Source organism: Nyctibius grandis, chromosome 4 (genome assembly GCF_013368605.1).
Source record: "Nyctibius grandis isolate bNycGra1 chromosome 4, bNycGra1.pri, whole genome shotgun sequence".
Lineage (NCBI taxonomy): Eukaryota > Metazoa > Chordata > Aves > Nyctibiiformes > Nyctibiidae > Nyctibius > Nyctibius grandis.
In genome coordinates this window covers 56,465,145-56,609,323 of record NC_090661.1, presented here as the reverse complement: position 1 = coordinate 56,609,323, position 144,179 = coordinate 56,465,145, and the positions used below count along the sequence as shown (strand labels likewise).

The 144,179-nt window shown below is 39.3% G+C and overlaps 4 protein-coding genes across 6 annotated transcripts in view; 3 read left to right on the top strand and 1 right to left on the bottom strand.

Annotated features, from left to right (window-relative positions):
- The first annotated feature begins 16,144 nt into the window (after positions 1–16,144).
- LOC137662493 (alpha-1-antiproteinase 2-like) lies at positions 16,145–20,910 on the top strand. The gene is made up of 4 exons (XM_068398956.1): positions 16,145–16,793; positions 17,783–18,053; positions 19,933–20,080; positions 20,716–20,910. The coding sequence occupies exons 1-4, from the start codon at positions 16,145–16,147 to the stop codon at positions 20,908–20,910; spliced, it is 1,263 nt and encodes a 420-aa protein (XP_068255057.1).
- Positions 20,911–46,131: 25,221 nt separating this feature from the next.
- Positions 46,132–52,889, top strand: SERPINA10 (serpin family A member 10). The gene is made up of 4 exons (XM_068399849.1): positions 46,132–46,867; positions 48,320–48,593; positions 49,323–49,470; positions 52,698–52,889. The coding sequence occupies exons 1-4, from the start codon at positions 46,159–46,161 to the stop codon at positions 52,887–52,889; spliced, it is 1,323 nt and encodes a 440-aa protein (XP_068255950.1). The 5' UTR covers positions 46,132–46,158.
- A 3,209-nt stretch (positions 52,890–56,098) lies between these two features.
- Positions 56,099–128,966, bottom strand: PPP4R4 (protein phosphatase 4 regulatory subunit 4). 3 transcript variants are annotated; one of them, XM_068398792.1, is made up of 25 exons: positions 128,847–128,966; positions 128,280–128,353; positions 104,024–104,126; positions 95,747–95,894; positions 94,984–95,057; positions 92,823–92,929; positions 90,216–90,323; positions 85,830–85,951; positions 83,158–83,280; positions 80,398–80,567; positions 79,257–79,376; positions 77,319–77,396; positions 75,717–75,800; positions 74,353–74,535; positions 73,491–73,596; positions 72,540–72,687; positions 69,643–69,787; positions 68,707–68,748; positions 68,540–68,614; positions 66,229–66,304; positions 65,738–65,818; positions 65,322–65,415; positions 64,800–64,870; positions 64,090–64,228; positions 56,099–56,508 (listed from the first exon to the last, which is right to left on the bottom strand). In XM_068398792.1, the coding sequence occupies exons 1-25, from the start codon at positions 128,964–128,966 to the stop codon at positions 56,484–56,486; spliced, it is 2,616 nt and encodes an 871-aa protein (XP_068254893.1). In that variant the 3' UTR covers positions 56,099–56,483. The 3 variants fall into 3 exon arrangements, with proteins under 3 accessions (XP_068254893.1, XP_068254890.1, XP_068254892.1); XM_068398789.1 differs by lacking the exon at positions 65,322–65,415 and having other exon boundaries at positions 128,847–128,961; XM_068398791.1 differs by lacking the exons at positions 65,322–65,415; positions 68,540–68,614 and having other exon boundaries at positions 128,847–128,961.
- A 12,430-nt stretch (positions 128,967–141,396) lies between these two features.
- The window catches only part of DDX24 (DEAD-box helicase 24), a 16,464-nt gene continuing 13,681 nt past the window's right edge, over positions 141,397–144,179 (top strand). Inside the window, exons 1-2 of the mRNA XM_068398469.1 lie at positions 141,397–141,506; positions 142,478–143,210. Of these exons, the coding sequence (XP_068254570.1) occupies positions 142,478–143,210 (733 nt within the window). The 5' untranslated portion in view covers positions 141,397–141,506. The remainder of the gene's footprint in view (positions 141,507–142,477; positions 143,211–144,179) is intronic.

Genomic DNA, 144,179 nt, shown 5'->3' with positions numbered 1-144,179 from the left:
GATTTTCTTGCCAGCTATATTTCTTCAAAGATGTGGCAGTACAGGCAATGCTGAGGCAGCTTGTAACAAAGGGGCGCCATCAGGCTTTTAGTCCTTTAAAACTGTAACTATCACTAGTTCTGTTAATGTTTTCCATGAAACCTGTTAGTCCTCATTTGTAAATCTCTGATGTACTTTAGGCAAGTACATCACATTTACATCAAAATTTTGCATGCCTGTGTGCTGTGTGGAAGTCAATGGCAGCTCTAAATACATGTCAACTGTGTACTGCAGGTGGGATTGATTTTAGCATTTAAATATGGCACTGAAAAAGGAAACAGAAATCCACAACTTCTGTCTAATTTAGGAATACAGCCATTCTTTCCAAACCTCCACAGGGTCTGTGACATTCACTGCACACACAGTACCTTTGCATCAGAATTGAGAGCATATGGCACACTTGAGTGTATATACACTCATGATGCGTACAGGACACTGCCAAGACAAAAGTCTCAAGAGTTTCTGTGATTGTGCATGGGGCCACTACTGCAGAGCAGCCTCCCTTGGACCTTCCTGAGGCCAGGTTATCTCTGGGCATCAGGGTGCACTGCAGACTAGCCAAAACATGGATGGGGAGTAAGGGCTCCCCAGTGAGTCGTGAACAGCTCACACAGAAATGAAGACTTGCTTGGTCTGTGAAAAGCAAAACTCAGTTTCCTATTCTGAGAAAGATTAAATGGCTTTTTTCAGTACACACTGCTGACAGAAAATATACATCTCCTGACTCTTCTTTTTGTTTTCATTCTAGAGAGAAAGTGTGAAAAGCTGACATTTTGTTCTCTTTGGAGATTAAGATAAACATCTAAACACTGAAAACATAAGCTACTCTCTTCTATCTTCAGTTGCTAGAAGCCAACCGGAGAAAAGCTTTGGTGAACTCCCTGAAGAAGAGGATTTTCCTGCAGATCACCAAACAAGTGCGTTATCTCCTGGAGGACAATATATTATGAAAACCCTGGGTGAGGGTGATCAGCTGCTGGGCCTTCCTCTGCGGTTATCTTCCCTGGGAACTGCCAGCAGGTTTTTCACCCCACCTGACAAAGCACAAATGAAGAGAGGGGACAGAAGATAACCTTCCAAAGAAATTCTGAGCCATGAGGAAAAACAACTTCACAACTAACCCTTCAGCTGCTCCTTTCTCCGTGGATAATTTAGATGGGGATAACAGGCTCTGTGGGCACCAGGGCCCTCGGGCTGGAGCCAGCTCCCCTCTGGGTGAAGCTGGATGGGGCGATGCCTTCCAGGACTTCCCAGCATGTCTGCTCAGTGCTGGGAGACACCTGGTTCAAAGGGAAACTCCTCTGAAACAAGTCTAGTGGAGACTGTGTGTCCCCAGCACCAACTGGTTTGCTGCCCAGCTATAAAATAGCTCCATATTAATGCTATGCTTACTAAAGAAAAATGATGAAATAAGAATAAATTATCTGGCAAAAACAGTTTTGAAAATCTGTGTTTCCTCTTCTTGAATGCTATCGATCACCCAGTTCACCTCCTTCCCAGAGGGAGTTCTCTTTCTTATTTACCACTTATGTATTGGGAAAAGTCTTATGCATCATGGGGAAATGGAATAGATACTAATATTCAGTCATCAATCATTGTTGATAGATCAGTCATGTTGGGTGGTGGTAAATAGCTCCATTTCAAACTGGCAAGCTGTCACAAGTGGGGTCCCCCGGGGATCGATATTGGGCCCAACGATGTTTAATATCTTCAGAAGTGATCTGGATGATGGGATCAAATGTACCCTGACGAAGTTTGCTGATGATACCAAACTGAGTGGGGAAGTGGACACTTTGGAAGGGAGAGCCACCCTGGAGGAAGACCTGGATAGGCTGGAAGAGTGGGATAACAAGAACCATATGAAGTTCAACAAGGCCAAGTGTAAGTTCTTGCACCTGAGAAAATACAATCCAGGAGTGCAGCACAGGCTGGGATCTTCGTGGCTGGAGAGCAGCTCTGTGGAAAGGAACCTGGGGTCCTGGTAGACAACAAGCTCAATATGAGTGAACACTGTGCTGCTGCGGCCAAGCAAGCCAACAGGATGCTGGGTTGCATCAACAAGGGCATCACCAGCAGAGATAAAGAAGTCATTATCCCACTCTACTCAGTGCTTGTCAGGCCACATCTGGAATACTGTGTTCAGTTCTGGTCGCACTGTACAAAAAAGATGTGAACAGTCTAGAGAGAGTCCAGAGAAGGGCCACAAAGATGATCAAAGGACTGGGAAGCCTGCCATATCAGGAAAGGCTGAGAGAACTGTGTTCGTTAGACCTTGAGAAAAGAAGGATTAGTGGAAACCTTACCACGATGTTCCAGTATTTAAAGGGCAGCTACACAGAAGATGGAGACTCCCTTTTTACCAGGAGTCACATGGAAAAGGCAAGGGGTAATGGGTACAAGTTACTCCTGGGGAGATTCCAATTGGACACAAGGGGAAAATTTTTCACAATGAGAACAATCAGCCATTGGAATAATCTCCCCAGGGAAGCGGTGGATTCCCCAACATTGGCCACTTTTAAGATTCAGATGGACAGGGTGCTGGGCCATTTTGTCTAGACCGTGCTTTTGCCAAGAAAGGTCGGACCAGATGATCCTTGAGGTCCGTTTCAACCTCATATTCTATGATTCTATGATTTTATGAATGTTATTTATGTTTTCAGTAAATGTTCATACTGAATCTTTTCCATATCAAATTTCCCTGAAACTATTCACAGTTCTTTCAGACTGAACCTTGCTATTTTCCTCCTCATTCTATCTCATGTGTACTTCCATACTTTTCTGTACGTTTAACAGATCACCGCAGCATATTTTAAGCTTGAATTTGACGTGAGGGAACTAATAACTTTCACTGCCACAGCGTTTCAGAGCAAATGGGCAATTATGTAGTGTGTGTAAGATGATATTGGTTTAAGCATGTCAGAAACACAAGGAAGTTAAACTAACTTGTGCCAAAATCTTCACTCAGTTACCCTGAATATGCGTAGAAGTGCCAGATATTGCCACCAGTCTCCTTATCAATACAAACAGAAACTTTTAGTGGTTGTTAATAAAGACTTCATCTACATGCATGCAAAGTATTCTATAATATTTTAAACAATATAGTCACTTAAATGCTTTAATCTTTATTGTAGGTTTCTTTTTCTAAGCAGTGGCAAATGTTTGTGTAGCCCAAGATTGTCCAATTGGCATGAGCAAATGGACGTGCTCAGGAAAATAAATGGTACCAAAGTATTCATCAAAGCAGTCCATGCTTGTTGGGAATTACTGGGAAGTGAAACTGTGCTATTCCAAGCAGGTGAGCAATGCCTGGACGTACCTCTGTGTACATCCCAAACATACTTTAGGAAGGGTCTTCCTACCTACAAGACACTTCACCAGCTCAAACCCAGGCAATTCCTTCTTGTTTTGATGAAAAATAAGTTAATAATGCATCATTCCTAGCTAAGAACCTTCACAGGCTCCAGGGATGACTGCGACCTCTCTCTCTGTGGCTGCTTGGTGCAAACGTCGCCACCGACTCCCGCCCCAGCCCTAAGCTCAGTATCAAGAAGGCAATTCCTGCTCTGCTGTGCCCACGCAATCCACAGCGCCGTCTCATGAGTTGCTTGGATTAGACCAAGGACACACAGTTGTCTGCCAGAACAAGTTTTGTTTTATTTTATTTTGCTTGTTTTTAATTGAAGATGAGCGTGAACTGCTATGCCTAAGTTATCCATCTGTTGGGACAGTGATGTGCGGGACAGGCCTGGCCCTCCCTATGGTGCGTGGTCTTTCCACCATCTTTCCACAACAGTACTGGGAGATATTTTCCTGTGCCAAGAGTGCAAGAACAGTCCTGTTTGCTCAGTGAAAGGCATCCATGATTTGTCTGTTCAGGGGACAATGCTCTTAAAAACAGTCCATATCTACAAGTACTTCTTCATAAACCCATGTCTCACATTCAAAAGGTGAGGATTACTTCTTGTTATTTCATTGCAAGCTGTGCCTCAGGCTGTCATCTCTCCACATCGGAGAGATGACAATTGCTGCAGAAGATCCTCACGTACATGCATGAGCAGGATCGGTTCCCCCTTCGGTACAGCTCATCATCCTCTGCCTCCCTCTGATTGTTGATAGGCTGACCAGCAGCACTCTCGATCTGGGGGAAACAGTAAATCCTTTGGAAAACTCTATACTTGGCAAAACATACTGTTTGCCTTTGATTCATCGATTACAGTGGGTCAGCAAAGTGTGTTCACATCAACAACAGAAGGTGGCTATTCAGGTGTATTTCCACAGTGGTTAATCTGTTACTAATTAAAAGCTTTCATTTGGAGAGGTTAACACTGCCAGCATTGATTATAATGAGTTCTGCATAAACAGACACGACTTTCTCTTTATGCTTGTGTGCAATTCCTACTCAAGGGGGGAAGTAACTCCTACTCAGTAGTTTGGGGAAGTGAAGAGGAAAAGTGTGTGTGGGGGGGTCACCCTCACACACAGCACCCTCCATTTACAGCTTTCCCCAGCTCCTCATCCCAGTTATGGACACCCTGTAGACCCTTTAAGCTCCCCAGATGCCTCCCAGCCCCTGCAAAGGGGCAGAGAAGACTGTGTGCTTCTACATGAAAACAAGCCAACCTTAAAAAAAAAAAAAAGACCAATTTCCAAGAGTATTGGAAAAGGATTAAAAGTATTTTTCTTTAAAAAAAAAAAAAGAGAATAAGAGCTAGGGAATTATAGGCCACTCAGCCCTACTCCAGTTCTTGGAAAAATGTTGGAAATATTAGCAAAGCATCTAGAAAATAACAAGATGATAAATAGCAAGAAAAAAATCAGGATGACAAAATGAAAATGGTTTTGTCAGAAACAAGCCACATCAGACCAACCTAATCCCCTTCAATGGCAGAGCAACAAGCCTTGTCGTTAGGAAATAGTTGCACTAAAGCACAGCTTAGCTAAGCAATAGCTAGGTTATATGTAGGTTTAGTAAGGCATTATTGTCTCACCTGACATATTCTTACATAAGGTACAGAAATATGCACTACAAGATTGGTGCAAGATTGGAAACCATTTTTGAAGGTTTTAGCGATCCAGCATTAAGGAGAAATTGGGCTTTCTCAGGGGTGTGCTCTAGGTGTGGGCTGACCCAATATTTTCATTGTCACTGGTATAAAGACACCAGGTATGACAGGAGGGGGAGGCAGAGCACAGCCCAGGGGCAGGATGTGGCAGCCGGGTACAGGAACAGGGGGGTCCAGTTTTACCTCTGGAGAAGTGTAGTGTCAAATCAGTGTCAGCGGAGCAGGACTACGGCAGTCCCGTCTCGGGCCAAAAAGCACAGCACAGCCACCTTCGTCCTGGCATTTCCTAACTGCAGAAGTCTGCAGTTAATGTGTCCCTCCGAGGCACGGGGCATGTGACAGCCCATCCAAGAGTCCCAGATTTTGTCACCTGCGGTATCCCATACTCCCTGTTTCTGAGGTGTTTAAGTACATAAGCCAGGTTGGATGGGGCTTTGAGCAAACCTGGTCTAGGGGAAAGGTGTCCCTGCCCATGGCAGGGGGGTTGGAACCAGATGACCTTTAAGGTCCCTTCCAACTCAAACCATTCTATGATCCTATGATTCTATGATCCTATGATTCTATGATTCTATGACAATAATCACCACAGATGGTGGATGGGACAAAAAATTAGATTCTGGGGGAAGAGAAGACAATGCAAATGCTGGAGCAACCAGCCTAACACAGAGGTGATGGTAGATTTATGGGGTTTAAAATGAAGCTAAATAATAAGCTAGTTATCAGGCTGCTGGGTGTTTCTGTAAGAGGCCAGTCTCCAATTTCCTAGCCATTTCAGAGAGATCTAAAGGCATCTTGGCAGAGGTGATATGCTTTTTAAGGAGGAATTTGAAAGAAGAAAGTGTTTCCACAGGGCATGTGCAGAAGTTGGCACTCCCTGACCAGCTTCCTGGGTTTAAATCTCTTATGGATCATCTGTCTCACGGTGCAGGGTAAGAGGTGTGCAGACATTTTAACCCTGCAGAAACCTAGGGCTTTTCTTTGGTGAAAGAACCAATCACTATCGAAATAAAGAGCTAACACTGAGTATGTTCAGATCACAAAATTTTAGAGCATAGAAGCAACAGGTTCACTGAATCTTCCTCTTCCCTACGGTTCTCCAGAGGGAACAATTGCAAACAGACAGAAAGAGGAATGAAATTTGCCCAGATAAAAGGTAGAGAACTGTCAACATTTTTCTCAGACCCACTTAGATATATTGTTTATTCATGGCACAAGAAAGCAGAACATAAATCTACTCAGATAATAAAAAAAAATGTAAATGCACAAAACAAATTAGCATGCATTTGAACATTTTCCAAACTCTGTTCCTCTGTGCTAAAGGATTTTGCCAATAATCAGAGACAGCTCTCCCCACCGCAATCACCCAAGTTCATCTTTGGAGATGCTTTATCTTGTCCCAAGGCTAGACAGCAAAGAATCAGACCAGTTGAGACACCCACAGTCATGCTTCTTGCATCTCTAAGGAAGCAAATGGAGTTAAATCTTAACTGCCTGAACGCCCCACTAAGGACACATCTGAAAACTTACCATCTTAATGGAGATACGTGAAGGAAAATGATGGTATCAAGTGTTTCTTTGGCAGCAACTTACTTCTAATTTTGAAGTAGCCCATTCAAGTCTGCCTTCTAATGTTCACCGTTTTCCTTCTCTCCTCCCACATAGACCTAAAAAGCATATCATTAGCAGGTCTTAATTACAGGCAGGTCTAGAGAAATCACAGTGGCTACAAGGATCCCTACTGAGATCACAATCAGTGCTGGAAACTTTCAAAGACTGAGAAGAAAAGCACAGTCCTGTGCAGTGCTGCAAGCCTGAGCCCAAGCGGCGTCACGGAGGGGTGCGTGCCGCCTGCCACAGCTGTGGCGTGCCAGGAGCATGGCAGATGGTCCACCAGATTTGTTTATTCCCAGCGTGCATATTGTGTGCTGTGCTCTGGCAGAGCCTGCGTCTGGGCAGCCGGGAGGGAAGCTGTCTGCTTGCCTTGTGCTGGCTCTGCTGGGGCATACCAGCAGACAAGGGAGATGACACCTTCCTGGGGAGCTGAGTGTTTTAGGGAAGAGCCTCTGGGGTCATGTGGTGAGAAGCAGAGGGAGGTTTATCTGCCAGGGTGAGGTGCAAACCTGCCATGTGAGTGGAGACAGGGACTCCTGAGAGCATGGTTTCACAGTCACTTTTATTAGAAAAGTAGAATAATTTAGGTTGGAAGGAACCTCTGGAGGTCATCCAATCCCACCACCTGCTCATAGCAGTGCCAGCCTGGAATCTAGCTCAGGTTGCTCAGGCCCATGTCCAGCCAAGTTTTGGATGCCTCCAAGGATGGCAATTTCACAGCTTCACATGGTGACCTGCCCTTGTGTGTCACCTCCCTGTGAACATTACTTGCCTTATATCTCATTTGCATTTACCTTGCTGCAGCTTGCATCCTCTGCCTTGCACACTACCACTGTGTACCTCTGGCTCTGTCTTCTCTCTAATGTAGCTCATTATGTAGGGGAGGATAGCAGTTACAGCCTCCCCCTTCGCCTTCTCTTCTTCAGTCTGAACAAGCCTAGGTCTCCCAGTCTCTCGCCACTTGTCCTGGGCTCCAGCCCCCTAACCATCCTGGAGAGATGGCAGGGATGCAGGATGATGAGACAGACACCTCTGGCAGTGGCATCCTGCACTTTGGTCAGGTTAAAGCAATTGTGAAACCACAGCCTGAGCAGAGGAGGACGTGGACTCAAAGCCAAATTTTGGAAGTGATGGAAAGTAAGTCTCCTTGGGACCCAGAGGATCTTTACTGCATTGCAGAAAGATATTAATGCTAGAGTGAAAGCAACGGTAAGGACTCATTGCAGTGGCTCAGGGGACGGTGCTACGCGTGAGTTCCCTTATCAGGGCTGGAATTAACATCTGACCGAGATACTCACCCTTGGAGTGAGCCCGGACCTACTGTGTGGGGCTGGCAGGGGGCAAGACAGCATGAAATCAAGGAAGAAGCAACTTAAAAGTGAAGGTCTGCTGTATCTTCATTTGGAAGGACTGGAGCAGACACTTGACCCAGTTGTACCTGATCTGTATTGGCGCTGTGGGTAACTTGTTCCAGCAGGTCACTGCTGAACTGTTTATGTAACCACCAGTGCATTTCCCCTTGAAACACAGCAAGAAACAGAGCTCCACAAATTACACATAGCCTGGCAGCGGAGGGAAAGGTAACAGCCTTCACCAGCTCCACATTGACATTTAATCTCAGCACTATCGTAGGAGGGACTCATGTGCTCTCTGTACTCCAGAGGGCACCATCAGAACAACAACCCATCGTGTTTTAAGATGGCTTTCAGGGTAAATAGTTAAATATTTAAAAAAGATTAAAGTGTTTCTCTGCCAGAGAAGCAAGCATACAATTCTTCTAATGTAAATAATTAATTATTTTTTGACTACAGCCAGCCTGTTTCCAAGGGAATTCATGATGGATGACTCTTGTTAATGTTGCCAATTTACTGAAAATGAAATAGCATTATTAAGATCTTGCAATAATAATAATTTTAAAACCCCCAAAGTAAGTTGGGGTTCAAAGTAATAAGACACCTAATGTTCCAGACCAAGAGAAGGAAATGGAAGGATTCCTCACAGCATTGTTGCTAACGAGCTATCTTTCAAAGTATCAGAGAAGTGCCTGCGTAAGCCTGCTGCCTGCACAAAAAGAGAGCTGGAAGTTCATATGCAACATATTCTGCTATCAAATATTGAAGCAGAGTCTCTGCAAATTTCAGGATAATTTATGTGATTGGATGAAACTGTTGTACACATGAGGGAAAAGAAATTGGGTATCACTTTCCATATAAGATTGGAGATTGATATGGATTAGATTTCATTTCATTCATTTTCCCTTTTGCACTCCTATAGAAATGTCAACAGGTAAAGGGCACTTTCAAGTGCAAGACTAAACTGCTCTTAAACGAAGTCATGTTAAGTCAATTAGTTTTTTCTTCACTTTTCTCAGTAACTTTACTCATAGCTGCACTTTTTTTCTTTAATTGTGTCCTCATTTGTCTCTTGGCACATGTATTATTCATCTTCTAGGCACATGTTCTAGGTAAGGTTCTGTAACTTCAGAGGCTGTTTTCGTTTGTTACTTTAAAGAGAAACAATCTTCATGTGCCCAGCTACTGTTTTACCAGCTGGTAAACAATTCAAACACATGTTCTAGCAGCCTGGATCAAAACTCATACTGAACTGCTCTGCTTACCTTTGCACAGGTGAAAGGCACCCACAGAGGAGAAAGAGAGAAGAAGCTGGAAAGAAAGGATTTGCAGCAGCTCTGACAGCCCTGCGTGCATGGAACCCTCCATGCTGCATCTGCTGGTAGTTTCACATCTGCAAGGATGCATGCTGGAAAACGGAGGAAAATAAATGCTTCCATTTGTTCCTAACCCCTGAGGAATGGCCCAGAAGAAAAGCCCACCAAAAGTGTTATCCCATTATTGTAAAGCTTTTCTTTCTGAAAGATTCTTCCCCTAAAGTACACTACAAGAAAAGACATTTTCACTGCAAGAAAGACATTGAGATGCTGGAGAGAGTCCAAAGAAGGGCAACAAAGCTGGTGAAGGGTCTGGAGCACAAGTCCTGTGAGGAGCGGCTGAGGGAACTGGGGTTGTTTAGCCTGGAGAAAAGGAGGCTCAGGGGAGACCTTATCACTCTCTACAACTACCTGAAAGGAGGTTGTAGCAAGGAGGGTGTTGGTCTCTTCTCCCAGGTAACAAGCGATAGGACAAGAGGAAACAGCCTCAAGTTGTGCCAGGGGAGGTTTAGATTGGATATCAGGAAAAATTTCTTCACCGAAAGGGTTACCAAGCAGTGGAACAGGCTGCCCAGGGAAGTGGTGGAGTCACCATCCCTGGAGGTATTTAAAAGCTGGGTAGATGTGGTGCTTAGGGACATGGTTTGGTGGTGGACTTGGCAGTGTTCGGTTTACAGTTGAACTCGATGATCTTAAAGGTCTTTTCCAACCTAAATGATTCTATGATTCTATGAAGTGTAGCACCTTTTCTCCTGCAATCCCCTGCCTCCCAAGGGGATGCTCCTCCCAGGTGGAAGGTGTTCAGCTGGGCACAGACCTGTGAGCTTTTTTCCAGTCCCTCAGTTATACCCACATTAGCACAGCCCCTGTGATTGCCCCTCCATGGGTGCTGCAGGAGCACAGCCTCCTGCATGGAGTTTGGCTTTAAGGGGGGATCATGTAAAAAACAGGTGGCCTGACCACATGGGTCCACCTCTGTGTGAAAGCATGTTCTAATGTACCAGCCTGACACTTCTTTGCCTGCATTTCAGCAGTGCCTGCACCTTGTGCCAGCCCACACTCACAGAGCACAGGGCAACAATTTGTCCCTCAGTCCATTGCTGCATGAGGCACCAGGTGACACCAATGTGGCTGGGCCATGCTGGGTACCATGTGCTCCTGAGTGCCCATCTCTGCCATCATGTAACCATTCCTATAGCGACCGTCAGCCATTACAAACATCAGTACTACTGCTTTAATTTTAAGTCTACTAGTCATGTCCCCAGAAATTGGCCCTTATTAATGTCAATGTAGATAATTAAGAAATAGTAGATCACTTAAAAAAAATATGCCAAATAAAAGCTATTAAAAGTCTGGTGTAGAGGAAGCAAAATATCTCTGTGCAAAATGCTGAGATCTGGCTGCAGTATGCATCCAGCTGTCTTTTCCTTAGGCTCTGCCTAGTATTATGTACATGTTTAATTTTATTCATTTCAGTACTTCTACTGTATGAATTCATGCAGTTTAAAGAAATTAATGATGCATGTGAAGTATTTGCTAGAGTGAGGGGCAGGATTCCCAGCAGGAGGATCTGCAGAGACGCAGGAGGACACTTATGACTGTTGGAAGAAAAGGCAGGGTTTGGCCATGCATATACAGCAAAAATCACGTGCCTCTCCCAAAAAATTGTCTTCGCTGTTTGCTCTGCACCATTCCTAAAGTAATAATACTTATCTGCCCTGGTTAATGTTTTCTAGAGGACGCTTTGCTTTCATAATGCTATTTAACAGCATAAATAAGAGAGGGAGCTGAAGGGTAGTCCTAGTGAGGACAGCAGGATCCTTGGAAGCTGCTGTAAGTTGTGATTTTTTTGTTTCCTATAGACACTTCAAAAGTGTACCCTCTTGTTGCATGCAATTGATTTTACGTCTTTCCTAGGGTTATATCTTATATTGAAATCTGTCTTAGCAATTGTTCCAGTGATAAAGAGGCTTTTATTGGGTCAGCTGGATTTAAAGGATATAGGCATCACAATCTAGGCATGGAGTTGTCTGCACATTTCAGGTGGCTGGCAGAAGAAGTAAGAATCTTGGAAGTGGGGTGTCTAGTTGCCTTGCAGGGAAGCAAGGTGATCTCAGTGATATCTGGAGCCAGTAAATCCTAGGCACCTAAGAGTAGGTCTTTCCCAGATGTACCTCCTGCTAGAGGAAATGGGCTCTGCTCCATTAAAAGCCTGAGGATGGGTGCTTAGAGCTTTTTTTTTTCATGTATTGGTGATTCTTTTTAAGTAATTCTGCTGATTTTTGTATTCAGGGTCCACAAGAAATACCTTTGCTTAGGGAATGGGATATCTAAGGTCTGCTTCCCTTTTAGATGAGATATCTCCTTATTGCTCTAATCATCAGATTACAGGATCATTGAGAGGGAAGGAGATAAAATGGTGTTCTCCACATGCTCAGGGGAGCTAAGATCACAGTGAGGCCAACGTGTTCATGAAGCCAAAGACCAGTCAGTGATCAGGTGCACACTGGAAAGTAGAAACTGGGAACCTGGCCTGATCTGTTCTTGGGACTGCTGCTGCTTTGCAGAGAGAAGAAAATCTCCTCTGTCCCACCTGACTGCCCTAACCACTGCACTCATTCTTTTTCATCTTCTTTTTTACACTCTGGCCTCAGTGATGCTTCATCCCTGAGTATGTGCAATAACTCAGGTTCAACAGCAAATACAGATGGTGGCCTGGCAGAAGAGTGAGAGCTCATGTTCACCTGTTTGGAGGTAAAAGGAAGCCTAGAAGTGGGTGATGTCACTCTTGGAGAGTGCGCTTCCTGGGTGAGCTCTCCAATGCTAAGCTGTCTTACGGAAAACAGATGACACTAAGAACAGCTCTGTGAACAGTCACATACATTTCTAAAGGATAGTGTAAACTTGGCTTCCCATTTCTGCTGCAAAATGAATTACTTTTAATGAAATAGTCACAGTAGTTGGATTCTCTGCAGCATCCAATGCCCTTGGCTTGTGCTTGCAATCTTCTCAGGGGCCTCAGGCACAGAGGCATCAAAACTCTGAATCACAAGAGAAGTAAATGTCTAGCTGATCAGTCTGGAAAAGCCCCTGAGCATGTCCAGGTGCATACAATGAGGTACACAGAGAGCTTTCTGGCCAGCCAGGAAAGCACATGTGAGTTTGTGGTGCCCCTGTGAGTAGGTGGTCTTGGACAGTAGGCTTCTGAGGTCATTTTCTCACACACAGATGTGACTAGTCAAGTCTTTCATTTGTGACTTTTTTGTGTGCTTGGGTGATTTTTTTTCGGATATGGTCCTGAGTAGCTGAGATTAGTTCCACAGGCACCACTGGTGGCGGTGGGGCCGTGTCTTGATGTACCTGGTGCCCTCACAGTGCAGCTTCCAGGAAATAGATTTCTCAGATTTCCTCATTTAGAAGCAATCAGGAGTGAAGCAGCACCATCTGGTGAGCAAACAGCTTTTCTGTTTTGTGCGTGCATATGTTTTTGAGCAGTGCAAATTTTCATGTTGTCTGAAATGAGATTATCTGTGAGGACCCCCTTATGGGAGTAGCATAGGATGAGTATTCATCTCCTGGACTATTACATGGGACTCTAAAGGCAGAAAATTGTCTTCAGAATTGTCTCTCCAAATCATAGAGATAAAAATCAGCCCTAAAGTGGACAAATTAGCTATATCCTCAAAGAAGCAAGTTCTGTCAGTCATAAAACTTAGTCCATCTTATTTCCAGGTCTTCTGGTGGAATTATTCTAGGATAACTTCAGCTAATCCCAGTTTTTGTCCATTTTCTTTCTAGGATATACTGTCCAAAATAAGTACTGCCATTCTGGGTTGAATGGTAGGGAAGATTGTGTAATAGGGAAGAGGTAATATATACAACAAGTGTTATCACCAAGTCTATTACAGATAAACTGCTTAGAGGAACACTGTCCTCGAGGTGTTGGCATGCTTTTGTGCCATTGTCTGGTTTGATTGAAAGCTCTTCATGAAAGCAACCTTTACCTGAATATCACAAATATATTGTCATTGCGTAACACAGACAAAGAGAAGAAAAGAAGCAGAGAGGTAAACAGTTTCCTTCCAGGCTATGCAACAGGTCAGTGTAGATTTGGAATTAGAATTGAAGAGCTTTTGACTTCTATTCCCATGTTTATGGACAAACTGTTTTTCTGGAGACTATATGAGTAAAGGTCTTAAGATAGGAAGCTTCACGTAAAATTAGCCCCTTCAGATAGGGAATTCCCTAAGGGCTTTTTAGGACAGGTTCTCACCTCTTTACTTCTTAATAAATTGTTAGCAAGTATGCTTGGTAGGAAAATCCCTCAATCATTAAGACCATATGAGAATCTGCATTTTCTGCTTCATAATGAAAGGGTCTCTCTTGTCCATTTGTCACTGGCTGATCACTTGCTAACCTAGAAGTCACAAAAATATCAAATGGAATAGTACATACCAAGTATGAAGTAACAATCCCCAATCATATTCTAAAGGCTTACAGGATGCAAATTCTATTATAAAAGTACCTTTACATTTCAAAGAACGGCCTAATAGAGCGGGCCACTTCTATCTTCATGGCTTAAACAACAAAAAAGACCTCTACAAATGCAGCTGCTGAGTCTTTTATGATCTTATGATTTTAAAATAACCATTATCAAGATTTTTGTGAGGGCTGACTCATGAGTCTTGACTGTTTGTGATTGGCCAGAGTAACACATGGATGATTCAGATTCAGATTGTATTTAATTATCTGTGAATTCAGAGCTGTAATAAAATGAAATTAATTCTGTGAAAGTACATAAATTAACCACCAAATGCAAGCATGTTGTAACTACATAGAGCAAAAATATCAAGACAGGAAAAAACCCTTCAGAAAACTGTAACCAATATTTTACAGAACCCTTACAGCAAAACCACTCTATATCCATTAGTCATAATTTTGAGGCCAGGTCAGTTAAATTCCATGTCTACTTCGCATTCCAAATAAATAGAAATTGACAGTTCAATGTGTATATACAAAAGTCTGTCTGTCTGCTGTGTTTTGTAATAAATATTATATGTGATGAGATAGGGAACAGGTGGTAACTTATGTTTAAAATGAAATGTTTCATTCTTTGGTATTCTTAATAAATTATGACTGCAGCTGAGTAAATAGTTCACGGTGAATGATTTATCCAGAGGCAGCTTCTGAACCGGCCTGCTGGATATGTGGAAATAGATTAGGCTTAGCGCCGATGCTTTTGTTTGGGAGTTGATTTCTTTTCAAAGTCTGACTAATACCTTGGCTCACTGATAGTGGTTTTAAATATTCAGAACTGGAGCTCTTATGTTGAGTTACAAGTAGCTAGATATATTGAGAAGTATCATTTCAATGTCAAAAATCAGAGGCGGCCTAACTATAATTTAAAACTACTGTACACAGTAATTGAAAATGTAGTTACCATGAACCCTTATGGTTCTTCCATTTGTCAGTAACACAGCAGGTGTTATTGCAAATAGGCCTGCTTTTTGGAAATACTTATATCAAACACATAAATGTTTGAATATTTGATTATAGCTTGGAAATGTTTTGTTGTTCTTATACAGGGCTAACTGTAACTGGACATCCAACTACTAATACAAATTGCTTCCTCTGATGTTATGGAGAAAGCAGGACCGTGAGCATAGCACTTTCTGTCAACAGCCTCTCAAGTTGAATCACTCCAAAGCAGAAAGGTGCAATTGGTTTAATACGTCTTTCTTTGCACAAGTTTTAGCAAATCTGGCTCATTATCTCTAAATCCTTTGCAACTCTCTCACCATTTCTTTGCCCTAGATTTCTCCTCTAAAATGAGGCCCACTGGAACATTCATATCCACATTTCCAAGGGCCCTTTGTAAGAGCTTATAGAGTGCAGAGTGTCAGCTCTGCAAAGGCACGTAGCTACCATAGCCAAGCGTAACAAGTTGATAAATGTCTTGCCCTTTGACCAGGAGAGCACCTGATAAAAATAAGGCCTTGTTTTTGTTAATGACATTGACTCCTCCTGCTGTGCTGAAAATAAACCCACTCCAATGGTTTGGTTTGTCTATTAAGAGACAAGACATTACTTCAGGTCCTTTTATTTAAAGTGTTACATCATTTTTATTCAGAAAGAAAGAACACCTATTCCTTAGAGATACATGGCTTTATATTCGGTTTGCTGATGAAAAACAGCCATTGCCATTTGTCCTCCCTTGAAATAGGGTGCCTTATCAATCTGACCAAAAGTTTATTTAAAGATCTTCTTCATGTCTGTTAGCTCAAATTCTGTTTGCATGTAGCCACTGATTGCTGCCCACTTGCATGAATTTCCTCTTTCTCCTCCTACTCACAAAACATCCAGACTTCTTCTATGATGCTCTTACCAGGAATTATCTTAGACCATTACTGTCAAAAGCACAGTGGTATTGCAGCCCTCCAGTGATTAGCCACGGTGTGTTTTCTGATGGGATATGCTCCATTCTTTGGCCTGCTGAGGGTGCTGTGTATTCAGCTAATCCATTCTGAGTTTTGCCTTTGCAGGTATTTAGGGTGAGGGTAGCAGAATGAGTTGGCAGAGACTTGCCAGGAGGTCTGGGAAAATAAAAAAAAATCTGGCAAGAGTTGGAGAACATGGGAACTGAGGACAAAAGAAAGAGATAAGATTTCTTATTCAGTGGGAATGACAGAATAATTATTTCTACTTAATTTATTTACCTTAGTAATAGCTTCTGCTTTTTTCCATAGGATTTAAATACAAGAAGATGAAGACCACATTCTACATAAGTTTGATACTGGCTGGGCTTCATGCTGTTGCTCATGGTCAGCTCCCACCCAGTCACCAAAATGGACATGATCTAAATGAACCTAAACACCACATGCATCATGGAGGTGAAGCAATCGCTTGCCTCAAACTAGTACCAAACAATGCTGACTTTGCATTTCAATTTTTTAAAGAGGTTACACTAGAGGTACCTAATAAGAACATTTTCTTCTCTCCTGTAAGCATCTCCACTGCATTTGCGATGCTGGCCCTAGGGGCTAGATCAACCACTCAGACTCAGATCCTGGAAGGACTTACTTTCAACCTTACAGAGATTCAGGAGAAAGAGATACATGAAGGCTTCCACAACCTCATCCACATGCTGAGCCATCCTGAGAGTGGGGTCCAGCTCAACATGGGGAACGCCATCTTTCTAACAGAGAAGCTGAAACCTCTAAAAAAGTTTTTAGATGATGCCAAAGCTCTGTATCAGCTGGAGGCTTTTGCCACTGACTTTAACAATCCCACGGAGGCTGAAAAGCAGATCAACGATTATATAGAGAGAAAAACACATGGGAAAATTACTAATTTGGTCAAGGACATGGATCCACAGACTCTAATGCTTCTGGCTAGCTTTGTTTTCTTTAAAAGTAAGTCCTCTAGAATTCACATTCACATTATTCATTCTTATCAACAGATCTAATGTCAGCTACCTCATTTGGAAATTGCTCTGGCAGAAATCTCAAATGCTCTTTGCTGCACCAGAAGAGCCCCTAATGGCATATCGGAGGTGGTGGCAGGACCCTACTTGGCATGGGAAGACAGCTGAGGGCCACGCAGGCTTGATTCTCTTTGTGGCAGCAGCGGGAGCTCTGCTCCAAGCTGCATCCTCCCGTGCAGCCTAAGCTCGCTTTCACGGGCTTAGCCGTAACTCCTCTTGCCCCATGTTCTTCTAATGTTCAGCGAAGGCGCTGAGAGGCACGCATGACCTAATCCTTTTAATGCTTCTCTTTAAAAGTATGCATGATTCAATGGCCTAATTTACTACATACTCCTTTTTTTTTCCTATCAATCAGACTCCTTTATGTATACACACTAACATATTTATAAGAAGAAGCTAGTGATGAACAGGGGAGAACATTTTAAGGAACAAAGTGGAAACACAGTGCATTTCTGGTGTGGGTTAGATGCTGTGCTCTTAAGCCTGACATAACAGCACCCAGATATGAGACCCTACATTATTTTATCTACAAATTGAGGCTTATGATTAAAGTCAATAGAAATGAGATGCATGCAGTATGTGAGTACATAGATGATGTCAGGTAAGCCCTTAAATGACAACTTACAGAAGGGCCACTTAGATCACCTGAACAGAAAAGTAGTGGTAGTTACAAAGAAAATGCCTAATTAGTTAATGACTGGCATCTGAAAAATAAAGTGAAATTGGATTCTAATGCACTCTTTTGGCCAGCTAGAAGATTCTTGCCTTACTGTGGTATACATTTTAAAATGTTATGTTTGAAAATTCTGAATTTAACAAATGGAGGAATAGGTGAATATTATTACTAGTTATACAAAAGTCAATTTATGATGTCATGGGACATGGGATATTCAGTTGCATTCTCCTTCTCTGTATCAGGCAACTGGGAAAAGCCTTTTAAACCAGAGTATACTGAAGAAAGGGAGTTCTTTGTGGATGCTGAAACTACTGTGAAAGTCCCTATGATGCACCAGATGGGCATATTCGACTTCTATTTTGATGAGGAGATGTCATGCACCGTGGTACGGCTTCATTATAATGGGAGTGCTACTGCATTTATGGTTCTGCCAGCAAAAGGGAAAATGAAGCAGTTGGAGCAAACTCTGGTCAAGGAAATCATACAGAAATGGTCGGACCATCTCTTCCAGAGGTAATCTTCTGCCGGTCAGCTGCAGCGGCACCTAGCTTTATAGTCTTTTTTCTTTTTTGGGAATGCAAACACTATGAACTTGCTGATTCTGGGAACTGAGTGGGTTATTTTTGCCTTGTGCACTCTGGCTGTAAAAATCTTGCAGCTGGTTGGTATTTAACTATTCTCTTGTTGATACCTGAGTGACTTGCTGCTCCCCCCCACCAGAGCAGAGACCATCATGATGGGCTCCCAGGAGTCCCGAATAGCGAGCCTAGATCAGCGTTTCTAAAACAGCCCATTGGCTGAGTGGGAAAGTGGCAATTCTAAGGCAAATCTCCTGTACCGAGTCTTCAGCTAATGTGTTTTACCTCTCATATGTTACTGACACACTGTGACTCAGTCATATGCCTAAACGTTAAATAAACCATAATTTGTCTATCAATACAGCAATAAATACAGTTTGTAGTAATGCATACATATGTAATATGTCCTACACAAGTAACTTCCTTACTAGAGCCATTGCAGCACACAATCATTGTTAGAACAGGCTAGTGATTAATTGTGGGTGTCCTGATTTTCTGGCATTTTGTTTTTGAAACTATAAAAATCTAATGAGGTACTGTTGGCTCCTACCATTGACACTAAAATCAGCTAACACATTTTACAACCTTGTTTGTCTGGGAGGGAAGAGATCTTAGCACCAGTAGATGAGTAATATCAAGCTAATACGTGCCTAATTTACCAAGCTCTGCCCTGATTCACAACTAATAAGACTGTGCAGTTCACACCCATGATCCTTGGTGCATCATTATAAAAATGCCAGCATAGTTAAAAACATAATGGTAGCAAATTGGATATGAGCTACTAACATGATACCTCAAACATGAAAAACAAAAATGTATAATTCTCAGCTGCAAAATCAGGAAAATCCTTATCTAAATGAATTCTTGGTGCAAGTTTCTTCAAGATCAACATAGGAATAAGTCCTTCATGGGAGAGGCAGTGAGAACCAAATGGCAATTTCAGTTCTACTATTATGTTGATGCCAGTGCTAATACTCTTGGTCCCATCATCTTCTAGTGCACTGGGCAGTATCACATACAGGCTACAGCAGTGGGGTTTGGATCCTGTCTGTTTTGCTATTCAACCACACTGTCTCTGGGCAAGACAGCAAAAGCTACCTAAAGGGTAATCACTGCAGTAGGTAACTTGGAGGTTTCGAGGATCCCTAGACAGTGCATGAAGAGAAATCCAACAGAAAGCATACTAAGCAGGAGCTACCTACAGACAGCTCACAGTCAAAGGCAAACTTGATCATGGCCAGCCCACGGGAAGAAGATGATTAGAGGATAGGGTGTCCAAAGGTGCAGGCAGCAGGGCAGAAACCTTCCCTGGAGCCACGCCAAATGACACAGTTATGCCAAAATTACTGCTTTGTTTTGAAGTGCTGGGGTTTGCCCCACTCCTCCCCAAGTAGACTCTGTTTTAGGTGCCCCACTTCTGGTCTCCACCTGCTTGAGCGACATAGGCTGTCATCTCCACACCTCATCTTCTCTGGCTGTAAAGAGGAGCTCTTGTTACTCTTCTCCTTTGCAGAGTGTTCTCAGATTTGCTGAAGCAAAACACCAGATAGATGTTACTATTATAATTACTGTTACTGTTACTGTTACTGTTACTGTTCCTAGTACTAGTACTAGTACTACTATGAAGAAGAAGAAGAATGATAGTGCCTGCATCACCTTGAGAAGCACCAGCAATTGAATTAGTGCTCATTGTACACTCAGGGTCCAGCCCCCTGGGGTTTGACGCTCATGGGAATTACATAGCTTTCTCACCAAAATTTACCTCGGTGAAAAATCCATCTCACCACTTTCTGTGTTTGTGTTCTACCTAACAGCCCGATGAGTCTCTACTTCCCCAAATTTTCTATTTCTGGGAGCTATGAAATAACGAACACCCTTAGCAAGATGGGAATTGTGGATGTGTTCACCGACCAGGCAGATCTCTCTGGTATGACCGGCGCCCCAGAGCTGAAGGTTTCTAAAGTAAGTCTGTGGCTGTTGGCCTTCTCCTTTCTTTCATGAACATGCAGGAAAACCCCTCTGTGGTAGCACCCAGAAACACCAGCTAAACACAGCTCCCAGCTTCCCAGCTTGCCTGTGGCTGGGCTCAACCTGGCCTAAGCCTGCAAGCTTACAAGAGGAGCTAGGACCTTCATGACAGTGGAGATCAGATTAGTTTGCTGTACATCTGTGTTTTCCAAGACTGGTATCAGCCGAGATTTCTTGGGCAGTGTCTGGAACATGAGAGGAACATTAACCCCTAGCTCCTTGAGGGGAGTCGCTAACACTCTCGGGCACACCATAGCCTGTCCTCCCACCCTGGAGACTCAATTTTGGAGATATAGACAAACTCTTACAAGTGGAGCCTCCATCCTTCCAGTCTTTGGGACAGACAAAAAATACTCTGCGGCTTTTTTTTTTTTTTTTGAGATTTCTGTAGCTCCGTCTTGGTCCTCATTTAAAGCAGCCATGACTACAACACCACAGCTCGTATCTCTGCTGCCTCTACTTGCTTCCCAGTGGATCCTCCAAAGCAGGGCTGCTTTAAAAGGGGCCTGATTCATCTCTCAGGTGGCTGTTGTCTGCCCAGAATGACTGTGTGTTTTCTTTCTTCCTAGGTTGTTCATAAGGCTGCTCTGGATGTTGATGAAAGAGGTACTGAGGCAGCAGCAGCAACTGCTGCTGAAATAATTGCAGCGTCTCTTCCTCCAACCATTGAATTCAACCGTCCCTTCCTCATGCTGATTTTCGATAGAGATACAAACAGTACACTCTTCATAGCCAAAATAGTAAACCCAACTATCACTAGCTGAAGCAACATATTAATTCTGCTTGCTATTATTGATTAAAGAAGATGTGAAATTGCATGATGTGATTTATTTCCATTTGTACCAGCTTAGTATATAGTTCTTTTTTAGGAAGAGTTTTCAGCCTATGCCATTATCAAAAACTATTGGTATTGACCATGACACTTGCTCAAGAGGAAGCAAGGAAAATGTTTTAAATTCAGCTAGCAAAGAATGCCTTTTTTATTTGACTGAAAGCCAAGGAAAGACCCAAGATTTGCCAGCACTCAGAGAGAGAGACATTTGTATTACAATGGAAGACTTTTGCTTAATATGTGGTTGTCAGCCAGAAGAGCAGATAAAATGATTAACACTGTTGCAAACAAAGCAAAAATGGTTGTAATTTACCATAAGTAAGTAAACAAGAGACAGGAAGAGTTGGATCAACAATGCAGGGTCTTGGGAAACTGGAGCTTCTAACGGACACAGCAGTGGGAATGTGAAAAGCTGTCTTCAACAGAGAAAGAAATCTGCTTTCTCCACCAGAACCCTTTTATCATTTTTAGTATTAATCTAGCAGAAAATCTTTCTGACTTTCATGCAGCTGAGAGCGGGAGGATCAAAAATCTGCTCTTGAACCTGAAGACTTTCAACCATGCATTGCCAATTTGACAGACTCAGATAGCCCATGCGAGTAGCTGACTTCTCACGCATGTATCCATCAGTGGTCAGAAGGAGGATGTAGCTGGATGGGCAGGTGAGGTATTTGGATGGCAATTACACAAGCATACTGTCAGCTGAATTTGTGCAAAATGTATAATGAGGGTCTAGAAAATTGTGGATAATTCAAGTGCTGTCCTTGTACAGCCAAAAAAGTAGGTAGGGAGCACCCAATAAGCAGATCGCCTGACCCAGGGGGTGGTGGCAGGCACCCAGATAGGACATAGGGCAGCTTGAGGGCTGGCTGGTAACTGGTTTCAGCAGACCTGCCTTGGCAACAGGTACCAGAAAGAGCACAGTTGCCCCTTTCTTCCCTACAGTTGTGGTTTTTGGAAGACGAAATGGTGTCAGAAATCACGCTGGGAGCAGTCAAATGGCTTGGGAAGCTCACACAGCCTCAGCAAGGTCTTGTGTGCCCTCTGTGAAATTAAGAGCAAGTGTGATTTCATCAGTCTGATGCAAAGCATTGTCTCCCCTTTCACAGTCAAAAGGAAAGCCCCCTTTCTGCTCTGTGTTCCTAGTAAAAAGCTCCTGTTAACTCTCATAAGTGGTACTTGACGGTGTTTTTTGACTAAATAGACACAGTCTCTGTATAGACAAATTATCGACAACTCACAAGCATCAACGGCAGGACTCCCAGTGAAAGAGATGCATGTATGCTACATCATCTTCCTGGCTCCTTCCTGCACTCACTTCCATCTGTTTGGGTGGCTTTGTGGCCCGACGTCCACACAGCGATAATTCAGAAGGCCTTCTATCTGACTGTACAGGTTTCTTGTCTTCCTGAAATATGACTGCATGGTGCAGCATCGATAGGGCCAGTCTTAGCTGTTATCACTCCTACTGTTAGCTGCTGGTAAAGAATGGGCATCCAGCAAAGCAACAGTAAAACCTTTAGGGATGAGAGAGCTCAAAGAGGTGAGATCCTTAGCTACCTACTGAATTCCCTAGAGTCACACCAATTTGCACCAGTTGAAAAGGGACATAATTTATTTTAGTAGAGTGATCCTCAGTTTACATCAAGATATGTGGAAGAAACAAAGGTCCCAGATACACAGTTACCTGTGGCAGCTGCAAGACTAAATATCTCTCACTCCCTTCTAAACCATTTTGGAGTGGATGGAGACATATACATAGAAATACAGCATAGTAGGAGGAAGGTTGTGCCCTTGTGGTTCTGGAAGAGATTTGAAGATCAAGAGAATCCTTCACATCAGCTACAGCAGCTTTTGCAGGCTGTCAATCCATAGTTTGGGAAGGAGACTCCTTTCTTTCCTACCCTCAGTATTTTGGTGCTTTCATAGACACTTTCTCCATTCAGAAGCAGGATGTGGGAATTCTGTTTTCCTCCCATATTCCAGGAAAACGAGCCCACAGGGCTGTAGGAGGGAGGCGCAGGGGCAAATGTGCTGCCACACAGAACTGGTTCTCTGAAGCTTGTGCTTTCCCTCTCGCTGCATCTCCTATACGACCTCTCTGTGTTTGTAAAACATGTGGGAGAGGTTGCAGGGACAGCAGGTGAGGTGGTACCTGTGTGCCAGCCATGGGAAGACAGAGCAGTGGTGACGAGGGGTGTCTGCCACTCCCACAGGGGATTTTCCTGCCAATGCCAATATCAGCGTCCGGGAGCCGTCTGCGAGACTTGTTTCATCAGGCAATAGTTCCTGGTGTATTGACACTGTGCTGTGATTTCCACTGCAGGATTTGCCAGAGACAGTGTTGAAGAAGAGGCAGGCACCACACTTAGTACAAAAGAGCAGCAGGCAGCTTGCTCCCTGCCTATGTCCGTGCTGCGCTGTGCCATTTGTTACATGGCCCGTTCTCATCTCTTCCCCCCCATCCACCAAGTCCTATTCTCCGAATCCTGCTCTCGTCACCACAAGCAACACCAAACAGATATTCCCTATTACACTGGCTCTCCACGTTTCCCCTCTGCACCAGATCTTTCTCACAGCCTCCCACTCTCCCTCCTGCAGACTAACATTTTATCCCTCCCACCCGCTGGCGCCGCTTGTTCATGCGGGAGGTGGCCACTGCTGGCTCAGCTGTAGCGCCTGCTCCACCAGCAGGTCCTGCTCTCCTCCTCCACAGGAAATGGAGGGTGGGAGATGATGGGGCTCCTTGCCTCCCACAGACCACCTCAAGGGCACTCATGGCACAGTGGGGAAGGCTGGGCAGAAAGGCAGGGTTTCAGGCCACTGAGCTATTCCCATTTGGTATGATGGGCAATGTGTGAATATAAACAAGCCAGAGGCATATCTCAGGAGCAATTAACATCCAGGTTCATTAGCCATTGACACAGCTGACACTAGGCTAAGGAGCATGGGGACAGGACTCACAGCTGAGCTTGTGGTGATCACAGGTCTGGGTGACCTGGTTATCCCCTGGCCAGGAAGAAAGCCCCATTTCATTGACTGCACCAGGGCCATGCCACCAGCTGTAGCCCAACAGCCTCCAAGTACCACGTCCCAAGACGGAAACAGCCTCCCCAGCTCACACACTGTTTCTGGAAGGAGTCGTTTGGGGTATGTTTTGCTCTTTTCTCACCACGTCCCAAGACTGAAACAGCCTCCCTGGCTCACACACTGTTTCTGGAAGGAGGCATTTGAGGTATGTTTTGCTCTTTTCTCACCATCTTCCAAGGCTGTACCTGGAGGAAGGGAACCGAAACTCCCCTCACTTCCCACCCCACGTCCTTCAGCCCCCCTGCAAAGAGAAGTCCAGGGAGAAACTCCCCATTTACACTTCAGGCATGTGTAATCTGATAGCTTTTGTTCAGCATTAAGACAGACATGGGTCAGCATAGCCTTTAGCCTTGCAAATACAGCAGTGGTGTTCCTTGTAGCACAGCTATCTGCTTTGTGTTAAACTAACAGCGCAGGCCTCAGGTCTCTGCACGTGTCAGGCTTTGCTTAGACTTGTCCTGGCCTGCCTGGGGTTTTGTTTTAGCTTCTTTGTTTGTAACAGTAAATTATCACAGAATCACAGAATCACAGAATCATCGAGGTTGGAAGAGACCTCAGGGATCATCGAGTCCAACCGTTGCCCTGACAACACCATGTCAACTAGACCATGGCACTAAGTGCCATGTCCAGTCTTTTCTTAAACACATCCAGAGATGGTGACTCCACCACCTCCCTGGGCAGCCCATTCCAATGTCTAATAACCCTTTCTGAAAAGAAATTCTTCCTAATGTCCAACCTGAACCTCCCCTGGTGAAGCTTGAGGCTGTGTCCTCTTGTCCTATCGCTAGTTGCCCAGGAGAAGAGGCCGACTCCCACTTCACTACAACCTCCCTTCAGGTAGTTGTAGACTGCAATAAGGTCACCTCTGAGCCTCCTCTTCTCCAGGCTAAACAACCCCAGCTCCCTCAGCCATTCCTCATAGGCCAGACCCTCCAGAGCCTTCACCAGCTTGGTCACCCTCCTCTGGACTCGCTCCAACACCTCAACATCTTTCTTGAAGTGCGGGGCCCAGAACTGGACACAGTACTCAAGGTGCGGCCTCACCAGTGCCGAGTACAGAGGGACGATCACTTCCCTAGACTGGCTGGCTACACTATTCCTAATAGAGGCCAGGATGCCATTGGCCTTCTTGGCCACCTGGGCACACTGCTGGCTCATGTTTAGCCGGCTGTCGATCAGCACCCCCAGGTCTCTTTCCGCCGGGCCGCTTTCTAACCACTCTTCCCCCAGCCTGTAGCACCGCATGGGGTTGTTGTGGCCGAAGCGTAAGACCCGGCACTTGTTCTTGTTGAACCTCGTGCCGTTGGTCTCGGCCCATCTATCTAACCTGTCCAGATCCCTCTGTAGGGCCTTCCTACCCTCCAGCAGATTGACACTCCCACGCAGCTTGGTGTCATCTGCAAATTTGCTGAGGGTGCACTCAATCCCTATGTCTAGATCATCTATAAAGATATTGAACAGCACCGGCGCCAGAACTGAGCCCTGGGGAACACCGCTAGTGACCGGCCGCCAGTTGGACTTTGACCCATTCACCACCACTCTCTGGGCTCGGCCATCCAGCCAGTTTTTAACCCATCAAAGAGTCCACCCATCCAAGCCCCGGGCAGCCAGTTTGTCTAGGAGTATGCTGTGGGAGACAGTGTCGAATGCCTTACTGAAGTCTAGATAGATTACATCCACAGCCCTGCCCTCATCTACTAAGCAGGTCACTTTGTCATAGAAGGAGATCAGGTTGGTCAAGCAGGACCTGCCTTTCATGAATCCATGTTGGCTGGCCCCGATGCCCCGATTGTCCTGCATGTGCCGTGTAATGGCACTCAGGATGATCTGTTCCATCACCTTGCCTGCAACCGAGGTCAGGCTGACAGGCCTATAGTTCCTTGGATCATCCTTCCGGCCCTTCCTGTAGATGGGCGTTACATTTGCTAATTTCCAGTCAGCTGGAACTTCTCCAGTTAACCAGGACTGCCAGTAGATAATAGAGAGTGGTTTGGCAAGTTCATTTGCCAGTTCCTTCATTACTCTGGGGTGAATCCCATCCGGGCCCATAGCCTTGTGGGTGTCCAACTGGCACAGCAGGTCACTAACCATCTCCTCCTGGATTACGGGAGGTTCACACACCCCCCCGTCCCTAACTTCAGGCTCTGAAGCACAGAGCCTGCACCCACCACCCTCATATTCCTCCCAGCAAGGATGCAGGATCCAGCAATCAGGTGCTATTATCTAATTTGTTTAAATTTTTTCTTAGCTTTATATGATTGTATGATATAACATTTACATATTATTACAAATATAGATATTTCTATAACTAGGAGATATTAAGAACACATAATTATTCTGAATGGAGTGAAGCATCTATGGCCCTAGAATGAAAAATGACGGAGTACAGGCATGGCAGGATGATAGCAGGGGACTTGAGAGTACAGGCACAGGATGGTACTGGAGGCCTCAGGGCTATAAACAGCTCACCAGTGCTCAGTTACTGGTCATCAAAGGATTGTAACCTTGGGAGCTGGGTAAAACCAGTTTGGGGGATAACTAGGAGAACAGAGATTGAGTACCCAGTGTACGTAAAACACAGCACAGGTAGTAAACTCAGGTCTAATGTGGACCTGTGAACCAATGAGGGAAGAGCAAGGGGTAGAGTATGCGAGCAAATGTATCAAAATGACCTGAAGCAGACCCCAGAGCACAGAGGCTGCACCCACCACCCTCATAGTCCTCCCAGCAAGGATGCAGGATGCAGCCATCCTGCCATCCCCTTCCCATAGGGCTGAAGCCATTGACCTGAGGAACCAGTGAGACAGAGAAAGGGTGAGCATAACACCAAAGAATGGGGAAGGTACGAAAAAGTTTGTGTATATTAATTTTAACTATACATAATCTGAACTGTAAGTTTTAGTATTTGTCCTGGTTTTGTGGGGATAAAATTTATAGAATCAATTTTCTGTTACATTTTGTTTCAGTTTGTGGCCAGCCATGGTGATCAAGGCCATTAGCAGTGAAGCCAGGGCAGCTGACCCAGGCTGGCCCACAGGTGTATTCTGTAACATTAACGTCACATTCACTATAAATAGGAAAGCTGGCTGGGGAGGGAGGTCCTTTCTCTCTGCTTGTGATCCTTGGAGGAACTTGCTATCACTATCTGAGCTGAGTATAACTTTGTGTCTTTTTGTATTAGTTCTTTTATTTTATTAAATCTGTTTAAATTTCAGCCCGTGAGTCTTCCTTCTTTTCCCAATTCCCTTTCTCAGCTGGGGAGGGGTCTTGGGTGATAGAACAATGGCTTATTGTTTAGTCCTGAGTGGGGGCTAAATAATTCTTGGGTAAGACTGTTATAATTTTCAATATACTACTGATAAATTCTAATATTTGCATACAAGGCATGTTTTTTTTCACCATAACAGGATTTTGCATGTAAGAAATTGGTGGGAATTCAAGTCACCTACTCTGTTACTTGGATGCAAAAAAATTAGTAATATCAGCAAGTGAGTCCCCTGCCCACCTGAATAGCACCAAAGGACAGAACAGCCCTATTGCTTTCTTGCTTCCTATATGCAATATGAAAATATCCCATCTAGCACAGGATAATCTCTGAAAGGAGCAGATCTGGAGGAGGAGCATGACCAGAGCCCTGGCCTTTCGAGAAGACACAGTGCTGCCAGAAAACATAGCACTCCCCTGACTGAGACTAAAGGTGGGAGCTGTTGCAGGCCACAGATGTGAGCAAGCATGACCTATGCCTCACTTGCTCTCTGTCCTTGTAATTACTGCAGGATGCCCAAGATATCAAGCAAGATCCCAGGGCTGGGGAAAATGGAAGCCTTCCATGCGGAGGCACCAGCACCTGCTACCCCACAACTGCCTACAGTTTCTCTTCCCTCTGCCAAGCGATACCTGAAGGGCTGACATATCACGTGCAATGATGTACCAGTGACAACAGACCTGTCCAACTTGTCCCTTTGGCAAAAGGGGAAGGCAGCAGGTGAGCGGCCCCAGGGCACCCTGAGGCTGCGGCACCAGAATCCTCATTTCAACAGTAAGTCAGAGGATACCAGTACCCACGGGGAAGCAGAGAACATGGTGCATGCAGTGCCCCAGTCAAGTGAGGATGATCTTGGAGGTTACCAAGAAGGGAAGGGGGGCAGAAGCCCATGAAATATGCAAGAGACTCACATGTGACTGCATGCTGGGTCCAGAAAGGGAATGGTAAAGCTGCCCTGGATGCTAGCATTTGTGGTATTTGGAGCAGGAGTACCTCATTGGTTTACCCAAAAGGCAGTGTTTTAGCACAAGATCAGCTTCACAAAGTGACACCAGTGTCCCAGAGGTCCCTTCTCCCAGTGCCTAGGTGATGGCACATAAAGAACTGATGTTTTGGAAAGAAAACATCCCCCCAAAAAACCACCCCTTTGCAGTCAGTCAGTGAGCTCTGCCACCTGCTGAGTGCTTAAAACCTTGTGGACCAATATGGGACAAAAGGCAAGAGTTGGTGCAAGAGGAGGAAGAGTGATTTGTGGTAAGGAGACAAGCCCTAGGTGGCAGTCAGGTCCCCATCCTTCTCCAAGGACTTTTTCCTGGTCTGCCCTCCTATCAAGCCCCTTGCTGCGTGTTAGACCAGAGGACTTCCAGCTCTTCCTCGCAGCTGGGCGGCAAGACAATAGGGGAAGGCTGGCATGGGGCCAGTCATGTCACGGAGGGGCGAGATCTGAGCAGCCGCAGGGAGAAGACCTTGACCACCCCCACTCCCTCTGGGTGCAAGGGGACAACCCCAGGCAGGAGGCTGTGACCCGTAGCCCAGGGACCTTCTGGGTGACCATTCTGGGGCTAATAGGCTGCCCTCCACTCTGTTGAGGTGGTCAGAGGAGACTTGTGCCTTGGACAGTATTTCAAACCCCTTTGTTAGTTCAGAAAACAAGGAAGGCAGTGCAACAGGCATCAGTACAACTCCTTTTTCTTTGCCTCCTTATCTTATCTGATGTACTTATACTCTGTTACTCAGTCACTAGATATTTAGCAACTTGACCAAAAGCACCTTTTTTTTTTTTTTTTTCTGGATAGCCATAAGAAGTAAGATTTCATCATTATTTATTCTGGCTTATCTTCATTAACTGAGCCTGTCAGCTACTGATTAGTGGAAGGCTTCAGCATGCCTATACTCTCTGACATGGGACAGCAACTCACCGAGAAGAGGTGAAGTCACAGCTAAAAACTCTAGTAGGTGGCTTTCCTCACCGTTACATGGAAAAACTATTTAAAAACAAATATTCACAGCTGTAAATTACTGCGACTGTCCTGTAACAGCTACACAGAAGTTGCTGTGGCAAAACCCCCGTGTGTCAAAATGACTGTTCCCAGAGTGTCCAGCCTCTAGCCAGACCTGATGTTGAAACATGCCATCTTGCTTCTGTTGGGGCACTGATGACAGCCAGCACTGTTGCAGGCCAGGTGCAAACATGGTTGTGCGGGTTATTGGTTGGATGAGACCAGCGTGAGATTTGAAGTACTTGTGTTACAGCTTGATCTAGTTCTATCCCCATGATTTTATATCCCTGAGTTTGCTATGGGTTTTTACACAGAGAAGCTATTTGCCTGCTAAATGATGCAGCTGAGAGATTATCAGACTATGTAGTGTGTTGAAATAGCTGGCTTTAAAGCAAGGGAGATGATAACTGTTTAACTAATGTAACATGTTTGGCCACAGGTAAAAGTCTAGCATGACTTAATATTTGTATAACATACAAAACTATACCAAAAGCTTTAGCAGCATATACTACAGGGATTTATTTTTCATATATTCTCAAAATATATCCCGAGTTCCCCATGCAGTAGAGGGAAAAGATACACTTCAGGAGTGGCTTTGCAGTGGAAATGAGCTCAGCCCGTCACACTGGGCAGCAAGGGTGATGCTGTCCCATGTAGCCCACCAGCATCAGTCAAGGAAGCCTGGCTGACTCAGCAGTCTTCCCAAACAGGCAGATCTCGTATGTATTTTTCTTCGTGAAGTCAGCTTCCTCTGGTCACAGAAGAAAAAATTTCTAATGATTCCAGATTTTAGTGAAATAAAAATGTAAGGCTGGAGAAACAAAGGGTGTGTTTAATCAGGCAGCTGCAGAAAAGCTCAGACTCCCTGGTTAGTGTGGGAGGTTGGCTTGGTCTGCTTCTGCCCATGGCTGCCGGGACTGGTGGTGCTGGGGCTGAGCCTGGCTACCTGCAAGGCTGCTTGGGTCAAGAAACTGGGGGTATTCCTATGGTGAGGGCTGAGGATAAGCAGGAGCTCAGGTGGAAGGAGCCATGGGGTTGTGGCTCCCAGCCTCACTGCCAAGCAGAGGGCCGCTGACCATGATGTGAGGGCCCCAGTGTCTGCCAGCCAGCAGCTCTGCCTTGCCGTGCCCCTGCCCACACTGTCTTTCCCTGAGTAGTGCAGGCAGGGAAAGCAAGGGAAAGGAGAGACTCCCATGAAGCTGGAAGTGTGAAGTCAGGAGTTTAAGCGTATTTGCTGACACATTCAGAGATACCATCTCCCCTGCAGAAGAAATACCAACTTCCAAATGTCCCCTTTAACCTGATAACATTTTTAGGATATGACAACTGGCGTCACCATATTACTGCAGAATCAAAAAGAGTTACTCTAGACAGCCACCACATCTTGTTTCAGCTTAGTTCTGCCCACCATGTATATCATAGGGTGACCAATGCAGGTTACATTTACCAATACAGGGTATATCTCCATGGCCCATTAAGTGCTCCAAGAACAGGTGAGTCCCACACCCCATGTAGATGGGGAAGTGACCAAGACCATGCAACAAGGGAGCACAAAATCTGGACATTTTTGAGATTACGGGGAGACTGTGATGACAGCACTTTGTAACAGGTTTCTCCCTAGCTCAAATGCATCATGGATGAGATTACAGAAAGAACAGTGGGTTTTAGGACTCTGCTCCCCCCCACTGCTGAGCAGTGCTGGTGCTGCTTGACACACCAGCAGGGCCTCCCCAGGTGGAGTGCGCTCCACCAAGGCATGCTTGCTTCTCAGCTCCCTTTCCCACATCTGCTCTCAGGTGACAGCAATTTGCTACCATTCCTGAGCAAACCCTGGCTAACGGGCAAAGCCATGTTCAGTGTCGTTGTATTTCTTTCCTACAGATGCATTCACATACAAATGTACATGCACACACACACGCACACACATACCTTTGTTGTATGCTTTGGGGTCACAAAAGTGTTAACTGCTGTTATTATAACTAAACTAGATGACTCTATGAGATTGTGGCTAAGGCACTCTCAATGCACAGTGGAGATTCTATGAGAAAATGCTTTGCTAGCTTATATCTTTGTTTTCTAGTCTCTCAGGATAAATTTAAGATAACCCTCATGTTTTCTTTGCAGCGAGCATGCTGACTTTGCATACTTCTTCCACCCCCATGCCCTATTGCTTGATTTTAAATAAGGAGATAAAACTCTGGGCAAAGGCTCCATTGCACAGCTTATTTTTCTTTTCAGCAGAACTGAAAAAGAGAAGAGACATATAGATTTCATGAGTGCTTAGGGCCAAATTTCCAGCCTGGCTTCAACTTTTGCTTTTGCAGTCTCATCTGTTTGAGCTTGTTTGCTTGCAGGCTTTCAGTGTCATACTGCAGACTGGCCTCAACACCTGCATCTATCATGTCTACTTGAACTAGATGTGCTGTTACCAGCATAAGCTGTAGCATGTGCATAATTAATTACTAAACTGGTCCTTGCCTGAGCAAGGACAGTTAAACCCACAGCCTGCTCAGTAAAGTAATACAGTTATGTCATTATACAACTGCTTCATACGGAGGCTGTTTATGCCACTTCCCCTGAGCAGCACGAGCTGTACTGGTATAAGCACAGCTGTACCAGTAGAATCGCTTCTACAGGGAGTCTCTCACTGGCTCAGCTCTCAGTGAGAACTCACAACCCATCACACCATGGCTGGTCTGGGCACACCTAGGGTAAGAGCTGCTCTGTAAGTCAGGTAACTATGGGAGACGCACAGAGGAGTAATGTGTCTACTACTGTGGTGCTAGCAAGCAGTAGAAACTGAGTTTTGCAAGGCTTCACTTGTTGAATTTTGGTCAAAAATGCAGAAAGAGTTGCATTAATTTCCAAAAAAATAATATTTGATTAATAATTCCACCTTCACATTAACTCTGTATGCACACAAGAACAAGGTTCTGCTATGATCTAAAAGATTAGTTTAAAGCAATATAGTTATAGAGGGAAAATTTCCTGTGCAGAAATTTTTGTTTTGGCATAAGAAATCCTTTTTCATTTGTCACCTGGCAAAGAGTTTAAGCTCAACCAAGAAGTCACTCTTACACTGGAATGAAATGCCACACAAGGATTTAGGGTAGTAACATTTTCCCTTCACAGTTCCACTGCATTATTTCCTCATGTAGACAGCCCTATGTCAGATAAATTTTACTGATACAATGATAAAGCACATCCACACCAAAGAGACTGTTAATTTTCCTCTCTTTATTATTGTAATGGTCTGTATCTTATAGGTTTTTTTCTTCAGATGGAAAACATCAGTTCTCTGTTTTTTATGTTGTCTTTGGTGCTTCTGATGTGTCTGCTAGCATACATCCATCTTCTGTAGCCCATCACGTTACACATTACCTAGCAAGAAGAATTTGATCTGGTACACAATAGCAGGAGTCCAAGCATCTGAGCACATTGTCACATATAGTCCACACTACTCATATAGAAGTCTAAGAAGGAGCTGAGACCTGATGGCTGGAGCATGTTAGAAGCAAAGACATTTACCTATACAGTCCAACCTGTATGGAGTTCAGACAAGGTGGATTATCACTGGGTCTGTCCTACCACAAGTATCAAAGTAGGTCCAATGACTATATTCTTAATGCAGAAAAGGACTGCAGAACATCTTGGTGCCCAGGCTTAGATCTTCCAATGCATATTATGGATTTGCTGTGCCTAAGCTATAACTATGGTCAAGCTGAAGATACAAGTTTGGGTGACAAGTGTATGAACCATGATGCTAAAGTCTGTTCTCAAGCGCTCTCTTGGAATTCATGGAATTGTTAAGGTTAAAAAAGACCTAAAAGATCATCAAGTCCAACCATTGACCCAATGCCACCATGCCCGCTAAACCATGTCCTGAAGCACCACATCTAGATGTTTTTTGAACACCTCCAGGGATGGTGACTCTGTCAAGTCCTTCCCTACAAGAACCCTTAACTTCATGCTATTAATGCACTGGCATTCACAAGAGCACTTGTTTTCCTGTTGGTCAGAGAGAGCAAAGTCCTGCTAAATATAGCTACTTGCTCAATAAAATGTAGTTGAAATATCATATGCACCCTACATTTATCTTCTACTAGATAGATAGAAATCTTGGCTGACAAGAAGTCTAACCACAGGACTGGCTGCCCTTTAGAAGGACAATGACTGGAACTTGAGAACACCACTGCTCACTGAAGAAGAATGAGTGATGAATTGTAATTTAAACCTCCTGTCAATGCAAATGCTTCCATGCTCATTACAATGCCAAAAAGAAAAATGAATACCCCCACCAAAGGCGAATTATATGATGCAGAAATCTCACATTCATTCTATAATCAACCACTGACCAAAGTTACTATTATTCACTATGGAGTGACTTCGGCGGGATCCAAAAATTGTTTTATCATACAGGGAGGAAAATAGGTGCTTTCAATCAAAAGGACTAAGAAGGAAGAACTGAAGATGCTAGATGAAGCCTTCTGGGAGGTAAGAAGGATGTCTTCGATGTGTTCAGTGACATTCTAATCTGGCCACAGACCCAGTAAGTGTCTGAAGTAAGACTGCTCCCATGCTGGAGACATCACTTTCTCTAAAAGAATATATAATACAGTGTATTACAGGCTTTTAAATGCTTCAGTTTGGCACAAAATCCTGACTGTAGGAGACCGGGAATCTTTCCAAGAAAAGGCATATAGAGCAGTGCTGATACTGTGCTTATGGCTGTAGCACAGAAAAGCAAGACTAACCTACTGCTGAATCTTCACAAAGGTCCTGATAGTGAAGGCGCTTTAAGCTGGCCCATGGTCCATGTCCTGTGGGAACACAACTTTCTACTCCAAGCGAGTCAGCATCCAAAGAGACTGCATTGCCAGCGCCAACCACGTGGCAAAATGCTGCCACCAGCCAAGTAACAGACCTTGAATGGACAGTTAGGCTTCATGGATTGATGAAATCTTGGGCCAGGTTTTGAGTGTCTCCGTGGATGGTTACTATTTCTGAGCACTGTTGAATAAAGTCCCAGTTTCCTGCTACCTTGATTGTCGTCCTTTTCTTCTCCCCTCCTTCCAGCTGTCCTATCACCCTCTAGGTGTGGATACTTATATAAAAACTGCTCAGCACGAACACCTCTCACTACTGTTTGTTATCCAGCAAGAGGGCTGCCCAGGGAGGTGGTGGAGTCACCATCTCTGGATGTGTTTAAGAAAAGACTGGACATGGCACTTAGTGCCACGGTCTAGTTGACAGGGTGGTGTAAGGGCAACGGTTGGACTCGATGATCCCTGAGGTCTCTTCCAACCTGGTTGATTCTGTGATTCTGTAATATTAAGGTTTTACTTACCTCCAACATTGATGGGCCTAACTTACCAGCATGAAAATAAATATCCAAAAGCAAACCTAAGCACTTTTTTACATATATATATATAAAAAAAATGGTTATCTGGCCTACAGATTCAGTGAAACCTGGTTTCCACAGCTGCTCATAAGCTCCTCCCACAGTGCAGGCTGTAAAAGTGTCTCTGTCCTAGATCAGGTCATTCAACTTCATGAATTTTGTACGAGTTTGGTATATTTCAGACCTTTATCATTTTGTCATTTGTCACATTGGATGCAAAAAGAGAATACTTTCAAAATATATATAAATTGGAATGGAGAGAAGGCAAGCGAGAGAGAATGAGACAGAGAACGTATAACAGAATCACAGAACGGTTAAGGGTTGGAAGGGACCTCTGGAGATCATCTAGTCCAACCCCCGGCCAAAGCAGGTTCACCTAGAGCATGTTGCACAGGATAGCGTCCAGGTGGGTTTTGAATATCTCCAGAGAAGACGACTCCACAACCTCCCTGGGCAGCCTGTTCCAGGGCTCTGCCACCCTCAAAGCAAAGAAGTTCCTCCTCATATTCAGATGGAACTCTGAATTTCCTTTAAAAAAACAAACTGAAAATTCACTGAGTCACCATTGCAAAGTTGGATGGTGCTTTAGCCAGAAAATATCAAGAACTGGGAAGAGCAACCAAATGCTGGAGTGCTCTAAAGGAAACCTCTCAAAAGAGCTACAAATTTTTCACCTGGTTCCCATCAGGAGTGAAAGAGATTCATGCATTTGCTCCATTTCCCAAATCATTTTTCTAATGCAAATGTTATTCTCATTAGCAATGTATGCGCATCCTTAAAAAGTTCCATTTCAAAGACGACTAAGGTTGCCAAGTGACATCAGGAAATGAATAATTAACACCTCACATCTGGCACTGACCACACATTAAATGCAATATTCTTATGAAACATAAAGAAAGCCATTTTTGAGTCCCCACACAACTCATAGACAGGGGTTGCTGTCCATTTAACTGTTTCACTGTCTAAATATTTTTCCTTATGGGAAAGAAACAATGGAAACATTAGTTACAAATTTTCAACTGATAGTGGATTTTTAGTATAATATGTCTGTTTCTTGAAAAGTAACATTATATATATAATTGAGTGATAGACACAAGCATCCCATGTCTCCAGCCTTACATTTGAGACTGATCATTATGGATGTCTCTTGTGTATAGCAGCATGTCATTTATTATCCTTTTAACTCAAACTCACAAGAACTCTGCTGTTGCCATATGACAGCTTCATATGGTATTTGAAGAAAATGTTCATGTCTGCTTAAAGATTTGTTTATTGCCCTTGCTTCTCCACTTTAGTTTTATTTTTTTCAGGTGAACTCAGATATTGTCTTTAAAAATCTCAAGAAGGGCCTGGTCCCAAGACCAGCATGCAGAAATGAATAGAAGCACATGGATATCGACTTGTCTCACTGAAGACCAGGTTGATTAAAATGCTGATGCAGTATAATCAAAGACACCAAGTCCTGTATGAAAACTAACCCCTGCTTACATACTTTGTGAAAGCACAGCCAGGTAGATACATACTTTCTCTAGGAAGAAGAGTTGCTTTTGAATACCCACGACATGCAGCCTATAGGAAGCCCTTGCTCAAGCCGTGAGAACTAGTACGAGACCTGTAGCAGGTTACTGCATTGATATCCATGTTTAAAAGGAAAAAACAAACAAACAAAAAACACCCAACCCCACAATGCAGAGCTCTTTTCCAGCCACTCTGGGCAATGTGGATGACACTAACTTGTACTCAGTTGGTACTTAGTAAACTTCAGCACGTTTCACAAGTGCAGGAGGGCATCTTGGCCTTGTCTTTTACAGAGACCAAAGTGCAGAGATTTCTTCATTACATCAGGTAATTGCTTCAGGCCAGACAGTCAAAGAGTGCAAGTCACAGGAACTCAACTTCATTACCACAGCAGTAAGGAGATGCACGTGCAGTGCATGTAAACACGGAATTTGGATAAGCAATAGTAGGAAAATACATCACATTCCAAGTTCAGGTGATCAGAAGTCATTGATGTCAATATTTTCTGCCACTTTGAAGATGCAATAATAAGGTTTTTTCCCCTTAGACATACCAATCTCTTAAGACACTTTGTACTTCCTGCCTTTAAAGTTGATTTTTTTTTTCAGGAACTTAAAAAAAAAATGCACTCGCATTTCACATCTACTGGAGAAACGTTGAAATGCCCTCCCAGGAGAACAGAAATATCTTCCAGTGCCAGTTTTTTAAGTTTGTGTCTCCTGCCTGCTTAAGTCCTACCTCAGAATACAAACTTAGTAAGGCACAGAAAAGGGAAGATGTCCAACACACAAAATTGTCCTTCTTCCCATGAGAGAAATAAAGGTTGTGATGACACCTGCTGGCCCCCCGGGGACTAGGCAGACACCAGCCACCCCGCCTGCAGCTCTGGAATTCCTGCATGTAAAAACGCAGGCCAAATAAATTACTGAGAATGAAAATGCTCCTTTGCTGTGAGTCAGAGAATCACAGGAAACAATGCTGGGAGTGACTTTAAAAGGTCATTTACTCTATCGCCTGGAATGGAGCAGGATTCATGCTACTTCCATCATACCTCATGGATGATTGCTTTATCTGTTACTGAAAATTGATGGTATTTCTCTGGACACTCTATTAGTGTTTCATCATTTTTGCATTCCCTATAAAAGCTTCCATAGTAAGATGTCCTATTAACAGACAATTATAATTTTATTTGTGTGTTCAAGGACAGTTAGACAGCGTTTGACTGTGAATTTGATACTTCAGTCCTATGTTATGAAATACTACAGCTTTACTGCTTTGTCCATCTTGTACAGTAATGTACCCATCCTACCCTAGGTGAGACGCAGGAATACATACCTTTCAAAGATGTTTTCACTACAGGAATCTTCCTGTATGAGCAATTGCATAGGCCCAGTTCTCTACAAAAAGTGTTGAGCTTACAAACAGTGCAGATATGGAGCCATCGGGGTGTTTGCATCCAGCTGATTTCAATTACTATGTGCACTCTGAGTGGAAGAAGCAGCAGACACCTTGATGAATCATCTCGTTGACAAACTAAGTATGTTCAAGAGACTGTATAAAGAGCTGTTTTATAACTGTTAGAGCGTGTTAGTTTATGTGTTATGAGTAATCTCACAGTGAGACTTCAGAAGAAATACACAGAGGTGATTTTCAAGGATCTGTATCATCTCCTGCACTACTCCTGGTACACTGGTATTCTGTTTAGTCTAAGAAACATGGAAGAGGTTAGATCACATTCAGCCCAAATAATTTCCTAAATTAACACTTTTTACCTTAATTCTTATCAGCAAGCTCCAGCCTGGACAGTATTTCTGACTGATCTCAACTAGTTCCATCAGGACAGGTGTAAGTATCCTTTGTCTACCCTTGAGAAACCAAATGGGTAGCCACTAGCTGGGGACAGAATTTGCAGGGCCTTGAGTGAAACGTATCTATTTGGTTATTACCTTCGTTGAGCAAGGTAAGAAACTCAGTTCCAAAAAAAAAAAAAAAATCTCTTACTGAGAACCTGGTACAGATATACTTAATTAAATCACCAGTTTCCTTCCCGGAACCTGACCTCTTGGTACTGCAATCATGCCCATCATACCTCATAGCCCATTCTGAACCTCAGCTGTGGCTGAGTTACAAACATTGCTAAAATGGGGCACGGCCTGTGAAACAGAGGCATTACTTAAGCAAGGACTATTGCTGTACCAAGGAGCTTGTAATCAGAAGGAACCATAGTTAGCACAGCGAATCTAAGTCCAAAACAAACCAAATATTAAGATGACTGGTTGATCCATGGTCACTGAAGGTTTCTTAAACCAGACTGGGGAAAGTAAATAAGAGGAAAAGCAGCCACTGAAGCAGAGGTGTTGCCAGCTCCACAAGAAGAACTGAAAAAGGATGAAAGGGGCTTATAACAGAAATCCTCTGAATATTTGGAACAAGCAGCTGAGCCTGCCTCTGCAGTATCTTCCCCCAGGTACCCAAGAGTCACAGGGCCTTTGACAAACAGATTGGTGAGAACCTGTACTACATAATTACTGCCAAGTTTTGCAGAGTTCTATACGCATCCAAAAAAACTTGTCTATTAGAGAACAGACGGTCTTTAGCTCAACTGCTGACATATCAGTTGCCTACTGCCCAGCCTCAGCACTGTGCTGGCACAAGCTCCCAGCAGAGGTGCAACCAGGCAGCAATACACATGTATTGGCCTTGATTGTTCTGGTCTCAGGGGCAGCTTTGTCTTAAACTGTGGAAAAGTACAATTTTGCCAGTGTGACACACCGGCAACCATCTCCCAGTAAATGACTCTGCGAATGTGTACAGTTTGGCAGAGTGTTACCCATATGCAGTGTCGTGTTCTACTGCTCAGAAAGCTCTGTTGAATTGAAGGGGCAACTGACAATATAAATAGTAGTTGGTAGGAAGAATATGTTACTCCAGATAGCGTGTGGAGGATACTCTCAGCAAGGTGCTACCCAGCATGAAAAACTAGCAAGGGCTTCGTGGGTAACTAGAGAGGAAGACAATTCCCTCAGATCTCTGTACACAGCCAATACATCTCATCGCAGCCTCCTTTTTCTTCCAGATAAAATAGGATTGAAGTGGTTTTTTTGTGGTCCAGAAAAGATTTACCTGCGAGATTCATTTCTTCAAACCATTCTTTTCACTACCATCTGTACACAAGACTTCAGCTTTTGAATATTTAATATCAATATTGTTGTATCTTACAACTCTGGCAGGAGTTCCAGTGGTGACCATGCATGCCAGGATCCTGGAGCAAGGGCTAGGAAGATGCTTGGTTGCTATTATCATTGCTAATAACACTGCTAATTTTGCTAAGCACAAAATCTGGGTATGGTTTTGTATCAGATTTTCCTTGTGTTGTCTTTGTGGGCCACAACCACAGTGCCACAGTCTCCAGAAGACCCACAGATTCAGAAGCACATTGCAGCAATGCAGCTTTGTTCAACCATATCAGATGCACTTTTCTTCCATGTAATGAGAAGAAATTTGAATTTCAAATTCAACTGAAATAACCAGGAATAAATATAGACTAATAAATAGGAAAGTATCCAGTCATCTGGACAGAGAACTGAAGTTCTGGAGACACAGGCATTCACAGCTGAGATTTTTGTGCTCAGGGAATAGGCCGCATCATGTTAGGACAGGGCCTTAATTTGGTAACTGTCTCAGGTTCCTGTGTTCTTTAATGCAATGCCTACACTTGGGGCCTATTATGACAGGGATTAGGAAGAATATTTTAAAAGAATTAAAACCAAGGAAGAATTTAGGTACCTAGAGCCTGCAACACTTCATGTCTCTGTTGAACTTCTGAAGTGCATAATTCCCACAAGTGCCCTCCAGTAACGTCCTTGCAACGTGGATGCAAACCTGGTCAGATCATGGAGTGGCTACGTTCAGGTCTTCAGCACTTCCTAAGCAAATCTTACACTTTGTAAGCAAACACTTTTGTCACTTCTATAGAAATAATAACACCCACCAGCAACAAACAAAAGTCTTTTCGCACTGAGTCCTGGATGCCTAAGTCCTTTATGGGCTTTCTAAAATTTCATCCTTTTCTCTGACAATGCTTCCACTTAGACTGCAAATAATAGTTTTTTTCCAGTTCAGTTGAAAAATAGAGACTAGTGCCCTTATCTCAAGTTTTAAGGCCAAATTCTTTTTCTTTTACAATCCAAATCAGAATGAAATGTTCTGTTTCATTTGGGAGCATTTTTAGGAGCCTGAGGGGAAGATAAGGAGTTCCATATTTATATTTAATTTGCAATTAGGCCAATGATCAAAATAGTGAAGAGTTTAGATCATGCCCACACTACAGAAATTGCTGAGTAAACTATATCTGCCTTAAAGAATGTGCCTTGCCCAACTGACAATGCTCAAGACACAAAACCGGCCTGTCAAATCTGTCCAAGCAAGACCAATTGAAAGTTTAAAAAGTTTATTCTTATTTCTTGTAGCTCTGTACTACATTTGCAGAAATATCAGCTTTCCCCTTTTTGTCTTTTATAGGAGAAACATCAGTCAGTGCTTATCAGTTGGTTAATTTTGGCATACTGATATGTTACTGAATAGCTGGCATGCTCTTGAAACAGGGAGTGGAGACCCGGTCTCTCCTCAGAAAGGAACGGCCGAATTGCAGGGCGAGGGAGCTGACAACACCCCTACAAACACTCTGTACCTGCTCCCTCCCTCCCTCCCCGTGTTCCCCCCTGTCTTGGTGAAATCGAAAGGGGGTATTTTAAGCAGGATTGGATATCGCTTCCACCACTGAGTAGCTCAGAGCCTGCCTGTAAAATAATTCTCATGGGCGATTGGATGTGTAGGGCCAAATCTTGTCAGGGTGCTGAAGGGCTGGATGCAAAGAGTTTACTGTTCTCCTGTTTCTCATGAAAGATATAACGTATTTACTGGAATAAACCCCTCCCTCATTATGCCTTTTATGGGAAACCCAACACGCAGTGTTTATAAAGCAGTTAATTTATAACAGCCCAAACCAGATTATCACTCTTTGGAAGAGCAAATATTTGTTGAAAAACCTTCTATAGGGGACAGACATCTTCATCTTATTGTTAAACGTAGTTGATTGAGAAAAGTAACAGAGGAGCTATCTAATAGGTAAGACAAGATTTATATGAAGCATTTAGACTGTAAAGGGAAGGATTATTGTATTTCATATATATATACATAATTATATGCATTTATCAGCTATTTTCTAGGTGTGAAGTTTTACATGATTCTAGATCTTAATCAGCATTCTAATATATTTTATTTTTCTCTTGCTCTAATGCCTTCAGAAGAAAAATGAATTTGAGCAAGAAACTTTTTTCTTTGATATCTGAGACTTCTAGAAACAAATAATTCTTATTATGGAAGAATGTTAACTTTGCTCTAACACTTATATGTTTATTAATAAACCGTCTACTCTATGCATAAAGTAAGTTCGCTAAAATTAGCAATAAGCTTCACTCAGGTCTAAAAATATAAGCCTATAATGTGCAAAAATATCACTTTATTGTTTCCAGAACTGTTTTTCCTAGTCCTAGAGGACACGCTTTACTTCTAACTGTTACTAAAGGTGAACGATACAGCTGCTGTAATGTTAACTTCAGTTTTTGCAATCTCAAATTTGTAGTGAATGCTTTGTGCAATTGTGAGGTTCTTATTTCTGTGATGTTCATAACACCCAAGTCGGTAGCATTTGTCTGTGCCTGAGGATACAGGACTCTTTCCAAGAGTGTTGAATAGTCTGGGATGTGCCTGTAAACAAGGGCTTCTGCATTTGCCCCGTCCTTTCAGTCTGAAACCTATTTGTGCTAGGAAGGCAGAGCCCTCTGGAAGGCAGCTCACCGCTTTCCCCATTCAGTCCCTTCACACCTCCCAGGGGGATCTGGTGGCCCGCCTGAGCCAAGTACTGTCCCAGACCCCTCAGAGAGACTCAACAGTGACATCTGCCCAATGCAACACTGTCAGATGTTGCACAGGAATTGCACTATCCCCAGGAAAGACAGGGAAGAGCTGGTACTCTGCAACGTCCAGTGAGCAGTTAGGCCTGATGCCTGACGCTCTTTTAGAGGGACTGCTGCTGTTGCAGAAGGCCCTTTCTCTGTGACTGAACATGATCAAAAGCAAAATTTTCCAATCCCTGTCTCTATGCTAGAGCTGACTCCGCAGTGTCCAAGGACACCTCCTCTTTGAAGCAGGGATAACTCCCAGCGGAAAGGACCTCCTTCTCTGCTGCCAAGGCAGGCATAGGACTGTGGCAGGAACAGCATCTCAGTGCCTATGTTACTTCCCACATAAGTCACTACATAAGGAGCAGAAATAAGGAGCAGAATTGTAATAGCTCTTAACAGCACAGCTTGCATTCCAGCAGGGGAGAGTAATTACTCCAACCCTGCACAAGTAGCTGGTGCAACAGCTGGCCCGCAAGGCAGCAGCTGAAGTCAAGTCAACCCCTTCCCTATCCAGTCCTGCAGAATCCAGACACCGTGAATCTCACCGAAAATAAAGCAAGAGTTAATAGGAAAGAAAAATAAAGAAAAAATATTCACAACCACAGTAAGATGCATATTTTACTCGGTTCCTTGGTTGCCATGCGCTCAAGAGGAGGTATAACATTCAGGGATTTCACTGCCTCCCGATTAAGTCATTACAGCCCATCTGTGTTGCACCAAGTACAGAATGTGACCTATTATCTCAAAAGAAAATAGCACACCACCTGACTGCCAAAAGCACCCTGTGACTTGGCACCCAAATGTCTCAGTACTCACATCAACATACCTTTTCAGGACTAACTCCCACAGCCTGAATCAGGCAACTGTGAAATTCAGCTGAACTCTGAATAAATGGCAATCAAACAAAACCAGCTTTCCCATATGCCAAATCACAAATTATACAATGACTGTAATTTGCTGTTACAGATCCTTAACTTGAAGGAGTAGTTAATAGTTGCCATGTGTTTTCTAGATTGTTGAATCACTTACTACTTTAATGATGGGCCATATAATCCATCTTTTTATCACATTTATCCATTTGCATGCTGCTATACAAAAGGATTCTGTGCAGCCTTGGTGATCTTGAACATCCTGTTTAATTTACAACGGGAAAATGCACCTCCAAAGATTATGGCCATTCAAGATTTTTCCATAAGGTGTAATTCAGGACTGCTATATGAGAGAGAAATTCATCTATTGCTTTGATGGAAAGATGAATGATAAGCAAATTTGCATTTTATGCTTGAAAAGTGCATCTGCATGTGAAAATTTACACAAGCAATGACTGATGATAAAGTTTGCCTGAGGCCTTCTGTAAGATGTGTCCAGTTCTCTCCAAACATTTTGTTGGACAGATGAGAGACACTGTATTAACTTTGTTCAGAAATCACAACTTGTGTAAGATACTGTATTTTTAAGCACAGAACAACTGTTTCATCCTTGTGCTATTTGACACTGAAACTTGGTATTGAGATGGCACTGACAAACATGCTGCAGCATTTGCTGGACAGTGAAGTATAAAAGAACGGAAAATCCTATGGCATGTGATCAGAAGACTGATCTGAATGGAGTAATAAACAACCTATAGCAGAAGGATGAAAAGTAAAATGAAATTATGAAAGGCAAGCATTCCTCACAATGACATTGTATTTTCAGTCCTGGGCCCTGTAATCTTTTCAGGGATTGGTAAGTATGGGCCGCAACATAGAAATTTCACATCAACTTACTAGAAACAACAGTACACACCAGGCTCTCGACAGGAGTACATCAGCAGCTGCAACACCTTCTCTGTACAGATGATACTGAGGTTAGAACTTCAACCTTGTTCTCTTGCTGAGCTAGAAGCTGGGCCTCTTGATGCAGTTATATATCAGGACGTTAACCCTAGGGATTCAAATACAGTATGTCTCCCTAATGTCTCCCTGACAACTGCTGTGTACGTTGCATACAAAACTTGGTATGTCTTAACAAAATTTATCTAGGCTTTCACAGAACTTTGACCTTCTTTTTGAGGTTGCTTTTGGTAGTGGAGTGTCGATCAGGTTCACTGGCAAAAATTTCCTATGTCTAAATCATTCCTGTTTCTCCAGGGTCCCATCAGTACACTCCTTCACATTTGTAGAAATACTTCACCTATTGCTTCTATACTAAGCTCCAGATGTTTTATCGATACTAAAAATGAACTAGATAGAAGGTTTTTTATACTTGTCATGAGAATATCTGAAGCCCAGCTCTCCAACAATCTATGAACGCAACATATTAGGGGAAGAGTTGGCAGGGCAAGAGGTACGATTACAGATACCATTAAAATCTGCAATGTGTCATTTTTCCCCAAATGACCTTTCCTGTAAGTAAGTGAATGAAAGAACAAGATAAAGTATCAAAGCACTTAACTCTGGGTTTCTTTGAGCACATCAATCTTTCAATAACAATCAGTATCCCTGAAAGAATATTTTCCTAACAAAGAGCTACTTGGTGCCACATTAACATTAGGATTTTTGTTTTCTTTCATACACGTGAAAATAGCTCATCTTGACTAAGCGTCATTACTGGTGTGATTCCCTTTTATGCTGTGGCTACCTATTTCAAGACTGTGGTTTTTACTTGGTTAGATGATTGAATGGGTAAAAGTCCCATAAGCACAGATTCTGCCTTGCCTTAGACCAGCTTTGTGCAATCTATACGTCAGCGGAGTTAACCCTGATTTATTCTGATGAGTTTGGCCTAAGGCAGTCTCTGAAAGAGACTGGGTTTGTCTGATTTTAATTTTCTACATAATGAGATAAATACATCCTTCAAAACAAATTTCCACAAGGCACAAGTTACGTGGCAAAACTCTGTTTTTTTAAGTTTGTAAAAGTAATTTGCAGCGTAGAACTCCAGCATTCTCTGAGTCACATCTGAAATAATGCAAAAATATTCACATAAATAAATATTTTTCTGCATCGTTCTTGGAAGTTAGCATTTCTGGAACAAAACCTAATGGCTGTAGTTTGATTTTTGTGTATTTTAAAAACACAAGTTTTAATATAATGTTCTTTAACTCTCAAAACCAGGTTGTTTTCTGGGTTGGCATTTATCATACTAGAAAATCAGACACATTTTGTGCTTCTCGTGTTTTTTTTTCGCTAGGGAGTTGAATCTTGTTGATACAGCATGCCACTAACATAAAACACATAAGGTAACAAATATTAAGGGTCAACATTTCTACAGAAGGGATGGTAACTGCCAGGCCACTACCGTTATCTGTGAAAAGATGGATCCCATAAGAATGGCAACTATGATTAAGATGCATACCATGGAGAACACAATCCACCTCCCAGTGCCAATGAAGCACAGAAAGGGAGCTACAGGTCTCTCAGCTCTCTATAGGTTACCATCCGAATCCTCTAGGATTAATCTGTGTCAGAGCTCTCCAGGGAAAATGTCATTTCCACCACATGCTTGTCAGAGTTCTTGTGCTTATAGATGACATCAGTTTCACAGGAGCAAAAGCTGCCACACAGGTCAAACAAGCCAATTTTTCAACTTTGAGCTGCGTATTGTACTTGAAATCTGGGTTTGATTTTGTAAAGGAATTACAAGTTAGCACAGGAAAATCAGTGAAATACTTCTGACATGAACTACTAATACCAGAAGACCATGACATTTCTTCTGGATTCACTCAGTGATGTTGGAAACTTCTCTTACTAATCTAAATTAGACCTTTCAGATAGGAATCAGATCTTAGATTTAGAGTGTATACACTGAAGATGCAGAAAGACAACCTCGCTACATCTGTGACCTTTTGCATTGTGAATAGAAGAACAAACTAAAAAGTCACTGTGTTGCCTTTTTTTTTTTTTTCTTTCTCCATTTTCTTTACTAGGAAAAAAAAAAGAGCTCATTACTGGATGTCAACATGAAAACAGGAATTTACCTACTTCTCTTAAGTGAAATATGTGTTGAAATCAGCAAGGCTGGCATCAAACCTAAAATTCCAAAGAAGGAAAAAGAGAATAATTTCTTGGAAAGAAATAAAAATGTCAATATTTCTGAAGAGTGGCATCATCATAAAAATACCTCTCAGCCTTTTGAAGAGCAAGGTCTTGAAGAGTTCACTCTTTACAACTTCACTGAAAAGACTGCAAATTTTGGATTTAACCTCTACAGAAAAATTGCAATGACACACGATAACAATGTAATCATCTCCCCCCTTTCTGTATCGGCTCTCATGACTGCATATATGCTGGCAGCCAAAGGGGAAACACACAGACAAATAGTAAAAGGTCTAAACCTCCATGCTTTGAAGGACAGAGTAGATCGCGATCATTTACCAGCTTTGTTTAAACAACTGAAAGATAACATCACAATGAATGAAGAACTTCTCCTTGTGCAAGGTACTCTTTCTTTTATCCAAAAGGACTTCAGACTTAACGAGTCTTTCCTCAATTTATCTAAGCAGTACTTTGATACAGAATTCCTGAGAGTGGACTTTCAAAACTGCACACAGGCAAAATTTGTCATTAATCAAAATATTAACAAAAGGACCAATGGAAAAATCCCTGAGCTTTTTGAAGAGCTTGACCGCCATAATAAACTGTTACTTGTGGACTACATTGTCTTTAAAGGTAACTGTTGTTTTTGTTTTTCAAAACAATTATTTATTAGAGGAAACAGAATTCTGACTTCATCTACCTTAGGGGAAGTTTAAATGAATTCAGATGTCCTGTTTTCTCTACATTTCTGTTTAGATTTACTTACTTCTATCAGGTTTATTTAATAGGAAATTATTTTTCATTATAGGGAACCACAATTCTTCTACGCTTTCTACCATATAAGAGAGTCTCAAAGGGAACAAAAAGCCCTGCATCAAACTATCTCAATCAATCTCTGAGTGATCCCTCTTTATGACTAAAAAAGACATTTCATTTCCCCTCATCAATTAAAATGAAAAAGCCTTAATCGTGACAGTTTTTTGAATGCTGAATACTGGGCATAAAAGTATTGAATGATTTTACATAGTACACAAAATCATGAAAACAAAAATAATTTCTCTGTTTCAGTCAAGAAATTTTTTCCCCGGAGGAACCAAACTGACAAAGTACCCCACTATAATACCCTACAGGGTGAGGGAAAGAAATAGCTGTAATGGACAGAGACTGTTCTGTGGAGAGGTCCTCTACTGCCAAATACCTTATGCTCCTTTTCCTGCTCTTTCTGACCGCTAGCTTAGAAGATAGATAAGGGACTCCAAAAGGAGGTCCTGGCAATGACAGGGAGCCATAGCCCACACTTTACTCTGAAACAGCCGTACAGAAGCCAGAGACACCTGGTTAGGTAAAAAGCAAAGACAAAGACCTATGGTGACAAAGGGGACGAGAGGAATTCTGTGCAGAGAACCCACAGCCACTACTCCAGCCCAAGGCACTCAGCAAATGCCATCCACGGAAACCCCACTAAAATAAATGCAAACATTAGAACAAAGAAAATTACCCCTCAGCCATACAGCCTCCCTATGGACTAAGTTCATTCTTTCGTATTTACAAAAGTGCAGTTTGTCCAATGTCAAGGTTACGTTCCCTGGTAGAAAATGAGAGAAAATATAAATGGCTGTAGCTACATTTGAAAGCAACGGTAGAGATCAGAATCATTAGTATAGAAGAGGTCACATTCCAGGGCACCTTACAAGTCAGGGCACTGCTGAATCCCCATCCAAAAGATTGTAGAACTAATTTAAAAACAGGATGTTGAACAGCCGGTAGAGAATTTCAGGGAAGGTGACATATTAATAAAAGATGGATGCTCATATGGCATTCAATAAACAAAAAGGATATCAGTTCTGAACTTGACTGGCAACTAATCAACTTTAGAAAAAAATTCCCTTCTCTCCCTACAAATGAAGGGGTTTATTTTGTGGATTACTTCCTTCTCCTGCTGTAAAAAATTTAAAGCACATACACTAAATATACTGCAATTGTCATCCACTTCAAGTAGATACAGAAAATATCCTATTTTTTTAAAGGGTTTCTGAACAAGTCTGAATGCACATAATTATTTAATTTCTTTCTTTCTTTCCTCAGGCAAATGGGTGTATCCATTTAATTCCAAATTCACAGAAACAGAGAGTTTCCACATAAACAAATACAGAAGCGTACAGGTACCCATGATGTTCAAGTCAGATAAAGTTAATTCAACTTTTGATGAGAACTTAAGATGCACTGTGATAAAGCTGCCCTACAAAGGGAAAGCCCACATGCTGATTGTCATCCCAGAAAAGGAGGGAGATTACATTTCACTTGAAGACCATTTGACTACAGAGCTTGTGGAATTCTGGCTCGGAAACATGAGGACCAGGTATTACTTTGACATCCATTGGCCCTCATGTCTTTTATGTCTTGCAGCAAAGCAAGAAAGCACAAGGATTACCTGGTCTTCCTAACCCCTTTAACACGCTGGTGTCTCTGTGGCATTATGTAGCTAGAGTAGAGGTCCTCTAATGGCCTACCCACAGACCAAGCAGCATGTAAAAGCTCGTACTCTGAGGTGACAAGTCTGTGACTCATCTCAGTTAGAAATGTCTGTCTCTCTGAAGGCATATTCAATCTAGTCTTACCAAATTCTTTCTTAGGCCTTCTCTCTCCTTAAATTTATCATTCTCAGGCAAAGTGCTCAAAAAAATCCAGATATGCAGTATATTTATGAAACCTTTCCTACCAGTGGAAACACAGAGTAATGGATAAATTTGAATATGAAAATGTAAACCCAAATTTTTCCTGTGAAATGTGATTCCTGAAGTGACAATTCTTTTCATTGGTCAATAAATTAGTGTGTCACCCTAGTATCAGGGCACTGTAAGTGCTGGTGAAAGTATTCTATAGAAAGAAGAAAATTATTTCTAGCATCTTTGGCCATCAACAGGTCAGAGATGATATTCTGCCAACCTAAATTCCAGTAGAGACTCTTCAGTTTTTGCCCCTTCTTTTTCTGTGTAAAGCTTAATTCCTGAGTAGCGTGCATTTCAGCAGTCAAGTGATCTATTATATAGTCCAAGTTTGCATTGAACTTTTTTTTTTTTCCAAACAGAAAAGTGGATATTTCATTTCCAAAGTTCAAACTAGAGCAAAAATACAAAATGAAGAAATTGCTTCATGCTCTTGGAATTAAAAATCTCTTTACACATATGGCAGATCTTAGTCATCTCACAGATCAAGGATACCTAGCAGTTTCACAGGTAAGCCTTCTAAAATTATTTGCTATTTGGATTATAATAGTATATAAATGGCCCAGCCAAGAGACTACGTCATATAAACTTACAGGGACACGAATAGGAAAAGACTTCATCTGCCAAGTGTATGGAATCTGCACACCTTAAGCAGTATGGATCTCACTCCAAGTATGAGGTGTGTAGAAGTAAGGGGTGGTTACATTTTGTATGTGTTCATCACCTTCCAAACCTAGCCCATCACAAGATGAAAGCTCTGCCTCAAAAATATGATCGGTGGGGGAGGAGTACAATTAAACAAAAACTGTGAACAAGGAAGACATTATAAATGACAGTCAAGTGGCAAAAGCCAGAGCAAGGAAGGAAACCCAAAGAGGAAATCCTTCACACACAGTCCAGAAACAGGTATTATTCTTAACAAATAAAGAACTTTAGAAAGCTCAAACAATAAAATCTCAAACAAGTAACAGTGAGGAAGAAAAGCTGAAGCAGTTTTGCCTTTCCTTCTGCATACCTTGGCAGAGAAAAAACAGAATCTCACAGCAAAGCATCAGCACAACACAGCTGTATTCCAACCCATACAGATGTTCCACTTCAAACACCAAAACTTCTGAAGATCAACACTTAAACAGGCAAAAGCAAGGGTGGTGAATGGAGTAAAAGAGAGGAACACAGCCTCATGGAAAAAGAGGAGGAGAAGACAACTCAGTACCACTATTTAAGGGAGAGCAAAGATGAATTTCAGAAGACTGATAGAAAACAGAGACAGAATAAGAAGCAGAAAAGAATGGAAGAGAAAGGACTTCACAATCACACCAATATCAAGAAGAAACACGTCTATGTGACCAGAGATGTCCCATTAAGAAGAAACAGCTAGTCTACACAAAATACAATCTGCTGATGACAGAAAATTAAGAGGCATGGTCAAAGAAAGAAGATAAAAGAGAGAACTCACAGAGAAACTGGTTACCTCAAGAGCTGGAGTGTGTGGAACAAGATGAAATGTAATTAATGCTAAATGCAAATTCACACATTAGAGTAAAAGTAACAAAACTTCTGCAACAAGCTGGATTTATAAACAGTTGAGGAAAACAAGACTCATATAAGATTAATTGGACACAGGATTTAAAAACATAGCTTTATAAATCTATGTAATGAATTTATATAATGCAACTGCTTGCGGTTGTACAAGGTTGTATAGCATTGATAGCCTAGGACCATAACTCTGGGAGAGACTTCAAAGAATCACTGAATGGTTGAGATTGGAAGGACCTCTGGAGGTCATCTGGTTCAACCCCCCTGCTCAAGCAGGGCCACCTAGAGCTGGGTGCCCAGGATCATGTCCAGATGCCTTCTGAATAACTCCAAGGAGGGAGATTCCACAGCCTCTCTGAGCAACCTGTGCCAGTGCTCGGTCACCGTCAAAGTATTTTTTCCTCATATTCAGAGGGAACCTCCTGTGTTTTAGTTTGTGCCAACTGCCTCTTGCCCTGTCACTGGGTACCACTGAAAAGAGCCTGGCTCCCTCTCCTTTGCACCTGCCCTTCAGGTATTTATACCCTATCAGAAAGAATCCTTCTAAGCTACCGATGCTGCTGTTACAAGTCTCCCTATACTGAATCCTTACAGAAACCTTTGTGATTTGCCAAAACTGTTAATAGGTGGTATGTTAAACACTTATAGGTGTTTATAGGTGGTATATAACCTTATAGGTTAATAGGTGGTATGATACAAGTTTCAAAAACCTCTAAGCCCTGAACTACAGTTTTCCAAAATTGTGCTGGCTTAACAAAATAACCTTTCTGGGAAAATGTAACAACCTAAGAATAAATATTTAACAGAAAAAATTGCAGTGATTTTCAGTTTGGCATAAACTATTTCACTTTTGGGAAGTACAGTGGCAACCTGCAGCACTTTTCTCCCTTCCTCTTGATCATATAACTATTCCATGCTGATTCTCAGCAGTTAACTTTATTGTGTTACCATGAAAAAAAATCACAGTAGCTGCTAACTGATATTAGAAGCAATATGTGCATCAGCTACAAAGTGCCAGAGGAGCATCCTGTCCCTGTGAATCATGATAGCCAGCTTCACTATTTAAGAATATTTAGCAGAGAGCTCAACACTGCTGAAGTCCTTCAACTGTCTTCACATAAGTTATTCCTAGAATTAGGAGTCTGGGAGTTGGGAATGCACTAGCTGACTAAGCGGTTCATCAATACAGCCCCAAATACGGGAGAAGTACCGAAAGGAAAAGATTAGATCCTGCCAGGCTGGGATTTCAGTGGGAAGGGAAGGTCCTCAGCCCAGTCCAGGATTGTACCTCATTGCTGTACATATTTACTCCGTGCTACCAAGTGTACAAATTAGAAATACACAGGAAAAAAGCCAGGATTGGTGCATTTGCCTAAGCCCTCACAAAATCAGCTGTGAATGACATATCCAGCCAGTGTTTGTGACTGATGAAAACACATCTCCCACTTTGAGAAACTCTCCCTTCCACAGTTAGGTGTCAAAGGAGAGCCCTACACAAATACAATGGTTGCTTCATCTACCAGCTGCAAGAACAAAATCTCTGAGCCCTATGCTCAGAAATGTGGAAAAGCACAATGACACCTGAACTGGCATCCACACTGTAAGTATTGTGGTCATGGTGGCTGTATTGACTCCTCTGCTGCTGAAGTAGACAGCATATGGGTCTACCGTTCTAACGCAGAGCTAGATTCAGAATCAATCAGGTTGGAAGAGACCTCTGGGATCATCGAGTCCAACCATTTCCCTGACACCACCATGTCAACTAGACCATGGCACTAAGTGCCATGTCCAGTCTTTTCTTAAACACATCCAGAGATGGTGACTCCACCACCTCCCTGGGCAGCCTGTTCCAATGTCTAATAACCCTTTCTGAAAAAAATTCTTCCTAATGTCCAACCTGAACCTCCCCTGGCGAAGCTTGAGGCTGTGTCCTCTTGTCTTATCGCTAGCTGTCCGGGAGAAGAGGCCGACTCCCACTTCACTACAACCTCCCTTCAGGTAGTTGTAGACTGCAATAAGGTCACCCCTGAGCCACCTCTTCTCCAGGCTAAATTCCTCCTCTTCTCCAGGCTCCATTGCACTGACCTACTCATTTTAGCCCTGAATAGAAGCCTACTTCAACTGAATGCCTTGCACTTTGAAAAACATTCTTCATGTTAATATTTATTTCTGTCACATTTTGTTTCTACATTGCATTTCAGGTTGTTCAAAAGGCAGTAATTGAAGTGGATGAAGAAGGAACTGAGGCCACAGCAGCTAGCGGGTCAGAAATAACTGCATTCACAGTGCCTCCTGTCATCAAAGTTGACCGGCCATTCCTTTTTATGATTTTTGAAGAAACTTTTAAAACATTACTGTTCATTGGCAGGGTGGTTGATCCAACAGAAATGTGAATAAAGATAACAGTTTCTATTCTGGGGTATGTAAGAGGCTTTATTTCTATTTTTTTAATTTACATTAGAATAAAAAGATAGTGAAATATGAAAATGTGAAAACCTGTTTTGTCTCTCCAGCTAGCAGTAGGCTATCCTATTAACACTTCATTAATGCCCACGTAACAAGCTAAATTCACTAAGGCACAAAGTGACAAAACTGTGTCTTGTAAAACCTACCATGCAAATTAAAAAAACCCACAAAACTGAACCTTCAAAATTCAACATTTTAGTGATAAGTCTGAATGAAAAACAGAGATTTACATGCCAAAATATTCAGGAAGCTCATTCCGAAACACTGCAGCTTGATATTCCTCAATGTGACCTTCTGTCACGATGAGACTTAAGAGCCTACTGACCTCTATGTTAGCAGAATTTTGCCATTTATAAAACCAGAAGCTGGATCGAGCCCAAAAAAAAGAATTTACAGCCTCTGTTTAGAGATCTTTATTTTATTACTGTAGAAATTGCGCTGAGTCTATCATGAAGTCTGCATTGTCTGGCAGCGTGACTTCCTTCAAAGTGTTTATTCAGAGGATCAAATCACCTCATTTTCTCAGGGTACATGATGCTCCTGCTTTTAAAATATTCTTTCTGTTAAAGACAAAATAATTCTGACAAATAACTTAAGTATTCTGAACCTGGAAAATCTGAATCTGTACTGCTTCATAACATCAAGCTGAGCCTCTCTTTCTGCATGTATTATCATCTAGATATCAGGGTGAACTATGTAACAGGACTCTATGCCTGAACTAAGACAGCCTTTGGTAGGAAAAAATATACCTCCATAAAAGTGGAATAAATCTTTTCGCAGAGTTGATCCTAAAATACAAAAGGTGTTGCCAAAATCTTTCAGAAAAATATTTCCATGATACAATTCACTTTGTTCAAGTAGTGCATTGATTCCAACAGAACAGCAAGATCTTTAACATTTACTAAATTTGAATTAGCAGCAGAGTCCTATATATTAAGTACGAAACAACGCAAAAAGCTACTTCTAGCTATGTATAACTAACAGATCTAAGCACTACTCCACTTGCTCATACAGCGTTCACAAAATAGCTGCCCAAAAGGGGGCAGAAGATTTTTCAAAATCATTTGGCATAGAAGCTTCAAAGGTGTCTATCAGTAAACGCACATAGATAGATGCATTCTCAAGAGAAGATACAAAAGATACATCACAGGGTAAAGCTGGTATAAACTTCTCTAAAAATCACCTCAGTTACCATTAGATGTCTGCCCACAGCAACCCAGATGCTGGTGTAAGCCACTCACAAAAGGATTTAGCAGGCAAACTCTGGTATCTGACTAGACTACAAAGGTGCATCTAACCTAACTCCACATTGCAGTATGAATGCACTCAGAAAGAAAATCGCTCCTTCCTGCCCCCAAATGATTAACAGAGGAAGGCTTCTATAGAGAACCACCCAATTATCACTGTACAGTTGACCTCCAGTTGTTATTCTGAGTTGCAGGTAAAAACAATGCTATGAACGGTTCAAAAGTATTGGTGCTGTCCAGCAGAAGTAACCCAGAAGTAAGCAGCCCCACAAAAGACTGCTGGGATGGAGGTCTGTAGTGTGAAGGACTGATGAAAGTATACAGAAGACACCGGAAGTATTGTACAAGGAAGATGTGCAGACCAAAAATGTCTAAATAGAGCATATAAAGATTACATAGCAGGAATTTAATACATAGTAGGGTTATTGAGTGGAGCACATATTATCAGCATAAATAAATTAATCCGTTAAAAATGATAGACAAATGACAGCTAATAAGAAACAAAAGACAGACTGTGTATACAGAACTCATTACATGCTTATTAAGGGGAGAAATAGCTTGGATTCAGGTTTCTGAACTTACTGGTTGTTCTGCATTGCTCTAGTAAAGGCATCCGAGGGTCAAACACAGTTTTGAGTCCTGTTCTGCAGCTGGGTACTGCTGATCAGAGTTTGGTCCCTGGCAGAAGTCAGACTGAGAACAGATTGAGCAGTCTCCTGCAGCCCATGGGAGAGCAGCTGCAGCTGGTATGTTGAGTTAGTTGTCCCTGGGGAACCAGGAGTATCTGTTTTCATTAATGAGACAACAGCAGAACCTAGGAGGAGCCAGTATAGGTCGTCTGTATATCTGTATCAATATTGCATGTTAAACATCACAATACCTGAAGAAGCTTTTAAAAGAAATCTGTGCTTTACAAGATCCTATGCCAGGCTGCAGAACAAACTGAAAACTTGTTTCCACAGAATCCAAACAATGTCTGTGACTAAAGACAGAGAATACACCTAAACTCAACTGCAGTGTAAGAAGCTTAAGAATTCAGACAGTAAAACACTGCTAAATCCAAAGACATACTTTGTACTTCACACAAGACAGCATACATCTAGCATTATTACTATTTAAAATAAATACCTTCTATCAGTAAATACTTTTATTTAATTATAAAAGATGCCCTGAGAAATTTTTTTCAAGAACATGCATGTACAGCATTGTCCTAGGTTTTATTTTGAGTAAATCATCATTCATATTTTTACATTATAAAAAGTAACCATACACGCATATGCATTCACAAATCAGATCATCTTTATCATACACCAATAGATTTTAAAAAACACATATTTCTGATATCAATATATTTATGCTGCTTCCATTTTGAAATAGAGAAGCTGACAATAGCTTCATAGGTTCTCTCTCAAGTATTGGCATAAATAGAATTTTTTAAAATAGAATTGCATTTTTTTCCACAGACAAATTTTGATAGAAACATTAGCATTAATACAAACAAATGCAGATGACATCACTGAAGCATGATAGCTTGTAATAGAAGCTGATTAAAAACTAGATTCATCATTATAAATTATTCAAGTGAAAATACAATCTGAAACACTAAAAACAAGTATTTATACAACAAAACTTATGAAGTAAAACTTTTTTTTAATATCATCTGGAGACATATGCTTTTAGATTGCTTTGAAACTTACACAGGATTTTATGAACTTTACTTAGCACTTGTAAAACCATTACCTCCAAATTCACAGCACAATGCTACTGAAGTTTATGTTTTTTATAGACTGATCAATGGTTCTGGAATTTGCTCTTAAATTAGGTTTGAAGGTTCTTTAAAATGTTGGATTACTTTTTCATATTCATAACAATTCCTTCTACTTCTTACACAAAACATGGGTGCTAATAATTGCTAAAATTGTAAATAAGCCAATTAAGTAACGGATATGTGCATTCTAAATCCAAGAATGTGAACTACAAAGGCATAATTGAAGAAAACAAAATACTCCCTTTAGCTGCAGCAGTTACGAGCACGTAACTGAAGTTATATCTCATAACATTTCATTACAACGTTAGAATTCTGCAACCATGACATTACTTATCGGAACATATTTTACAGCTTGGGATTTTATTTAAAAGATAAAAGGTTTTAACATTACAAGATGCATTTTATTCATTCCAGGCATTAGAGAGTCCCATCTGCAGCTCCCACCTTATCGCACCAGAAAGTTGCTTCCACCAGTCTCTGGTTCCCTTCTTTTTCTGTCAGAAGATCTAAGAGTTTGATTTTCTGTTTTTTCTTCATACAAAAGAAAAAACACACACAAGACGTTGTTGCTATATTATTAAATAACATAACATAATAAACTGCTATCGTGTGCAACATTTTAACATAACCCTTAGCTGCTGTACTTTAAAAAATTACTACCTGCTCTACTGCACCCACCGAAAAAGCCAAATGGACACATTCTGAGGGCATTCTTCACAAGAACGATGTATTTCTCCTTTAAGCTTTCTACAGGAGGTCATGTAGAGTTCCGTCTAAGTGAGATAGTTAATGTAGTAAAAGCAGTCTACTCATGGCTACAAATAATGCCATGATAAAATCTGGGGAAAGTGGGGACAGGGAACAGAGAGAAACTTAGAGCTCTTTATAGTGTTATTTCTAGGTCTTCTGTTGACCACAATGTCATTTGGGCAATTTCTGCATTTTTCATAGCCTTATTTTTTTAATCTTTAAATATAGTGTTCTTCAACCTCAGAGAGTTGTAGCTACGTCAACTAACAACTGTTTGTAATGGTCAGAAATATTTCAAAGAACAAGACTTAACTTTTAGAACTCTGTGGAAATACTAATTTGCATCAACATTTTCACAGAATCACAGAATCAATCAGGTTGGAAGAGACCTCTGGGATCATTGAGTCCAACCATTTCCCTGACACCACCATGTCAACTAGACCATGGCACTAAGTGCCATGTCCAGTCTTTTCTTAAACACATCCAGAGATGGTGACTCCACCACCTCCCTGGGCAGCCCATTCCCATGCCTAATGACCCTTTCTGAAAAGAAATTCTTCCTAATGTCCAACCTGAACCTCCCCTGGCAAAGCTTGAGGCTATGTCCTCTTGTCTTATCGCTAGTTGCCTGGGAGAAGAGGCCGACTCTCACTTCACTACAACCTCCCTTCAGGTAGTTGTAGACTGCAATAAGGTCACCTCTGAGCCTCCTCTTCTCCAGGCTAAACAACCCCAGCTCCCTCAGCTGTTCCTCATAGGTCAGACCCTCCAGACCCTTCACCAGCTTGGTCGCCCTCCTCTGGACTCGCTCCAACACCTCAACATCTTTCTTGAAGTGTGGGGCCCAGAACTGGACACAGTATTCAAGGTGCGGCCACACCAGTGCCGAGTACAGAGGGACGATCACTTCCCTAGACCGGCTGGCTAAAAATGATATTTTACAATATCATTTACAAACACTGCAAGATATTGTTCTGTTTCACCCTTTTAAAATTGCTGATGGAACCTATCATGATAACATATCAGTGTCAGGATACCTGCTAGCTTCATCTTAGAAATGGGACCCAAATCATATGCCAGTCTCACTAGACCTCAGAACTCTTACCGTCTTAAACGGCAGGATGAAAACATGACTAGAAGCCATATGTAATCAGCTCAAAGCATAGTAGGTCAGTAGCAGCAGTACTTCGTATTGTGCTCAACTTTCTAAGCAATTATATAACTGGATGAAAGACACTACTTTAAGATATTTATGCATTTAACTGTTACAACATGGTCATGAGCCAATGTGTATGTCTTAAAGGTCAGCTGTAAACATCTTATACAATACAGATGTCAATTTATCACTATGAAATTCATTTCTATGCAACAATAAATCTACTCCCACTTTTTACAAGATGGAAAACCTGTACCTCTCATTCTTGAAGTAAGTTTTAATTGAAAGTAAAATAAAATCAGGCACTAACTCTATGTCTCTAGGCAAGATGCCAAATTCTTAAATGCTCTCTATAATAAAGTTGGATATTTTTATTGATGAATCTATAAAGTTCTGGAAAATAGTTTTAACCAATTGAAAGCAGTCATATTACAGCAATGTAAATTCAAGCAAAACAGCAATTTCTGTCCTAAAAGAAAATATCTTAATCTCATAAAAATTAAAACACTTAAAAGAAGATAATAAAGCTACATAGCATAACAATACAAGACTGGACTACTTGATGGAAGGCAGTGTTTATGAATCATGTCAATTTCTGCACTAGGATGATTCATGATCTAACTGGCAACTCTTCAACAGAAAGTCAGAAAAAGACGTTTGCTCTGTGAATTGACTTAACTAAGGTCTCTTGTGGGGTGAGATATTCAGCCAGTGCTCTTTGTTATTCTTTCCTATTCCACAAGGTGCTTAAAATCAGGTACTCATCTCTTGTGATTCCACCATTAAGTTATATGGATGCATCTTCAGCATAATTCTTCCAATTTCTATTGACTGAGTATTACCTAAGGTCTGGCAAATGACACCGAAGCTAATGGTCATTTTCTTGTCACCTGCTTGTGAGCACTGGATCAGGATTTACTGAGATTTTCTTTTTCTTGCATCTACATTACTATTAAAAAGAGGGAATATTTTAATTGGCACACACAACTCTGAAATGGGACAAAATGTTTGAACTCATGGGTATGGTAAGTACAGACCTCAGTTCTGCATCAAAGTAACTTTGGGTTTTGAAAAGTTCCTGGAACAATATGAATATATGAAATCAGAAATTCTTCATCCCTGCAAACTGCACTATATCGTCAAAAGTGAACATTTGCCAAAATTCAGTAGAGCAGTTTTATGGAAAAGGTTACACTTAAGCAATTAAATAATATTTTGTCCAAACATACATCACTTTGAACTAAGAATCATCACTTATATCTGTTGATATTTTAATTATTAAACAACATACTACCACCCAATCTTCCATTCCTCACAAACACACATAATTACTTAGAAAAAAAAAACATATTAGAAGTTACCTTACTCATGTTGCAGAGCCAATAAACCAAAAGCTAGGACTTCTGGCAAGGGATGTCAAGGGCAACAAGAAAATCTTCTATAGGTATGTCAGTGATAAAAGGAAGACTAGGGAAAACGTGGGCCCTCTCCGGAAGGAAATGGGAGACCTGGTTACCGAGGATATGGAGAAGGCTGAGGTACTACAATGACTTTTTTGCCTCGGTCTTCATCGGCAAGAGCTCAAGGCACACTGCCCAAGTCGCAGAAGGCAAAGGCAGGGACTGGGAGAATGAAGAACCGCCCACTGTAGGAGAAGATCAGGTTCAATACCATCTAAGGAACCTGAAGGTGCACAAGTCCATGGGACCTGAGATACATCCATGGGTCCTGAGGGAACTGGTAGATGAAGTTGCTAAGCCGCTATCCATCATTTTTGAGAAGTCATGGCAGTCCAGTGAAGTTCCCACTAACTGGAAAAGGGGAAACATAACATCCATTTTTAAAAAGGGAAAAAAGAAAACCTGGGGGAACTACAGGCCAGTCAGTCTCACCTCTGTGCCTGGCAAGATCATGGAGCAGATCCTCTTGGAAACTATGCTAAGGCACATGGAAAATAAGGAGGTGATTGGTGAGAGTCAACATGGCTTCATTAAAGGCAAATCATGCCTGACAAATTTGGTGGCCTTCTATGACGGGGTTACAGTGTTGGTGGATAAGGGAAGAGCGACTGACTTCATCTACCTGGACTTCTGCAAAGCATTTGACACTGTCCCGCATGACATCCTTGTCTCTAAATTGGAGAGACATGGACTTGACGGATAGACCACTTGGTGGAAAAAGAATTGGCTGAATGGTCGCACTCAAATTGTTGCGATCAATGGCTCCATGTCCAAGTGGAGACCAGTGACAAGTGGCGTTCCTCAATGGCAGTCAGTATTGGGACCAGTGCTGTTTAACAACTTTGTCAGAGAGATGGACAGTGGGATTGAGTGCGCCCTCAGCAAGTTTGCCAACAACACCAAGTTGTGTGGTGCAGTCGACACGCTGGAGGGAAGGGATGCCATCCAGAGGGACCTTGACAGGCTTGAGAGCTGGGCCCATGTGAACCTCATGAAGTTCAACAAGGCCAAGTGCAAGGTCCTGCACGTGGGTTGGGGCAATCCCAAGCACAAATACAGGCTAGGTGGACAATGGATTGAGAGCAGCCCTGAGGAGAAGGACTTGGGGGTGATGGTTGATGAGAAGCTCAACATGAGCCAGTAATGTGCACTTGCAGCCCAGAAAGCCAACTGTATCCTGGGCTGCATCAAAAGCAGCGTGGCCAGCAGGTCAAGGGAGGTGATTCTCCCCCTCTGCTCTGCTCTCATGAGACCCCACCTGAGTACTGTTTTCAGCTCTGGGGCCTCCAACATAAGAAGGACATGGACCTGTTACAGTGAGTCCAGAGGAGGGTCACGAAGATGATCAGAGGTCTAGAGCACCTCTCCTACGAACACAGCCGGCTGAGAGATTTGGGGTTGTTCAGCCTGGAAAAGAGAAGGCTCTAGGGAGACCTCCTAGTAGCTTTCCAGCATCTAAAGGGGGCCTAAAAGAAAGATAGAGAGGAACTTTTTACAAGGGCTTGTAATGATAGGGCAAGGGGTAACGGTTTTAAACTGAAAGAGGGTAGATTTAGATTAGAGATTAGGAAGAAATTCTTTACTGTGAGGGTGGTGAGACACTGGAACAGGTTGGCCAGAGAAGTTGTGGATGCCCCCTCCCCAGCAGTGTTCAAGGCCACGTTGGATGAGGCTTTGAACAACCTGGTCTAGTGGAAGGTATCCCTGCCCACAGCAGGGGGGTTGGAACTGGATGATCTTTAAGGTCCCTTCCAACCCAAACCATTCTATGATTCTATGACTTGCCAAAATTAAGATGGTCAGTGCAATGTTAACCAGCACATATGTAAATTTACATGATGATATAGTCTAAATATACATTCAGTTATTATTTTCTCACAGGTTTCCTGCCTTAGTGAGTGAATAGATGGTGACACTCATTCATGAGAATCTATTCAATTGCAACTCTCACTGTACAATTTTCAAATTCTTCTCTGAATAAGAGTAATCTCTGTCAACTGCTTATATATTTGGATATCAAATTTCTTCATAATTCAAGTCAGAAAATAACGTTTCCTTGAAAATGACTTTTTTTTTTTTTTGTATTCCAGTATGTGTATACTGAGCACCAGGACTGACTTTCTGAACAAAAGAAAGATAAAAGAGGAACACCTAAACATATCTGTGATCAACAAGGTTATTCGGATGAATGCATTTACCACCAACCATTCCTGTATCTTTATCTCTTAATATCTCCTTATAGAGCTGCTCCATTTTTTTTATGAAAACAATTAAGTATTGGGCTAGATTACAATAGAGAAATTGAACTGACAGTGCAGCAGATATACCAACTCGAGAGATGTGTTTTCCCATAAGAACACAGAACATTACAACTCTTATTCAGAGCTAAATGTAGGTCATCTAAGCCTGCTCTTCTTTCTCCAAAAATGTTTTTCTTCCCATAGTATATCCACTTGGCTTCTGACCTTATGCAGTTTAGGGACTTTCTGAACCAGAGAGAGTATCCAGACCATTGTGTTTGATCAGATACCTACTTTGAAATAGCCTGCTGCTAATGTATTCACTTGAGAATGGTAAATTGAGACTTGAAGCTGAGTCTCTTACATTCCACTTTCCTGCCTGAAGACAAAGGTACAAACTGCTCTGTATGAGTCTCTTTCTGTCCCTATGTATTAAAACAAAAGATATCAGTTTTATTTTAAGTGACAGACAGAAAAACCTTTGAAATTTGGAAAAGTTTTATGTGATGTAAAAAATATGTCTAACTAATCTTTGCATCTAACTGCTTTATGAATATTAATCCATTTATTTTCCCCAAATCCTTGTGAGATGGATGAGTAACTGGAATTTCTACAATGGTTGCAAAAAAAAAAAAAAATTTACAAGACTTGAACTGATTTTCTGGGTTTAAAGAGAGGGAACAGAGGTATACAGTGATTAGAGTGAAAGTACATGGGTTTTTGAGCACACCTAATTTTTGAAAGTATGTAGCACTGTATGTCATTTTATATACTCAAGATACGTGTCCCATTTACTTTATAGATGGCTGAAAATGTCAGCATGTCTGCTAATCTAACTGTTGACTTTGAAATCATGCACTTTGAAATAAGTGACCTAATGAACACCTATAAAAAGTCTGAAGTAAGTACTGTGGGTAATATTTAAGAGAAAGCATTAGACTAGCAAAGACAGGGATAGAGTGCAATTTGACTTGGCACCTTAAGGTACTTCTGCTGTGAAACCACTGACTCAACACAAACAGTCCACCTTCATTCACTACTTATCTTCCCATCTTTTCTACAGAGAAAATGCATTTTTAAAAACAATAGGTCACTAAGCAAGCTTGATTTCATTCCATAACAAATTTATCTTGTACAGTGAAGGTGGTAAAATTCCAGTAGAAAAAATTCTATGCGATCACACAGCAAGAGACTGTATCATAATATAATGCATACAAGTAGCTGAATGCAAGCTGTTCAGAGAACTTCTTTTTACATTCATTAAACTTTTGAGTGTTTTATTTTACAATTTAGGAATTTTATTAACATATCCGTGAGTGAAGTTGGGGCGGGGTTGTTTTGATTTGTTTTTTAAAGGAACCTGAAATTACTGAGGTGGGAAAATATGAGTTCATACAGGTACTTAATTCACCAGAAAGGACCACTCAAGAGATGTCACTATCACCATTGTTTCCTCTCTCTACCTGACAAACAAGTGTAAGGTGTTTCCTCTTTCCTATCTGGTGCAGGCTCTGTATTTCAGCTCCATTATCTTTGACCAGCAAGTCATAGCCTCACATTCTGGGCTCTCCTTTCATTTTTGGTCTCTCAAACCTATTTGGACTTCTAAGGCCCACCTTGCATTCCCCCATACTTTCTAGCTTCTAGTTCTAATTTCTATTACACTTAAGTTTACTTTCCCAAACAACCTCCCTTTCTTGCTAAAGCTAGCTCCTTTCCTTTCTCCATTCTGCCTTGGCTAAGAAAGCAAATCTCTGATAGCAAAGAAAAGTCTTAGTTTGAGCACCCAAAGTTACAGCTAGTCCAATGATAGCAACTTAGAACTACAAGTCATAGTGTAAAAGGAATCCGCAGGGAATTAGTTGCTAGATACTACAGAGATTTGACTAAGTACATATCACAGCAATTTTCTAAGACTGTTACACTTTTATCACAGGAGCAAAAAAATTCATCTTTGATTTTGATCTTGCAAAATGTTGAACAGTTTAGATTGATGTTTAAAGAAAACCAGTCTGAGGGAGAAGACTAGCATTTAATCTTTTTTATCTAAATGGTTAAGGTAAGGCAAAGAAGGCAGCCTTAATAACAAGTAGCAGTACCAGTTCATCATAGTTCTCAAAGTTCATAATGAAATTGTTACATAATAATACATAAACACATATAAGCACGTAAAAAGAAGGAAAAGGAAAAAATAAATCATCTTACAATACATACGTTCTATTCCTCCAACTACAGGCAGCTAAATCACTGTGACTGGTGTTATTATATATCAAATACACTAACCTTCACTTTGAATGCAAACACGTGCAGGAGAAACAATATGAAAGACTAATTAAAAGGGAACACAATCTTAAAAACACTTGTAATTGCACACATCCCATTTCTACCCTGCTATCTCAGCATTTCAAAATCTGTATCATAAATACAGGCTTAATTTTACATGGCTCTGAGTTCCCTTTGAAAATGTTAGCCATAAGCTTGAATTAACTTCTTGTCAACCACTTACATGCTCATCTTTCGGGACTGACTCTCCTTATTTCCATTGTTCTTTTGGTCAGCTGAGTTAAACAAGTTGCGAGAAGAAGAACTGGAAGGGAAGGCAGCATTCCCACTATTACCAGCAGAATGAGTCCGGAATGAATCATCTGAAATGAAGAGTTGCAGATTAGACAAAGAATTTTGTCTAAAAAAAATACACAGAATGTAAACAGAATGAGTTTTTTTCCTGTGGCAATAGTGGCATACGTCCTATGGAAATAATCCAAAGTTTAACTTTCTGTATGGGAATGGTTTCAATTTAACATTTCTTAAAGTATTTTTATGAAAAAATGCTAAATAAAAACAATTAGACGACACATTTTGGAAGAGAAGATCAATACATTTAATATATGAAATAGTGGAATTTAATTGGTCAGTCTTTAGCTGCTTAAAATTTATCTATTTCATCTAAGCTAATTGTCTAGTGTCTATTGATAGTGAATGAAAAAAGACAGGTTCATCTAGGAAGTAATTCATCTTATTCTAATCTTTAATCATCTAAACTCTTCAACAGCAAATGGAGAGAGGGGCATCTGAAAAACGGACTAATTAGACCAGCATTGAAGTGCTCAAACGATTGGATATGTATTATTCTGCATTCTTAGAGTATGCCTGTTTAATGGGGCCCACATATTCAGCACACACAAAAAATAATGTAAAATATAATAACGTACTTACCACTAAAGGATAACATGCAACTCTTTCCCATTCCTGATACTGAAGACAAATATCCTGTAGCAGAGCTTTTACTTAAAAAGCAAACAAAACAAAACCAAATTGCTTATTAAAGTGTTCTTCTCAATTGTACCATCCTGCTGCTTAATAATATTGGAGGTTATTTCTGAGTTTATATGAAAAAAATAAATGAGAAAACTATGCTGAAATTTCTTTAAGAAATGTACGAATTTAGATTTAGCAGTTCATATTGAAAAATATTTTTAATATATAATAAAAGGTGACATATAGTAACTTAAAAGGAATTCATAACAATTTGTAGGCCTTAGCATGCCTAAAAACGGTATTTCTCCCCTCAGTTCAAAACTGCATATCTTAATAAATTAAACACAAAGATGAAAATTTAGGTTACAATGCAGTGAGCACATCACTACTTTCACAGATTCATGTGCATACAATTTCATAACAGATGTGTATTAGGTATGCAGTTGCCTATGAGGTAAGCAATGAATATAAAAAAGATACTTAGGACACTTGTCTATGTTGTTGTATTTTGAATGCAGTGCTTGAGTACTAAAAGACTGGCTTCGAACCAACTTGGATTTCTTGTCTTCTTTTCCTAAAATTGTAAGTAGCAAAAATTTTTAACATGGATATCATTGCATTTCCTGAGTAATTAAGAATACTTTTTAATATCATTTTCTGTCAGCCTATGCCAGCTGAAGGAATTTCAATAACAATAAACCTTATGTCACCTATTTATATACTAAAGAATAAAATAAAACTAAAAACTACAGAAACCACATCCAGTTCTAGGAGTCGAATGTTTTCCAACGTGCAGTAGGCGAAACTGGCCCACAAATGCCAACAGCAGCTTTGCTGGGTTTTAACCTGCTGATGTGAGATCAAAACATTCTAGAAGAGTTTTTAAGAGTTGTCACCTGCTGATGTACCAGAAGAGCTTCCAGGAACAGAGTGAGCGATACTTTTTGCCAACACTGATGATGTTTTACTGTCCCTACCTAAAAAAAAGTCTAGTATAAATACTTCTCTCTTAAAGCATAGCTTTAAATAAAGAAAAAGGTTGTAACATATCACAGTCCTGGGGTAAACAGTAATAATATCTAATCCAGTCCCACTAACGCTTCAGAGCTTCAGAAATACCACAGAGAAGTACTTACATTACACCCCAAAATGAAAAATACCAGAGAACTAAAACTGTCATGTATTTTATTAATAAAGCCAAAAGTCTTCCTTCTAATAAAATGAAGAGTTTTCAGCAGTATCTTTAGAAATACACAGGAAAAAAGTTTTATTGTCACTTTCTAAAACTGCTATTTACTGTATAAAGTGTCTCTTTTCTGCTTCCTTCTCTTCTACCTTTGTAGAAGAGTAATGTATGCACAAACAATATGTACACAAATAAACTTACGCTTCTTTTCAAACATTTTATCGTTAATATTTGTAGATCTTCCTTCATTTTGTTGCTTCTCTTTTTCTAATTGTTCCTAAAAAAATGAATAGTTTTCTTAGGTATTACTCAGAAAAAAATAAATAAATTGTGTTTCAACTAGGTATTGCTTCCAAATCATCAAAATAATAGTTAATTTTTACTCTCTCCTACTACTAGTACAACCCCTAGTGAATATCCAGAGAACCAATTAAATAGAACAGAATGAAATCAGGGTACACATCCTATACAAAAATCACACCAAAAATGTTGACTTTAATTATGAAGGAACCTCAGAGTTGAAATTCACATTTATAACTTATTATCAAAATTATGCCTGGCCTTTTTTTTTTTTAATTAAAAACATACAGAAATTGGCAGCTGACAATGTAAAATTTTTGTGCTACACAGATACTCTGGTAATAGAACTGGCAATATTTGCAACTCAAACATACAATTCAATGAAAATGTTTTTTCTCAAATGGTAAGGTGTGTCACATATGCTCAAACTTTCCAACGGTCTAAAATTAACATCTACAGTTGATAAGCCTTCCTGCAAAACAAAACCAAGTATTACAATTCTTCAAGTTTAAGGAATTTATTTGTCTTTCTGTAATACTAGCTAGCCTTAGAATAACTTTTGAGAGCACATCCATAGACAGAAGACAGCGTTAACACAGCCACATCAATAATTTCAAAAGCCAATAGTTGCTTCATGGTTCTTGGTGAATAGGTATCACTCCAACTTCAAAAAGCTACATAGCATTAGCTTAGTTTCTGTACTATGTTCATAATAAAAAGTGCCAAGTGAAACATAATTGTTCTACTCTATTTTTTCATTTCACTCTAATTACTACCCAAGTTATTAAAAAAAAAAAAAAAGGTAATTAATTCAGGTCAAGGTTGCTGGAATATAGTTTCTACTAAGTCAGTTACTAAAATTAAGGAAACTTATTAACATATTCAGTATTAAAAACTGTATCAGTCAGATACATTTAACTGAGCTCAATGGCTCCTCATCTATTTGGGACTGCAACGTGTCACAATTTACTGTGTACATCTCTAGTTCTGACAATGCTTAATGAGACCTTTGTGATACAGAAGGTATGCCCATATCAATGGGCTGTATCAAAAAAATACAGGTGCTCTTCTAAAGTCTAGCTGTAGAAACAGGGTCAAAATTAATGTTATCATGCAATACAAAATAACACAGAGCGCACTGGAGGCTAGCTTACCACAGCCCCAAATGCTTTCACTATAAAAACATTAATTGTATCCACCTAAAAACTGCTAAAGCTAAGTTCAAGTCTTTGGATATGTGTATGAGAAAATCAGCTGCCCAAGAGAAGGCCTGCAGTACCTATTGACATCAAAGTGGGCCACAAATGTAGGCTCTGTAGCAATCCCAAAAGAGGAAAAAGTGACTTTTTTTGGACAGTCTTGAATTTCTTCTGGTTCACTACAGAGGAGCTCAATTACTACAAGTCAGAGAAATCATGCTAATGAAATTTGGCCTCTTCTAAATCCTATCAGCTTCTTAGCTTCTCCCACTTCAGGCTGGAAAGGAGGCAGCAGAAAGGAGGACTGCAGTAATCTAATCTAGGTTTTGTGAAGATGTAGTAGGCTATGTGGCAAAGTACCTGCTGCAGCTTTTGCGTATTACAGCCATGACTGAAGAGAAACAGTTTTATAAGTCAGAAAAGCATTCTGCAGACTTCTCTTCCAAATCCTAAGTAACTTGTAGGTCCTTTTGCTCTATACCACTTGCACTAAGTCTCCTTCCTGCCAGGCTACAGATGTCAATGGCTTGCCTGCCTTTCTTTTTTTTTCTGGCTAACAGGTAAGCTTGTAACACACAGAGCCTCCTTCAAGGAGTTATGACATTCATTTCTTTGCCTATGGAAGCTGTATGTGAATTCTCAGGTGTTTCATTACTCAATTTGTTATATTATACATTCCTGACAAATTGATAAGCTCCCTCAAAAAGATTTCATAAAGGTGTCCTGAAGGGCTTGGGATTTAAGAACTATAGAGGCATCAAGCACGAGTATTTTTCAAGAAATTCCAGTTTGCCTTTCTAATTGATACAGCAAAATTTAGGCAGTAAAGAAAATGAGGTTAATATGTTACTTTGAAGGACTTAACCCTATTGTAAAGTGTAAAATGAAACTACACACAGATTATGAGCCTACCAGGTCTCTTCATATGTACTTCCCCTACCTTAAAACTATTGCTTCATTAATATTTAGCTACAAACTATGAAAAAAGGACAGATTGTACTAATAAAATATACCATTTCCAAAAGGAGATGTTCTTGTCTCTCTTTTTCTTGATCCAATAAATCATTTTCGTAAAATCTTTTCTGAAACTTCAAAATAAAATCAATAAAAATAAAAAAATCACTACATGAAAATGGGAATGAAAAGTACTTGGTAAGTATTAAAGTTAGTAAGTACTTACAGCATCTACAGAGATCTCCATTCTGTCCAATTCTAACACTGTCTATAAAGAAAATCAAAACATTATTTATCGTTACTCAACGGCATGCCACACGTTTAACTAAAAAACTGTCCAGATAAGAAGCTCACAATAGTGGTACTCAAAATTAAATGTGACTTTTCTTCCTAAACATTTTAAGCCCATGCTTGTATTTTTTAAATTAAAAACTGTCAGAGAGTATTCTCAGAGCCCTGCTGAGACTCACAATGAAGGACTAATAGATATCTATATGGAGCTCAAAATACACTCAAGGAAAGCAGAGAAACCTGAATGGCTGGAGCATGGACCTAGGAACTAAGACTGAAAAACCAACTCAGGAATCCGTGAATAAGTCAGGATGCTCCAGGCAGATGTTCACCCAATCTCTCCTGCAGACTGGCCCTATAAGGAAGCCACCTACTCTAGCTACTTCACTTGATGGCTTCTTTGAGAATAAGCATGAGCATTCCTTAAAGATATACTTTTTCATGAATACTCACATTACAAAGACATTTGTAACATCTCAAAATCCTGCAAATCCTTTATCTGTATATGGTAAAATAAATAGATTAACAAGATTTTTCTACCTCAAAGACTTGATCATTTTTATTAGGATCAACCTTTATCTTTAGTCTGCTATTTTTTTGCACAAATGGTCATCAAGCCAAAATCCTGAATCCCAGTCACTAGAAAATAATTGCAATATAAGTAACCAAGGAAACACCAACTCTCTTAAATTTGACAGAATGCACTATACTACATCTTCTCTTAATTGTTCAAATTTACATAATAGACAACAGAATTCTTTAGTCTCCTGGTTCTTACATTAAGAGAATAAACAAAAAGCATAACTTTGATTATCTTAACTTTTAATGATAACCCAAAGACCAAATGCTGCTGGAAAAGAAAAATGCTTACTCTTTTTACAATAGTCAGGACATCTTTGTCTTTCTCTTGACACAAAAGTTTCCTTATACATAATTCCAACTGCTGAAGTAAATGTTTATCAGTGGGAATCTTCAGAGTAGATTTAACTTTTGGCAACAAATAGCATAGCTTCATTCTACAAAAAAAAAAAAGTAAATATTCATCTTTTGATGCAGCTGTTTAATAAATGTTATTAATTTTTGTATTGCATGCTTGGTAAGCTCCAGGTACGCTCATAGGTAAACTGGCTGGATGGCTGAGCCCCAAGAGTGGTGGTGAATGGAGTTAAATCCAGTTGGCAGCTGGTCACAAGTGGTATTCTCCAGGGCTCAGTATTGGGGCCAGTTCTCTTTAATATCTGGACAAGGGGATCGAGTGCACCCTCAGTAAGTTTGCAGATGATACCAAGTTGGTGAGAGAGGCTCTGCAGAGGGATCTGGATAGGCTGGATCGATGGGCCAAGGCCAACTGTATGAGGTTCAACAAGGCTAAGTGCCAGGTCCTGCACTTGGGGCACAACAACCCCATGTACCACTACAGGCTTGGGGAAGAGTGGTTGGAAAGCTGCCTGGCGGAAAAGGACCTGGGGGTGTTGGTTGATAACTGGCTGAATATGAGCCAGCAGTGTGCCCAGGTGGCCAAGAAGGCCAACAGCATCCTGGCTTATATCAGAAACAGTGTGGCCAGCAGGATTAGGGAAGTGATCATTCCCCTGTACTTGGCACTGGTGAGGCCACACCTCAAATACTGTGTTCAGTTTTGGGCCCCTCACTACAAGAAAGACATTGAGGTGCTGGAGAGAGTCCAAAGAAGGGCAACGAAGCCGGTGAAGGGTCTAGAGCACAAGTCTTACGAGGAGCGGCTGAGGGAACTGGGGTTATTTGGTCTGGAGAAAAGGCGGCTCAGGGGAGACCATATGGCTCTCTACAACTACCTGAAAGGAGGTTGTAGCGAGGTGGGTGTTGTTCTCTTCTCCCAAGTAACATGTGATAGGACGAGAGGAAACAACTTCAAGTTGCACCAGGGGAGGTTTAGATTGGATATCAGGAAAAATTTCTTCACCAAAAAGGTTGTCAAGCAGTGGAACAGGCTGCCCGGGGAAGAGGTTGAGTCACCATCCCTGGGGGTATTTAAAACATGTGTAGATGTGGTGCTTAGGGACGCAGTTTAGTGGTAGACTTGGTAGTGTTAGGTTAACGGTTGGACTCGATGATCTTAAGAGTCTTTTCCAACCTATAGGATTCTATAATAACTGATTTGCCTTGATTCCTAGATATTGTTTCTAAACGGGTTATATAAAAAAGTTTTCATTGCTTTTTATATCATTAACAACAAAATACTCTGCAGATTAAATAAAAAATATTTCATACACTTAAGAAAATAAAGATTACTGCATTTGATCAGACTGTAATAGCATATAATAGTGAATAGCTTTAATCTATAGGAATAGATTAAAAAAAATGATGAACAATACATGGTGATATCCTCTGCTGTTCTCAGATTCCACTGGCTTGTGATCAAAGACAATCCTGTGCCAGAGATGGTAACTTTGTGATTAACAACATTCAGAAAGAATTATTACATGAATTCATCTTACTGTTCTTATACCTTCAAAACATTTTAACCTTCACAACTTCCCATTACAGAGAGTTCCACTACTCTGTAGAAAGCAAGAATAATATCTCCATTAGTTTGTTTTAAAATCATGAGCTAACAACTATGTCTGACTTCTAAACTTCAGGCCACTACAGACAGTGCATTCCTTTTGAAAAAGTGTTAGGGAACAATTCAGAAAAGAATTATGGCAAAATTAATTTCAATGTCAGTTAAGGGATTACAAGTTATTTCAAGTTTTCATTAAACTTTAATATTGTATCAATAGAGCTTTTAATTAAAATGTTTGTTAAAAGCAATACACTACTTCATATTATATACAAATTTAGTTTATTGTTTTAATATAATCCTCTTAATTTAAGGACATGAGACATGAATGTTAACCTATATGTGCAAAATGGCTCAGTTTTTAGGTTTGGGACACTGCTGAACTGAGGTGTTGGAGTTATACTTAACACAAGGTCTATTTAAACAGTTTCACTTGGTAATAAATCGTACTTAGTGAAGCTTACTGAATGCACACATGTACGTGCAATTTATGCTTATGTAAATCTCTATGCAGTATTAGTATTAGATGTTCAGACATGTTAATGATGACAACATGAATTACACACATCAGAAATAAGATTAAAAGCATAAAATCACACAAAATACATGACAAAAAAAAGGAACTATTTTCTTATTGATAATAACTGCCTGGTCCCTATCCGCTTAGTGAGAAAAAAACTGACTACAAAAATAACGGAAAAAACACTATAAAAATGAATAACATACCAAATTCCCTTACATCTTTCTATTCTTTTTCATTTTACTTTAACAATGAAGTAGAAAACTTTTACATAAGGTAAAACCTATGCTAACCTGTTAAGCTCAGACCACTGAAAGAATTGCTTGTGTATTTTACTTTACATATAGTGACATTGAAATGGATGGAAATTAATGGCGACTGTGAAGTTATCTTCCTCTCTCTATATCCATGAAACTGCATATTACCTTCTTATCTATTTCTGGCTTCTCTGCCTCAGTGTTCCTTTCACTCCCAAAACCCGACACTTTTGATCAGTCCGCCAAACACTCAGACTGACCTGCTTCTGTTGTTTTCTAACATTATTTCCATAGTCCCCTGCACCTTTAATAGTGGTCACTCTGAAGGCTCTGTACTTTTTTACTCAAGTCCCGTTAATTAAAAAAGACATAAAACCTGTAACAATATTTCTTAATATATTAATTGAAGCTTTTTTTCTGTACATTGCTACATATTCTTCATACAGTACCTCACGTTTGCCACTGGATCATGTGTAAGTTCAAGCACAGGTAGAAAGAAGTATTTACAGAAGAATGATTTTGAAAACTGTTCCATAATGAATTCACAAGTGTCTAAAAAACGAAGTCTGTTCCAATAACTTTTTCCTTGGCCCAGTTCTGAAAAATAACAATCCACAGATATCATCTATTAAGTTTTCAATGTCAGCTAGAAAACATTTCAAAGGTTAACCTTTGACTCAAAAGATGATAATCACACTTATCACGAGGCACACCGCAGACTATCATCTCAATTCTTGCTTTCAGTGAAACCCTAACCTTCTGAATTCAATGACCATTTCTGTCAATGAGCATTTTTTTCAGAAATTCAACCTGTCCCTTTAACCATTTGAAGAAGCAAAAGTAGCAAGTGAACTAGCTACTGTGTTGAACAAAGCCCTGTATGCCTTTCAAACCAATATTATCAAAATTATTGTGTAAACATTAAGGGTTGCTAATGGGAACTATTCAACCTTCTAATCTATCTTTAAAACACATAGCATAGGCCAAAAAATCCACTTAGGAGACTAACTCATTCATAAACTAACTTCTGAGAAGATTTGTTCAGCACTTCTTATGCTGAAGCCTCTAGAGAATTTTACTGCTACAGAGGAAACCCACTTTGTGTATTGCAGCACCTACAGCTAGAGCAATCTTGGAGTCAAGTAGTAGGGTTGGAGGGGTCTTGGCATATTATCAATTTCCCACATTGCCTCTTTCCCACCTCTTTTGCATAAGCTTCAGATATATTCCTTGCATATGCACAATATGTTTTGCCTAGTGATACCATGAGCAACTTGATGTCTTCTAAGTGCAATCCCTCCAATGATGGCAGGTAGTTACACAGAATAAATATAACCATAAACAGATCTTCAGTCAAAACTAACTTGCATCTCTAAATAATCAAGGAAAAATTATCTTACGTTCAATGAGTTTCTGAATAATCTCATGCCTCTGTTCTTGTTTGCGATTATGACGTAAATAAATGCAGAGAGTTCGAGCAGCTGCTTTTTGGACTGGCAGGACATTCTTGAAGGAAATAAAGGGAATACAATTAAACATACCTGAAGGAATATGACTAAAAATGTATAAAAATTCTAGAAGTACGAAAAATAGCTAAAAATTAGCCTAACGGTATAAATTTTGAAATAATTGACATAATGTAAGGGAGAATAAGGAAGTTTGGCCAACTCATGAGACACCTACTTCTTTATCCCTTCTGCCTAACTTGTTTATTCAACTATTTCACAAACGCCTTCAAGTATTCCATGTTTGGAAGGCACCTTCTATATTGTAGGTGTTAGAAAATAAAACTTACAACATTTTCTCTTACAACAGACAGCTTTAGTCTTGAATTAATTCAATGAAATTTCAGACTAGTGGCTCTAAATGATCATTCATTTTCAGAATAAAGTGTTCTTTCATAAAGAATGGAACACAATGCCAAGTAATGTATGGAATCAGGAAAAAAAAGGCATATCTCAAAGGAACAAGTTTTGATTTACCTAGAAACAAACTGATAATGAGCACAAGGAAAGGAAAGAAGTCTTGGGTGGGAGGAAAAACATGACAATCTGTCAATCCAAATTTTGCTCCTCAAATGGGGGAGGAGTTCTCAGAACAATTTCTCAGTCTGATATATCATACCAAAGCCTGATATACCATATGCAATGAGAAACAGTACTTGAAGATTAATATATAAAGTACTACACATAGCAAATAGCTGGTGGTCACTGTTCTAAATAGCGTAAACAAATAAAAAAAACAGGAAAGAGGTGGGCTTACATTTGTCAAAATGATTGTCAACATTCTGTGAAGAAAACGATAATAAATCTGATCACTTGGTATGATATGAGGGAGACATGCATATTTTTGTAGTAACTTCTCGTGAGTTCTCCATTTTAAAGAAGTTGCTGCTCTCTGTTCTGCTGTTGTTAATGCAGGAATCAAGTCAGGAACAGACAATAACTAGAAATAAAAATATAAACATTAAAATAATTTTACATCTTCTAGTTGTATGTCATGCTACTATGATTTAAAAGCATGCCACAACAGTGTAAGAAGGGAAGAGATTTTAAAGGATCAACTAATTTGTCTCCTCAGAGACGATCAGCTACACTGTGACCATTTCCAGTAGATATTAGTGTAACTGGTTCTTAAAAGAATTTAATGACTGGGATTAAACAATCTCCCCTAAACAGTAAATTCCACCTAACTAGTCAAAATCTATTCCAGTGCCTAACTAAATACACTTTCGTTTCCAACCCCTCCTCCTCCTGACAAAGAAAAACTAATAACTTCTCTTTGTAACATTCATTTACAGATATGAAGACCATTATGACAACCCTCCCCAGTCTTCTCTTTCTCAAACCAAATAAATCCCATTTTCCTTCTAGTCTCTTAATCTTTGCATTTATTCTTCTCAGCTCCCTAATTAATTTTAGTAGGAATTATACATCTTTTCTCAGTAGGAGGCAAAGACTTCATGGTAGCCAAGCTAAATTCTCTTTAGCATTAAGCAAAATGAAAGACTGCCACACTTGACATATCTCAATTTCTCTATACATTTAGGAAGCATGCTCAAAACAGCATCTTGAAGCAAGAAATGATCTTTTATGTTCCATTTTACAGGTGAAGAGTCACCAAATAAACCATCATCCAGAGCCACATACAATTAAATTAGCAAAGTTGGGAGATGAATATAGATGTCCTAAATCCTAATTCAGTGTCTTTACTTTAGGAAACAGGCTTTCTTCTAGCAGAAGCTGTGTCTGAAAATGGCAACCATGTGCAGTTGCCACATCAATATTAAAAAAAAAAAAAGGTATTAGCCATCACTCCTTTAGCATGAAACCGCGTTTTGTTTTAACATAATGCTTGTATTTCAAAATTTGATCTATTTCAGCAGATTTGTGGTTAATTAGAAAAAAAACATGGATAAACGGTTCATTTTTATATTACGTCTAATCTTTCAAAACCTTTTATTTTAAAGTTTATAAAGTCAGCAAACAATCAAAAAACCACAGAAACTTTATATCTCTCCAAAGCAGAAACCAATCATGAAAGCCTCTTCATACAACATATGTCTGGACAACTTTGCTACTACCTTCGTTTAGAAAGCAAATTAAAAAAAATATGAGAATACCCACCTTGCTTTCTGAGCCACTGTTTTCTCCTCCATTAGTCATTAGTTCAAGGATTTCAGGAAGGTGACCTACCAGGGCATCTAACACCTATTTAAAGAAAGGCTGCATGAATAAGGTCCATAAATTAGCTTCACTCAATTTTATCTCTCACCAACATATACCTGCTGACATCTCTTATGTTACTGTTCTCTCACATCCTTTTTTTTTTTTTTTTTTAAAAAAAAAGGAAAGAAAAAAAAAGAACGATATGCAACGTATTTGCATTGATGAGGACTGGGATTTAAAATTGATGCTTTAATGTAGTAAGTAATATAAGTATTATAGGTTTCAGTTTAGGAAAACAAACTGTGGCTTTGATTTATGTGAATACCACAGTCAATGCTTTCTAAACTATTCACAGCATACAATATTTTAAAATGAACATTCATTCTTAAGAAAGATCTATTTCATAGACAGTTAAGTAAGAGCCTCGACAAACACAAACTTTTTTTATATATTTGTCAGCTGAATCTTAAAAGCAATTTTTCCTGCTTTAAGAGAAACTTCAGTTGATAAATTAAAATAGAATATATAGCCTATATTAATAGAATGACCCTACTTTCAAATGTTGTAATACTTGAAACTAGACTAGAAAAGTACATAATTAGATATTTTTGGCACCAGTTCTTACTGAGGTGGTATATAAGATAAAGCACCGAGTTTTTTTTATTATTTAGATAACTGTATAGGGATCAAACCAGGGAATTTTTCAAAATCACCAGCTGCTTCTGAGTCTCAACTTTCAGTTGATCAACTTGAGAAATCTTTTAAAATGTGTGAGAATTTCATAAACTATAAGTAGATGTTCTATGAACATTTTTAATTTCCTTGAAAATGTCTAACAAAGGGTATCAAAACAAAAATAAGCACTTGAAAGTAAAACTCATTTTTCCATGCCCTATCCAAAGATTCTACATCGAAAAGAAAAAGAAGATCAACTATGGGAATAACTGGTATCAAAGGAAATGGTGGTTTTGTCTCAAACATAAATATTGCTCTTTTTGCCAACCCAAAAAAGTCTCATTATATTGTCTGTAATGTAACTAAGTGATTCATGATTTAAGCAGGCTGAAACCGAGGTATACTAAACTAAACTGTCTCACAAACACCCACAGATTCTGTACCAGATGTTGGACTGAAACTCTTTCTGTAAATCTTGATCTTTGTACCATACACAACTTCTTCATCTCCTCTTCAATTGGAGAAATGAAAATAAAACAAAGCAAAAACCTTGAACGCTATCAATGATTATTTTAATATAGTATCAAAATCAAATCTTTCCACAAAATTCATAAGGTAATAAATAATATAGCAATTAAAACAATTTATAATTAATATTTTTAAAAGCTAATAAGTTCAGAGTGGATTTACTACATTCAAACACCTCCCTATTTTCCTCCTTTTTATTGAGAAGGCTGGCATCTTTATGAAGCATCTGTGAAACAGAAGTAAAAGTTGTTGATCATTTCAAACAGCTACTCTACTGCCTTATTGCAGAGTTATTAAACGTCAAGATCATCTGCCTCAATGTAACAGCAAAAGAAAGTTCCAATAAAAGTATATTACCTCCAGTGACTCATCTTGTAACAGTGTAACCAGTTCTTTATGTATTGTATACACACCAGAATTTAAAAGCTTAGCAACCTAAAAAATGACAGTAAGATAGGAAGGTGAAACATTCTTTAGTTCCATGGCACTACAACAGCTATACTATATGTGCTTACTTTACAGCAAGTGTGAATAAGGGACGCAGAACAATTGTTTAACATCAGCCTTCTTAAGTTGTGTACTTTCCCACTGATCACATTAAAAACATGCTTATATAAAGAGTATGAGTCAAGAAACAGGCTTCATGCTTTTAGAATTAACTCTTTTTCACATTTACCAAAAATTTTTAAGACTGCACTGCAAGGCTAGAAAAATTCATTCTGGAATATTCCAGTGTTGTACTTCATGCTCCTGGGAAGAGCTAATGGTCAGTCTGCTATATAATTTACAAAAGATAAAATATAAAAATTGGCTTAGTCTGTGCTGGATTTTAAGTTTCCCCAACCTTTCCATCTGAAGTTTTATCTCCTTACCTTTTGGGGTTTTTTTACTGTGATTCATAAGTCACATACAAATTTCTAAAAAACACCTGCAATCCATCTCTACACTGTTAAAAAGGTTTTATAGCAAATATGAGAACAACTTGAGGAATGAGATTTTTGCTCTACGGAATATTTAGATTATGTTTTTTAATGGTTTTCTTTGTTTATATATGCCAAGTGAAAATAAGAGCTTACTTCCAATCAACATGAAGCTTTATGGAAATGGCTACATGGAGTTTATTTTAAAAAAAATAATCCACCTAGCAGTGAATGCCATAAATTACTCATTTTTGGCTGTCATGTGGTTGCCTAGTTATGGTGTTAAAATTAAATTAATCACCACTACATGAACATTCAGACCAAGGTACAACTTTACAGGTTTTTTTAAATGAGCTAAAATACTTTGCTTATATTCAGGCAGTACCTTAAAAGTGTTATACATCTAAGACAAAATATTATGTAGAATTAGATACTAATTTGACAATTTCAACAACTACCTTGGATTACCATTCATTAAGACAAGGCAACAATAAGTAATGAGAACTGGAAATCCATCCATCTTTCTTATGATGGTGGAAATAAAGCCACCTTAGCTTCATTTATGCCTCTACTAGTTATTTAAATGCTTTCAGCAAGCTGCTTAACTTACCAATTTTGCCAGCAACAAAATGAGATAAAAGGCTAACTTGAGGACCAAAACACAAGGATTCTCAGTAAAACACTATGAAAAGCTTGAAGATCTCCCTATATGGGTTACTACAATCAGGAGAGAGTGTATTTTCATTTCTGAAATTCACTCCATATAGCTAACATAATGCAATTGTACATTTTTTAACTTTTCTGAAAATAATACAATGGAACTTCTGTAAACTGTCTGGAATAATAAGAATATGTATGCTTTTACATCTGCCTAAATTTCCAAGCAGTTTCATATTAATTTGAGCATTTAACTTAGATTTGATCCACATAAATATTTTCCATAGAACACCAGCATAGCAGCAAACTGAACAGTTGTAAAGAAGGTTTTCAGGACCAGAAGTGGCAATTTTCTTTCTCCTGTTTGTCTCGTTATTTTCTAATAGCATTGAAAACCTTCAAATATTGTAATTACTACAATTGCTTACGTTTGTGGTACTAGACCATTATAAGCTGCTTCTAGCTTTTGCTCCTTAAAAGCTCACCTAGCAGTAGGCTCTTGTAGCCAAATATCACAGAATTTAAATAGACTGATGTGTGTATATGGGCTATATATACAGGTTAGAAGGGACTGAACACCTTTGACAAACTAAATCATTTCAACAAGTTTTCTCAAGTCTTTTTATTTTGGTTGAACAGTCACAAATGTAAGCTTAAACAAGAAAACAACATAAAATAAAAACATGTAAGTACTAACAAAGAATCGTTGTAGACTTACTTCATAGAAGCTTATGGCCATAGTACATCTGACGGGAACTTCAGGGTCATGACAAAGGCAGAAGAATATAGAGTATAGTTCTAAATGGAAGTTCTTTGGATCCACAAAAACAATCATGGCCTGTGGAAAGATAAGTCTTTTATTAACTGTATAACTAAAGGACCACACTATTCAGAGATTATCAGATGAAAACATTGAGTTACAACCAGCAAGACACTTTGGAGATAACAGGTTGTGATTTTAAAGAAGTGTGGCATTTTTGATGGCCGTGTCAAAACACAGGCACCAGACAAGTTCTGGAATTGAGAACTAAACTGGATTTACATATCTTCCAGACATGCTGCAGGCTTTTTTTCTGAAGACATAGATTAAAAACACAAGATATAAAACCTTAGTTTTATAAATACTGTTAATGTTTCTGTACACTAGTGGAAGCTGCAACCAGAGATTTCAAAAACAAAGAACATTTTAGCAAGCAGCAACGCAAGCACCTGAATTTCAACATAATTGTGTGTGTACATGCCTTGGTTTTGCTCAAGTAAATTAACAGATGTCTACCTACATACAAGGTGCTTGTCTTTAAAAGGCAGAATAAAAATAAATGTCTACTGGCTCTTGGTACAAACATATTTTCTTTAAATATAAGCATAGAACGTCAAAATACAAAGTAGATTTACAGAAACACGAGTGGTAAGTTTAACAACCTCACATAAACTTGAAAACACTTTCTGTATTCAGGCAGAATCTTCAACTCCCTGGAATGCCATGACACACAGCAAATGTGAAAACCTAGCTTTGAGTGGTTTGAAACCGGGGACTCTGTTTCACAGCCATTTTCTCAAAGCCTTTGTGCTAAGGGTTTGGAGAAAATGTGTAGGTAAGAATGAGACCAGTGACCTCTTAGAGCACCACTCTCTCAGTCAAAACTTACCAATAATTTTCTGAGGGTCTGCAAAGAAGAATCTTTCCTGGTAACTCTTCTAGAAAACCTCTAAGACATTAACTTGAACTCTCCAGGACAGAGCTAGAATCTAGCTAACAATGTACAATTTGTGAATTACTTCTCTATCACTCGTGAAGTCCTATTTAGTGAACTATACGCACAATGCAAATTATTTAACCTTAAATTAATGTTACTTACTGGAAAATTGTAAGCACAGTTCTTCCTCACTGAAATATACTTCTTTTCCTGTTCCAGAGTTTGAATTTGTAGTTGATTATCGTTGTGTCCATTTTCCTGCTGTAAACCCAGCGTGGAAAGCTTCTTATAAAATTCCAAAAACCGTAAGTGCTGTTCAGGAGTAAAAATGCCTTGGGGGGAAAAAAAAAAAAAAGTTTACTTTCCTCGTTACAAATGCTATTAATAATGTCTCAAAACAAATCTTATTTACAAATCCATCAAATATGTCGATTTTTATCCCTCCTTCCCTCTGCCTTGAGTCTAGCAGAGTATCATTAGTACACATTATACAGAAAAAGCAATTACAGAAAAATGACAGCAAACCATAAGAGAGCGAATCTTAATTTCTGTTTACAGAATTCTTGAAATACTCAAGACTTTAACTGCAGGATTATGAATATATTTGGTTGTTCCACTAACACCAGTTTCTTATTGATTAAATTTTTAGTTCTTTATGGAAATCAGTCACATGAAGAATGCATGCCTGCAGAAAGTTGAAAAATTAGGCCATGTTGCTACAGTTAATAAAGAGGTATAAGAATAAAATTAGAAAACTCGGAACAAACTGGAATGCAATTAGCAAGATGACTTCAAAAATTACAAGTCATTTTATAAGTACATCAGAAATAAGAGAATAATCAAGGAAAGGCTCAGTTTTCTACTCAAGAGAGAGAGGAAAGCTACCAGTGATTGATACAAAGGTGGCTGAAATGCTTAATGCTTTTATTTTCTTACTCAAATTCCACTCGTATCATCAGGCTCAGTACAATTAACAGTGACAAAGATTCAAGCTTTAAGTAGAGAAGAAACAGGTCAGTGACTACTTAAACATAAGAGGTTTTCAAAACGGCCAGGGTCAGATGTGCTTCATTTCAGTATTCAAAAGCACTTAAAGTACTAACTGCTGAAATCTTAAATAAGTGAGATATCAGAATAGAAAAGGGCTGAAGTGGTACTGACATTTAGCAGTTGGAGAGGGAAAGGACAAGCCATATAATTACAGATCAGTCAGGTTACTTTCACGTTTTTGAAAAAAATGGAACAAAAATCTAAAAAATGTACTTGTAAGTATCGAAAAGAAAACAAGAAAACAAGTAGCAGCCAACATGTCAAAAGCAAAACTTGTCAAACTGATTCCATTTCCTTCTAGTATTGGATAACAGGACCTGTGAATACAAAAGATGCAGTAAGGTCATGTTTTTCAAAAGCAAAATAAGGGATCAGGAAAGATAGATGAAAAACTATAAAGTTGTTGCAAAACTGCTTGGAAAAACAGTTAAGAGAAAGCTACCCAAGGCTCACTGACATGACTCATATCCTAGTTCTGGTACTATTCTGTAATTTCATTGGCTTTTCGGATGTTGGATTAGAGACTTTGCTTATTAAATATTCTGATAACATCAACCTAGGAGGGAGACTGCTTATTATTCAGAGATAGAGTTTAAAATGATCTTCAGAAACTGGATATACGGTCTTAAAACTTTAGACTATTATTCCATTAGGACAGAGGTAAGGTACCATGGTTAGCCAGATCCGCATTGCCTGCACAAGATCAGGAAGGAGAAAGGCTAACTAGCTGTTAGATTTATTGGGAAAAAAAATAAAAAGGCTTCACAGGCTGCACTTGAACAAATAATGTCAAACTATTGCAAACTGTTGCATAAAAAAAAGGGGGGACAGTTTTTCCTACTGAAAAACATAAAAGCAGTATAGCTTGCAAGACACATGAAGTAACTCCTTCACTTTGTTCAGCTCTCCTAAGGCATAACACTTCAAGAAAAACATGAACTTGCCAGACAGAGTTCAGAGGTGAAGAGAGATCAGCAATTAAAGTCATTCAACCTAGAGAAAAGAAGACTGGGAAGACATGATAAAACAAGGATGGACTGCCCTAGCTCTATGTTTCTCTAAATAACGGTTTGACACTGTGGAAGAGCCCTTTTGAGTTATTTGTAGTGAAGCAACAGTCACTTTGATGGTGTCTAACATGATCATCTGTGATGATCATGAAGGATCATTTTAAAGATCTGTAAGAAAGGTTAAAGGGTTTAAGAGTCTAGGGGAAATTTCTACATAATGTAAACCCATGATTCTGTGCTGTCCTTCCCCAGGTAAGCTCTGTGTAGAGGGTAGATGGTGGGCAGAATGATCAAGGAAAAATCTGCTGTGAAAACGACAAAAATGATGGGTACAGATCTGGCCTCAGCTGCAGCTGGGAATCCACATGCCATCAGGTCTCCTTTCTCCCCTGAAGTTCCTTATGGGCCACACTCTGTACTGTTCCTCAAAAAGGTTATCAAGAGTAGAAGTAAACATACACAGTTAACATCATACTGTGTTTTCAAAGCCTTATAGTTTCAAAAATTCAGTCATCCAACTCACAAGCTCCAGAATATCCAAGAAGGAATCAAAATAAATCAGTCAAACCAATAAACAAACCACCATGTTTCCATCTCTGACCCTGACCAAACAAAAAACTCTTCCCTGTCTAAACATAAAAAAAACAATAAACAGATGGACACCCAAAGAGGAAGTTCACAAAATCCAATATTTATGCAATAGATGATTTCAGACTTATACTTCCATGTTCCTTTCCTTTATATAATTATAATTATATAATTTCATTTGATACATTCAAATCTGGATACTTTCCAAGGGCCTCAGACTCTCCAGTCTTCCCTCATTTTTAAGATTTGTCTTTAAAAGAACATTAAATCATACCATATAATCCATTACACAGTTTCCCTAAATGGAATGATAAAGAAAGTAGGATAGATTCATCTGCTTTGAAGGATTTTTCACAGAATGATTTCACTAAGGGGAGCACAGTTTGACTTCTATCATCTGAAAAACAAAATAAATTTTTCAAGTTAGTCATTTGTCAACATCTAAAAAAGTGCAGAGAGTGGACTTCATAAGTTACGAAAAATATAATTTAACATGCTCAGGAGTATTTTTGGCGTGCATTCACTGGAGGTAGAAAACAAGAGGTACAGAGAATAACAAACATACTACTATAATACAAGTCCTAACACCTGACCTGTTTTGTTTGTTTTTAGGGAAAAGGCATCCCCCAGTGAAGGATGAGATAGAGAATAAATGAACAGTCACTAACTTCTCCATTCACCAGAAACAGAGGGAGAGAAAGAATACTGCAGTACTCCTACAATAAGATTTCCTACAATAGTAGGAATACATGGAGATCAAGACCAAACATGACCATAACAGTAAAAAGAAAAATCTGTATACGCTGGAAGTGAATTTTTTTCAACCGACTGGGAAGAATAGTTTGAAAATCTCAAATTTTTTGTTGGTTTGGTAAACAATAAATTCACAAAGAAAATAATTAAGGGCAGAGGAAAGAGTGAAATAATTTAGAAATTAAAGTCAAATCCAAGCACTCTGACTCCTTATAAAATAAAGAAGTAAATGTTCAAAGAAATTTATATGTTCTGACTTGTTTTAAGTAAAAGCATTGTATTTTAAAATGCTCAAGTTTTAAAGGGATTAGGATTTTTTAATGGTAGATCAACATCAAAATTCAGCAAATAATTACGATTGAACAAAATATTTAGGCGGACATGAAGAAATATTTTGATATTGTGGGAAAGAAACTCTAGGATATAATTTTGGGTCATCTACCTTCAAAATGTTCATTTTCTAGCTCATCCTCTAAACTAAAAACTACACAAGCCAAATTTCTAGAAACACATTCCTTACAAACCGGTAAATAATCCCTGATTGCTTTCTATAAGCTTTTTTTCAATAGCTAAAAGCAGTAATTACAGAAATTGGTGGATGGGGGTGGGAGCAGTGAACACTGGGAGGTGGAAAGAGAAGCACAAACTTGATAGTATCAATGCAAAGGCTCAATAATTTGAAAAATAACCTACTATCATACTTACTGATATAAGCACTAACTGCTAAAAAGTCCATTTATGGTATTCTCCCCAAAACTATCTTATTTCTTTATGTATTCCTCCATATAACTTATATGCAATCATGTATTTTAGTAATTCATCACCCAGTTCCTGTACAGTAAATATTTGCTCCTCACTTATGTATCAGGAAGGAGTAGTAGTCAGTAAGATGGGAGTGGGAGTAGGAAATGTGGTGCAAAATACAGAGTTGCTAATGAAGATAAACAACTGAAGAGTTTAGGAAAAGACAGTATAAAGAGCAAAGTGGCAAATAATAAGCAGTGATCAACAAAATATTTTTTTTCCATATACCCTATAGCAATGATCCATCATGTACTTTGCTGCTTTGCACGTTTCCAGTTGTAAAAAAAGAAAACAGCAGAGAGCACAATTGATACAGAGCTAGAAAAGCTGGCTGTTACTGTCTTCCACATCCCCCTGAAAAAAATCTAGACAGAGTAGTTGACTGGAGGACAGGGCACAGCGGTTACCCAGCTGGAGCAGCAACAGTAGCTCTCCTTAAAGTTTGCCCCACTCAATGTTGAGCTGAACTTGTGATGAGAACCCAAGAGCCATGCGTGTAGGTAACCCACCACCACTATGCCGAAAGAACCAGATACAGCAGAGAATTTCTCCTTCCCCACGTGAAGACACAGACACTACACCTTGAGAAGCATGAAATATGCATGTGGATCAGAGGAAAGATACAGAGCGCTGAGAAAAATGCTAGCATTTACTTTTCCTATTTTAAATACAGAAAAGCTTTATAAACTACACACACTTTCTCATTGCAAAGAAGAAAGCTTTCGGTGCCATATAGCCACAAATTTAAAGGGATTTAAATAGCAATTGCTGATGCTTAGTATCTAAAACCAATCAATTGTGTACACTGCAGTTCATGAGACATGAAGAAATACTTTCTGTTCCAAAATTTACAAATGTATGTGACATATAACACTGGATGTTAAAACCTGCAAGGTTTACTAATACACACAGAAATATCATATCATTGCCCCAGTCTGGGTTCTTCAGCTCAGAAGGCAGGCTGCAACCTGTAGTTAGGACTAGCTTTATTTCAGTTAAGAGGCAAAAACTAGTTAACAGTAAAAAAAGCTCAAGCAACGGCATCTGTTGAGCTAACATTTTGTATTCTGTGTATTAATAGCATTAAGTAAATACTAACAACCCATTATTCCTATCATTTATACAGTAATTTTACTCATTCCATTTAGCCACATTACATCAGAAACTTGAAATAAGATAACTGATTTCAGGGACAACTGTTTCACTTTCCTTAAAACTTACTATGTATAAAGCACTGCAAGACATGAAATGCATAAAAGATAAAACAATAAACAAAACAAAATCAGAAATGTCTGAAGAATGCAGACAGAACAAAAAGCATTTAAATACATTTATAAGATGCATTAAAGCATTAAGAACTGGGCTAGTAAGCATAAATTAAATTCTTACCTGCATCAAACATATCAAGCAGATTCACTAACGTCTCAAAAGCTGCAAGGCGCACACTGCTGCCCTCATCTCTTGACAGTTCTACTAACTCAGGAAGCACCACAGTTTTTGCTAGTTCTGTCCTGCAAAGTGAGGCAAGCCGTCAAGAGAAAACATACAGTGAAACCATATTGCCATAGCAAACCAGAATTCTTCCTTGAAATACTCGCTTAGATTTTTTGGGGTCAAGAAGGAAAAATTGACAAATTTGTAAAGAAATTAAAATTAAATAAAAACTTCCAGTCAATCTCAGGACTTTTTTCTTTGTCATTCAAAGAAATATGCAAGTTTAAAATGTGAAACTTCATCACTAAAAAAGCGTTCAAATTAGCTTGAAATAAATCATAGAAAACGCAGTCTGAAAAAACTCAAGGGAGTCCAACTACTTCATTGTGTCACTAAGAAAACTTCTGAATATGCAGAAACTGCTCAATGTGATGGTCCAAAGACAAAAATTATTTAATATGAGTCATATTGGATTGAAGTGTGTGGAAATCTTATGCTTCAAAGATGAGCCTCCTTTACAGAGGGTAAGCAACTACTGCTAAGAGAAAACATGGTTTCCCAACTAGTCCAAACATCAGCTTTTAGGCTTGTTTTTAAGTAGTAAAGAAAGGGTTCTGCTTGTCTCTCTTTGCCTTGGTAATTACTAGCACCATCTGCTTGTGTGATGGTCCTGACAATTTAAATCTATACATTGGCAGCAGATTGCTGTATTAGGGACTGAGTTTGAAATCTGAGTTTAATCAGAGAGGTGACTAAGGAGGAGTTAAATACTATTGACACTAACATTTGCGCAGTAATGTGACTGGCATAAGCAAGGTATAAGAGATTCACTTCTTGGCGCCAAAGTACATCTTCTGTAGAAGCTACCAACCAGCATCATTTCCCCTGTCCCAATGTGTACTGATTGCTTTAAGGGATTAGAAAGATCTTTTCTGCAGCCCTACTATCAACAAGAACTGGTAAGACATACCCACTATTTCCACCTTTTTTTCCATCATGCTCATTTTTTTATTTATAATAGTCAAGATTTCTAGTGTTTGAATTTGTCTGCATTTTTCAGTTAAGAAGCCAATTTTGTCCTGTTCTCATGTATGAGCTCTTGGTCTGCTCATCAGTTACTGAAAGCTCTTGTAAGCACCACATCTCAAGAATGGGACCTCAGCAGTTTATAATAACCAGAGATCTGGCCCTCAACATTTATACTGCCCAAAGCATAAAACTGCAGGGAAACACTTTGATAAAATTACACTACACGAGCATTAATCAAGATGACAAAATCAGAACTATGTTTGACACTTCGAGTGACTGTGTAGACCTTAGACTCTGTCATTTCAATCACTGTTTTTAATACAGAACTGATCAGAACCTCCACGATGACAGATTTTTACTTAAATAAAAATGCCCAAAAATTCCCCTTCCAATCAGACTAAACAACTAACAGCTGTCCCTTTTGTAAGTCAATACGAACAATAACACTTCCAAATGTTTATAATCAGCATCAAAGCAATTTACACCTTAGAGTTTATTATTGTTACCAGCAAATCAAGAGGTAGCTTAACAGTATTCTTCCAAACAAATGATTAATCATTCATATAAAATGATGAGAAAATGACATGACACCATTAAATGGTAACATCACTAAACAGTAAAAATAAGCATTGGGACTGTTGTCACATTACGCCTTCAACATTTACCTAAAAATGTGCTTATTTCTGTTTATTTAATTGTCTTTATTTCCCTACTACCTATTCATCCTCAACATTAAGCACTGCAATAGCTTACATACCAAAAATACCGACAGCTCACCATTTGTTATGAGATTAAAGATTAAAGCATCTAAATCATTGGGAAGGCACTAGACAAAAACTTGAGAGAGTGAGCAGCATATATGGATACATAAATGCTAAAAATAAACGCTGGGGATGAAAGAAAGAAAAATATACAGAACAGACCACTAATTGATAAGTACGTATTTAGCCCTATTAAACCAGTATTCTAAGGCTGGGTAAATTGCCAGTAATACTTTCATTTGCCACCTAACAACACCTATCTTGTTTTAAGTCTTTCAGCTCCCAGGTATAACACATTAAATCTAGTTAATAAACAAAACTGCTGAAAGCAGATTCACACAAACTGTGAGTGCTCCTAAAAGCTACCACTGAAACCACTTTTTGGTTCTTAATAGACTGAGCCACAGAGCAGCTGTACATTTTTAAAACATAAAAAATGTTTTCAGTTATATCTGAAAGGAATAGTCTTTAACTATACGTATATCCTAGATAAGAGTTATTTTACTCAGAATAACATACTTACATTATTTTAAAAAATTATTTTCCTGTATTATGTGTCACAAGTCATTTTCAAAGCCAAATTCATATGATTGTTTCTCAGCTCTTGACTATAGCAGAGGTTAACTGAGAAGGTTAGAGCAATCCATGGAAATGCAGACTGTATCTCACAAAAGACATACGAAAAAAAAAATCTCATGGGATTGAGCAATAACAAATGAGAAAGGATGAAGGAAGGTGATTGAGACAGACAAGAACATACAGCCTAGGAAGTGTCAGGGGAGTGAAGGTTAGGACTACATCCTAAATTCAAGACCCAGAAATCATGAAGCAGAAAAAAAAAAAAACACAACACTCTGGAAACATGTTTCTGTGGATTTCCATTTTGGCGGCATCAAAAAACTTCAAACTAATATGACAGTTAGAACTGTCCCTCCCTTCGAAATTCAGTAGATTTGGAAAAAAACAAATCTGGTCACTCTCTGAAGATAAACAGAACCCTCTTTTTCACTCATCTTTAATCTCCATTAAACAGAATTCAATTTAAGATACATAAAGATACAAGAGATACATGCATACAGTAAAAATAAATGCAAGCTCAAATTATTCAGTAATTCATTTTAGTAAAATGTGTGTTAAATTTTCAGTTTTACAAATACCAACAATATCGACAAACACCCCTTTCTTTTCTGTAACCACAAGTTCTTTTAAATCCAAAGCCATTCAACACGGCAAATGTTAAAATGATTTACCATGCTAACCTATGTTTTGTTATGAAAGAAATTAAGTACAAAGACAAATTAGTAACTTTACTGAGATGAGTAATATTGTGCTTTCACATTATTCACACATCTTCTGAACTTTTGCAGGACAAGGACCTTGCAGAAGAGCTGCCTAAAGCACATATATAAAATTACTTTGTATGCAATAAAGACAAGTTTATGCAGGAATCTAGAAATTACCATCCTGCGTGACCTTAACAAAACAAAGTTAAGTACATGGTAGTAACACTTAGTTCTTGATGTGAATATACATTCCCAATATCTGAGTAAGCTAAAACAGTACCTGAACATACACTTTTGCACTTTCCATGGCTAAGAGGTAAATCTCATTGTTTCAGGACTTTCTGGTGTTTTGGCTTTGTTTGTTTTTTTAAACAACTCAGAATCTAAACCACAACATAATTCTCCATTAAAAAAAAAAAAGAAAAAAAAAAATCATTCTACAGCCACAGGAAGGCATCTTTGCTTCAAACAGTAGTACTAACAAACTGAAGATGATATTTACCATATCTTTCAAATTACATTACAGTTTCAGCTTTATCCTTGAGTTTGCTCATAAATTCACAATTTTAAAGGCCAGAGGGACTCTTATGATCTAATCTATCCCCGCTGTGTAACACAGGGCAGGGAATCTTACTTGATAATTTCTTCAAGTCTGTAAGAGAAGTTACTGCTGTTTTTTTTTTTCCTTCCTGACACAATAACAGGTGGACAGACCTGGAATTTTAAAATATTTGTTCACTCAGAGACCAGTCCTGTATGGGTAGTTAACATGTTCTATTTATTAAAATAAATAGACTTTTTCTACTCCTGTATGTGCGATACTGAAGGTCTTCAAGCTTAGAGTAAAAGTTGATACTGAACTGAAATTTACTTACAAAACACATTTAGCATCCTTTTGCAAAAAAACTGCACAGTAATTATTAGCAACTGCTAATACTTGCCATAATCCTCTTCCATTTTTAAATAAGCCTAATGGCATCAATGGATAATTGAAATGATTTCAAGAAGCTACAGATAGAAACAACAGGTTTTTTGTAAATGATGAGTTTATGGTTCAGCAATTCTACTATCAGAGAGAAATAAAAATCTGAAAAAGAAAAAGAGCTAAGTGCCAACAGCCCATTCCTAAGAACACACCTGTACACTCCAAATTCATTATTGAGTATACATGAATTAAGTTAGAAATCTTAAAAGGAGCTTTTAGGTTACCATTAAATATTTTAGAGAAAGATTTTGCGTTTAGAAGCAATTATGCAAACTGTACTCACCCTATCCCTTGAGCTATATGTTCCAGTTGCCGACACATGCAAGTTCTCACTTCATACTCCACATCCTGGCACAGTGATTTTACCAATGGAAGAATCTCTCTTTTAATACTAAAAATGTGAATATTTTTATTAATATACAGATCAAGAATATATAAAATCCACTCTGTAGTACTCAAATTTTACCCATATATTACTTCTAATGGCAATTTTTTTTAAACTAATTTATCACATAGGGCAAATGATTTTTCTGAAAATTTGCAATTATAAAATAATACTGTATGTCAGACACAAATACGTGCTATAAAGAAACAGAAAAAGGACTATTTACAGTCATTGTAATTTGCTCAGATTTCATCTATTATTTTTTTTTTAACTCCAAAAATAGTAGGTAGGCTTAGAGATGCTGTCCTCATTTAATAAGCATCTTCAGTACAATATTTGAACAGCCACTGTAAGAATACAAAGAATTACATAAATGAAAGTGCAAATCCCAATTAATTGTCTCTAATATCTCATCTTTGGTATGCATGCAGCACCAAAGAGATATTTGGGAAGAAAGTAGAAAAAGAATTTAAGATTAAATGCTTCACTACTGCCATGCCTTTACGCAAGTAGACCCAAGTATTCATGTTAAATCAATGGCAGATACAAAATACATACTTTGAATTCTGTTTAAGTAAAAACACATACTACAACTTGGCAGAATAGGCTATTGTGCTTCCTTTCACTGCCCAAGATGCTGTCACGAGTATTGATAAAACATCTCTATCCAAATCCTTATGTTGTTGCAAAACTCAAGAGAAATAATATGAAGACACAGACAAGCAAATTTTCAAGCCAGCTTGCACAGCCTCCAGTCATACTAGTGAAAACCAATTTACTTCTTACAGCAAAATTTGGCCTCATGTTTCAAAAATTGTACAAAGTCTTGGGAGTTTGGCATTTTAGAATAGTCTGAAGTGGGGACTACTTCCAAAAAGGACTTGTTTTGAACTAGCTGTTGGAACAGAGGGTAGAAAAACTAATGTTCTATTCCAAGGTCAGGACTTTTTCAATACTGTGTAAAATAACCAGGGAATCACAGGAAATATGAAAGAAAGGTTTTTAATTACAGTACAAATATTATGAGGAAAAATGGTGCCATTCTGAAGAAGAAAGTGAAGATATGCTTATACACCGCCTGCTCCTGACGCCAGACATGTCTCCTGAGCCTACACCAAGACCCCCTCCTGCAAGGGGAATGAGAGTGTGTCATGAATCTTAACTCAGCCTGCCACATTCTAAACCTGTGGATCCAAGTTTCTTTTCAGGCCTCTGAACTGCACTCCTCTACCTGGGATCAATATGTCCCAGAAAATTCTGAGCCATCTTCTTAACATGTAGCTTCTGTACAGAAATGGTACTACTATCTGCTCACTAAAATGAGGGGTTTCCTACTTCCGAACAGCAAGGAATCGTATTAAAGAAACCCAACAAAAGAAGGTATGATTAATTGAACTTATTACAGCTAACACTATCATAATTTCTCCTAAGATTTCAAGTGATCTGGAAATCCACTTTATTTTCATGAGATTGTAACATTAAATAAATAAAAGTACTGTAATTCTGCCAGAATCCCACAAATTTTGAAGATAAAGATTTGAAGGCTTTGGTAACATTCTCAAAAAATACTACTTTACCATGCTCATTAACTTTTGGATGTCCAACAAGTGTAGTCTACATAGCAAATTAAGGTGTAGATAGCTTCCTTTTCCTTGCTTCTAGTTCTTTTTTATTGAAGAAAAAAATCATAATTTAAAGAAATTTATTCCTAAATGTCTTGTGATATGGTCCTGTTGTTCATCTTTTCTGTCATGCTGAATTCTTGCATTTTGGGGCAGATCAAATCATTATTAGAGTGGACTTCCTCAGCTAGACGTGGTTTCTGTGCATTTAGTAGCCCTCAGTGGATTTCTTTCGTAATGCAAAAATCGCATATGTGGCCAATTGCCTGGACAGGAAACACATTTGGTGAAATAGTCCTTATCTTATGATAGTAGGACTATCTTATGATAGTAGGACTGCACCACTTCTGCACCACTGTCCAAATCCACAGACACTGAATCTAAGAGCAGGATAATATCAGGCAACAACAGCGGCTCCTGATACATCTCCATATAATTAGGGATAGAAAAAAAATTATATCTACTTGTTAAATTTGGTTAGACAAATTAAAAGTTAGGAACAGGATTCTTCTCTTTATGACAACAAACTCTAAGGTGACGAAGTTGAGTTTTGTCTCCGTAAATTGCAGAGAAGTCCACTTTTTGGCTTATTTCCTAGCAAGAAAAGCAATATGGAGGAATGGCATAAAAATAGTACCCACTCGAATCTGGGAAAGAACATACAAACTAAAGTTATAAACTGATGAACATCAGCAAGTCTGAATATGCTAGTTACATAATGAACCTTTTTTTATTATTAATTAATATCCAGATAAAGGGATCTGTAAAAAGAAAGCATTTAATTTTTGCAATAAAGTCTACTTTTCTTGTAGTAATTTTTGCCCACTAACAAAGAAATACTGGTATATACTGTGGAATGAAAATATATGTACAGTCTACTTACATATGAGCTTCAAATTTGTTAGCTAATTTTCCCATGATTTTACAACTAAGTAAGCGGGACTGAAGTGTTTGAGAAAGCTGTGCTTTGGAAACAAGTGGATTCAGGATCTATACAAAAGAAAAAAGAAGAAATGTGAACACAAGAAAAGTGAGCAGTAAATAATATATTCCCCTTCTTAAAAAAAAAAGCTGGAAAAACATTTTCCAAATGTCATCTACCACTTTCACATAATTAATCAGTACTAACAATAATGATGTCTATGTACATTAAAAGTCCATTGGAAACCCATATTTAATATTCAATGCTAATTATAGCATGATTAAACCTGTATCTTGGCCCAAATAGCAGTTTATGATTCACATCAGAGGCACAGTTTTACATCTGTCTACTTGTGGCTTTATTTCAAGACTAAGTTGCATATGAATATTTATAGCTATTAGCTGGTATTTTCACAAAGTTGTTAAATATGTTTCCTGCACAAGAAAAAAAAATATGCAGAGAAAGGAAAAGGAAGCCTCTCTGAGGTTCCTTCTCATAAGTTTTCCCAGGAAACACCACTTTTAATGTAAAGTTTTGAGGCAATGATCCCTCTCAATTAAGCATACTTTGGGGATCTGTGGGGTTTCATTTCTATACAGACAGAGGAAATAATCACAGAAATCCAGGTGCCAGGCCAAGAGGAACATTACAGAGAGCTATCTTGTGTAGTCTGCTACAGTTCCTCACTCAATCTCTTTTGCAGAGCTCCACAAAAGGATAATATACGAGGCAGGAGAGTTCAACAATATTCTAAAAGCATTTTTCTCCTCCTCTTACTAGCTGAAATTTTGAGATGAGAGAATCTTACCATTGTAAGGACAAACAGATGACCCACACTAGAATTAGTACACAAGGTATGCTTCTAACTATAACGCTGCATAAAGAAACATATCATTAGTTATCTACAAAACTGTATACTACTTATTTGGTCTTTGAACTATGACAACAAACACACCATGTCTAGCAATACTAATAACTCCAATTACTGACCTAGACAGTCTCTCCCGTGAAGTGGCCATTGCCAGAGACAGGATACTGGGTTAGGCTGACATTTGGTCTGACACACACACTTTTCCTTATGTCATTGGAATCTATGATTGTCCTATGATTTTTTTATTTACAAAAAAAATTAACAACTAAAATATTCCAAGTTTTCTGATACAAAGATCCTTCAAGTAACACGAAAGGCCCCTTTTCAGATTCAGGTTTCTGTATAGCTGCTGAATCAACACTGCCTTATCAGTTGTGATCTTCCAAAGCAAATTCTTGTGGAAACTTACAAATGTGTTCCTAGAGACAAATTGGGGCGAAACTTCATCTTGTTTAAGTGGCATCTTTAAAATTATATTACAATTAGATTTTGGAGGTGATTAAAAAAATTTCTCTTTTTCTTCCAACCTAACTTTTCACCCTTTAGAAGTTTATTCTTTTAAACAGGGCTGGATTTCAATTACCCACTAGTTTTAATGAGTATTTTTATACTACACAAGCAATCATATATTTAAATCTCCATATTGTTTTAATTTATAAACACAGTAAAACACGCCTGTTGCAAAGCTTTTAAACTTAACAATGAAATATGAATACTCAAAACAAAACTGAATAAATTAGCTGAGTAAAGGAGAGTGACATTATGACTGGGTGACACATTTCCTTCTTCTTTCTTGAGCTACACAGTGAAAAATAAGAGCGTTTGCAGGGCATTGAGGAATAACTGAAATACACAATGAAACGGATCTCCAGTGTTCAGTCCCATTTAGATGAAATCAGAATTTTAGTCCAGTAGCAAACAAAATGTAGTTTCTTCATGAAGACACAGAATGAGATACTATCCTGTAAACTAAAACAGGATACATGAAAACATGTTACGGAGAATACTAAGTGGAGTGGAAGTGTTACAGTAAAAAGTTTTATTTGCTGAAGAACACTAATATTTTTTAAGGTCACCTTCCTGTCTTGCTTTTTAGAACATTCCTCTCTTACAGTATGTTCCACAAGCATTACTGTTTTCACAGGCATGGAACTGCCACAGTCTTACTGAAGTGAATGAGACTTTCAGGGAAATACAATCTTACAAAATATTATTAATTTGTTGTTAGCATAAGTGGAAGAATATTATTACCTCATGTCTGATAGTCTCTTTTGGTAAAGCTTCTATTACAGCAAGAAGAGTTTCTAGCCATGCATTGCTGACACCTGTTAGAAAGAAATGGGTTACGTTATGTTGTACATATAACAAGTATAACAAAACATACATCAGTTTTACAAAATTAGTTTTCACTTTTTACACGCACCTCTTCAAGGAGCTATGTATCAAAAAGCCACTAAATTAACATTCAAGACTTCAAACTAAGACGTAGGATAGGTGATAACCAAATTCTGTCCCTATTTCTTTTACCTTTCCAATTGCTGTACAGAAATAATAACGATCCTGTTTGTTTTGAAAAGATTATTTCCCTCATTTAGAAGCATATTCTTTTCTTATGCCCACTGAAACTTTCTAGCTTTACAAGAGCCCATTTTTTTCTTTGTATTCTAAAAATGGTGTCAAAGAAGCTAAGAAAAACTAATAATCACAGAAGAAACATCAACCATCCTCCCTCCATTTTCTCAACCACAAAACTCTGGTACTTCAGTATAAGCTTGAACTCAGTAACAACTTCGGGATTTAGTCCTTCAGACAAAGCGGTTTTGTTTGCTTCAATCAGAATTGCATTTAAAAATCAGTATCTAAGTGGTCAGCATGCAAAAATCTTTTCATTCATGCAAGTCTAGATACAAAGTCACAGTGATCACTCTCACTGCTTTACACAGTATTGTACTGTCAGTAAGGAAACAAAACATATGGAAGTAATCACTGATCAGCATAGTTGTACAGCCCCGACCTGCATCTCTGTGTTCCAGGTTCTGGAGAATGATGTGTAGGAAGGAGTGGGAGTACGTATGAATGGACACCGACTCGTCTTGCAGAACAGTCAAAAATGAAACAGCAGCTGTTAACTGCATTTCCACTCCCGCAACATGCAGCACCTCCTGTATAATTACAAGTTGTATCAATTTAGAGCATGAGGCAGAAATGTACTGAAAGAATATTCAAATTTTTACATTCACTTTTAAGAACCTGAGTAAACTACAAAAATGGCTGTAAATTGTTTTCTCTTAACAGCAATTACTTGGAGATATTCAAATCTCTTATATTATAGCATAAACCTTTTAAGAAAAATAAAGTTAATTACAATATTTTTTGTGACTTTCAGTTTCATCAATGTATATATGTGGATTTTTCTACTTTAAAAAATGAGAGGTAAAAACAGACCAGCCAACAATTGCACTTCTGCTGTTTATGCACATGAATTAAAAATAAATATTTCATTCATCCAGTGAGAGATACTAAATTGCAGAATGCAATTTAAATTTCGTCCCTTGTCAACTGACATGGAACACAAATGAAAATGTATATCTAAATATATAGAGAGAGATACATATAGTCTTAAGTATAAAGCAAAACGTAACAGAATATCTCAGTAACTCAGCATTTATTAGTACTTAGCTTTAACATACAAGAATATAATTAATTAGGTTGTCTTTAAAAGCATCAATTCAAAAGTTAAACAAAGATAATACAGGAATTAAATATTACTAAATTTTTTGAATGGAACAAAAAGGAAATTTAAATTTCAGATTTATGCACACGCCAAAGAGCTTGCAAGGATACAATGAATGTTATGTCATAGATTGTAAGTATGTACATATCTATCAGCTAGGTGAATGTTCCCTTTGTTTACTTCTCTAAACTTAACTATCTCATGAGAAAACAAAGTGCATTATTCTACTACTAAAGCATTACACTCATTTTACAAGTGACTCCAAACTCAGTAAGGGTGTAAAGCCCATACTTCCTATTTAACACTTTATATATGTGGTTTTAGTTTTTTTAAGTGCTTGAGATAAAGAGTTTTCTCAGATCACATATCAAAAAAAAAAATCAAGAATAAACTGATATTTTAATTTTTTTAAAAAATCAGCCTAGACCAGATTAAGAAAATATCCATTATGCACCTAAGTATTACACAGCAGAGGAATTTTGCTGAGAAAATACAGTTTGCAGAGAACATCTGAGAAATTATTTAGTAGACTTTGCTTACTTCAAAGTAAAACAAGAAGTTTTCATTACACAAATGTCAACCAGTTAGTGTGTGCAAGTGTGTAATTTTTAGTTTACCTGATTTCAAAGATAACCATTACTTATCTCTCAACAGCTGTCTCAGTTTACAGCTAGGTATATCTGTAAAAGCATTCTCTGTGCCCTTGTTTCCCCAAATGAAAAAAAAAGAAACAGCATTGTGCAGCTTATCAATCCAAGTGTGATAAAATATTTGCATTCAACAGCCATGGAAACCACCCTCTTGTTATCTCCACAGCCTATCTCTATCCTTGTTCCTCCATTGTTATTACAACAGCCACAGCCAAGAATAAGGACACCTACCAATTCTGTAATTTGAGTGTTTCTGAGATCAGAATACCTGTACATACTGTTCTGGGATTTGTGGTTTACACTTGTTCAAAAAAACATCCCCAAAATAATCAAAAGAACTATCTACACACTGTAGATGCTAAGACGTCACTGCAGATCAGAACATAACGGAGCTGAATTCAATTTTATGTACATATTCACTTCGTACGCAACGCAAACAGGGTTACTTACCATCAAATAAAGTTTCCAAATAGTCTCCTCCACAGATCCACACAACTCTGGATAATCATGTGTGAGAACACATTCTCTGGATGTGCCTCCTCATGGACCTCGGGAGACATTGAAATGTAAATTTCTAGATTTCTTACACACCTGCCTGCATTGATGTCTGCACTCAGAACTCTGTAGTTCCACATATGAAAATCTATGGGTCTCCCCTTCTCATTCCAATTTCAGTGAACTGAAGTTGCGTGACTTAATTTTAGCTAACATACATTTATTTATTCAGAAAGTAATGTATTTTTCTACACATGGATCCTCCACAGATTCTCACCCTGGCAGAAAAAAGCTTTTCCTGTCTATCTTATTCAGACAAACATATTTAATGGAAGTTAAGAGTATTAGCATGTTCTTGAACTATCCTAATGTTTACAGGTTAAACGCAGGCATCAAAACTTGCAAACTTTAGAAAGCCTGGCTTATTCCAGTAGTGAGAAAACAGATAATTCACCTCTAGTTTAATGCACTTTATGTCCTGCAGCAACAGAATTCTCTTGAAAGAATGCTGCAAGCAGAAACATAGTCAATCATTTTAGTAACTGCATTGGTACAACAGAAATCTTCATTTAGGACTACAAAGACACAGAAATAATGGAGATTACAAAACCTCAAAGATACAATGAGGATGAACCTTAAAATCAATGTTAGGTATAAGACAGGGTGAAAACCACCCTACCTCTTTTTAAACCATAAAATCAAGTAGGAAAACCTAAAAGCTTTCAAGGGGAGGCTGAAATATTAGAAAAACAAGTAACTGTGAAAATGAGTTTGGAACTAATCAGACAGCACCAAGTAAGGCTTGATGTATACACTTCAACACAAGTAGCCACAGTTTTCTGCAATCACAGCATTTGGAAAAATCTCTTATTAGTCAATCAGATAGACACCTGCAATCTCTCTCCATGGCTTCCAGTGATGGTGCCCAAGGATGGAAAACAGGGAAAATGCTACTAACATCATTTGAAAGGAGCCATTTGGTGCACAACAAGAAATGCTGAGAGAAATGTCTAAGCTTTCCCTAAATCTGCATTTCAATGATTTCCAAGGTTCATGAGGAGGTGCATGCAGAAATCCAGAGAGTGGGGATCTCTATGCAAAAGAACCCATATAAGAATGCCACTTCATTTTAACTGTAGAATTTAAAAAAATATTTCATAATCTCATTCCTACATTACATCTAAATGACAAACAACATATTTGTTTTATTAGCATAACCAAAATACTGTTACTCAATTTAATCATTACTTAGATCTGGCATATTTATTGAAGTATTGTATGTTTGATTTTGCTTATCTCAGACCTAAAACACTTATGTTAAATATATAAAGGGTCTTTGATATAATTTTAATTTAATTAGGTTTTAAGGCATTATAAGCAATTTCTACATAACCATTTCTATATTTATTCATAAAAGTAATCAGGTTTATCAATTTCTCACAAGTGAAATAAGAATTTGTAATGTATCCAGTCAGAACATTCCTTGCATTTATTTCTTCCTGCACCTGTTTTATCTTCAGCTCTAATAAAAACAGTATTTGTTTTTGCATTTGGGTTTCTGCAAGTACACTAAGTAAGTACACTGGTTTCACCATCCAGTTATATGGTGACAATGCTTTCAGATAAATAGCACCCTGAAACTACTACACAACTGATTTTTCATGTGCAAATATGAATTCACAAATGATTTTTCCCAATCTACAGAAGTGAAACCAAGTGCAGTCATTTAAGTCAGCTTATTTCCCTTCAATACCAGACTACATTTGCAAGACTCTAATCGCAGTCGAGTTTGATTATGCCTTTATAGACTATAACAGTTTCCATGTAACAGGACTATTCCTCCAATAAAAACAAGGATAAGGGAAAAAAATAGGTCAAGCGGTTAATGATGCCAAATACCGTTTTGCAGTTAAAAGTGCAGTGAACATGGGTACAACAGAACTGTTCTATTACAGATTAAATAACTATTAGATAACAGAGCACTATTGAAGAACCTGCTTTATAAAAGTATAGCCACAGAAAGAAATTTAACTCTCATATGTTCCAGAAAGTTTTAATTTATAAAGCTTAAACCTGAAAGGAACACTAAAATTTTGGCTGACCTCATATTTCACTTTTACCTCTGCCTCGATTCCATTAACTGAAGTTTCATTTAATTTATCATCTAGGAAGGTCTTCAGTTTGGATTTAAATGACACTGAAAGATGAAAAACACACTACTTTTCTCAGGCATTTACTCAAAGATTGATCAGATTTATTATTAAAATTGTCATCTTCATTTCTAATATTTCTGTCTTCAATTCCTAAACTCTTCTTTCTTCGTATACTGTTTTCAGTTCAATGTCCTTTAATATTATGCAGGAAGATACTTGTAACAAAATAATTAAGTACCACCTGACCTAAACACACTGAGCTCTAACTCCCACCGTACAAATATTTTCCAGGCCCTAGGCCCTAATCACGCTAAAGATCATCCTTTTAAATTTCTTCTCCATCCCTATATAAAAAACATAAGACTAGAATCAAAAACTGTATTCCCATATTAGACATTTTATTAAAGACAGAGAGGCAAAGAGCAGCTTTTTTCCACACCCTGACAAATAAGGGTGAAAAAAACCCAGTGTTTCTTATTACTCCTTTATTTCAGAAAGAACTCTGCTCTCAAAGAGAAACACCAGAGACAAAAATGGATTCAGTATATTAAATGGAAAATAAAAAAAAAAAAACAAAAAACAACCTGTTCTTGAAGCCAGTAGGTTGGTTTAGGAAGGAATGAATTATGAATGTCAGAATAACATGGGGTAGTGATTGCAGAAACTTAGTGTAAGTTAAAGGCTTTTCAATTACTTTGCAACTTCAAGTCATTCTTTTTCTAATACACACATATATATCTCTAAAAAAAATGCCTATTGACCTGCATCTTATAGCACAGAACATGATAACTAGAAGTATTTTAATGTTTTCTAAGCAATCTGTCAGTACACTAGTCCTCAGTGCCGAGGACAGCTATTTCTTGGCCATTTGTGGAATTTAAATAATCAGACAAAAGTTGGAACAGCTCCTCTTAAAAAATAAGAGTCTCCTGGGATCACAGAAGTTTCGGGAGATAATATGAAGTTGAAAAGTGATGTCCGATATTCACAGAATGGTTGAGGCTGGAAGGGTCATCTGGAGGTCATTTTGTCCAACCCCCTGCCCAAGCAGGGCCACCTGGAGCCAGAACATGTCCAGACAGCTTTTGAATACCTACAAGGAGGGAGACCACAACCTCTTGGGGCAACCTGTGCCAGTGCTCGGTCACCTTCACAGTGAAAAAGTGTTTCCTGGTGTTCAGAATGAGCCTCCTGTGTTTCAGTTTGTGCCCCCTGCCTCTTGCCCAGTCACTGGGTACCACTGAAAATAGCCTGTCTCTGTCCTCTTTCATCTTCTTTTCAGGTATTTATATACATTGATAAGATCCTCTCCAAGCCTTCTCTTCTGCAGGCTGAACAGTCTTAGCCCTCTCAGCCTTTGCTCATAGGAGAGATGCTCCTGTCCCTTAATCCTCTTCATGGCCCTACATTGTACTTTCTTCAGTATGTCCATGTCTCTTTTGTACTGGGGAGCCCAAAACTGGACACAGTGCTCCAGGTGTAGTAGGGTAGAAGAAGGTGGAGTAGAGGGGAAGGATCACCTTCCTCGAACTGCTGGCAATGTTTTGTCTAATGCAGCCCAGAATGCTTTGCGGCAGGGGCACACTGCTGGCACACATTCAACTTGGTGTCCACCAGGACCCCCATATCCTCTTCTGCAAAGCTGTTTTCCAGCTGGGTGGCCGCCCAGCATATTTCAGTGCATGGAATATTACTGAGTACATCTACCACATGGAACCTAAGACTCCTCTGCAGTAGGGCTTGCATTTAAATATCCTACAGAAGAATATTTCCTAAGTAATCACGTTGAAGACTACATAAATATTTGTTCCTCATCTTTCAGTCAACCAATTCATAAAAAATGCAGAGAATAGAACTCATTCAATTAGTTTTTCACAAATACTGAATTGTCCCTTGAGCAGCCTCTTTCTTAAGATTAGGAAATAGAGGGAGGATTCAGTTTAAGACCAATTCCATAGGCAATAAGAAATATTCTTTCATTTTTATAAAATTCTTTTATTAATATAATGTTATGGTAGCTGCCTTAAAAGTAAGGAGAAAAAAAAAAAAAGGCTGAGAGATATATATCCACAGAGCTTTTCAATAAAAGAAGCCATTCATTTCTTCAAAACTTCAGCAAAAAAAAAACCAATGAAATATAAATGAAAATTTACTAGAACAAACAAGTATAATTTTCACATGGGCTCACTTCGCTATTTAGTAATCATCTCCTTGGCAGATAGAAAACTGTATAACGTAAGCAATGTGACTCAGTCATCTCACTTTTGTTACTAATATAATTAAATACTTTCTTACACCTGGCAATGAGAATCTGATACAGATATAGCAAGAAAACTCACAGCAGCAACTACAGATGGCTTTTTCTTCTCATCCACTAAGTGCTTGAGACAGAGAGGTCAAGGTAGCTGAGGAAATTCTTAACGCCACTCAGTTCAATGTATTTTAGATCATCAAATTCATATTTAGCTTGAGTCAGTAACTAGTTAAAACTCTTTCCGTCTTTCTGAAGCAAGTGATCTAAATACTCTTCTTACGCATTAGTTGTGTGCAACAAGAAAATAACATCCCTGTTGGTAAACTGTTAAAAAGGGAAAGAATTTTAAATTATATGGGGAAAAAACCCCTAAATTCTACAAAGTGTCCTGGTAAAATCATGACTGAATCACACTACTGAAAACGTCAAACATATCTCTCAAGATGTATGGAGAAATAGTCTGTCCATACAATTATACATACAACTCAATTCTTTGAACACAAAATTTCTACAAGAAACCCATGTGATTTTTACCTCTTTTCCCACAGGGAGCACATATATTCAAACAGCTACTTCAGCCAAACTGCTACTAACAAAGACAATGTTCCTTTAGCTGACAATTTGTATAAATTAGAACCAGGTTTATATCAAAGTGATCAATTGCATGAGACCAGGCCAGATACTGTTCTAAATCAAAACTTTCATTTAATCACATAAAAACTGTCAATGGTCTCAGTAGAAGACAATACACTGACCCAATGAAAAAAACCCTCAGAAATTTGCCATTACCAAAATAAACTTTCAGATATTTTGACAGCCAAAACCCATGTATTTTTCCACCCAGTCGGTAGCCTTTAAAATCACTGAAAACCACTCTAACAGGCAGGCTAATATAATCAAAGTCTTAACTCCTGTTGTAGCCTTACATAGAGTTATTAGAGGTATTTGTTTAGCTTTAGAGTTATTAAGCTTTGCATTTGGTTTATGATGCAGTTTGTTCTTATTTGGCTGATGCTGCTCCTTAAAGCACACCTTAAATGAACTTTTTCATTTCTTCTAGGCAAGGCGTCATACCTGGGGCACAGCGGAAATACAGAGATATTTATCTTCCTTAAAATCACAGAATCATAGAATAGTTTGGGTTGGAAGGGACCTTTAAAGGTCTTCTAGTCCAAACCCCCTGCAGTGAGCAGGGCCAGCTTCAACTAGATCAGATTGCTCAGAGCCCCATCCAACCTGACCTTGAATGTTTCTAGGGATGGGGCATCTACCACCTCTCTGGGCAACCCGTGCCAGTGTTTCACCACCCTCATTGTAAAAAATTTCTTCCTTATATCTAGTCTGCATCTGCCCTCTTTTAGTTTAAAACCATTACCCCTTGTCCTATTGCTACACGCTCTACTAAAAAGTTTGTCCCCATCTTTCTTCTAAGCCCCCTTTAAGTACTGAAGGGCCACAATAAGGTCTCCCCAGAGCCTTCTCTTCTCCAGGCTGAACAACCAACTATTCTTTACACAAACATACCTGTATATAAAATTATTGTATAACATTACGTGGCCAGCATGCATCTCCCACAGCTAGCAGTGGCTCACTAAAAATGTGGAAGGTAGCACGTAAAACTTCAGACAGCTAAAAGCAAACTATACTTTTCTGGATAGCAGCATGAAAATCTTAATGTTTAGATGGAAGGAAACTGAGAACATCAAAATGAATCATTATGACTGTCTGGTCCTGAAAAAGAGTTCTCAAAAAGCTGTCAAAACACTGGTAAATCTTTAGAATATGTAACTAGTATTAATTCTGCTTTCTTTACCTGTTGTAACATTTTTCAAAAAATATAATACCTGCAATACTTTGTAAATTCAGTGAATTAATGTGGACGATCTATTGGACATACCCCTCCTAGAGAGTGAGTTTGCAATAAAAGTGGGATTTTTTTTGCCTTTGTTAAAATACTTATACTGGCAGGAAAACATACGTTCAAACCTCATTACACACAACTTACTCTGATTTTTGGTAAAACCCGACGAAGTGTTTCTGCAGGATTCTGTCGCATCAGGACTGGAAGATTTGCCACCACACTTGTTCCTTGGATATCCTGGCCAGAACTTACAAAAATACACACATACAGTACATTACTCTCTATGACAGTTACAAGCTCACAGCTTTCATTTAAAAAAAAAACAACAAACACAAACAACACAACAAACCCAAACTACTCAGGTTATTAATATAATCAGTTAAGAGGCATCACTTTTTTTATATAATATTTAGTAGAAAAAAAATTAAAACAATATCAACCATAAAAGCTGTTATGTATCATTTCTAATATGGAATGTTCTCCTTTTTAGTGTAGCTTTGGAAAAAAAATATAGAATTTTTGAAAGATCTTTTCAAACTGGATGATCAAGGCAGAGGTTTTGTGGAAGATTTTATATCATAACAATACCAGTTACAAAGCATAGGAAGGGGACAAATAGAAGATATAAATGAAAACTACACTCAACATATAACATTTTAACAGAAACTACCATTTTTTCCCTTTTGTAGGGAAAACTGTCAGATGTATAATCAGATCTATATTGACAAACATGATTCAAGGAGGATGTAAAAACTTGGTTAGATCACAGATCTTCTACGTTTCTCCCCATCCTGTCTGTCTCAATGGTATCCTGCAATTGAAAAAGGAAAAAAAAGAAAAGCAGGATGGGAGGGAAAGGGTAGGCAACAATGAAGAAAAGGCATGAGGTGAAAACAAAAACTACCCAAGTGGATAAACTTCTAGAATGGAATCAGAAAGAGAAAGGGTCTGGATGCCAAAACAAAAAGTAAAACTGAACATCAACACATCCTTTTTTCTGTTTAAATGCATAAAATCCATTTTGCTAAACAAATTCAGATTTGTTCCAGCAGCTCATTTTTAAATAAGCATGCAAAGCTCAACTGTACACATGCAAGCACTCTTCTTAGTGTGACATTACAATTAAATGTACAATGTGATTATACACATAATTTTAAAAGAAATTCATAGTAAAACTCCTTTTAAATACCTCCATATACCACTCCCTATCCTGACATCATTCCCAGTTTTCTTAGTGAAACATATGATCTCAGGAAGGGGACTTGGTACATAAATTGGTCATAGGACAGTAGATTTGCACAACCACCTTCCAGTTTTGTTCTGCCTCTGAAGTATATTAGGGAATTCACAGTTAAGATGCAAAGCCTTCCTGCAGCATTTAGAGCTGAAAAGACCTTTACACATTCCATTAATGCTCTACATCATCCTCAACATTCACACCTTTCAGAAGATCAATGAAATTATAGGTATAGTCAAGCAGGCCAATTTAGATCTATTTTGTTAAATGCAAACAAATGTGCTTTTAAATATAAGGATATGTTTGTATAATAAGCAAGAAGAAAAAGTAAAAGCTTTGGTTAAAATCAACAGAGACTAAAATACCTCAACAAAAATATTGTAATATCCTACTGTAAAGATTTTTTTCTTTGCACTCTATAATTTCCCAGTGAAAATATTCCAACAACAATTAGGTATCACCAACATTAACTTAATTGTGTTTAGCAAACTGCAATTTCAGCGTATTTTTGAAAGCAAGCATTCTTCACTATCCTCGCAAAGATAATTTTCCATGTTAGAAGGCAGTATGTTCTGGAAGATTAAGTACAGGCTGGAGGGCAAGAATTCAGGAATTCCAATCCTCTTTGTAAGGTGAAGAGCCACACACACCCCAGTTCACTTCTGCATTAGGTTTCCATTCTGCAGATGGGTGCAATTACCTAACTCGCCAACTATAAACTACCACTTTGTATAAGGGTCTTAACATAGGAAAACCTCTGCCCCAACAAAACCTTCCTCTTCCAGAAAGGGTAAATCTTGCTATGGCAGATATGTCTCATTTTTTGTACAGAATAACACAAAGTGCCTGTAATTTGAAAGCATGTGTCTAAAGCACACATGATGGAATTAACCTAATGTTAGATTGTGTGTATCTGCCTCTAAGAGAATTTCCCTCTAAAATAAATGGAGAGAAATAGGACTCAATAGTCAATTTATCCCAGCCTAAATAGATGAGATGGACAGTGCCATTAAAGTGTCTGTTTCCCTCTACCACCTATAAAGGCAGACACAAAGACTAGCTCTCCTGTATGTACCTGTATTGTAATTAAATTATGGCTCCTGCCCACAGAAATGCATTACAAGCCTTAGTCCTACAGGCATTCATGTTTATGCATAACTTCACCATTGCAAGTAGTCCCATTGATTTCTCACCTAGTAACATATTAACATCTTCAGAAATGTTTGTATGATTATAGTACCTAAATAATATAGCTAATTCAGAACAAAATAAAACATTCCTACTTCCTTGAGTTCCAGAGCAATTATGAGGGATCCATCACAAACTTAGCCATGGCAATAACTGTTCTAAACAGGTGCTACACAGTATGAATGCCAGGAACCAGTATTTTTGTCTTTTCTTTAATGGACCATATACACCTTAAATATTACAAAGATAAGAAACCATACAGAATAGTTATCATAAATTTTAAGATAAGTAACAAGCGAGCAGAAAGCTGTGAGCACTGTACTGAGGTTATCACACATTGCTGTCATCAGGGCTGCAACATCCTGACCTGCTGAGCAAAATTTGGGCATCATTCCCAGAGCAGAGACTTCACCTTTATTGCACCTACATATTTATAATAATAAAGAGGGAACAACCATCACAGCCAGGGATGGAGGTCAACATAGATGAAAAAAAAAAAAATACACTGAAATTCACAATATTAGCATGTAATAACAAAAATACTTATAAACAAAATTTAACAAGCTGAAAACAGGACAATTTTAAGATACATAACTTTAAGGTTAAGAAGAAAAGGCTTGACAGAGCATAAAAACAATCACTATTTCCTATATTTCTTTAATACGGATTATCTTTTTCTCTTGGTATCTACCTAACTTTAGGAATATAGGAAATTACTAATCCAATTCTGCATTTTTTTTAAATATTGCATTTTTTTAAATACAGTGTGCATTCCAACTGAGAAAATGTATCAGTATTTTTGTAGTATTTTAATCCTCTGTTAAGACTACTACTGATTTAAAATTAAGCTAACATGATTTTCTTAAAAAGTATTAGGAACCAATTTTCTAGCTAGTTACCATATACACCACTCTATTTTTAACTGTTGTCTGTAAACACAAGAATGTTGACAAGTTTTGACAGGGCAAACCTACACCAAAGCCCTTTTTAATGCTATCCAAAACCAGTAAGAATGGATGAGAGTACAGATTTTCAGACTGATTTTAATATTAGCATCCCTGCAATCTTATTTGGTAAACATTTTGGTCTCAATAAAAACACATCTCCAAGTAACATCTAAACTCAGTGAAAGGACAGTATTCTGTAAACTACTGAAAATGGACTTAAATTAATGATTAATATCTGATCTATTTACAGCTTGCAGTATTTTTCTATTATTCAAAACGATTTTATTATCTAATTTAAAGCCATTAATATTAAAGCCTTTCATGTTTATGGCAGATTTCTCTGAGTATCACATACTAATTCCAACAAAGCTTTAAAGCAGAACTGAGAAATCTAGAGCTCCTAGAGTCAAAAGGGGTCACAGGGTGGATGAGGCCCACAATTTCTTATGATACAACTTGCAAGGAAAAGACGAGTACCTTTGTATTATCCAGCAATAATGAGAAGGTCAAGGTCTTTTATTCATGGTATCAAGATGGAAGACATCCTAACTGCTAAAAAATGCAATCAAAATGCAACCTTTATCCATCAGAAATTTAAAGAAAAGGAGAGTATTTCCCTTTAAACCAGAAATGCTTAGTATCTGGCTTGCTGCCAATTAAGAATGTGAAGCAGGAGGCATTTCAACACCTACACAGCCTGTAATTTTCCAACTGCAGAAGATTTTTCTTCTATTTCTATCAAAGAAGCTGCACCATAGGTTTTCTTTAAATATTAAAGACTTCAGGATTATAGTGAATTATTGCTAAATGCTCAGATTTAGACATTTTTGTACCAATAAATATATTAAAATAAATGCTAAACTTTCCTTCAGAGTCACAGTAAGCTCAATAAAGGAGTAGCACCTTCATTACATTAACAGTGCTAACTATAGAACTCAACAGAGCCCTATACTTAGAAGCAATTTAGCTCAACCTCTTTTGTGACAGCAAAATCCACATAGACAATAGCATTTAAATATAAAACTTCAGGACTCATCTGAGTTCATCTTACAGGAGATCCCAGTGACTTTGCAATGCTGGGAATCCTCAACCACAGGGGAAAGCTCTCATGCCTGAACATTTCTGTCCTAATACACACTGCCTCTGCAACACCAGCTGCTCACTGCCAGCCGGCGGTACCAGAGCTGGTCTAGCTACAAGGCTCATTGAAGAGCCGGTACTTCTCAAGTGCAAGCGTAGCACTAAGCCTCTCCCTCTAGCCCCTGCATTTGTTTTTACCTGCTTTTTCTACCCTCACAAAATGAAGTCTACATTATATTTGTGACTGCCTTGAGACTAGAGCAAATCCTCCTAGAAACCATTTACAAATATATGAAGAACAAAAAAGTGACAGAGAGTAGTCAGCCTGGATTTGTGAATGGGAAATCATGCCTGACCAACCAACTTGACAGCGTTCCTCAATAAGACGACTGGCTTGGATGGTGGAAGTTGTTTATCTTATTTGGGAAGGCTTTTGACATCATCTCCCATAACATCCTCACAGATAAACTGATGAAGTACAAGCTAGATAAATGGAAAGTGATGAAAACTGAAAACTGGCTGAACTATCGAGCTTAAAGGGTCACGATCAATGGCAAGGCAGCCAGCCACTACTGGTTTACCTCAGGGGTCTACACTGGGGTCCATACTGTTTAACGTCTTCATCAATGACCTGGACAATGGGACAGAGTGCACCCTCAGCTAGTATGCAGATGACTCAAAACTAGGAGGAGGGGTTGATAGACCAGACGGTTGTGCTGCCTCAACAAGCTGGAGAAACAAACCAACAGGGATCTCACGAAGTTCAAGAGCAGGAAATGCAAGTCCTGCAGCTGTGGAGGAATAAGCCCGTGCACCAGAACAGGCTGGGGGCCAGCCAACTGGAAAGTAGCTTGCAGGAAAGGACCTGGAGGTTCCAACGGACACCAAGCTCACCAGAAGTCAGCAATACATCCTTCTGGCAAAGGTGGCTGACAGCATCCTGGGCTGCACTATGAAAAGCATCACCAGCAGCTCAAGGGAGATTATTCTTCTCTATTCAGCACAAGAAACTCACAGACAGATGGGAGTGAGTCCATCAAAGGGCCACTAAAATGATTAAGGGATTACAGCATCTAATATTTGAACAGAAGCTTAGTCAACCAGGATTTTTAGTCTCGAGAAGATAAGGCTTGGTGAGCTTATTTAATATGTATAAAATCTGATGTGAGGCAGTAAAGAAGATGGAGGCAGCCTCTTCCCAGTGGTGCCCAGTGACAGGACAAGAGGCAATGCGCACAAATGGAATACACAGGAAATTCCACTTAAACCTTAAAAAAAAAGTTCTTCAATGTCAGAGTGCTCAAACATTGGAATTAATTGCCCAAACAGGTGGTGGAGTCTCCATCCTTAGGATTCAAAATCCTAAGTTCGGGACAAGACCCTGAATATATTGTTCTAATTGACACTGCTTTGAGCAGGGAGGTGGACTGGATGGATCTCCAGAGGTCCCTTCCTACCACACCTATACTATGACCCTTGTATTCAGGATAGGTGTTTCCAGGTTTGCAAACTTTCAGCAAGCTCATGGCAGACAATAAGATTTCTTATACTTAAAAAAAATAATTACTTAAAGCAGACACTTAAAAAATACAATCTGAGTTTAATTTTTAAAGCATTTTAAAAAGATTCTGCAAAATAAGAACAAAAAAGTTTAAAAAGTCTCAGGGTATTTAATTAGGAAAATTTGTATCTGGAAGGGGAATGAAGGACTACAGCTTCTTCTACAGAGTGAAGAAAGATTAGTCACTAAATGTTCCCCAAGAGAATATTACCACAAAGGAGTTTGAAAAGGAGGAAATAGATTTCATATCTCTCTCCTTCATTTGCACTAGCCTGCAAAACACAATGACAGGAGCAGAATACAGCACTGTGAAGAAGACTGAGGTACTATGTTTACCCAAGCTCTAATTAAAGAGCTGTGTTTATGAACTGACTTTTCTTTAACACTATGGCTAACTGTATCAGTTCAGCAAAAATAATTTGCTAAATAGCCGTTGTTGAATCAACCACTGAAGTCCGTTCTTTACAAACCTAGAAGTTCTGACGGATGGCTGCAGGGAATTACAGTGTTAACACCCCGTAAGTGACATTATTTTCAGTGCAAGATTCCAAAATGCTCTGTGTTGGTCTAAATTTGCATTTGTTGAAAACAGAAGTAAAAATTTACCAACTTCAATGAGTGAGGGATTAGAATACCATGACAAAAAAATTAATAAAGTATTCAATAACTAATTAGGCATTAGGAAAAAAAGAAATTCACAAAGAACATTGTCAAACATTGAAAAAGGGTGCCTGGGGGTTGGTCGATCCTTGGAGACATTCAAAATTCATCTGGACAATGTCTTGAGCAACCTGATCTAACACCAAATTACATTAGACTTAGAAGTTGGCCCTGCTTTGAGCAGGGCATTGGACCAAATGACCTCCAGAGGTCCCCAACCACCTAAACTATTCTGTGACTCTGATTTATAAATCCTAAACTTAATTTCCTATTTGTGTAAAAGCTCAGTATCTGACAGGATTTAGCCTGTTCAGAATTATTCAATATCAATTCTCCTTCCAGGATTTCTGTTCTCCTGTACAATATACTGGTTGCCAACTAGAAATCCAGCTAAGTATTTCTGTCAATAACATAAAAGTGCTTGGCTCATAAGACTTCCTTAGAGAATCTTCTTTACTTTTATTGTGAAGATTTTTACATAGCAATCTTCCTAGGCAGACAGGTAGACACAGACTTAAAATTTATTAAACTGCTTTCTACATACTACCCTTGCTAAGTAAACACTAACACTTTTACAAGTTTTAGTTTTTAATTTTGTCTTTGGGTAATATCGGGGTTTTGGTAACAAAAATGGAAAAAATTCTAGAAAGTAGAAAAATGTCTTGAAATCACAAATATTGATTTGACTGATTTTAAGACTAGTTTTCATTTTATTTCAAGGTGAATACTCCTTTGACAAAATACAATCTGGTATTTTCTGTAAAAGTACAACCCTTTCTTAACACTGGTTTGAAGCATTACTTTCCTTTTATTTCATGTTATGTATCCTTACATTTTAATTATACTTCTGTAAGCATAAATTACATAACAGGAGTGTCTGAACATCTATTTGACATATATTATAAAAAGTGTATTATAAACAGACCCAGTCCCATGGAAGGATCTGTCATTTCGTTAAAACAACTTCCTTTAAGAGCCTCAGCTGAACAAAGACTGAGAAGCACGAGCTGTACAAATATTAACACAGCTTTGAAACTATATATTACAAGGGAGATTTTATAGACCATAAGTGCTGTACAAAATTGTTCGTACATTATCCTCTACCATGTTGTAAATGACAAATAGAAGTATTTGGAATCAAAATGATCTTTTACCTGATAATTTGCCCTAGGATTTGAAACTACAAAGATACACGAGATATTTGGGATATCTTATTTTAAAAATATATCTGATGTATCAAACTGCTTACATTTCTGGCATTGTACAGTAACTGCTAAAAAAATAGGCTTCCTTCTCAAAAAAAAAACTACTACAAGAATTTAAAAAACATTACTCATTTAGAAACACATATATACATAATAACAGAGCTATGTATCACATTAACTGTTTTATATATTATAACCAATCTTATGTATTAAAATACAATATTGGGACTCCTAAGCTGCATGCTGCACTTTCTTCACTATCAGAACACCTTTTGAAGACCACAGTAAGCTGTGCACCACGTACAACAACCTCAAAACTAACTTAGATTGTCCTAGAAGCCAATGGTCTATTTCTGTATGTAACAATACACTATAACATTTATGTATGCAAGCCTTCATGTATATGAAATTTATCACAATATACAACATTCCAGAATAGGGATATAAACCAGACTGTAACTAAGTCCAAGACTGTGATGGGGCCAAAGAAGCATTAAGCAGCTTTGTCCTTTAACCCTTCCCTCCCTCCCTCCCTCTGTTACCTCTCTAGCCAGAGCAAAGAAAGAGAAGAAACTTTATTTTCAGGCTGCTATAACTTTGTTGAAAACAAAAGAGAATAAAATGAATCTGAAAATGTAACGCCTGATTAATATCCATTTTCAAGAAGTCGTAAGTCCTGATAACATCACAGTATGAACGCCTCCTTGCAATTGACATTGTAACCCTTTTAATAGAAAAGGGTCTCATTTTCAAAACCACTTTCTCATCCTGATTTTCTACTTCAGATATATGTGTCCTTGGTCAGTTCACAGCACATCTGAATAAAATCTACATGATCTATATCTTAAAAAAAAGAAGAAATTCATCTGATCTTAGTATATATCTGAACATGCACCACTACTCATGAAACTTCTAGTGTAATTAAAGTAAGAATGGAAAACCCAGATTAAGCTGTGCAGTAGTTTCATATTCATAGTAACCTTGTTTACCAGGATCAGTTTGGTCAAATGAAGTTTCTTATTTCTGTTTGCTTGCTGAACAGCTGTCAAAGAGAGAAAGGGTTTCTATTTCATACAAATACTTCTTTCTGTTCCTGAGCCAAAACAAATGTACTATAATGACACAATAACTTCATTCTTCCTAATATCATCAGTTTCTGTGAGTTTAGACACTAACTACTATGAGGAAACATTAAGCTTTTCTCCCCTGAATTTTAAGAAAGTTTCAAGAATGTAAAAAGTGTCTCAAAGGAACACATTTTTCCTCTCAAATATTACCGTAGTATCAACATTACTATTTCCTAGAAGATACGTTTTTCTTCTTCCTTAGATGACTTACAACACATATTGCATTTTGTATGGTCCCTTGGTAGAATTCATCTTGGTGGGTTTTATTTTGAGTCTAAATTTGAAAAGTAAAACCAGTCTTTTCACTGTAAGATCAAGACAATGCAATTTCCAACTCCTAGGGGATATAACAAAAACTAGTAGCTGGTATTATTTTTCCCTCTGACCACTCCTCATTTGCTAACTCAGAATTTATAATTTTCACTTTCAACAAGATTTGTCATTTCACAGCATGCATTATATATAAGAAATCTTCTGAAAAAGTACAAGGTCTGTAATTTTTCTACACAGAAAGTGAGAAAAAAAAATAAATCACAGATGCCAACCAAATTCTAGAAGGGTAAATTACTTCTGCTGACCTAAATTTATCTTACAGTCTAATTTAGACACAGGACCTCTTTTCATTCTCCAGTCTCATTTTTTGTATCAGTATATTTCATCCACAGAGTTAGCTATTGGTGGCATGAAAGAGTTGAACACTTCAAATGACCTAACAAGTACTAAAATCTGCTTAGAGTCTTCTTCAACTCATGGATCTTAAAAGTATGTGGCATTATAAACAATAGATCAAAAAGCTCCCACTTCATTACTTATCTGTGTGTCTTTCTATCATGCATTCTCATCCTTTCTGACCATAACATATTCCATCTTGTATCAATTCAATATTTTTTTTTCATAGCAATTCTAATCTAATAGCTGTGGAAGTTGATGAGAATCTTCTCAGAGATATTTAAAGGTTCTTGATCCAGAAAGCCGTATCTATACATTTCAACCTCTCCTTTAGAAAATGGACTCACAGGTCTAAAAGAATTGTCCATTTTTTCAAGATTTATTGACTGCTCCAACAGATACCACTTCCCTTCACCTCAACCCTTGCTATGAGTCTCTTCAATCATTTAAAAACGAACTATGCTATACTAATTCCATTAGGAATTCCTCTGCATACCATTAGGAAAAGCACATCAAAGGTTAGGAAAGGAACTGTTACTGGTCTATTTGTCTATATCTGCATCGCTTCATAAAGAAGCCTTTTCTGTGTAAGCAAGAGTTTGTTTCATATTGAAGACCATGGTAAAAGCCTGAAATAACCACAACCTTCTAAGACTTAAAGTACAAGCAGGACTTTTGAGCCATCTTCCAAAAAATTCAAACTTTTTAAAATAGGCTTTTAAAATCCAGAACAACAAAATCTAAGTTGCTGCATCAACCACTATAACATAGACAAATGGTACATAAAACATACTTCATACATGAGTTGATCATCCATTTTCAAAATCACGCAGACTGGAACAAAAGAAAATGGAAATTGAAAAGACCAGTAGAGACATTGTAAAGAACGCTGAGTACAGAATGAATGGAAGTACAGTGGATGAGTACGTTGAACGCATGAAAAGCCTCAAGGAAAAGAAAAATAAAAGAGAGTAAAGAGACTGAACCCAAGGGTTTGAAGCTACTGCTCACAGCATTTTCCCCCATATGCAAGAGAAATATATCTATATATCTAGATATTGTATATAGATATATCTATATATCTAGATATTGTAAGTAGATAAATATCATATACAATAATATAAGCTGAGCTCATGTTTCAATTTGAAAAAATATAGGAGTAAAATTGTGAGGACTGAAAAATATATCTGAAATTTTAGAAACTCTTTTGAAGCTTTACCTGTAGAAGCAGTTCTTTTTTCCCCTCAACCAAGGAAATCTGACTGTGACCTCAAAACGACTTCAAACAGTTAACACTAAATTTCTACCAAATTATTGCTATCATACTCAAAGGACCTGGTGACTCAAAAGAAAAAAATAATTATGAACATGAAACCGTGAACTTACTCCTCATATAAGCTAGCTTTTAGACAGCTCAGAAGTGGAAAGCCTTGCTGGTTCGCCTTCTGTTCATTATTCAAATATTTTCAAGTAGTATTGGACATTATTTCAGACTGATGCAGTTACGTGCATCAGCAATACGGTGTCAAACAGCTAACTTCAGTGTTGCTTTCTCATCCATCAGAAGCAACCACAGAGGAAAGGCAGCTTTCTGAGGTAAACATGCAAATAACTACAAATTACTTAAATTCCAAGCTGTTGCTTATTCACATTCTGTCAAACAAAAAACTGCTTTACTTGATTCATGTTCACTTTGGAAAGTAGGATGAAATTCAGCTACTTCATTAAAATGAAGAAAGAGTCAGAGTCACGTCTCGGAAATATATGAGATTTGTTCCACTGATGGCATAGAGCTCGGAGTGAACAGATCATCAAACCAAATAATACAATTAACATAATAAACAAATTTCCAGCTCTCTGGCAGAATAATTTCAAACAGTAGGTTAAAATGAGTATTATATATACAGATAATTAATCTGTATTTACATTCCTGTTAAAATCATTATGCGCACACCATCAGAATCCTCCTGGCTACCCAACGAGGTTTAGGTAATTATAATCCCAATAACGTTCCCTACCTTCAAAATCACTACAATGATCTTAAATAGCCTTCTGATACACTATTTTTTTTCTCACATACTCATATTTTAACTTATTTCTAATGGTACAATTATCCCAAAAAGAGTTTGACATTCTGCAATGGAAAGAATAAATAAAGCATTTACCAGTAATTCCACCCACATTTACTAAAATTAGTTCAGAATCATCTCTGGAAGAAAAGAACATCTCTTTCCTTTGAATGCGTGTCAAATATGCTCAACTGCATAGATCCTTCACAGCGTACCAGTGTTAAACATCAGAATAACTGGCTTGCCTATTTACTATGTTAGTATTAATATCCTTCTATGGAAGCAAAAGTAACATGGAAAAAGAAAAATTACAGTAAAAGGCAACCATTGATACAATACCATTTGCACACCACTTTTTTTTCCCCCCACCTTTGGTTTGTCAGTTACTGAAAATGAACAGAATTAATGGATCACTAAAAGGTGTGGGACAGTAAATTCTTAGTCTAAACTCATTGTGGAATATTAACACAATCTATTATTTTCATGAATAACACTTTTATTAGGTATCTGATATGGTATCCATGCAAACGGATATCAACAGCTAGAATTTACCTTAAACACAGCACACAGTGCTTAGAATATCAATGTTATTTCAGTGCATCCAGAACTCCAAAGTTCTGTAGGAGTATCACAGGGCCAACAGAGTCTTTACATGTGTCACACAAACCATCTCAACTGGTACTCAGTGTGTAGTCTCCTAAAGATAATGAGCTTAAGGCAAACGTTCAGTCATAGGGACGATGGCAAAGAAAAGGAAAATAAGATGTATACACTTGCAAGGGAAGTAAGAGCATTTGGGGAAAAACAATGTCTTCTGTATGTTGGACTCAAAAAGCGGGAGCAACAGAATAAAAAAAAAATACCTAGTAATTGTGTCCTTCATCAAAAAGCATGTAAAGTGAGTCATGTACACCTCGACCTAACAAGTACTAAAATCTACTTAGAATCTTCTTCAACTCATGGGTCTTATAGCTGTGGGGCATTATACACAATAGATCCAAAAGCTGCCACTTTCCAATTGTTCATTTAAAAAAAAAAATCATCTTAATTCAATCAGGAAGTAAGATGAGGAACTGGAAAATTAAGTACTGAAAGCCTTCAGAATTGGCAACAAATAGGTAAGATACAAAGATCTGGATATTAATTTTATTGATCTATCTAGTCTCTAACAAATTGTTTTCAAACAAGTGGTATGGTTTAAGTGATCAAAGCACAAGTGTATTTATCTGTTCTTAAGAGTTGATTTTTCCATACCAGCATGTACCTAATCATTTATTACAAACTCGTGGTGCATTTTCTTCATGTCTAATACAACAGGCATGCAAGGTTCAAAAGAAGTTACAAGTAACCCTTAAAACGTACCTACAGTTGGCCTTACATGGTGATAAAAATAAGAGGAATAGGCATACTCTTGGATTAAAACCTGAACTAAGGAAGCAGCTGATTTTAAGTAGTCATTATTCTTTTTTTCCATTGATTTAGTGGTTAGCACTTGATGCAGTTGTAAAAAGCAAAAATAAAAATAAATCTTGCCCTAAAGACTATACCCTAAATAACTTCTAGCTCCCAAAATGGCAGAGAAATAGGTATCCTAATCTACAGCTTTTAAATGAAATTATATAAAGGAGATTAACTGTTTACAACAGAAGGATTTTGGTGCAAGCAGTAATGAGGCAGTGACTCATGTTTTGCTATTTAATATGAACATAAATCCTCCTCCTCAAAAAGCTCAGTTACAATTTCAGCAGTGAAAATGGCATCTTTTCTGTTTCTCCCTTTAAAGCCAGCATTTTTACCTCCAGGCCTGCACAACAATGTAAGTAATATTACCATGTAAATACATATATTAAAGCAGATGCCTTTCGCAATTCTCTTGTTTATTCTGTCAGAGACAATACAATCAAGTCATATTTACAACAAAAACATAGTTAGCATTTTTAAAGCATTTCCTTACTGTCCCTAGTCTAGCCTTCTCAATATACTCTTGGTAACAGAAGTTACCAAGCAATTTCACTAAGGGGGTGGGGGGGGAGTGGGAGAAAAAAGAAAAAGGAAAAAGAAGGGAGGAAAAAAAAAAAAAGAGAGTATATACTGCTTTGGAAAGTCAGACCACAAGCTGGTCAGCTGCACTTCTCATACAGCACAGGCAAACAGTAAATCATCCCATTTTGCAGACATAACCCCTTGCAAGGAAAATGTGGTGATATTACTGAGTGCAACAGCGCTTCTCCTACTGTGCAGCTCTGTTTATATCAATTGAGTTATCAATGCTTTGACCCAGCTTGAATCCAGACTTCCCTGCTCTTCTCCAACTGGGAAAGAGAAATGTGTTGGGAGTTACACAGGCAGCATCAAACAACTTCTATTTAATTTAGCATAAACTGATGGCTCCACCGCTTAATGTTGTTCTTTGTTGTTCAACAACAGTCATCAGGAGGAAGAAAGCTAATTGACATCTACCCAAATTAATTCACCATTTTTACTTCAAGAAATGTGGACTCAAAGCTTTTTACTAGGGGCATAATTGACAATTTGTACACAAAGCTATTCTCATAAGCAAAAAAACAGGGACATAACTGACAATTTGTACATAAAGCTATTCTCAACAGGGGTTCCAAGACTTTCTGCGTATACCCTTCCTCATGCTCCTGGACTGCCACAGAAAACCTTGTGGCAACTTCTTGGATTTTATTCAAAGTTACAGTGCATTGCCATTAAAAAAAAAAAAAAAAAAAAAAAATATCATTCTGGTTTAAGATACACTGAGGAAAGAAAAAAAGAATTCCTATGTTTTTTTTCCCCACAATCAAGTGGAAGACTTAACTTTAAAAAATCTATGAAAAAAATGCCTTAGGAAAAAATGTCTGTATTGATCTTTCTGCAAAGCCAGAAGAATTCTCTTAAACTGGATTATTATTGAAAAATAGGTAAGGACAAGAAGATACATTATTTTGACTTGGTGATGCTGGTCACCGTTATTCATATAATCTTACAGAAAATGCAAGTTTAAAAACATCTGAAGTCCTACAAATACCTTCCTGGCTACTCTAAGTTGATAAAGTCAATAAAACAAGACCCCTAGTTACTATACTCAGCTTGGATTCACACACACTTAAAATAATGCAATTCCATTTATGTCAGTTCATCTATCCCTGCTTACACACAGCCTGAATCTGAATTTCCTATGCTATAACAAATTTAAGAACAGGAAAGTAGGAATTACAGAGAAACACTGGGACTAAAATCACATCGTAGTATGTTTCTGTAAACAAAGAGCGTGTAATTTCAGAACTATAAAATGACTAAGAAGTATTGTCTATCCATAGATGGGCAAGACATTTCCAACAACAGTTAACAAGTTCAAGAAAGCACAGCAATTCCCCTCGGTCCTGCTGTGAATTGATACGACTGACAAGGAATGACTCAGTCGATCTGCACGAGAGTTGTACACATTCTCAGAACCCACAGCCACGCAACACGGAATAAAGAAAACTGCTCCTGAAACAACCTCTACCAAGATACGGAAGAATATATCCAGCGCCTGATATTTTTATTCCTTAACATTAGCCCCTCGTAAAGTAATGCTTTGCAAAAAGAAACATGCAGAAATATTTATTTGAATGCAAAAGAAGCTAAAAGGTAGAATTTAAATGAGAATACCTACATCATGAGGAGTCCACTCAAATATTAACATGGATATGAAATATCTGCTACATTTTCCTGCTTGTATAAAAGTATCAGCCAGAGGCAATAAAGTATGCCTCAGACAGATGTATCTAAGAGATCTAGCAGAAGTTTCCAAGTGGTTCTTTGTCTCTTTTCTCATTGTTTTATTATGACCTATAAAGCAGAAAGACATTCTTCCTCCATAGACAGAGTGTTCCTCTAATAGGCTATAGGGAATTAACATTCAATGGGAAAGACTCCGTCTTGTCCAAAAGTGTCTCCATGAGACCAGCAAGGTCATTCATGGAGAGAGGAGCAATTTCAAGAACTGCAGTGGATGTGACAGCCATGTAAACTAGTTTTAACAGACCGAGGCATAAGTGTTAGCGAACCCTTATTTTCAAAGCCTGCAAAGGATACTGTTATTGTTCAGACTGGAAAGACCCATACACAACCTGATCTAGGAAGGTAATTATACATCAGGGGCGGGGAGGAGAGGGGAATCAAGATGTAAGCATGCCAGTGACATGTTAATTCTCAAAGTGTGAGTTTCGAGAACAACTCAGTTATGTAGCATTCCCACCACTATCACGATCAAATGAAAAGATTCTTGCTACATTTGCATCATTAGCCTATCCTTCTCTGAGGACATAACTCTGTCTTTGGCTAGAGATATCACTTGTGGCATCAATTTTGGAATCTGAAGCAACCTTCTTTTTCAGGCTGAGTCCTACAATTGTGTATAATTTAAGCAGTTGGTTCTTTAGCTGTAATATGGGTTTTGCTAGATTATGTCAATAGAAATCCTCACTATAGAAATCACTTCCAATTTCCTTTTCAGTTTTGCCTTCAAGACCTAAAGAGAACTTTTCTTATACAAAAGCTGCCCCTGAAAGATTAAATAAGATGTCCCTACCGAAGTAGGGGAACTTCTCAATGAATAATGGAATATGTTAAGGGCAAGTGTCATGAGGATGGAGCCAGGCTCTTCTCAGTGACATCCCTTGACAGGACAAGGGGCAACGGGTGCAAGTTGGAACACAGGAGGTTCCACATAAATATGAGAAAAAACTTCTTTACGGTGAGGGTAACCGAACACTGGAACAGGCTGCCCAGAGAGGTTGTGGAGTCTCCTTCTCTGGAGACATTCAAAACCTGCCTGGATGCGTTCCTGTGTGAGATGGTCTAGGTAATCCTGCTCCAGCAGGGGGATTGGACTAGATGATCTTTCGAGGTCCCTTCCAATCCCTAACATTCTGTGATTCTGTGAGACCTCTTTGAATTGCTTAGTCTCAAGAACTGACCACATTCCCATTCTGGTTTCCTGTTGTAAAAATTTCTGTTTAAATAATGAAGTAATCCTGGTTTCTTTCCTGTAACACAAAGATTTGGGCTCTGAGGCTTGACAAAGTCCAGTGTAACTTTACCACAGTGTGGCACTTAGACTACCAAAGACAAAACCATTAATATTACTAAATTTAACTCTAAAAATAGCTAAATAAAACAGTTTTACAAGTATACTCCAGAGAACAGGATTAATTTTAAATCTCACTGAAGCTATTTCTTGTCTCATTCCAAATTATTCCTGTCATAGCATATCAGTTGAAGCACAGACACAGGCCCAAGCCTGCAGTCCTAGTTCCTGAAGTCCTAGTTCCTGAAGTCCTTAAATTATAATCAGACTTTCACCTCAGTAAAACAACGTCCCTTCACACAAAGTTTACAAAGTGCAGCAATGTGAACCAATACATACTGGAGTGTTCTCTGCCTCACTTTGTGGAGATTCAGAGGAGTATCTAAAACAGCCCTGAATGTTAAAATATGTGTATCAGCACTAAGAATCATTATTCTGAAGAGTCTCACAGTACTCAGATTTTTGGCACAGGTAATGGTGCATCCTACTATCCTGATACTCACAAAACTGAAACGTCTACTACTGCTTTTAGGGGAAGAGTAGCTGGACTAGTGCTAACTGCTGCTGCTTCTCTCTGTCAGCAACAAATGAAGTAGAGACAGAGTGCAGGGCCATGGAAGCACCACACCATGACACATGAAGGGCTCCCTATGCCTACAACAAAGCAGTCCTCAAAACACCAGAAGGAATTTGCAAGAAAATCCGCTAGATACTTGTTTCAGTCACTAGCATATGACAGTCATTATATTACAGTGCATCATCGTGTGAAAGTGTTCTCAGACTTGCCATAAATGGACAGTTTGACCTACTCTTTGGAGAGTTCGTACCTTTGATATATTCTAACAGAAAACATTACATTTTCCCATCTACGTTCTCATGTAGTTCCCATTGGATACATCTCCAGGTCCTGATATAAACTAGTGCAATACTATTATCTCTTGCCAAATCAGGCAAAGGATACAAACATAAATTAGTAATATTGAGCAAGCATGACAATAAAAGCTCCTTAAAAGTACAAAACGTTGCTACAAACACTTGGAGCTTTCTAAGGAAGGTGATATAAAGGAGAATTATTATGCTCACACATTAATTATGTGCCATCTCAAAATGAACTGTGCAGCTGTTAAAGTTATTTATTAAACGCCAGTGCTCATCTAAACAAAAACAAAACAAACTCAGTCTCCTGCTGGGCAACATGCTATTCCTGTATGGGATTTGTCATGCAGAAAGAAACAAACATTGTAAATATTTAGCTGGATATTCCTATGTAGATCTTTTCTAGGAGAGCATGATAAGGTTTTCCCAGGGCGATAGAACAATTTTTAGAAGTTAAAAAAATCCACAGTTCTTTCAACCGTGCTTACTATTAAAAAAGGCATCCACACAGCTACCTAGTTTCTCCTTATTATGCCATGCACAAAGATGCTCTGAAACATAAATATAACTGACATCTCCAGAGGAGAATTTGACAATACATAAGGAAGAGCTACCACCGATCTCACATATCGCAGCTCTCACGTAGACTTCCACAAGTCCATTTAATGTCAAAGGGCTCATTAAACACGCTACAGCTGATACTTCATACTCTCTGGTCATTTCATGCAGTACTTGATTTCACAAATTCAAAGTATAGATTCAAGATTAGAGTAACCCAAACTAAATCTGTTCTGGTACTGATGGGAGAGCGGTCTACCAGCTGTGACTTCTTCTCTGCTCATGTTCTCACTTACAGTAGCACAAGCAGCCATGCAGTTGCACTTTTTGTTGGAAGCAAATACCTGAAAAATTTGTTAGAATTAGTATCAGTTCCCTAATCTGACCGAGACCGCATGGCTGCGATAGCATTACTGCTGGCACACAAAATTTATCACTAACACACCGTCATGTAAGGAAAGGAGAGAAAAACTATTCTTTCTGATATAGAATCATAGAATCACAGAATGGTTTGGGTTGGAAGGGACCTTAAAGATCATCTAGCTCCAACCCCCCTGTCATGGGCAGGGGCACCTTTCCACTAGATCAGGTTGCTCAAAGCCTCATCCAATCTGGCCTTAAACACTGCCAGGGAGGGAACAACCACAGCTTCTCTGGGCAACCTGTTCCAGTGTCTCACCACTCGCACAGTATAGAACTTCTTCCTAATATCTAATCTAAATCTACCCTCTTTCAGTTTAAAACCATTCCCCCTCATCCTATCACTACATGCCCTTGTAAAAAGTCCCTCTCCCACTTTTCTGTAGGCCCCCTTCAGGTACTGGAAGGCTGCTATAAGGTCTCCCTGAAGCCTTCTCTTCTCCAGGCTGAAGAGCTGTCTTCATAGGAGAGGTGTTCCAGCCCTCTGATCATCTTCGTGGCCCTCCTCTGGACTCTCTCCAACAGCTCCATGTCCTTCTTATGTTGGGGGCCCCAGAGCTTCATTCAGCTTAACTTGACTGTGAAACTATACACCAGGAAACCTTAGCTTCATGAATACCATAAGCCAGCCAAACACAGTGCTAAGTCTCAAAGCCATTTCACCCACTCACAAGCACTTTTCTCATGCTGCTACCCAATTCCTTTATGCTGGCACGGGTCTCTCAAGGTGCACAAAGTCCTGGATCACACAGTTGATCTGTTTTAAAACTAACCGTTATTTTCAGGGTTTGCCTCAGATAGAGTCAAGGTCAAGCAACTAATTTATCTGTCCAACTAAGTGAATCAGGAATGAAACTTTTACAAATATAAGTTGTAATTTACTAAATAAAAGGAAAAAAAAGAAGACTGAAGAAATACTTTTCATGTAAAAAGAAGTACTATTTACAGCTTGCCAGTATAGTTGGAAGAATTATTTTCCAATGTGCTTAGCATGACAGCTCGATCTTTCAGTATACTATGTATGCATCAGAACCATAAATTCAGAAGCTGTATAATCGGAATAGAGTAGCCAGTTCTCATAATTATGTAACACAAAAAAAAGACACAAACTTTCATTTTAATGTAACTTTAGGAACTGGTTTATAGTAGAAAACCAGTTCCTAAAGTTATACTGAAATGAAAGTTTTCATTTAAATTCAAAGGTGAGTTGCCTGCACCTACAGAGAAAACAAAATCTCCAAAACTAACATGATGAAGACTAAAATTTAGAAGGAAAATAAAAAAATCTTTTAAACAGTAGTGGTTGTGACACTCACAATTAATAACATATACCGTATAAAAACATGTTTAGAATTTGAGAATACTCTAGTTAATCAAAGATGGCTACAATAAAGTATAACTATTTTTTTTTTAAGACCTGTTACGTTTATAGGCATTGAATTCTTTCCAATCTAGATAAAGTATCTATTGTGTCTTCAAAAACTGTGCTAAATGTTTTGGAGAGGGATTGTGTTGTTTTCTAAACTGAGAGACAGGATCACTCCAAAACCAAAGTACAGTATGTTCCCAAAAGGGGTGAATAATTCAATCTTCCACCTTGATAACTCATTATTACCTTGTTAAGTATGACAGAAATGTCAAGGCCTGGAAGCTTTAACACTAAGCAGGCACAAATAAACAAAAAGTAGCTGAATACAAAATAATACAGTACACACAACAATGTAAAACCCCTAGGGAAATCTATCAGAAAAGTCTTAGAAAACAAACCACTCTACAGTGTGCATGCCAGAAAGCACCCTTGTATCCCAACCAGATACACATCAGTCAAAGAATACATGTTTTGTTATTGGCTATATGCCATAAAAGGGTGAGCTACAGTAAGACAAATAAAAATAGGTAATAACATCAATCAAACATCAGCAAACATGGAAACTAAGACTACAGGCAAAAGTTCATAGCAGGAATAAAAATTACTATCCCTGAGCTGCTTATTGCCACTGTCCTGGCAGAGGTCACGATGCCCTGAAGTAGAATGCAAACTATTCAGTTGCTTCAGTGCAAAGTCTGGCAGTTTGTCTTAATCTACTGATGGTTTTATGATAAGCCACCAATCTTGACACCGACATGGTTGAGATGCAGATAACTATTTTGCTCTCCTTGTTCTTCTGTTGGGCCAGCAACACGCAAAACACAGTCAGAATACAACTCTTCAGTGATTCCCGTTCGACCCTCAGAAACCACCAAGCACTCAGGCTGAAGCTCTAAAACATAGATACTAGATGCCTCTCCATCTTCAGGTACCTAAATCCATTTGATTTCAATGGGAAGTTCATAAACATCCCTGACAGCCTGGTCTAAGGAAGCCCAGTTCCTCAACCAGAATCAAGGTTAATTGAGACTACAACAAACAACAGTCCAATTTGCTACCACATTCTTACTAAATTAGAACTTGCTCAGTCTAATTGCAGAATGTCACCTAATTAAAACTGAGTACTGTTGGCAACAATGATCTAAAGCTGAAGTTCACCCATGCTTATGTCATATTAAAGTGACTCTGGCCACCAGAAGACCTACCCAGTCCTTCCCTTTTGCTTGCACAACTGTTTCTATATCCACATAATGAGCCAAATCAAGGAGCTGATTTAGCTGAAAACTAACCTGACTAAAAATGATCAGCTTCAGCTACATCATCTTGTCAATCTACCTCATTACACAGTTATCTGAAGAATAGTACCGGAAGAAAAGGGGAGACTGAAAGCAAAGTCATACCCTAAAAATAATAATTAAAAAATATATAGAGAGAAAAACTTGTTAGGATTATCAAAATTACAATTAGCACTTTAGAATGTAAAACCAAACCATGATATGTAACAATATAAAATCAATTAAAATGAAGCCACATCCCTATGAAAGAGAGATTTCAAACAGGATTAATGTGTCAATGTACTCACCATGTGCTAAGGACATTTGTAGACATATATTTATGTCATACTTAAGACGACGAATGAAAAGTTACAAGATCTATGACAACACATCATGGCTAGATACAGACAGACAAGACATTGTGGAATTACAAAATAATCATTAGACAGACACGAATACATACTAAATCAGCAAAACAAATAACTTTACAATATCAAGAAGTAAAAGAGCATGCCAGAAACTCCATAGTATTACTGGTAAATGAGAAGTAATACAAGAGGTGAAAAAAGAAGAATGAACTGATGAAACTGATGAGAGCTGGGAAATTAATATCTCCTCATACACACAGTATAGCAAGAATCAGTCACAGGAAAAAAAAAACACCAAGAAAAGAAAAACAAACAACAAAAACACTATTCAGGCACCAAAAACCTCAGACAGTAAAAGGCTGTACTATTCTCTCCAATTAGGATATCAATGTACCTGTTTTCAGACTACAACAGTAAAAGACTTCAGAAGCAGAATCTAGAAAAAGTAAGTAAGTATCTACTAAACATACAACAACTCTGCATATAAGCAGACCAGAGTATCCAAGTTCAAGGGTATGGAGGAGAAGTCGGGGGCAGGTTTTAGAGGGAAAGGAGGATGCAAAAAGAGAAGAAAGTGGTTGGGCTTTTTTGTTCAGAAGGAAAGCCATTAAAATGTGAGGGCTCTTTTTGGACTTTCACAGAAAATAAATACTAAACATTAGCTTTGCTGTATCATACAAAGGTTTCACTCAGTATTAGTCAGCTCCATTGTACAAGGAATACTAAAGATACTCTCTTCAGTAATTTAAAAATCTCCAGCTTGCAGATTAGGGTTACATAAATAAGTGACAACAAAAAAGACAAAATATGTGACACAACTGTAAGTATTTTGATACTATTTGTAGATATTTGAGGTAAGAGATTTGCTTTCTATTACTGTTCTTGCATATTTTTTAATGTATATAGAGACAGCACCATCCTTTCCAAATGGAGCACAACACAGACATCAATTCACTTCAATCTCAACAAAGCAATTTTTATAGTGGGATTTTCAGAAAAGGCAGTGTCTTTTTGGATAACATCAAGGAGAGTCCTACATGAGCGACAACCTGAAGGACAGCAAATAATGCATCTGTGTGAGAAAACAAGGCATGAAAAGACCAGACTGGCATTATTGTCAAACAGGAACAAGCAGGAGTATTGTATTACAACAGATTAAAAAACGCCAGACAAGCCAAAAATACATACCATTGTACATTATATGAAGGATTCTACCTGTTTTACAGGCAGCTTTTCAACTCGGTTTGCTTATACTCCACTCAGTACAGGGAAGGCAATACACTATTGAACAGCAAAAGCTTCCACTGGATTATTGTATTAACATACCTGGACAACCACAGCAAGTGACTGCCTTACAGAAAGCTTATCAAGCAGAGATGAAGCTACCTTTTAGCACTGAGGACAATGCAGAGGCAAAAATGAAAACTTCATCACAAGAAAAATAATATTATGTCCTCAGAACAGCTGCTCAAGTAGAGAAATCAGATGAATATGTCAGGAGAAGTTCAAGGCCAGGCTGCAAAGCAATTAGTAAGACAAAAGATACAAAGTGGAACCTTTTACCCTTTAACAAGGCAATGATCCAGTAAAGACATACCGCTGCAAACATGATCTTTAATTGGGAAAAGAGCAAAGAAATTTGCTGCCACACAGGGAAAGGACAAAAAAAAGTCAACTATTCTGATTGCTGTGAGGTAAAACCCAAAATTTATAAGCATCCTTTGCAAACTGTTCCTCTGAATTTCCTTAGTCAACAGACTGCTTTGATTACAGGAACTATTAGCAAAGCAAGTTTTAAAATCCACTATTTAATAAAGCTCAGCATTAAAAAATCATAAACAAAATTCAGTATCAAAAGTAGAATCAGTGGAGAAAAATGCTTACCTAAAAAAGACTGCCACATGCCCAAAAAGAGAGAAAATTAAGGCACTGAGAATATGTACTCTAAACATTGAGGACAGGCATCAACTAGAAAAGCACTTAAAATAGCAAAATAAGCAAACAGAGGGAGCTGCAGCTGGTTCTCCAATTACTAGGTATTGTTTAAAAATGCATATTCAAATCAAAATCTCTCAGAACATTTGTACTCTCAAAGATGACTTACACAGCAGTTGAAAGATCTGTATTTTAAACTATCAAAATCTAAGTTATTCAAGTAGCTGAAAATAAATAAAGAACAAGAAGAAGAAGGTAAAATGAAAAAACAGAACAGAAGGAAGTATTAATATAGTATCTTCTACCGTATATCGTAAGGACTATAAAACTAAGCTCTCAAGTTTTCTCTTGTGAAAGCCCAGACATATACAGTATGCTTGTACAGCTCTGCTATCAGTCTGTGGTAACTGCTCATACCTTAGAGTGAGTATGAAGTCACTGAATGATTAGTGTTATTAATGTTAACACTCAGGGAGTCTTGGAAAACCAATTGCAGGGGAAAAGAAGATAGAAGTACAGCTCAGTGTTGGTGAGGGCCATATTAGAAACACAGAAAAGAAATATTTATACATGTACACAGGCATCCTATATTCCATGCATTTAAAAAAAAAAATTATAGGACCTATTTTTATCTTGCCTATATGTTTAATGAAGCAGAAGGTAAAAAAACTACTACTGAAAGGCAGAAAATAAAAGGAGTGAGGAGTAAAGCACTAAAAAAAGCTGTATGTAAGCACGATGGGCAGCAATGTTTCACAGCAGTATTTTAGGAAATACCTGAGTAGATAAACAGCCCTTTCAATATCACTGAGTTCTTCATCAACTGTCAATCTTTCTATTTCTTCTGGTGTCTGTCAAGCGTGAAATAGAGATTATGAGTTTACAATGCCTTACTATTTCATCATTTTAAGCTTCTTAAACCAAGCCCCTCCTCCCCACATATCCAGGGATAGTTCCATAGTAATTTGAATTTAATCCCTGAAATCTCTAGCCAACATTTCAAATTCAGTCAAATAAATCTTTCACCAGGAAAAGATAGAATGTAACAGAAGTACAGTTCCATGTCAGACACTATTACTGTTAATCACTTATAGTATAAACAAGTCACATATAAATTAAAGACCTAAGTTAGCCTATTTTTTTTCCAGCTTAATATTCTTACACTGAAAATATTAAGTCCCTACTATACAGAATTCGAGACTGTTTATTCCAGAATGACTGAAAACAATTTTTAGTATCCTGGTGCTGCAGAAAATAAACTGCCTATTCAGACAGCTGTGCATAAATGAAACAGACACAATTTCAAATGGATTTTAAAGCATCGCTCTATTTTGAAGTATATACCTTCAGGCTCCTGCGTATTGGCCTCTCTATAATAGTTAGTTCCTGCAGGTCTTCTATGTATCCAAATAAATTGCTCTGACTAAAATCCATTTTGGAGGAGAAGAAGATTATTGGATGCATGTAACACCTAGAGCCTTTGCCAAGCGATGCTCTCCCCGAGTCTCACATCGCACCGAAGGAGGCAGGACCGACACGGCGCAACACCCCCTCCGAGCGCGCCCGCCGCCTGCCTGCGCCCGCCTCCCGCCGCCGCGGCCGCCGCCGCCAGCAGCCTCGCCTCAGCGCACACACTGCGGCAGCGGCCGCCCGCCGCCGCCTCGGCCCCGCCGAGCTTCCTCCCGGGAAAGTTTCTCCGCTTGGCTCGGGCGGCCAGGGAGCGGGGCCAGCGCCTGCAGCCCCCGGCGCCGGGAGGCCCGGTGCAGCCGCTGGTACCTCGGCGGGGGCGGAGGCAGTTTCGAGCCAAGTTTCCCCTCTTCACGGGCCGCCTCTGTCCGCGGCGCGGGGACCAGGCTGCCTCCCGGCGCGCGGAGGGGACGGCGGAGCCTCTCCGCGCAGTGCCCGCGCTGCGGGGCTTGCTCCTCACCGGCGGGGCAGGGCGCGGAGCGGAGCAGTCCTCCGCCGCCGCGCCCGCGTGCCGCCTCTGCCCTGCCACCCCCGGAGGAGGGACGGCCGCTGTGGTGCAGTGACGCTGCCCGCCCCCGTCCCGCTCCCGCGGCGCAGCCCCCCAGGCACCCTCCCCGGCAGCGCGGGGGCGAGCGCCATGGCCCCCGGGCCGGGCCGGGGCAGCCCTGCGGCCCGCACGGCGCCGGTCCCCGCGATGGGGCCGCCCCAGCACCCCCGAGCCGGTCGCCGGGGCAACACGGTGCTACAGCGGCCTCCGCGGGGCAAAACAGCTCCCGAGCGCGGAACAGCCGGGGGGAGGGGGGGCGTGCCACGACCCCCTCAGCGGTGTTAACCGCGCTCGGGGCCTCACCCCCGGCGGCCGCTCCGCCGACCCCACCGCCCGCCGCCTCCCACGGCCTAGCCTGCCCCGCCGGGCCCCCCCGGCCTGCTGTGGCCGCCTGCGGGGCTCCTCTTCCACGGCTGGGCCCTGCATGGGCTTCCCCTCCCACAGCTACAGCCTCTCCGAAGCTCTCCTCTTCCACTGCTGCGCCCACCCCCCCCCGCGGGGCTCCTCGCCTGCTGCTACCGTCCCCTGCGCTCGGGTACCGTCCCTTTCCAGCTAGGCACCTGGGATCCAGCTCACCTGGATCCTGCCCCCTTATCACAGCTATTTCAAAGCAGAATTACACAGAAGAAACCTATAAACATGCTGATTTTAATGAAAAGCCCAAAGCAGGTTCCTCCCCCAGTGAATGCTTTTATATTAATCTAAAAAAAAAAAAAAAGAAAAAACTTCAACGTCCTTGGCAGTGAATTGTGAATCTACACTGATGGCAGCACTTCCACGCTTCGTAACTTCACCTCTACAGCCCTTGCCCTGGCTCAGGTTACACACCGCTCACACAGCAGGCCAGATTTCAATATGGATGTTCTTTCTGATACATGCCGTTAGGCCTTGGATGCTGTAGGATTTATCGTTCTGGCTCACAGAGACAGAATACACTGTGGGTACGCGGTGAGAGTATTTATTTCAAAATAACGGTATGCCATTTTACCTCTGCCTGATGGACAAATAAGCGTGGAAAATGCTATCTTTTTAAAAAATTTAGTAAGACAGCTTCTTTAGGGGTGGGTTAGTGATGCAAAATGCATGCAGGACAAGAATCAACACGCATAGTTGTGCTTAGCATTTACTGAGCTAGGTAATTCTCCAGGCCTCAAGACAGTGGCTTTTGCAATGATTATCTGGAACACAATTAAACAATCACACTCACATCAGGAGTTAAAAAACCCCTGTAAATATTGTACGAGGCCTTACTTGAGCGGGTGCAACATTTCACTATTAGTGTGAAATGCCTGCATGACCCAGTAAGTTTTGTTGATAAAGTATAAAAATAATTCCAGAAATTGTAAGGACTAGATAATACTATGTAGTATATTGCCCAGAATTTGACTGACTTTTATTCTACGATGGGTAAGTACCTCAGCTTTTATTTAGCAAAAAATAAACATGGTCCTTTTACTTCTTTGTATACCAGTTAAGCCAAACCCTGTGCTCTGTTAAACCAGAAAAACAGCAAAAAATTAAAGCATCTCCATTAATTTCAAATGTACCACAGATTTACCAGCAGAAAAATCTAATCCAAAGTACATATACGTAATTAAACTGTTATGCAATAGAAAACCAAAACCATTTGGAGTTTTCAAGGCATGATGACAAATTAAAATGAGAAATGCTATTTGGAATGTCTCCTTTGCATTATCCTTTTAACCAGGAAACATCATCAGACAGCAAATTTAATAGTTATAACCTGACCTAAGTCCTCTCAGAGTCATTAACTAACTAGCTCCACAAGGAAAAAAAAAAAAAAAGAGTTTTATAAAATGTTCTCAAATTCAGAATCCTGACATGCAGGCCTCTGCCTGCCTAGGAAAACATACTGAAATCCCAATCTCAATTAGTTGGGAAAATCCTTTTGCAAGTTCTTTCACAGCCAATTTGTGGTTATTTCACCTTGCAAATAATTCTCATGAATCTTAAAGGTCTTATGAAACCAAAGACATTTTCTTTTGTGTGCCTTGAATTAGGAAGTCATTGCACTTTTCAAATCAGGTATTTCTTAACTCAGTTTTAAAGATTGAATATGGAGTTTTGATATACAGTTAGGCTGATTTATTGTATTATGTTTTACATAAATTTTGTAAGCCACTAAAGAAGAGGGTTTTTTATAAATATGTAAACAGGTCCCTTAATGCCTTTAAAAATCTGTCCTTATATCTCAGTCCAGGAAACACTGTGCAGGCACAATTCCCATTAATTTTAAAATCAGTAGGTATGTCAAACAGATCTACAAATACCCTGGAAATGTAAAAAGCAGGATAAAAATAAGATTATTTTTTCTGTAAATTGAATACTGGACCAGAATAAAGATCGCAGAAGGAATTAGCTTGCCCAGATTCAATATAAACATATCTCCTTTTGATCCACACATTTGCCAGATGATAGAAAAAAAAGACAACATTGAGTATTTTGTTCTAAAACCACCTATATAAAAATTAATCCCCACTGATAGTAAATCTGAAGGCATATTCACCCCAGTGGTCTGTCATTCTCATCTGTGATGAAAGTCACGCATGACTTCCCTTCCACTGCTGCTGCTTTCAGCTCCTCCCTTTTCCACTACTCTCTTCTCCCAAATAAAGCTCTACTTTAGCGTCATTCTCAACCTTGTCATAGCTATTGTAATAGAATGAAGAGCTATTTCATACTGCTTTTGTGGAATCCAGAGTGAATTGGAACTTCCATTTTAACACAGGAGCTATGTAAGCTTGCAAAGCCAAAACAGGGCTGATTTTAAATAATCCTTCATTGAAGGAGACAGCTGCAGAGCACCTGGGAAAATAGCACTCATACCTAGTGGAATAAGAGAAATAGTGTTATTCATGCCTTCTAAAGCAATAAACTTGAAATGCAATACAGACTAAGATCAAAAAAAGACAGAATAGATGGGAGGACTTTGTACCTGAAGGATTCTTCAGGTACACTGACTCGACCTAAGGCCTCTTGGGTGAAGGGATTTGTCACGTTGCACAGATGCACAGTTCTCCTTTGCTACCCAGCGGTCAGGCATCTGCCTTCTGGAAATTGCTCTGAGAAGGTTGCAATTCTTACTTCACGTGTTACACGTTCCCAAAGAATTAACCTGTAAATCAAATTGTTCATAGAGAAGGTGAAAATTTAGAAAGTATCACCATGTATTGCAATGCCTGAATCAGCTGCGATATGAAGGAACTGGTTTTGGGGGATATAGAAGGACACGCCAAGAAATGCTTTCAGGCAAAATGTGTGCACTCCAGATTAAAAGCTGGAATTTCTTATGCAATGGCCAAACCAAAAAAGGAGGAAAAATTAAAAATTCAGCAGAATATTTTTTTATTATGTTGGCGGGGGGGGACCAATACATTTTGGGCCAACTTGAAAGTAATGCTTTCTTTCTGGGGTGGGTTTTTTTTGGCTTTTTTTTTTTTTAATTTGGACTCCTGAACAGTTTCTGTAAAGGTCAAAATTAAACATTTCATTCTCATTTCCCCTTTTTTTCTGTTCATTTAATGTTCCACAAAAAATAAATACCCTTTAATAATGCACTCTATGTAAATTATGCAGTGTGTAATCACAGTTCTGCTTAGGACTTGGCACCTAAACTATGCAGAAGTTCAATTCAGTCTGTTCACCACCACCAAGAGATGGCCAGAGCTGGAGCAACTGTCGCTCACCACTTCCAAATGAGCAACCTCGGACTGCAATGGTTTGCCTTTTTTCTTATTTTAACAGTTCACCAAACCCTTAAAAAAATGCAGCTTTAATGTTCCATCTGGTGCCTTAGTCTTACAAAACAACAGTTTTGATTCCATTCATACTCCAAGTAAGAATGTCTCCACAAACAGTGATTCTTCAGAAAAACTCCATGTCAAGGCAAACCTGTAAGAACATTAATCTAAAACACACACAAAAATCTTGGTCTTGGTCTACTTCAGAACAATGCTTGGAACATAGCATATACAAACCTCAGCAGGAAAAAATATTATTTAGCATATTTTCCAGTTTGTTGCTAAGAAACTGTTGCTCCATTTTCCTGTTGTCATTTGCAGAAAATTTCTGATTGTACTTTTGCCACTTTGGTCATCTCAGTGTAACAGCTATATAATGAAAAGGGGTATAAAGGAAAAAACACTGGAATGTACTCATGCTTTCATCGTCTGTAAACTGCTCTCCTATATTCTCTCCTATAACTTCGTATCCTCCAATGAGATCTAAAAAATCCAAAAAGATTATTTTACAAGAATACAGAAAAGATCCTTAAATTTGTTTTTGCTTTTATGTAGTATATAAAATTTGTAAGATTGCAATCACTGCATTTTTCATGCCTTTCTGTAAGAAACAGTAATGTTCTCCTCCTACAGTGTCTAATCTGCTACCCTCTCTCCAAAAGTAGTTAATAGCACCTGCACAAAGACAGAATAACAACAGAGCAATTAGAGGGTGCTGTTTTTCCTCATACCTTCCAGCTATTTGTAGGATCTTTGACCTGAGAGTATGATCTAATAGCAAACTACTTTATGAAGTTTAAGTGAATTATTTTCTATTGTAAAAAAAGAACACTTTTTTTTTGCCAAGGTTTACTATTTTTTTCAAATATCTACATAAAGTGGAATTTATTTACATTTTAGAAATAGGAACAAGAATGGCAAAAATCTCAATGACATCACTGTTTCAGTAGGGAGGTCTATACAATATCGTATCAGGAATTTTCTCAATGCTTTACAATAAGCAGGGAAGGGAAAACTTCTCTGGAACCAGTAACAGATTAAATGGTACCAGGCACAGTACAGGAACTGGAGCTCAATCTCCCATACAGTGAAACAACTGTGCGGTCCCCAAGGCCAGCCTGCACGCTCCCACACAGTGCCCTGGTTCAGGCCAGGCGTCGGCGCCAGCCCAGGCACTTCTCTGTAGGCAGTAAGGAAGGACACGCCCTAACTCGGAGATTAAGAGAGTTTACCAGTACGGAGATGGTCAAGCCACACCGGTCTGCCTCAGAACCAGACTGGCCACTGCCTATATTCACAGCGTTAGAGGTAGCCGATGAGTCCAGTTCCTTGCTATGACAACCATGAACACTATCTGTCATACGCATGTCAACTTTATATTAAAAGTAGCAACTTTTTGCCTTCAAGTATTCCTTAACTCATTGGTTGCCATAGAAACTTCAGATTTCCTACCTAAAATTACTGTTGGCCAGTTTACCGAGTTTCTTCTTGTGCCAGTGTTGTCCTTACTTTAAATTATTCTTCCTTTCCTGGTATTTAAAGACTGCAGTCATATCTGCTCTAATCCTGGGTTTTAAACAAGCTAAACTCAGCATTTAGTCTTCATTCCTAGAACAGGCTCTCCATTCCCCTGATCACCCTAGCAGTCCTCTCGGCATCTGCTGCAGTTTGAGTTCACCTCTCTGAATTAAGGTGACCAGAATATAGCATTGCAAATAAAATTTCAGGGATGATGCCTGCTGTGAAGAATGAATGTCTGTACAGGAGTAGTTTACCAAATACACTACATTGGCAGCTCACACTTATCTTGTGATCAATTAATACATGAGGTCATTCTCATCCACACTGATCTAAACCTAATTAACTCCCATCTTAATAGTATAAATTCTCAGTATTAGCCTTAGCTGAATGGTGCTGCATTTTATATGAATAAATTCATCTAATTATCTGGTCCTCGAGGTCCTTTCAATCTGCCTGATACCATAATTCCCCCCTGTATTAACTGTGTCATCAGCAAATTTAATAATGTATCAGTTATTAATGAAATAAGATTAGTCCACAAGACTTTAAGAAATTCCTTGAGTAAACTCCATACATCTGACAGGTTAATCTATCAATATACATACCAATGTGCTCCCCCAAACGAAACATTCATTTCCCTTCCTCCTTAGCCAACTCCTTTCACCTTAAAGTTCTCTCCTATTCCTTGTTATTCATCATTTCTCATATAGAAAATATTTTGAGGATGTTCAGATAGATTAGATGAACTTTATTTTTCTGCCAAGAAAACCATTTACCCTATGAAGTGACATGGCCCGACTTCCCCTTTCCCTTCGGTTAACCAATACAGCCTTTTATTTCATTCCCTGTTATCTTCATAACTTGTTTTATCATTCTTCCCTTCTAAATACATTCTGAAGTATCTTCTGCACCTGACTGCATTTGCAACCATTGCAAATGTTTCCCTCATCTTAAATGAAGGCATCTTTGCTATTCTTCAATCACACAGAAAAACCTTCACCTTGATATATCTGTACTTGAAAAAGTCTTTGCTATTGTAACTAGACTTAAATGTGCCAGTACTCTTAAATCTCATGCCTGGAGATTATCTTGTTCTCCTGGCTTTGTCAACGCATTACCTGAAGAAGCAGCACTACATCTTTGATAAAGCATACTATATACCAAAAATGCTTCACAGAGATAAGTAAACAACTCATCTGCAAAGTCAGAAGAACACAGAGAGAAAAAGAAAAAAAAAAAGCAGCGCAGGCAAAGGGGTATATGTTTTCAAATGAGATTTAACAATAGAGAGCTGATAAATTGGAAAAACACAGGAAAAATATTCCAGAATGCTGCAGAAGACAGAAAGAAAAATCCAACCTAAAACTCTCTTCCAGTTAACAACCCATCTCACAGAGCTGTTATTTTTATGGTGCTGTGCCTTAAGATCTTGTCACTCCTAAAATGATATTCCAGAAATTCCGAATATGAGAACAAAGGCCTTTAGCCCAAGAGAACCAAGATTTTACCTTCACACTTCAGGACCAGGACAATGGGCCTCATCTGTCATGCCAGAAAAGACAGAAGAGCAAATTCTACAGTCTGCAAAGCACAGGAGGCTTCAAGTACCCCACAGGCCAGTGGCTGCGTCTTTCATGTGCAAAATGCACCATGAGTTATCAATATAAAGCATGGTATAGTAACATTCTTTTATTAGCAGTAATGGCTATTAAAATCAGTAGTTAAGCAGATACAGATCTTCCTGCAAGAGAAAAAAAAAACGAGAGAAAACAGAAATTATTACTAAGTGAAAGCCTGCATCAGTTGCTCACATGCAGATTCCACTGTTCCTGGTGCTGAATTCAGCTACCTGAATCCCAAAATTAAAGGTATTGGTCAAAAAGATCTCTGGCTTGACCTACCTTAGGAGAAATCTTTTATATTTTACAAAACAACAAAATATTAATTGACAAAACATGTAATACCTAGTGTCTAATAATGCACAGCAGGGACCAAACCATGATCTCTGGGCTACTGATCTGCAAGACCGTTAAGTTTACAGCTTAGAAGGACAGAAGGATCTGTTGTCAGCTAGAGTTCTGTAATAAAGACATCAAACTCCTCAATTTCTCTTGGGCCCTCAGACATATTGGCTTAAATTGTTTGGAAATTATTGATAAAATAATCAAATATATATGTACTGACATGAGTTATGCAAGCATACAAATAGCATGACTCGTTAACTATTATTAATACGTTATTGTCTTCAATTCACAATTTCCTGTTATTTAAATAACTGTTGATTTAAAGAAGTCTTGGGGCGGGGAGGAATAAAGCAGACTTCTGTTTCGTTTGTTGTTGGCATTTTAACCAAGAGCTCGCTTTGCACCATCAATAAGGGGATTGTATTTACCAAGAGTGTAACAACTGACTCTCTGGTAGGACACAAATGTGCACTTCTTGTTGAAAAAGCCTTCTCACAACATACCAAAGCTGTGTCACTTTCGGGTTACAAAGGCTCAGAAAGATTAATGTTACTCTAAAACTAAGCAGATGTTTAGTTCCCTTGGTTATCCCTTTTCAAAGCAACTCAGAAAATTAATGCCTCTTGTACAACCAGTTCACACCATGGCAGTAAGAAGAGTTGCCAGCTCTATGTAGGTAAGACTGTTCTGAACCTCCACACTCACTACAAATAGGCATGTGCATTCTTTCAAATTAAGATTTAGGGACTGTAATTCCATCCCTCAGTCTATAAATAGTTTATAGAGCTCAATACTGATCAAGAAGAAAAGTCAGCTGCATCCACAAATGGACTCTTGAGAAAAAAATCAGAATACTCCTATGCCCTGTAAAAATATGTCCATAATTACATTTAAAAAATTTAAAAAATTTAAAAAAGCATAATTCAACATAATTTGGCAAGTCATTTCCCTGTTAAATCCTTCTTTCAGGACAGGGCTGCAAACTCTGAAACTATGTAAGGACAGATTAACGGCTAAGAACTCTCCTTTCCACTTTTTTTTTTTTACTCTTTATTTGGGAGAAGCATTAAGTCAGCCACACAAGAATTTGAGAGTAATCAGTTTCTTTTGCTTCTGCAAATTTGCTTTTGCTAATATCCAGTAAAATAAAAAGAGATAAAGTGGAAAAATTGTAAACTAGCAAAATTGTCACTAATAAATTTGAATCCGCACCACCTGGAAGGAAAGATACTTTTAATGAAGGAATAATAAAGACTGCTGAGACTCCTCATTAAACTTGATGGTGAAGATGCAGTCACAGCTCCTATCAGCGAGCTAACGCTATCAGTCATCGCTATCTCCAGTCCAGTACTACATAAATAAGGTTTGCTCTTTGAAGCATTAAAGCTACCGTATCAAATCTTCCTCCCTGAACTCACTCTGGGACTCACTGATTTCAACTCGTTTCTTACAGAACATGAGGACAAAGCATCAAATTCTCTTTAGCCTTGCTCACACGAGGATATCAATTGGAAGCAACTCCTCATGTTGTGCATTGGCAGATGTGGGTTAACGATGAGTACCTGGATGTGAAACTGTCCTCAAAAATGTTTAATATGCTTATTTCTGCCCTTGGCTTTAGCACATTAAAAAAACCAGAATCACAGAATCACAGAATCAACCAGGTTGGAAGAGACCTCAGGGATCATCGAGTCCAACCGTTGCCCTGACACCACCCCGTCGACTAGACCATGGCACTAAGTGCCATGTCCAGTCTTTTCTTAAACACATCCAGAGATGGTGACTCCACCACCTCCCTGGGCAGCCCATTCCAATGTCTAATGACCCTTTCTGAAAAGAAATTCTTCCTAATGTCCAACCTGAACCTCCCCTGGCGAAGCTTGAGGCTGTGTCCTCTTGTCCTATCGCTAGTTGCCCAGGAGAAAAGGCCGACTCCCACTTCACTACAACCTCCCTTCAGGTAGTTGTAGACTGCAATAAGGTCACCTCTGAGCCTCCTCTTCTCCAGGCTAAACAACCCCAGCTCCCTCAGCCATTCCTCGTAGGACAGACCCTCCAGAGCCTTCACCAGCTTGGTCGCCCTCCTCTGGACTCGCTCCAACACCTCAACATCTTTCTTGAAGTGCGGGGCCCAGAACTGGACACAGTATTCAAGGTGCGGCCTCACCAGTGCCGAGTACAGAGGGACGATCACTTCCCTAGACCGGCTGGCTACACTATTCCTAATAGAGGCCAGGATGCCATTGGCCTTCTTGGCCACCTGGGCACACTGCTGGCTCATGTTTAGCCAGCTGTCGATCAGCACCCCCAGGTCTCTTTCCGCCAGGCCGCTTTCTAACCACTCTTCCCCCAGCCTGTAGCACTGCATGGGGTTGTTGTGGCCCAAGTGTAAGACCCGGCACTTGTTCTTGTTGAACCTCATGCCGTTGGTCTCGGCCCATCTATCTAACCTGTCCAGATCCCTCTGTAGGGCCTTCCTACCCTCCAGCAGATCGACACTCCCACGCAGCTTGGTGTCATCTGCAAATTTGCTGAGGGTGCACTCGATCCCTACGTCTAGATCATCTATAAAGATATTGAACAGCACCGTTCCCAGAACTGAGCCCTGGGGAACACCGCTAGTGACCGGCCGCCAGTTGGACTTTGACCCATTCACCACCACTCTCTGGGCTCGGCCATCCAGCCAGTTTTTAACCCATCGAAGAGTCCACCCATCCAAGCCCTGGGCAGCCAGTTTGTCTAGGAGGATGCTGTGGGAGACAGTGTCGAATGCCTTACTGAAGTCTAGATAGATTACATCCACAGCCCTGCCCTCATCTACTAAGTGGGTCACTTGGTCATAGAAGGAGACCAGCTTGTTCAAGCAGGACCTGCCTTTCATGAATCCATGTTGGCTGGCCCCGATGCCCCGACTGTCCTGCATGTGCCGTGTAATGGCACTCAGGATGATCTGTTCCATCACCTTGCCTGGTACCGAGGTCGGGCTGACAGGCCTATAGTTCCCTGGATCATCCTTCCGGCCCTTCTTGTAAAACAAAACAAAACCAACCCTCTATCTTCCCACAGAACCAAGAAGCACCTGCAGATACCACAGAGAAGAAATAATTGTAATTGTACCTTAATTTATTGTCCTATTCTCTATCACCTTAAAACCTCCTGGTTTTAGCTCTCTTCCCCATGTCTCATTGCAAAAGCAGCTGTTCAGGGCATCTGCCGATATTTTAGCCAAAATAGAAATCTTCCATGATCATATTATATAATTTATTATGTCCTCTTCCTACACCAAGCTCAAGCTGCAAAGAAAACTTGATCACACAGGAGGAAAAAACATCATGCTGTGACCTCTGTGGCATGCTTCCTTCTATAGCTATTTGCAACTTCTCTCCCAATTGCATTACTTTACCCACAATACTCCTCTGAACAGGGAATAATAAAGAACACATTAACACATAAGCAAGCACGAATAACAAGTTTTTTATTGAATGAGCAATGCTGATGACAGTCAACCTTAGCCGCTAATTTCAGAGTTGAAATTTAAGAGGCCCTTTCTGCATTCTTTCTTGAATGAGATGTATTATGCACACAATAGTAAACAAATGATCTACAGAGATGTCTATTATATTTTGAAAGAAAATTTTCAGTTGCAGGAAGGTAAACAAATTTTCCTATTCTTTCTTTGTCAGGGCTGCAGCAGTATATCTGCTCTACACTTTAGTATTATTTATGCAAACAGCACCATAGCTACTAATGTACTTGTGAAAGACAAAGGCAGTGTCTGGTTACAAAAAAGGTATGTCCTCTTCCACGCTAGCGAAATAGCTGTCACGATCAACATTCTCAGTCCCAGGGGATTGCAGGCCACAGCTAGCCTGCTGTTTGCTTTGTTTAAAATGTAGGTTGCAGTAACAAGTTAAGCTGATAGTAACGCTGGCAAGCAGATGTTACTCTCCAGTAACACAAACACTGGAAAGAAGAGGGAGTATCCTCATTCATTCATGTTAGTTGCTTACATGTTAGAAAGCTTGTCTCCCTAAGCTCATCATCTAGCCAAATGCAGAGGGAGCCTGGAGCACTCTTAGGGGCCGTGTCAGAGCATCTGAACTAAGGCCTTGTTGAGAGCAGCCCTCACCCTGGACCAGCCACACGCTTCACCTCTGGGTACACGGGACTCCGGCGCCTACACAGCACCTCTGCCCCCTGCCCCGCACGTCCCCAGCCAGCCGTCTCGGCGAGGGACGGGACAAGCCGAGCCACCAGGCTGCCAGGGCGCCCCGTCCCCCCGGAGGCACCGCCCTCCCCTCGCAGCCGAAGCGCACCTGACGGGAGGCCCCGAAACCCGGCCGTTACCGCGGGCGCTCGCCCTCGAACCCTTCGCTCCGCAGGGCCGGCTGCCCACGAAGAGAGGACACCCCGCGGCCCTCCCGCAGGGCCACCCGCCAGAACGCGAACAAGGCGGGAGCCATAACCGCAATAGACCTGGGCCGGGCCCGGCTGGGCCTGGCCACCGCCCTCCCGCGGGCAGCGCCCACCCCGCCACGGCCGGGGCGCATGCGCACGCTGCCTCCCGGCACCGCCCCCTGGAAACGCGCTCGTGGGCGCCGCGGGTGCCGCGCAGTGACGTCACGCGGTAATGGCGGCGGCCGCAGGCGCACGCGGCGGGCGGCGGCCTTAGCGGTGGCGGCTGTCGGGGCGGGCAGGGCCCCGCCGTCTATCTCTTTCTCTCTCTCCCGGGCTGCGGAGCGCGGTAAGCGCTGAGGGGGGCGGGGGGAGCCCCCCCTCGCCCCGGGGCTGCAGGCCGGTGGGAGCCCCTCGCCCCGGGGCTGCAGGCCGGTGGGAGCCCCTCGCCCCGGGGCTGCAGGCCGGTGGGGCCCGCGGGTCCTGGCAGGTGCCCGGAGCTCCCGTGTGCGGCGGGTCAGGCTGTGCGGGTCGTGCTGCGCCTTTGGCGGGGGGTACCCGGAGTAGGCAGGGGCGGGAGCTCTTCGCGGGCTGCGGGGATTTATTCCGGCGGTTTTAGTTTTATCCCCGAAGCAGTTCCAGGAGCGAGGCTGTAGGCCGGGCCTGCTGAAGTTATATTTTATAGAATCACAGAATGGTTTGGGTTGGAAGGGACCGTAAAGATCATCTAGTTCCAACCCCCCTGCCACGGGCAGGGACACCTTCCACTAGACCAGGTTGCCCAAAGCCCCATCCAACCTGGCCTTGAACACTGCCAGGGAGGGGGCAGCCACAACTTCTCTGGGCAACCTGTTCCACTGTCTCACGACCCTCATAGTAAAGAATTTCTTGCTAATACCTAATCTGTATCTATTCTCTTTCAGTTTAAAACTGTTACTCTCGTCCTATCACTATGTACCCTTGAAAAAAGTCCCTCTCCCGCTTTCCTGTAGGCCCCCTTCAGGTACTGGAAGGCTGCTCTAAGGTCTCCCCAGAGCCTTCTCTTCTCCAGGCTGAAGAACCCCAACTCTCTCAGCCTGTCTTCATAGGAGAGATGGTCCAGCCCTCTGATCATCTTCGGGGCCTTCCTCTGGACTTGCTGTAAGAGGTCCATGTCCTTCTTATGTTGGGGGCCCCAGAGCTGGATTTAAGGCTATTCATGTTATTTCCCCCAAAGGAAAAGAATCATGCCTGGCATTCTGGTGTGTTTGAATATCATCCATGTAATCCTCATTCTTTTGATCTGATGACTTGCTTTTTTGTCCCTCACTTTCTTTTCAGATGAAAATGAAGTCCAAAAAAGGAGGGAGATTTAAATCTTCCTTTAAATTGAAACAAAAAGGCATTGAAGTAGTAGGAAAATGGAAAACTGTAGAAATCGACCCCAATCTATTTGCTGATGAGGAGTTTAGAGATATAGTATGCTTGGAGGAACTTACAGAGTACAGACTAGTAAGTTCTTCCAAAGTGGGGAAAGTAAAAGAGAAGAGAAAGGCTGAGAGTGTTTCAGAAGAAGGCAATGAGGAGGAGGAAGAACCTGTCATCCCTCCCAAAAAGAAAAAGAAAAACAAAGATTTGAGAAGCAAAGCAGATAAAAGCAGTGATCCTAATGCAACAGAAATTGATTTGCCGTTTGATAAAGAGACAAAGCGTAACGAAATAATCGAAGCGGCAAATTGTGAGGACCATGGACATGTAGCTGAGAGCACTTCAAGCGCAAAAGATGCTTCAAAGAAAAAGAAAAAGAAGGTAGCTAAAAATAAGGTTTATCAAACTGAAGAAGCTCTTCCATCAGTAATGACTTCTAAAAGAGTTAAAAACTGGACAACGGAAGTTTTATCAGCCTCAACTGATCACAAAGCTGATGTGTCTGCATGGAAGGACCTGTTTGTACCTGAACCAGTGTTGCAGGCCTTGAGCTACCTGGGGTTTAGTGCTCCAACTCCTATTCAAGCCTTAGCCTTGCCTTCTGCCATCCGGGATAATATGGATGTTCTTGGTGCTGCAGAAACAGGTACAAATCTGTTAAACTGGTTGTATATGCTAGGAGCTTCCCATCTCTCCCCTTTAAATGCAGCTTATTGTTACAAGTTTTTATATGTAGCAGAAGAAGCATTTATGTGTAGGAGAAGAGCTTGTATGTTCTGCATATCCAATATATTAGTAATGATTCATTGTGAAGTGTTAAAACTTTGTAACTTACAGGGCATTCCGTCTTTACAAAGTACAGCGTGCAAAGCTTTGAAGTCTTGATGAGTTTTTATGCTTTGGACAGAAGTCTCTTATTCTGTTGTTTCTCAAATTGTTTCCTGTTTTGGGGACTGTGAGGCGATAGACTGCAAAGGGCAGAATTATTGAAACAGTGTCATGTTCCAACAGCCAGACTTCTGTGGATGTCCCCGTGCCAAGGCAAAGCAGAGAACTAGGTTCCTCTGAAGATGATTCAGTACTAGCTTGGAGTGGTAAATAAATACTAGGCACGGTGTTAGGCATTGTGAATATGGCCTAGGCCTTTATCGTAGCAAAACAGGCCCACCCTGTGCCCTCTCTCAGGGCTTGGCCTGTATGTTGTCACCAGCCCTTCTTACTGCTTGTGCTTGAAGTATTATGTTGATCCATTAACTGGAGAGGTACTGTCTCTTGTCCAGCTTGTGATCAGCTCATGCCTTTGTCTTTGAGCATTGCTAGCCTTTGTGAAATTTGTTATAGCTTCTTTTTTACTTAAACAATGCTGTGAAGTCTCAGCATTACTTTCCCTCTAACTTTTTTTACCGCTCATACCTTTGAAGTTTTGTCTTCTTTAGCAGCGCAACATTTTTTCCCCATACTAAACTAAAAATAGGAAGCACAACTGGAAGCTGCGTTGGTTTAAAGGCTGCTTTTGCATTCTTTTCATCTGTTCCAGTTGTCTTATCTCACTGCTCGTCTTGTAAAGTCATTTCCTGCTCTCAAGCATGAAGATATAGTAACTAATAAGATATGC

Coding starts and splice junctions, on each gene's coding strand:
- LOC137662493 (XM_068398956.1), top strand. CDS start 16,145: ATGAAGACCACATTCTACATAAGTTTGATACTGGCTGGGCTTCATGCT. Junction 16,794..17,782: donor TAGCTTTGTTTTCTTTAAAA/GTAAGTCCTCTA, acceptor TCTCTGTATCAG/GCAACTGGGAAAAGCCTTTT. Junction 18,054..19,932: donor TCGGACCATCTCTTCCAGAG/GTAATCTTCTGC, acceptor TCTACCTAACAG/CCCGATGAGTCTCTACTTCC.
- SERPINA10 (XM_068399849.1), top strand. CDS start 46,159: ATGAAAACAGGAATTTACCTACTTCTCTTAAGTGAAATATGTGTTGAA. Junction 46,868..48,319: donor GGACTACATTGTCTTTAAAG/GTAACTGTTGTT, acceptor TTCTTTCCTCAG/GCAAATGGGTGTATCCATTT. Junction 48,594..49,322: donor CTCGGAAACATGAGGACCAG/GTATTACTTTGA, acceptor TTTTCCAAACAG/AAAAGTGGATATTTCATTTC.
- PPP4R4 (XM_068398792.1), bottom strand. CDS start 128,966: ATGCATCCAATAATCTTCTTCTCCTCCAAAATGGATTTTAGTCAGAGC. Junction 85,952..90,215: donor CATATAGCTCAAGGGATAGG/GTGAGTACAGTT, acceptor CTCACTTTGCAG/GACAGAACTAGCAAAAACTG. Junction 74,536..75,716: donor ACAGTGGCTCAGAAAGCAAG/GTGGGTATTCTC, acceptor TTTTATTTCTAG/TTATTGTCTGTTCCTGACTT.